The sequence below is a fragment of the Glycine soja genome, chromosome 11 (genome assembly GCF_004193775.1).
Source record: "Glycine soja cultivar W05 chromosome 11, ASM419377v2, whole genome shotgun sequence".
Classification (NCBI taxonomy): Eukaryota; Viridiplantae; Streptophyta; class Magnoliopsida; order Fabales; family Fabaceae; genus Glycine; species Glycine soja.
In genome coordinates, this window is record NC_041012.1 from 1,510,517 (window position 1) to 1,646,098 (window position 135,582).

The following is a 135,582-nucleotide window of genomic DNA, read 5'->3' on the forward strand; positions in this document are numbered from 1 at the left end:
TCAACCTTAATTGAGACTTTTGGTTCCTTTAATTGTAAAAAGTAACAGTTGGTCCATCCGTTAGATTGCTTCTGTTGACGGTCAATATATAAACATTGATCAAGTAATTATTGACACTCAGTGCCCTTTCCCCCTCCTACTTGTATGGGAAGGATATACATCGCTGAACCAAGAATACTAACGAAGCTCCATCATTAACAATGTCTATTCACTCATTGCGGGAATGTCTTGAGGAGTGAGAATGGAGCTAGCTAGAAGGACTTTCACTCACTTCAGATGGAAAATCGTGGGTGGCTTTGTGCTAGTTGAAAAACTTGAAATGACTAAGACAGTTGTTTCCTCCCTTAACCGGGATTTAACCAGAAACAATAGATTGAGATGATTGGTCATTAGAATCCACAAGTGGACCAAGAACTGGAATACTTTTTCCTGTCACCTCTAGAGTAAACAATCAAGTTAGTCTAAAAAATTCCTGAAATTTTGAAAATCTCAGTCTGACTCAACTAATGTTGAACTTGTAGAGAGCATCTTTGTTTAAGCTGATCTTCATACTTAATATTTCCAATATGTGATTCACAAAAAATAAAAACCCGATTTTCCTCATGTTTAGCATTATCAACATACACCAACAAAATAAAATCCACTTCCACAGCAAAAGCAAATTAGGTCATTCTCCCAGCTAATTACTTTCTCCAACACAAAATAATAACGAGTTTACAGAATTTCTTTTTCTTTTTGCATTTATTTGTTGGCAGGAGTTGGGAGGAGACGAACTTGAACTCTCACAAGCATAAGCTTAAATGCATATTTAAGTACCGAATCAATACTCCCATTTTTTCAACTCCATACCTTCTGGAGCACTGCCTTCCACCTTCTTTGATCCCACTTCTTTCCAATCAGTTGATAGCACTGTTCCATTTGACTCCAACTAAAAAAAAGCGTGCAATTAAAAAAAGGAAAATGGGGCAAATTTTAATGATTTCAAAAACTAAGAATACTTAGCAGAAATAAAACGCATGAATTTCAAAGCAAGCAAAGAATGGATATCTTACGAAAGACTTGCTCATTGCTCTCCTCATGTCCTCATCTGCATTTTGGTAAATATCACGGAACAATTTACTCAAAGCAGCATCACCATCAAGCTTTTCTTCTTTCTCCTGAAAGGCAGACCACATTTTCATCAATATTTTTTAGACATGTTCCACAAAATTATGAGGTAGTGAGGTACAGATTCTGTTTGATCTTGATGTATACTCTTTGAATTTTTTATTATAAACATATCATGTAGGTTTACAATTCAGGTCCTCCAGCAGTTCAACCAAAATTTATCTGGTCCTGTGTCCATTTTAAAATCCTGAATATTTCAAATTAATGCAAACACTACACCCATCCCTCAGCATGCCAACAATATCGACTCTCACTGCTGTTAAGGAATTGAGACACACGCACCATCTCAATGTCAGAAAGGTAACCCACATCAGTAAAAACACAATCATGTCAGCAAAGACATTGCCATAATTGGCCGATTTTGCTGACATAAAAATATTTTGTTGATGTACACACAAACAAGTACACAAAGTTAATATTAAGCTTAAATTATCCCAAAGGGAGGGGGGGAGGGGGAATGGGAGCTGGCAAACCTCTTTTTTCACTTGAGCTTCCAACTTATCCCAATCTCTTGTCCTCGGTTTTGATGATGGATATGCAGACCTTTCAGATTGAACTGCATATATACACATTGAGAGTAAGCTCGCCATCAGGAAAGTAATAGCAGCAAGTTACATTTTCATTTATTCAATTAGCAATTAAGGCAACTATCAAAGGTATATGAACCTAGGGAGAACTACACCACAAAAGCTAGCTGTTGTAGTTGGAGAGCCCAAGACCTTATAAATCCCACACAAAAATGCCATACTTGTGGGACTCAAGTCCCATACCTTGCAATTGGATCTTAACATCCCACCGCACTCCACAGCCACTGAGCCCATGCGGGTTGGCTGTGCACTAGCCTTTGTTACTAGTCCTGGGGGAACACAATAATGCCGTTGCCACCACCTGTGCCACTCTTTTGCAGCTAAGAGACATGGGAAAAGGTACCAACTGATAAGAACCTTGAGAGAACCACACCACAAAAGCTAGTTGTTGTAGTTGGAGAGCACAAGGCCTTATAAACCTCACACTATAATCTCATACTTCCAAGATGGGACTCAAGTCCCATACCTTGCAATTGGATCCTAACAGAATCACAAAAAAGGATAAACTAAATAAATAGTCATCTCACCTATCGGCCTATTTATTATTGGGGGAAGCATATCCTTGCCATATTCCAGAGATGCCCAATTAATAGCTTCAGCTTTTGCAAGATGGATTTCAATTTTGGTTGACAACACCTCAACTCTGCAGTTGTTGGGAATGATCTGTTTTGCTCGTGCAGAAGGAAAAAGAAGGTTAAGTCACTAATAAATTAATAATGAATTTGGATATTTTAAGTTGCCATTTGTCAGTTAAAGGAATTCTACACCAATTCATTCCAAATGAATCCCTTAAAATTCTATAATTGAAGTGTCCCAATACAGGATATCTTAAAAAAAAAGGAGGAATTAATAAAGACCCCTCAGACCCACCAAGCAAAAAAAATGTTTTGCTTATTATGCATCCAATGTCTGCATGATGGTGAAATAGGCAAGCAAGCTCAAGGTAGACAAAGCAGCATCTTTCTGTCACTATACTGACAGAAAATAGTATCTATTGTATGCGATATTCAAAAAGATAGTACATCACCAAGCACGGACAAGTGAACAGTATCCTATTGTATGCTATATTCAATAAGATAGCATATGACCAAGCATGGACAGTATAAATCAGTTACCTTCCCAAACAATCGAGGTTGGTAATGATAGGCATCTTGGCCAGGAACGTCAATAGTAACACTAAGCTGTAATGTTAAAGAACTTCAAGTTATCTGGAGAGTTATATATGTAAAACATGAAGAAATCAAGCAAGAGTAAGTAAAGGGAAAAATGAAGCACCCATTATATAAACCTACCATCTGTTCACCGAAGTCAACAACTACATCGCTTGCTGATATTCCTTTTGCAAATAGTGTCACAACCACTTCTTCTGGCTTCTGGTAGTATTCATGCCTGGTTAAGCATGATCAACAGGTTAGTTGAGGAGGCAATTTTGACACACACACACACATATATATATATATATACACAAATAGAAATATGCATACATACAACAAAGAGAGACACACATACCAAAAAAATAAACCAAATTCAACTTAAGTTTTTAACATTGTCACATGACATATCAACAAATTGTATCCCAAGGGTAAAGCGACCCCCCTAGTGCATATCTGATAAGCCCTTTGTTTTGGAGGAAGTAATCATTAAAAAGAAAAGCTATCCCAGGAAGGTTTTGATTAAAAGCTTTTTGATGATCTGATAATAAGCTTAATCAATACATGAACCTAGTAATATGATTATAAATCATAAATTATCATTTTAAATGTTCTACTTAATGTTTCCTATCAACCATCTCCAGGGGAATTGTAGGTAAAAAAATTAAAAACCACGGGAGTTGTGAAGCTGGTTATACCTTCTTGTACAAAATTTAATACGATAAGACATAACAGCAAGGATTAAAGAAGAAAGACAAGAGTGAGAACCTGTATTTTGGTCTTTTTAGTGTGGCTTCATTCTTTTGGGATACCAAACTGTCTCCTTCAGCTTCTTTAGTCATCCCATCATTTCTATTGCTGAAATGGGAACCATTACCAGACGGTACAGATGTTATGGACCCATTTGATGATAAGGTGCTAGTAAGGCCACTTGATTCCTCTGGTAAATGAAATTCAAGAAAGCACGAGAAGCATAATTTTTCATTAAGCCATACAATACATAAGAGTATGTTTGGATAGAGAATTTTAACCGAGGAAAGTAATTTATCAGATAATTTAAATTTCTTTAATCTAAAATTCATTATTTGGATTTTTTTTATGAAAAATTTAAATTTTTGAAATTTTAAAACAGAATTTTAAATAACTAAAAATGTTGAATTTTAATTTCCTTCTAAAAGGTGAGAAATTGAAATTTTCTTCTTGATAGAAGAACCTTCCAAAACTTTCATGTATTTCCTTTATAACCTTCATCTTCTCTTACAGCTGAAAGTTCCCGAAATCTCGTTTTCGAACTCACGACCCTTCTCTCATGCCGATGATTTTCTTCTTTAAGAAACACCTCTGAGCTCGGGAAGGGTCAATCGGATGCGAGTGTAGGGGAACACATAAAACTGCACCCGCTAGTAAGGGAGCAGGTGTGGCTGCCCATCACGCGACAGAGGTGCTCGCTGGGGCCGGGCCATGTCTTGTGTCGTTAACTGAATGTTGTGATCGAGTATGGTGGTATACGCCGTCGTGTCACGGTCTCCCGTCACTCCCTATGCTGCATCACCATTTTTTTACCATTTTTCTCTTTGGAAGCCCATCAACTATATATTCTCTTCTCTTTACATTCATTTCTTTTCACCCTCACAATTTTATTTTATCAAAACACAAAAATTTTAAAATAAAAAATTTCAATTGAAATATTTGAAATTCTTAGAATTTAAAATTTCTCATCCAAACACATTCTAAATGAATTTCAGACTTCAGTAGCTACTATCTAACAGACCAAAATCTGATTAATTGCTAAGTGTCACTGCATTGAAACCTAAACAAGAAACGAGGACGTTTAGTGACCTAACCTGCTTCAATGAAGCGATCACATTGTTGAATCAAGTTGGCGAATCGTGAATCATCTTGGGCAAAAGCAGCACCGTTTTGAAGCGCTACCTTGGCGGTGTGATATTCTTCGAGTTTGATACAAGCGGTGCCTTTACGAAGATAGGCCTTGGACAAGGAAGGGTTTAATTGGATGGCTTTGTTGGCATCGGAAACGGCTTCAGTGAAAGCGTTGAGTTTGATATGGGCTTGGGCTCTGTCCGCGAAGAGATTTGCGTCGTTGGGATCCAATCGTATGGCTTCAGAGTAGAGATCAACGGCCAGAGCGAATTCGTCGTCGAAGAATGCTTCCTTCGCTTTCTTCTCCGGCACCGTAGCCATGAGCGTCGTTTAATTCAATATTCAATCCGTAGTGTTGTGTTGTTCTAGACCCTTCTCTTCATTCCTTCTTTTCCCGAACCCAAAAACGCTTGCGCTTTATACCAAGCACCAAGAAACGCACTTCATCAGAGAAATGCTATATCATCAGACGACAAGAAATCAAATAATCCTCCGAACGAATTATTTTATAAAGATCTGGATTATTGATAATTAATCTCTATATCAAAAATCTCTCTCTTAATTAAGTTTTTTCATTCACAAGTTTCTTTAAGGGGATCCAAACTATCATCAATAACTTTACTGATAAGATTAAATATTTAATTAATTTAACTTTTTATCCTTTTTTTTTCTTTCCAAACTTACCCTCTTTACAGAGGACTCACATCTCGTCGGATTTACCTTGATTTTCACTGTGTTTTGTTTCATCAATGCTTTGACAACAATGGGTGTCTTTTAAATGGACTTCACGACCATAATTTCCTTGGCCAAATCTGTGTGGAATGTGGATGATTACAAAGGCGAAAATTGGAAAAATAAAACCACTTTGAAAAGTTTAAATTAATTAACAGTTAAATAATTATTTTTTATCTCCAATACATAGAAATATTTTTTTTATTATGTTTGTTCTAACTTATACTTATTTTTCTTACTTATTGTAATGTTTATTTTAATATTATTTTTGTAATCATTGAAAATAAAAATTAAATTATATTTTTAATAAATAGTTATTTTTGGAAATAATTGTGAAAGCTTTTAAACATAAAAATAACTATTGATCTTAATTAATATTTGGTTGGAAGATGTTTACATGTTAACTGGATCTTCATTTTTTCGGTTAAATTCTCTAGGATATCTTAGCATTTCTCTATTTTTATGCAAGTCATTTTATTTTTATGCAACATTTTAGTTAGTTTTAGTCTTTTTTTACTGGAGGAAAAATTTGTTTGAATTTTCAATAATTTTTTTAAGTAATTTCAAACGGTTTTTTTAGTAATTTATAATATCAAATATTATATACTTCATTTGCAAATTATTATATATTAATATGCTTTAAATATATAAAGTAAATTTACACTAATTAATAATAATTATACTTCTCTACTTAAATAATTACTAGTATATTATCTTTAATTTTTTTTATAAATATGTATAATTAACTATCTTTTTATAAATAAATTGAATCATATGTATGAGTTATGTTAAATATACAAAGAATAATTTTAATTACTATGGGTCCTTCAGGAAAGCCAACATTGAACTAAGACCATCTCACAGAAGTTGAGCTTTTAAACGCAAGAAGCTACTGGAAATGGGAGCAACTATTTTATTTCTGTTTTCCTTCAATTTAAACTTGTACTTGTAATCGCAGTTGTCACACATAATCATCATCTACAATGAAAATTGAGTTTGGCTTTTTGCCTTATTTGTTTTCATACGGGAGGGAGAGGATGGGATACTCCCAGAGAAGCTGATGAGGTGCTTGGTAATCCATTCACTTTAATACATTAAACCATTGGAAACCAGCTTTGTACCTATAAATAGTACCTCATTTGTAGAAATATAGTAAGAACTAAGAACTCCTCATTCTCTCCGTTTTCTTTTTATCTCTTCTCTCTATCTTCTCTACTTCTAAGTTATTTTTCTTACAGTTCTTGTATTACCAAATAATCTTATTTAAGTGAACTTATTGTAATCAAATAATCAATGCATACTATCTTATAAACAACCCTGGCCACATAGAAATAGATAGCTAATCTTGCACATAAATTATTTGTTTATAGTGAATTGAAATATGAAGCCAGACTAGAGAATTGCTTGTCTCCAAGTCTGATCAGGGAGTGGAGTTTAATGTAAGTGATGGTACGTTAGTGAGAGTTGAGCATACTGTCAGCACCTACTACTATAGTGAGTTGTGACTAGTATTATTTATAACTTCTGAGAAATTTTCTTAGGTGCTTAAAAAAGGATGCATTTCTTTAAGTATTTTTAGTGTTATTCTCCAATCAAAATTAATAGTTTCACAATGATAATTTGCATAATAAAAGTTTGCATTAAATGACTAAATGTCAGTATACTGAGATGAAAATTTAATTTTGATAGGAGAGCAACACTAAGAACACAGAAGATATTGTACTTAAAATTTATCCTTAAAATAATCATAAGAAACTAATCCATCCATGAAATGCTTAAAGATTAGTGTTTGGAATAGGCTATCTATATGCACAGCGGTGAAGACAATGGGGCGAGGTGGCAGAACTGTCTAAATAAGTAGAAAACAAAGAGTTGAGATGTCATAGAGATTTGCAAAACGTCATAAAGAAAATAGAGATTTGTAAAAGTTACAAATTTTATTTTTAAAGAACAAAAGTTAAAAAGTTAAAGAATAAGTGGATAGTTAAAAAATCAGCTGAAGGATAAAATATTAAAAATGTCTAAAAATATGTAGAACAGAACATGCATATGATATCGTCTTTATTAATTATTATAAATTATAAATGATGTACTCAATGTATTATATTTGAAGTTAATAATATAGACTATAGAAACCCAAAATGTGAGTGATATTTCAATTTTTGCTAAACAGCCACTGTAGCTTCACCAAAATATTTCTGCTGCTTTTTCATTATTGGCCATCTTTTCCATAACAGAGTGGAGTAATAACATTTTTTTTTCAAAAGTTAAAATTAACTAATGTATAAGTTAAAAATAAACTCTTAGAAAAATTAATATAAGAAAAAATTTACAAATTAATAAGTTAATTTTAACTTTTGGAGAAATTTATCTTATTTTTTCTTTTTCTAGAAGTATTTGTGATTTTTTTATCGGACCATATAATATATATCAGTTAAGAGAATGGATTGGGTTATTAAATTAATTTTGGTGTACACAACCATTTACCTGAAACAAGTTTGTAGACTTAATTTTAGAGACTACTGGACTCCATAAATGGAGAGAAAGAAGTCCAAATTGCATATGGCAATTCTCGTTATGGATATTAGCATTTGAGGGAAAGAGAAGTATTAAAATACTCCGATTAGTGCATAAACTATGCAAATATTAAAATAACAGCTGAATTGTCCCATAATGAAATCCCATTCCATATATCCGAATCATGCAAGTAACGCCTAATTCACATGATTTCAGTGGCACTGAGATAAGTGTCTTTGCTCATGTTCCTAAGATAAGGAATGAGGCCTGGTCATTCAACTGATGAATGAACCAAGTATTCAAGCCAGCTTGTGGCATTATAAGAAACCAATTCAAGCAAAAGCACCCTCTAATTTTATATCCAATCATAAAGTAGTATTATTATGCATATTCTCAATTTGTTAAGAATAGTTCCACATAAGATCATTCATAAACATGATAAGTGCTTATATAGCTGGGTAGGCCACCCTCTTATGAATCGGTTTTTAAGGAGCTGGTCTACCCACTTATCATGTTCATAAATGACCAATGTGGAACTATTCTTAACACTCATAAACATTGGGTAATCATCATCCACAGACCACAGTCGTACGTTCTATGTACAAAAATGCTATTAACAGCGTCTAGAGCTCAGAAGAGCCAGAAGTTAGGATCCAATATCTCCTCGAGAAATATATAGTATGTTCAAATCAAAGGAAACTTAGGAGCGATGATACGTATATACTACAAAATATTTGGCAATTTAGAAAATATTTGTCCAACCTTCCCCGTCATTCCAATGTGCTAGCTACAGCATACCTGTTTAATAAGCGTTAGGCTCTGTTATTAGAAAGCAAAATTGCTCAGGCAAGCACACGAAGGTGAATGCAAAACTCAAATGATATGCAAATAAACCTAACTGTGCAAACAGTAAAAATTGTACAAAGTAATGGATACGTGTAATTAGTATGTGCGGTATTAATGCATTATTCATTTTCGTATTCTCTGAGCACGGAAGTAAGATCAATTTGAGATTAAGTATATAGACAACTATAAAAAGAAGGTAATTAAACCTTATATGATTTGCATGTGCATGCATGTTATCGCTAGTATTTCTTCTTCCCTTTTTCTCAGGTTAATTTACGTTGAGTGTGATAAGCCTAATGCAATTGATTTGTCTTAGTACCTTATTTGAATCCGAAAGAAAAGAAAAACAAATCTATCCATATGTATTGCCGAAATATGTGGTGAACAATGAATAACGAAGCTGATCGATATTCGAACAATATTGCAGCAAATTTCTCGGAGAATATGGCATGTCATCCATGTGATCTGTTGGACATTAATCATTCAGGAAGAGGATCCAAGTGGATGGGAATAGTAATCGCCGAACACGGTCGTCAATCAAAGTCATTAAACCTCGGAGCAAGTAGGTCCCACCGAATTTGAGGTAAGTTGTACTTACACTTTTCTATAGTCCTATCATATTAATTAACATCTCATTCACACCTATTTCTTTCTTTATTTGTCTCTTGTTAGTTAATTAACATTTTTTAAGTTGTTTTCATCTTATAATTAAAAAGTGTCCAAATATTTTTTTAAAATAATATTTGGATGCTCCATTATTTTAAAAATCCAATTAATCTTTTTTATTTCTCTTTATCTTTCTTCCTATCATATTATATATCACATATTATAACTATATTCTTTAATGCTTTTTTTTCGTCAATTAACATTTAGGATGCCAATATATATTTGTAAGAGTGTTCCTCGCTTGTTTGGTTCGATTTTTTATTAAAAAGTCATTCGAACCAAACATAAAAAACATATATAGTTCAATTTTCATTTAAAATAAAATCTGAACTGAACCAAATCAATATTTTACGATTTAGTTTGGTTTGATTTTTATGGTTTTTATTAAAATATTATTTCATTAAAATTTATATACTTTCTTTTCATATATTTTAAATAAAATTATATTAAAAAATTGTTGATAACAATTTACGAAACTTATTAATATGCTAAACATTTTACAGTAAACATCTATTTTATTTATTTTAAACAAAAAATATCTTAAAAAATTATCTAAAAATGAAAGTAACATACATTGTATAAGTTTCATATGCATAACAATGCAAGACATTATGAAATTCAAATGATACACACGTAAAATGTGTAACTCTAAAGTAATATAAGTATTAGTATATTTATTATAGTTTGATTCGACTTAGATCAATTTCAAAAATATAAACATGGACTGAATTGAACAAATTGGTTTGAAAAAAAAAATTATCCAAAAAAATAAAAAAAGAATCAATTTTGTTTGGTTTTCAATTTTTTTTAACGATTCTCAATTTTTATTTTAAATTAATTTGAATTTGAACACCCTTATATATTTGTCATATTTTCATATCCGTGGACAAACATACCGTAATATATATCGGACGTATTTTTTTTTTTCTGAAAAGTTAGGTCATTGTCTTAATCGAAACATGAGAAGTGCCAATATTTAGAAATGGGAAAATTTTCATATTTATTGGTTTCTTATTGATCCTCTTCAATGAATATTGAACGATTAAATAGGAGAAAGAGATATGAATGAATCGTCCCAGAGAGCTTTAAAAGTGTTTCCATATATGAAACTTTTTGTGGCAAGTGAGTATGTTTAAAAGTGTTTCCATATATCTTATTCATCATGTATGAATTGTCTGTTTGTTTAGAGTTGTTGGTTAAAAAAACTGTTTTTCTAATAAAATTAGTAGTTTTTAAGAAACACTTTTTTTTAAGAATTTTAAACAAACATGCCCAAATTTGTTCCATCTTCCATATATATTGCCTATATTCTCTTATTCTAATAATTTGAGATTAAAATATTTTTCAAATATAAACGACTAATTACAAGATGGAATATTTAATTGTGTCCTTATATAATACAATATATAATTATTTTAGTATTTTTTAGAACATTTATTTTAATAATTTAATTATTATTGTAAAAATCAATAAACATATTATATATGTTTATTTATAATTAGATGTCAAAATATTGTATAGTTTCTCTTAATGCGTGTGTGTGTTCACATGTAAAAAAAATGCTATAATTAAATAACCGAAGTGAAATGCTATAGATTAAATAACTAACTCTGTGCCTGTATCAAATTGAGCAATTAGAATGTGAAACGTCAATGGCCATCCCCTTTCTTGAGTAAAGAAACATATCTATGTAGCGTTTTGTAAAAAAACGGATTCTAATTGAATTATATTATAATTGAAATTAAATCGAATTGATTTTTTTAGTTCGATTAATCGAACTGTTTTTTACTTTGATTATATTTTTTTATTTGAACCATTTTAAAATTAATTAAAAATTAATTTAATTTAAAAGTATCTTTTTAAAATCAGTTTAATTTTCAAGTCATTTCTAAATCAATTTAATTATTTGAATATAAAATTAAAATAATTTGAAACCAGTTCATTTCTCTTTTTTCTAGCAACTAGTTTTTGCACACGATGTATGTATGCATGATGCCTAACCTTTTAATTTCTTACCTAACATACTATTTAGACACCAGAATCTATTGCGCCACTTTCTGTATGAAAATTGATAATCTTAGGTAAACCCCCAAAAAAGAAATATTGGCAATCGTAAAGGAGTCGCACATGAAGAAGAAGGCATCATAAACACGGAAAACAACATGCATGCATGGCGTTAATTAAGAGGGAATGGGATACGGAATATATATATCTCTTGTCCATCAACACTTACACCATATGCACCCAATATCTCCGTGACTCATTTAGTCTGACTTATATTGATTAATTCTCATATGCATTATAGTGATCACTAGCTATACGTCAAGTTATCTCCCATTCCACCTCCACTTCATCAAGTTATGTAGCAGTTAATTAGGTAAGGCCGCAGACATTCTTCCTCTATATATACTAGCAATAACTTTAGCTGAATCCTTCAGAGTTAAGAGAGCCATATATCATGGGGTACTATTTGGTATTCGTTGGTGTGTTCTTGTGGTGTGCCATGGCTAGTCACATTAATGGACTAGCCATGATGGATGGAAAGTTAATGAGTTCCTCGGCAAATAATTATGACTATGGAGATGCTCTTGGCAAAGCCATCTTGTTTTTTGAAGGACAACGCTCGGGGAACTTGCCCGCCACCCAAAGAGTGAAGTGGAGGGGAGACTCCGCTCTCTCTGATGGCAAACTTCAAAACGTACGTATGACATAATAATTAATCCTACATTGCAATAAACTATATATAGTTTTGAATAAGACTTACATATATATATATATATATATATATATATATATATATATATATATGATTATATTTAAGTGTTACATAATTGATAATTGATCACATATCTATATATTATATCTTTGGCAGGTGGATTTGATTGGAGGATATTACGATGCTGGAGATAACGTCAAGTTTGGATGGCCAATGGCATTTACAACTAGCTTATTGAGTTGGGCTGCTGTAGAGTACGAGAGTGAGATATCTTCGGTGAACCAGCTTGGTTACCTCCACAGTGCTATTCATTGGGGCGCAGACTTTATACTGAGAGCCCACACTTCCCCAACCACCCTCTATACACAGGTCCTTTTCTATATTTAACAAAGATATTGATTTTTTTTTTTTGTCACAATGCAATACAACAGTAAATTAAAACCATTTTATAAAATCAAAAAATTATATATGATGCCTAGGCTATTTCATATCTTGATTTATATATACCATGAATGGGGGGAGGTCTTCTTGGCTAACCTTTGACAGACAAGCACAACAATTTAATTACCGAGTGCCATCAAATCAAAACCTAAAAAACTAAATAAATAATTGAAAAGAAAAAAGGTGCAGAATTAATGACATGTGTTGCTATTTGGTGATATATATATATATATATATATATATATATATATATATATATATAGGTGGGAGATGGGAACGCTGATCACAATTGTTGGGAGCGCCCGGAAGACATGGATACAGCAAGGGCAGTGTACAAGATAGATGCTAATTCCCCGGGAACTGAAGCCGCAGCTGAGTCTGCTGCTGCTCTTGCTGCTGCTTCAATTGTCTTCAAGAAAATAGATGCCAATTATTCCTCCACGCTATTAAGCAAGTCAAAATCAGTAAGCAATTTAAGGAGCATGATTTTTTCATTCGTGAATCATATATGATGAGCAATTCGCTCTCTCTCTCTCTCTCTCTATATATATATATATATATATGATCCATTGGTCAGAGTTGGGGCTTTCCACTTTCTTTCATTATAATTAAACTCCCCTCAAGTACTCCGATTGAGCTCTTGTACGTATGATAACAGTGTATATATATTAATAACCTATATATATTATAACGATGTGTGTTTTGCAGCTGTTTGATTTTGCAGACAAGTATAGGGGTTCTTACTCGGGTTCTTGTCCATTCTATTGCTCGTACTCAGGTTACCAGGTAATAGACGAAGATACTGGTCCTGGTTAAACATTTAAACTCTAATTAAATATTTTTTCATAGATCATTAATTCACTAATTAAGGCCGTTATTTCGAATTTTATACAAAAAAGGATGAACTGTTATGGGCTGCTTCTTGGCTATATAAGGCGAGTGGAGAAAGCAAGTACTTGAGTTACTCCATAGGCAACCAAGGTTGGAGTCAGGCGGTGTCTGAATTCAGCTGGGATAACAAATATGTTGGAGCTCAGACATTACTAACGGAGGTCTTTATAGATTTAATAAATTAATAACCAGTTAACTATATATAGTGTAACAAAATTCTTTTACTTATATATCTTTAGTTTGAAGGTTATAATTCTACTCCGTTTCTATTTCTTTTCTCCAGGAATTCTATGGTGGGAAGAAAGACTTGGCCAAGTTTAAGAGTGACGTTGAATCATTTATATGTTCAGTGATGCCAGCAAGTAGCTCTCTACAGATTAAAACAACTCCTGGTATATATGTATACATTATTAACTAAAAATTTAATTATTTTTTATTATATATTAATATTAACTAGAGATTCATGCATGGTATTATTGGTGGAAAATATAAATATTTTTTTATTGATAAATAAATATTAATTGTTAGTTTTATTTATTTTTTAATAAAAAAGATCATGATTTTTTTTCTTAATCATCCAACCAATTAAACTATAAGGCAACTAATTAATTTTGTTTCATATTCAATTAATATTGTGGCTGACGGATCACTCAGGTGGGCTTCTATTTACTAGAGACAGCAGTAATTTGCAATATGCCACGAGCTCAACCATGGTGCTATTCATTTTCTCTAAAATCCTAAACAGAAATCACATTGATAGAATACATTGTGGTTCTGCGCTTTTCACCCCGTCTCAGATTAGAGCCTTTGCAAAAACACAGGTATACGTATATATACGAATCTGTCGTATCAAAAAGTTATTTTTTGGGAAACAAATTGAAATTCAACGTAATCAACTATTGATATTACCTAGTATAATTAGAAGTTATCTAAACTTTAAAAGCTCACATAGTAGTTGCTAGAATTGACAAAATAACAAAAAAAGGTTCATACTTGTCATTCTATTACTGGATATAATGTGTGGGTGGCATGCAGGTGGACTACATACTAGGAAGCAATCCGATGAAGATGTCTTACATGGTGGGATTTGGCAGTAAATACCCAAAGCAATTACATCACAGAGGCTCATCCATCCCTTCAATCAATGTTCATCCGACCAAGGTGGGTTGCAATGATGGTCTCTCAGTTTATTACAATTCTGCTAATCCAAATCCAAATACTCATGTGGGTGCGATTGTTGGAGGCCCCGATTCAAATGACCGATTCAGTGATGCAAGATCTGACTATTCCCACAGCGAACCTACCACCTACATGAATGCTGCTTTCGTGGCTTCAGTGTCTGCTTTGCTTGGCAAAACGACCGATCGAAACCAAATTCAGGACTCTGCAGTTTCCCCATATCGATGCTAGGGAAACTAATGAAGTTAATTAATGTAACATAATCACCGATTATATATGTGTCAGTGGTACTAGTTATTTACCCTGCCATATATTGAAACTCCACTTTTATGGGCTGGTATAATAAAATCATACGTACTGTTTTACCAACTGCCAAGTGCTTGTGTGTTGTTTACTTGTAGAAAAGGGAATTTGACTTTTGTAAGCACAATCAAAATTTCTCCTCAAGCCATTTCACATACCTTGTTATTTCTATTATTCAAGCAAACTAACTCTTAGAATAAGTAGGTCTTATTCTGAAATGCACAAAATATTTGTTAAATTTAAAACACACACAAGCCCCTATATCCTAACTTAACGTAATACACAATTCTTTTTTTTTTTTTTTGAAGTGACACAATTCTGATTTTTTTTATAAAAAAAAAGGAATCAAGGGAAATTAATGCAACCTAATACCTTTAGTTTAGGCCATTGTGTGACGGTGATTCACTCCTTTTGGTCAAAATATAGAAAGAAGTCGTTCTCCCTTACAGTTGGGATAGGTCGGTGGCTCAAGGCTGAAGTCGGTGGATTGATCCCTTGTTTCCATTAGCGTAAAAAAAGAAGAGAGAAGCAGTTAACAGCTGTTATTTGTGACAGAGGGTTAAAAGAAGCAGTTAACAGCTGTTATTTGTGACAGAGGATTAAGAACTGATATGCTATCGTCCTAATTTTCTTGGTCAAAGTAAATTTTTAAGAAATGTCGACAATTTGTGAGAAATTATTATATAATTTGAATCACCATATATGTTCACAATTCTAGTCAATTATTTTGTAATTTTTTTTGTTAAATTGTGATTTTAATTCTCTTAATTTCTCAAATTCATAATTTTAGTCATTTTAAAATTTAATTATAATATTTGAGCACTTATTTTTATAAATTAGTAATTTTGACCTCTTGATATATTATTAATAAATAATTCTGATTATTTAAGTTATTAAATTAATTATTAAAAATTAAATAAAAAATTATTAATCTTAATTTTTCATTATCATAATAGCAGTAATACTTTATTATGATTAATAGTCTTTTATTAAAAAAAATAATTAATAATTTTTATTTAATTTATAATTAATCTAATATTTTTAATATTCATAATTATTAGTTTGTCATTTATAAGGAGACCAAAATAATAAATTTATATAATTAGAAGGATTAAATATTATAATTAAAAATTAAATGGACTAAAATTATGAATTTGAAAAATTAGAAGGAGAAAAAATTGATTGAGATCATTAAAAGCATAATAATACCATACAATAATTTGTCCAAATTTACACCTAAATTTTCTCGACTAAACATACATATGTGATCACTCTTCCCACACACTACTATCCATCGCTATGCAAAATTTCCGTGTCTGTTTAGAAGAATTTGTTTTTCTTTTTTACTTATTTTATAAGCTTGAATAAATAAATTTCATTTTAATTTCAATAAAATATGCTAAAATTTTGTTAAAAAATATTTTGTTTTGCAAACTTTTTTTTACCCGTAAAAATAAAATATGATATCAAAAAATTTATAATATTCATACATCTTATTCAAATACTGGTTATTTTGCAAAATCTAACAATACTTTTAGTTTAAAAAAAACCATTACTTTAAAGTGTATAAATGTGTATTAGTATGTTAATGTTAATTACAATATATAAAAGGCTAAATAGAATCAATTAAACCGTTAGTTGCAGTGATAATGGTTATTCATCATATTCAACTGCATGGAAATATCCGGACGATCGATGAAGAGTATATATATGCTTGGCCGCATTTAATTTTATTTCTAATAGATATTAGAAGCGAAGAACGAAAGATTTACTATAGACAAAACAAACAAGCTTTGAAATAAAAAAAAGGTAGGGAAACTTTGGGGGAGGGATCAGATCGAGGATCTCCATTAATGTCTGTGCCATATATTGAAATAGAAAAAGAAAAATGGCAAGCCTAAATTTATGACATATATGTTACTACGTTGCATGAGTTGAGACGAACCAAGTACTATCCAGGAAGCCACGGTCATCTAATGCAAGTCCTTTTAGTTCCTCAACTTCGATGCTTGGAAACCAACCATCAGCTTCTACAAAATCTTCCTCTTTCTTAAGCTCCTTAATTTGTTCATGCTCATCTTCGATAGCCTCCGCCATCATGAGTTCTTGGAGTTGCAGGTGCAATTGTGGTTGTGGAACTGTTGTTCCTTTGTTGTGAGTTTTTGCATGTAGGGTGAGGATCGCTGTGTTCTGCTGTGTAGGTAACTATCAAAACTCCAGGATCCAACTGGCTCCGTTCCACGTGTTTCCTAGCCAAACACCCTTTGGAGCTGCTGCATCTATAATAGCTACGAGGATAAGCTGACCCCTTTATTGGTTTCTGCCCATATTTACGCCATGCCCATGGGTCCGAAACACCATCTGCTGCTGTCACCACCCTCTTATTCTTCTGCTGCTTCTTGCTGGAAAATTATTAGTAGCACTAGCATTATATAGTAATATATTGATTTTTAATGTAAAGCAAAATCATATCAACTTTCAAATTCAGTTGGATGGATATGATAAATAGTACGTTATATATCCTACCTTTTTTTACATCTAGATGCTGCTTTGTGTGATGGTTTGAGTTCTTTGACTTCTTCATCGGGGATAGGTAGGGAATTTGCAACGATGGGAAGAGGGTTGTTATTATCAACATGAACATGAGGAGGGTAGAAAGGTTTGTAAAGCTCTTCTAACTCATCAACCACCGTTGTGGTTTCCGAGAATTCCTGAAAATTGAAAAGTAGGTCATCTTGTTCTTCAGGACATAAATGTTGAAAAAACATGAGATGCGAGTTGTCCATCACGGTGGCTGCAGGGGCTTTGGTGCATCCCACAATAGCTTGTAAATCCCAATCCATCTAGCGTGCGTGCAAGTTCATCCAACACCAGATCACATCTATATGGGAAAACGTAGAGATAGAGAAAGAGATCGATTAGTAAAAGAAGAAATTACAAGGAGAATGGACATATATGGCCGACTAGGATTATAAATTGAAGGCTCAGCTCGCAACTTCGAAAGGAAGGTTTTGGAGAAATGTCAACCAAGTTGGCTATGTATATATATAAAAATAAAAGGAAGTAAGCTTTGTGCTTTGAGCCTTTGAAAACGAGTTCTTTGCTTCAAATAAGTTCTAACAAGCAATTGCATTTCAATGGATTTGACTAACTATACTAGTCAAATGGGTATGTACAAGTGCAAGTGTGGTTCCCGCAATTTGGTGCCAGATCTCTCTTTGATGAATGATGATAGTGTTGCTCTTTGTCTCGAAATAGACAGATGTGGCGTGTGTGAGCGTGGATAAGACAATGGAATCAATCTTGCCGTTAGCCGATACATCGCACAACAATTGGCTGGAGAATCCTATGTGGGCCGACAAGAAAGAAAAATAGTTAGCACATGCTTGCTGATGCTGACTTCTTCCATCCTACTTTTTCACCCAATAACAACTTTGCAAACTCACATAACATGACACTAACGGAAACGCCTAACTAAAAAATAAATATAAGTTCAAAGACTTAATATCCGTATGGAGTATTACGAGTTTTTAATTATTGATTTTTAAATATAATTTTCAAAATATTTTATAGAGTTGATACAATTTTTAACCCATTTTAAAATATTTTTACATTCATTTTCAAAATCATGAATTTAATTTTTAATTTAAAAATATATATATTTCCTACATTTGATAATAAATCTTCTCATTATCATCATCACCACTATCATCATTAATTATCATCATTATCATTGCCATTCACATAAAAAGAATTTTAATAAAATATAAAACTTTTAAAATAAATTTATTTAAAATTAAAAATTAAAAAAAATATTAAAATTAAATTTTAAAAACTAAAAACTAGTTGTTTTTTAAAAAATTAAACGTGCAACTAAAACCCAACCCAAAGAGGCTTTAATTAAAGATTTTCAAGGACTTACAAATCTAATTTAACTGGAAATTAGAAAATTAATTTTTGATTTTTAAAATTTTAAAAACCAACCCAAAGAGGCCTTAATTAAAGATTTTGAAGGACTTACAAATTTAATTTTCAAATTTCAAGAATATTCAAATTTGCTCGTAAAAATATGCATAAATATCCAATTTGGTCTTGAAATTTGTAAGGCACTTACACTTGAGTTCCTCCAAGATGAAAAAAAAATTGTTCTTGAATTTTCAAAAGTGTAACAAATTTGTTCCATCGTCTTTTTTCTCTACTAACCCAAATGGTTAATCTTACATGACATCGTTGGACTCATCTGTCATCTTAAATTCTTGGTGTGTGTTGTAACATCTTTGATTGTTGATTTCTCTATGGTCACACACTATGACACTTCACTCAATAGATAGTCCTTCATGAGACCTTGACAATCTACTTTGGCTACTTTTAAGATTAATGGTTGTCCCTACAAATCAACACAAAACTTTTCAGTGTATTTTATCCTCACTTACACGCTTTTCAAAAAACATCCCAGAAGGCCACTCATCCTATAATTATTCCAAGCCAAACACACTTAACTATGAAATTCTTAAGTGATGGGCTACCGAAAAGTATATGCATCTTGTTGGTATAGGTAATACCAATCAATTTCTTTAAGTTATCCTCGATTGTACCGTCTCATACTTGCATAACCTTTGGATCCCTTTCATTTTGGTGTAATTTGATCAGGGTGTTACATGTGTTGCTAACACGACAGGACTAAATTATCATCAAAATTTTGACAGACTAATTTGTTAGTTTGAAAATTTGTAGATTTGTTACTTTTGCCTTTCTCTTTTTCCTCCTTTATTCCTCCCCTTTTCTTCTCCATTGCACCTCTGCCCTCTCCACCTCTGTTATCCCTCCGCACTCTCCACCATTGTTGCGTCTTAGTGTCTTACCATGAACCCAACACCACCCCGTACAATCAATTTCATCTGCTCCCCTTTCCCCCCTAAAACCATGTAGTGACAAATTTATTCAGAGGTTAACACTTGTCATCACGGCTGTAGAGGACACATAAAAAGTCATGAGTTTTATAATTTATTTTAAATGTAATGTTCAAGCTACAAAGAGAATGGATTTATGTGACTGTGAGATGAAATTGAACCAAAAGGAGAAAAAAATGAGAAAAAGGTTTCATGCTTAGATTTTTTCCTTCTTTGTTTGTGGGGTTATAGGTTCTTGACTAGATGATTTTATTCATAGTGGTTCGTTTTGGTTTGTTGTTGTTTGCGATGGGGTTTTGTTGTTATTATTCACAAAGATACTAATTTCATTGCTATTGGAGAGTTTTGGGTGACTCTATGGGTGGTTGATGGATCTACAATGTTTTTACCTTTTAGTGAGAGGGATATGTGAAGTCATGATTAATTATGGTGATGAAACTTGTGATGACAATAATTATATCAATTTAGTCCATTCAAATTTTTGTGACAATTTAGTCTTTTCATGTTAACAAAGCACTTAACAAAATTTAAAATGACAAATTAATGATAGGATAAATTTGCTGTATTTTTAGAAAATTCAAAGGACAAAAATTATTTTTCCATCTTTCAAGATCCAATTATCAATGTCTTCTAAATTTAAAGACTAAATTAGATATTTATCTTAAAAATATTCTATATTTCTTTCCTCTAGAATGAGTGTCGTTTATGTGTGTAGTTCAAACTTAACCGACATGAACTGTGTTTGGCAGTACAAAGCCCTTTCTTATTAGAGCATTGCGCGCCAATTATACTTGAGTTACCGCGAATTCTATAGATTTCGCCTCCGATGGAAGATCTTCGGAATTTGACGCTAAAATTCTTCTCCGATCAAGAGCTTTGCTATGCTGATATCGTCCCTCTTGCTCAGGTAATAATTGATACTCTTTCATCATCCATCCCCTCTCTCTTTCTTTTGATCGTGCTAGTTTTGTTTTGATGCGTTCAGGTCCGAGCCAGAATTGAAGTCTCTGTCCTCAATTTTCTCAAAATATTAAATGCCTCCAGCCCTGCCATCTCAGATTTGCCTTTGGTACAAGTTCAATTTTCATCATAAGCTATAATCTCATTGTTTCAGCTGTGAATAACTTCTAATTATCGATTTGGCTTGTTCTAGTCACCGTGTTATCTTATTCTTTGCTTGTTTTGCTAGCAGAAAACAAATATGAATGTATTTCTAATATTAGCATAATAATCCTTTGAAACGAACAGATTCAGAGAAAATATAGCAATAGTCGAGTGAATCATGGCCTGTTGACTGAACTATCACGTGTTTTTCTCTCCAATTCCGTATCGACGAGGTCTCTGATGAGACCTAACGCAGCAAAGGCTTTTGTTAGGGGTACAGATTATAATGCAGCGTTTCATTTTTATTTTTTTTTATTTCCAATAAATTTTACGTTTGTATTAAAAATTTAATTTGTGACTTGTAGTGTGGAAGGTGATGGAGATGTGCTATCAGATATTGCTTCAGGAAAAGCGTGTCACTCAGAGGGAGCTCTTCTACAAGCTGCTGTGTGATTCGCCACACCTGTTTCCTTCTCAAACACATGTCAACAGGACAATCCAAGGTTATTACCAGTGTGTTGTTTGCTTTGAATTTAATGCTTGGTGTTTTAGATGGGAATATATCAATCTGTGCCAAACAGATCTTGTAGCATTGCTTCGGTGCAGCCGATTCAGTCTTGGAATTATGGCATCTAGTCGAGGACTTGTAGCTGGCCGTCTGATTTTGCAGGTAAATCATGAACCTTCATTCCAGGATATTGGAATTTTGCAGAGTTCGTACACTATCTTGAATCTGTAATAGTATTTTATATGAAGTGTTCTGTCTCACTGTTTGATTAAATATTGCAAATGTAAACATTATTCACTTCAGATTTTTATTGTGTAGGAACCGGGCAAAGAGGCTGTTGATTGCTCTTTATGCGGTTCTTCTGGATTTGCAATATCTGGTGACTTGAATTTGTTGGATAGTTTGGTTCTAAATGCAGATGCTCGGTACGTTATAATTGTGGAAAAGGTGAGCTTGTTAGAGGTCGTTTGGTTTATTCAAATTCCTAATTAGTAATTTCACTGATCAACTACATCATGCTACTTTGAAACGTTCCATACTTTTTCCCAAGGAAGAAAAATAGTTATGATACTTACAATTGGTTCTCTTTAGCATGCAATATTTCAACGGCTTACTGAGGATCGTTTTTTTCATCAAATTCCAAGCATTCTTATCACGGCTAAAGGTTACCCAGATATTGCCACAAGGTACTGTGTACACCAGTTTATAGGATAGAGAATTCAATAACCTGGAGCTTTTACAGGATGCTAACAAAAGTTTTTTTATTCATACTTGACACTACCATGTAATATATGGTAGTCTTGATCCATTGATATGAGTGCTTTAGTATCTAAAGTTTCAAAAGTTCAAATACAGATTTCTTCTTTACCGAATCAGTAAAGCTTTTCCTGACTTGCCAATTCTAGCTTTGGTGGATTGGTATGATTGCTTGCCTTTTTTTTCTGTAAAATAGTTTTCTACTGTAATGTTTGAAAAAGGCATTCTGTTTTTTTAAGTTCATTTTTTTTTTTTGTTAAAATAATGCAAAATTTGTTTCTCCTTGCCCGTGTTTAACTTATAAAGGAATCCAGCTGGATTAGCTATTCTATGCACCTTCAAATTTGGAAGCATAGGAATGGGCCTAGAGGCATACCGATACGGTAGTTTTATAATCACATTATACCACAAAGTATACAAACTCTAATATGTTGGAAACAAACTTGAGAAATGCTATGCATTATCTAGCTTGCAATGTCAAGTGGTTAGGACTGCGGGGGCATGATCTACCCTTGCTGCCGAACCAATCTTTCGTTCCATTGAAGCCAAAGGATCTGCAAATTGCTCAAAGCTTGATGTCCTCGGGAATCTTACAGGTAAACTATCCAGAACATCTGGATTTAGCTCCTACTGTATTATTTGCCTATCCTGGAGTCCTGTTTTGAGGTTTATGCTCGTCACTTTTAGTTACGTAATTTTATTCTGCTTCATTAAATTCATTTCTTGTACAAGACATTTTGGCATGCATAGCTATCGTAATTCATACCTTTAGGTAGATCCCAAATGATTCTGCATTCTTAGATGCCCATGCAGGAAACTTTTTGTGCACAATAATTGCATAAGCATGTAGCTGTACATAAGAACCAATCTGTATAATAATTATTGTGTTAAATATAATGTGCACCAACCATCATCCCTTACAGAAGAATATTGTCTTCAACCAAAACGTGTTTTCCATTAACAAAATGCTGTTTAACAGGATAATTACAAGGAAGAAGTGGCCTTGATGGTTCAGAGCGGAAGGAGAGCTGAAATCGAGGCCCTATACTTTAATGGATATGATTATTTGGGGAAGTACATAGCTAAAAAAATTGTACAGTCCGATTATGTATAATTCATTTTTGATATATATGTTTAAAACCATAAAATACAAAGCTGAAGCAAATAGGTAGACTTTTCTGCATAATCATCAATAAAACGCATATGAAGTAGGGAACATGTTTTTCTCATAATTTTCCTTGTTTATTTAAGCTTCCAAATATTTAAATTATTTTATTCAAAACTAGACAGAGTATTTTTCTATGCATTTTCAAATTTTACAAAATATTAGAGTAATCTGCTCAGTCATTGCATGTTTAGAAAATAATTAGTTAGTAAACATAATTATTTTTTCAAACACTTTTTTGAAAAATTAACAAATAAATTTTATCTTTTTAAAAATAAACTAGATTAAGTACACAATAAATGGAAAAAAAATATTACAATGCATGTTTAAAAAGTAATTATTTAGGAACATTATTTTTTCTAAAAACTTTAAAAAGCTAGCAAATGGTTTTATCTTTTTAAACTAAACTAAATTAAATTAATCGAAGTATGGGACTTGAGTCTAGTTGAAAGGATTATTATGAAAGTTTGAATTGTTACAAAGTAAAAAATCCATACTTAACATTTGAAAGTATTTTAGATAAAATTGTCTTCTAAGAAATATACATCAAGAAAACAAAAAGAAATAAATTGAATTAAGTGGACATTAAATGAAAAACATTTATAATTTGCATTCAACTATTCATTTTAAAAGCCTCGGGAAAATCTTTTCATATATACAATTTTTGTCTAGTTCATAATATATTTTAAAAAAAATACTCCAACATAGGTTCATTTCATTTCATCTCATTTCTATTTTATTTTCTTCTTATTTCTTATTTCTTTCTACCTCTGTCATTATTCTTTATAATTTACATGATGTTATCCAACCAACTCATTTTTTAAAATATATATATATATATTTTTTTATAAAAATTCAAAGGAGGACCAAGACTGAATACAGAGAAGCAGAATGTAAGCTAAAATAAAGATGTATAGTCAGACTAAAATTCAATATTGAATTCAGATAATCTCTAAATAGTAAATAGATAATTTCATGTATTGTTTTTAAAATAATTTTTGTTTAATTTTTTGGGGGGGTAAGTCTAATTTGTGGAACTCAGGCGGCCGCCACTGCAGACTGGCAGTTCTCCCATACAAAAAGAGAATATTAGTGGGCATTAGACAAACAAACTTGTGTCTGAAATTGAGCAGTGCAGAGACTCCTGAACGTCAACGGCTATGGCAGCTTCTTCCTTTACAACATCTTCCATTCTCTTCCCATTCACAACTAGTTCTAAATCCCCTCCTTCTCAACTATTCCCCTCTTTTCCTTGCAAACATCATACCCTCCGTCTCAGACCCGTCTCAGTCTCAGCCGCTTCAACCCCAACCCCCTCCATCCAAGCCGACAAATCCCCGGTCTCCGCCACTCCCTCCAAGCTTCTCCCCTTTCGGATTGGTCACGGCTTTGACCTCCACCGATTGGAACCCGGTTATCCCCTAATCATCGGTGGAATCAACATTCCCCACGATAGAGGTTGCGAGGCTCATTCCGATGGTGACGTTCTGCTTCACTGCGTTGTTGATGCGATTCTAGGGGCGCTAGGTCTTCCTGATATTGGCCAGATTTTCCCCGATTCTGATCCTAAGTGGAAGGGTTGTGCCTCTTCCGTCTTCATCCATGAATCTGTCAGTAATATCTGCCTCCCTTTTTCTTCTCTATCCATATCTCATACTACTTTTGGCTATTTCTATTGTACTATTATTGATTTTAATTCGATCCCTGTCTTCAATGGATAACTTGTGGACACTGCGTATGACTATTGTTGATTTTAATTCGATCCCTGTCTTCAATTGTTTCTCAAATCAAAGGTGGAATGAGCTTTTTGAAGTTAGTTATCGACTGTGCTTTATCAAATGATATTCCTAGCCAAGCATACAAGAAACAAGAGTACAAACGAAAATGTCTATCATCCAACCAAATGATTTTGTAGTTATTGAATAAGTGTATATATTGCCCTCAAACATGAACTCATATTTAGAGTTTTTTATGTTACTGATTTGCAACTCTGTATTTACCATTTTTTATTTATTTGGTTTTTACATGCAAACTTTTTAGAATATTATGATTTGTGATTCGAATAACACAGATTCAATATGATTCATGCCATGTGATTAATCAAATATGACTTTAAATCACACAATACATGGATGAATTGGTTCAATTTTGTATCTTCAACGTGAATTACCCAATTCAGTGATTTGTTATTTTTAATTTTTTCACCAAGTCTCATTGAAGAAATTGAAAATTTTGATCAATTTAAAAGTTAGATTAGCTTAGATTGCTGAGTAAGAGGAAATGAAGGGACACTTTTGATCACACATTATTATTCCACTTCCTTTTCTTTCTGAAATTTTACATAATCACTTTCTTATGATGTGTGCTATTTGGCAGGTTTGTTCTTCTGAAATATAGGTTTCACAAATCAGTTATAGCTTACGCTTTTGTTTTGTGAGACTTATAGTTAAGCTTTTTTGTCAATTTCTAGTATAAAATTGTTACCTTGAACATTATACATTATTTATATGATATATCTTCGCATAGCGAAGAGCCTCTGGGCAATGGGGTACGAAGTTTTTATATCTATTTTTAAAGTTATTTTTTATTGGATCTCTGAATCTTATGATCCAGTTCAATTTATGAATCACAATTTGATAACTACATGCCATTTGGTTTGATTTGTATATGATGGCTGTACGAGGGAAATCATATTTAGTTATTGGAAGTTTTTTTCCTAGGAATATGTTTTAGTTATGTACAACTGCCGGATATTTTGTCTGCATCTTCTAATTTGTGTCAGCGTATTTTACAGGTGAGACTTATGCATGAGGCTGGTTATGAGATTGGGAATTTAGATGCTACATTGATACTTCAGAGGCCAAAACTAAGCCCACACAAGGATGCTATCAAGGCCAACTTATCTGCACTGCTTGGGGTGGACTCTTCTGTAGTAAATATCAAAGCAAAAACTCATGAAAAGGTAGACAGCCTTGGAGAAAATAGAAGTATAGCGGCTCACACAGTGGTTCTTCTAATGAAGAAATGAGAAGACAATCTGGAAATATTGAGGAACATGAGAGAACTTTAATTGGAAAAAAAAAACCCATAAAAGTTAATAAACTATGTTTTTTTAGCTTCTAGTGTACTGTTTATTGTTTATCATATCTTATAGTTCACCCTGACAGCAAATTATTCATTGGTGTGCCTCTTGCCCTGCATTTTGCTAAGATCTTAGTGGCTGTCTTTTACGTTTTATCATTTGGTATTAAGAGGGACCCTGTATAGGTTTGAACGGCAGATGCGGCCAGTCGGCGACAAATATATTTAGTTATGTCTGTGTATAAACTATGAAGTGAGCTTGTTTTTAAAACAAGCAAGGGTCCATGAAAAATTTGTAAGTGCTTACGTCATTTCAAAACAAATTTATGGTCAAATGTGGTGGTTAACAACTTTCATTTTTGATGATTAATTGACCTTTTCTTCGTCCTCATTCGTGTAATCTTTTTCACCCAATGGGGGGGAGGCAATACATACACCTAAAGGGTTGATGCAGGAAAAATTCCTGTTCAATTTCTATTATGTGTAAAAAAAAAAAATACATTAAGTATATGCTGGATGTTATTGCAAATTTGACATGCAGGGGAATGAGAAAGCAGTGTAACAACTAACTTGAAAGAATGAGAAAACAATGTAACAACTAACTTTATAGACCGTTTAACTGTCAAAATTGACGGTGAATGGTAGCGGTTGAATGAGTTTGTTTTGATAAGGTATTTTAAGAGGGGAAAGTAATTTTTAGGGGATTTGATTATGCTAAGTTTTTTTTTTTTGGTTTTTTTTATTGAAAGGAAATTAAAATGGAGAACTTTAATAAGAAATTTCAATCAACTACAGAGAATTATAAATTTCATCTCAAAACATAGAATTTTAGAATTCTCAAGCTCACTCAGTTCGGTTGTCTTTCTCATCTCATCTCACTTGTATGTATATCTCTCAAGCTTGACTTATGGTCGCTCGCTCTCTTGCCCTCATTAGTTTGTCTTTCCCTCGAGCTCTTTCCTCTCTGCATGTCTTCTCTAACCATTCTAGAGTTTGTTGATTTAGTTTTGGCCATTGGAAGCTCGACTGTGGTGATTTGTATTTCGATTTTGATTTCATTGATTTGTACTTTTTTTTTGTTACTTAGGAAAGCATAGCAATTGCCAAATGCATCCCCTGAACATATTTTATTTGAATGTGTGCCTTTGGGTTTGTTGAATCAATTTTTAGTAGGCTTACACAAATATGTTATGTTATGCAATGGACACATGTAGTGGGTCTAGAGTCCAGAGACAATGCATATTCTTCATAAAAAAAATGGAAAAGGAAATTATAATTTGGACTTAGAAAGTTGTTTTGCTACCTTAAAATGTATTTGATTCTATTTTCTGATTCAAAAGTTTGCCGATTGTTTTTAACTTTTCTACTGATTGTTATTCCCTTGAGAATTTGTGGTGTCCTCATTGTATATATAAATCTGATTTGGGAAGCTATCAGATACATAATCCTAAGTCTGATGCGCTTAATTTTCAGTTCATATTGTTTGGTGCTGCTCTATTTCCTATTGATGTTCCCGCTTGAAGGAGCTTGGTGTTCGTGGGGTCATCCCCATGAATGAGTGATTAGGGTTCCAAAGACCAAGGGAACATAGTTACTGTTACCTTTGCCCATGCATTCTGTTGTTTAATGCTTGCATGTGTATCTTGGTTTTTATAATATGATTAGAAATGAAAATTTTGTGAATGGGGGGTTAATTATATTTCGAAAAGATTAGCACTGTGAATTGCTTGTTGTAAATTTTAGTCTATCTTCAAACGTATATATAGCAACATGTTTTAAGAATGTTAAAACAACTTAGAAATAAAAGTGTGCTTGCATGCACATGAGATCAACCAATGTGGGGAAGTGCAAATTGTTTTATTTGCCCCTTGCTTGCCCATTAATGAGACTTCTGAATTTTTTATTTTATGTTTTGGTATAGAGCATAGGTATTCAACCTCTGGAAAACAACATTGCTCTCTGTGTGCGTGTGTGTGTTCTGGTATGCTGTATGCACTTTTGTTCCAGGAAAAGTGGGTTTTGTACAACATGGTAACTAGTAAGATAGGCTTTCTCTAGTTCTTTGTGAATATTTGTGTTCCATAGGCATTGTAGCATATTTTAATTGCATTGGATTATTATAGCATATCCCGGGTGTTTTCATGACTTCAAAAGTTCATGTACTTTCATATATGTTCAATTTCCCCTTTAATTTCCTGTTAAACTTGACAGGCTCATGGAATTGACCATCTGGTGATTCCAAGCACAGTATTGTACATTAATCTTTAAGAACAATAAGTTTGGAATTGAAACTCGAGGAGCATTTTATATAACGTTGGGAAACTCACATTTATCGGTGCACCATTTGTTGTTTGCACAGAAGTCCTTTATATTTGGGATTCAATTATGACATAAACACTTTAATTTTGAGAGCTTGTTCTAAGGTTTTAACTTAGATTGTTTTTCTAGTTGTGATAGATATCACTTATCAGTGTGAAGCTTCTCGATGAAACTCATGTTCCCTAGAGGTTTTTTTGTTAATTTTGGGGTGAGATTAAAAAGAAAGTGTTTGTCAATTTCTAAATAATGTCTTTGCCTTTGCATTGAGGACTAGTGCAATCGAAACTTAAAATCACATGTGCATCACATTGCATGTCTGAATGCATTTCTTTTGAAGTTTTTATAACCCTTGGACTCTTTCAATCTTCTCTGAGCCATGATTCTGGTCATGTTTGAGGCGTGAGTCATGTGAACACATTGCTATTGCAGTACGTATATAGAGGATTCTGATCATTTTGTGTTCCCACAATGCAGTATTAAGTGGCGGGGAAAAGGTGTCATTTTCTTCACAATTCGGTACTAATTCTATGTTTGTTTTGTGATGAAAATCTTTCTGGGTCACGGCTTTACTTGATGATGACTTCTTTTGAGGGTTATTGTTCCACCAAGAACATGGTTCATATTTTGCACGTTTATTGTATGAACCTTACCGCTGCTTGTGATTTGCTTCATCCTTGTGCAATTGATGACACAAATCATGCTGCTATAAAGGTCTTTTAAATAATGAGTAAACCGGAACATTTGCAGCATATTTATTATTTTTTATTCATTTGAAGAATACTTATTATTATAATTAACTTATGTTGCACTAACTTCTGCTGTGCTAACTCATTATTGCTACTGCTCCTGATAGTATTTTTGCTCTTGATATATAGTCATTTTCTGGTCCTGACAGTATCACATAACCTCTGATTACTAGCACAACAACTAGAAAATAATTTTGTTGGGCATTATAAGGTTTATCTCACCCTAGGATGCAGTTCCAGGATTTATATACGAGTTTAATGGTTTAGTTCACTCAAGCTGAATTGAGAAAATTAGAAGACTTGAGCTATGCTTCAAATAATGTGTTTTCCAATTAATTGTGTCTCCAAATGTGTCAAAATGGTTTATCTGGTCCAGTGCGAGTCAGTTCAATACGAGTTCAGATTATAATGATAAGAGCAAAAGATTTAATTCAGGCTTAAATAATGAAGTTAAAGTCTTATAAAAGTCCGACTTTTGCATACGTACTTAACCTGTATTGCATTATGATTGGGTCGGACTAAAAATTCATGTTTAATTTAGACTAAGAAATCACTATTAATAGAAAATAATAAATACTAGTGCTTGAATTCACTAAATCAAGAAGTTTTAAATAGCTGTGGACTTTGGTTAAAAAAAATATTATAATAAATGTTGTTGCGCAATATATAAGTTATTACAAAATTATAATATTATTTTTTTCATCCATAAAAAAATAATTTGAAGAGACAAATTATATGTGAACTAAATGTATAATTTGGAGGAAAAAAAATAGCCCAAACTAATGATAACCTTATTTTAAATTTCCATCTAAATACAGAAGGATTATAAAATACTATCGAACGTACACGTAACAATTTTTTCTTAGTTTTCCTCCCCTTCTTTCTGTTCGTCCCAAATACATCCTAACAAACCAATCATTAAAGTTTTTTAAAAATATAAATAAAAGAAAAAAAAAAACCAACCATGAAAGACTGGTCAAATCATAAATATTAACGTAAATTTTATTTTGAATGACCTTGTCTTTTTTTTTAATGACCGTTGTTATTTTTAACATCAAGAACGTATACGTAAATCTCTATTCTCTGAAGCTTATTTCACTATAGTATTTGAAATTTATATTGTAATGTGGAAAAACAATAAGTGGGTTTTATTATTTATGATACAAAATATTCTTATGTGTGATCATTTTTTTTTAAATGTATTTGGTAGTGTTCCAATAAAAAAAATTTAAGATATATTTTACTTAACAATACAAGCTATTATTCTAATTTGTAATATTTTAAAATTTAAAGCAAACTTTTATTTAACTAAAATTTAATATATATATATATATATATATATATAATTTAACAATGAGTGTAAAATATAAAAATAAGATGAATAATAAAATATAAGAAAAATGATGGGTCCATTAGAAAACTTTGTTGAGCTTTTTGTTTAGAGAATAAGTGTGATTAAGTTGCTTAGTGTAATTTTAGTGGGAGTACGTAAAAATTCTTGTAGTATGTGTTTGGTAATGAAGAAATAGGAAAGCAAGGGAGAATTTTTTTTTAAAAAAATTGTGCCTGAGTTTTACATCTCAACCAAATTGTCACCCATGTATAGGAATTAACTTTTTTAGGTTTCGTTTATCATTAGAGTGTAAAGGTGAGTTTGTGACACGTAAGAACTAAGAATTACTACTCTTACTAAAGAATGAGTTCTTATCAATAAAAACTTATCAATTAAAAAATTAGTTTTATTTGTTAAAAATAATAATATACACTACGGTAAAGGGTTTTAAAATAAGTTTATTATTGAAGTAAAATTTGACTATAATTTAGACGATATAGTAGAACTCATTGAAAATAATAACTCAAATAATGCTTTACGACTATGAGTGCTCTTAAAATATGAAAGATGATGTGGTAATATTGAAAAGTGTGAAAAATTATTAAATATTTAACGTAAGAACTTAGGTGAGTTGCTCCATTGTAAATGCTATATAGTTTTTACGCATTTATCTATCTTTTTTGTTTTTAAACAACTCTTTTATATGTTTTATGTTTTTAATTTCATTGCTTAATTTTCCTTAATTATGACATTTAACTATTTAACAAATGTTCCTCAATTTGTTTCTTATAAAAAAATCTCATATTTTAATATAAAAAAACGTGGAGATGATTTCTGTTAGCATGGGCTTGTTTAGTGTATATTAAATTATAATTAATTTATACATTTTAAGTATAGCAGTAATATATATAAATTTATATTAATATAATTTTTTTCTTAGTAAATTACGTTGTAATAACAATATAAATTTTAACTAGATAAATACTACTATTATATTAACCAGGAAAAAACATAATGCTTGACCGTTATATTATAATAGAAGCTGAATTATAAAAATACAAGAATATATAACAACTAATGAATATATTGATAAAAAAAAACTGAATGATGATTATCAAACTTGTTGAACCTCTCCAAAAAAATCAAACTTGTTGAAGATATGAACAGATGATTATACTAAAATACTAAATCTTTCCTTCGTTTCTATATATATATATATATATAAAGAGTCAATTACCTAATTTATTAAGATTTAAAAAATAATTAATTTAATTGATAATCACAAATTTATCTTAAATTTATAATTTTTTAAAATTATTTTCGTCATTAATATTTTTTTTGAATTGTTTGTGAATATATTTTTTTAATAAAAAATATTTTTAGTCTAAAAATGATTAATACAAAAAATATTATAAATTAAATCATATAAAAAGAAATCATTACTATTACAAATTTATATCTTATAAATAAGTATCGAGAAATTACCATCTTTTTTTAAAATTGTAAGGAATATGTTTTACATTCTAAATTTTCCGTCGACTTTGAATGGTGTCATCGTCGTATTAGAAAGCAGAAAGCGTTAAGTTTACTTCTCCTTTATTCTTTTTTTTTGTTGTTGTTGTTTAATTTCATTTTACGTCTAAATTTTGTTTTATGTGTGTATTTTTTTTTTTTGGAGTCTAGTGTACGATTCTCTTGCTACTGATACATGTTTCACGTGAACATAAAAATAGATTTGACCAAAACTATGAGTCTACAATGGAATATCACCGAACAGAGCCGGTCCATTTGGAGAGTTATTGGTTATTCCAAATGGCAAAGGTTGAGTGAGTAAAAGTATAAAACCAAATCTATTTGTATACATAAATTATTGAACCATTGACTAGAAAACCTCATTAGTGATTTCATTAAAAAAAATAAAATTGTTCTTCGAGTGTAGAGCGTATACATTGCATTTGTTTAAATTATAAAAATTAATTTCATCATATTTATTTTTAAAAAACTACTTTTAAAATGTTGAGAAAAATATTAAAAAAATTAAAACTAACGGTCATTCTAAACTCTTCATTTTTTTTTACAATTAATGTACTCTTTGAATTGCATAATTCTTCTAATCCATCACTCTCATATTCATACTCTGATGCTGAGGCTCCCACGTGGATGGTGATCAAAATGAATATACCTGGTCGTGTTATCTTCCTTCCTTGAAAATCCCAATTTCCACGTTCGATAAAATGCAGACAAGTGACAAGGACATCACTTTCCATCTCCAACCAAATTTGTGTTCTTTGATCATCACCCAAAGCAAAAGAATTTATGAAAGCAAGGCAAATTCTTCTTTCGTCTAGAAACAACGAACGGGACTAAATGCAGTCAAATGTTACATTCAATTAAAGTAGCGTTAATAACAGTAAAATGTTAAAGTTAAATGAGTGGAACATATTACTCCGTTGATAATTAATCAAAAAGTCACTTAAACTTGTGTTTCTTTAAAATATAAGTAGTTTTTAACTTGAGTTTAATAGGAATGTACATATGTAAAATAATTTTATAAAAATTAATTAATTTATTATATATTATAAATTATAATTAAATAATAATATAAAATTATTTTATATTTTTTATGCATAATTTTTTTCTCTTTTAACTTAAAAAACTAATTTTAACTAATCAGTTTTTATTTTATTTTTCTTTCATGTTCTTTTTGCTTAAAAAGTTTTTTAAAATTTTTATCCAAACAGTTACTTAAAAAGATTTATCCCATATTTGTCTTATTGGAGGAGAATAAAAGTACTAATTAAAATGAATGAAAGACAGTGAAATACTAGTACATTTTATTTGATTTTTTTTTTATCTTATTTAAACTTGACTTACGGGATTAAATTTAGCTGAAAGAACTATAATCTCTCGTTATTTGATGAAGTTCAAATATCTATTGTGAGAAATGTTAATATTTATTACTTAACCGCATTTCAACCAGAATTGCTTTCGTAGAATAATATTTGTAGGAAAAGAAAATAATGAAACTTGTATCATTTCATTTAATACTAGAGAAAAAGTGTTATGCTCGATCTGCGAGTGTAATAGTGATTTTTATTTAATCACAATTTATCATATATAATAATTTGTTAATTTTTAAAATAATTTAAATAATTACATGTGATTAAATAAGTGTCAGGACATAAATCTTGAGCTCTTGGTATTAACACATCCATAAAAGGAATTAAATACATTTTATTAGATGTCTTTTTATTTTATTTAAACTTTACTTGCATTAATTGAAGAAAGAACTAATCTCTTGTAATTTGATGAATCAAAGTTCAAATATTTGTTATTAGAAATGTCTATATTTAGTACCTAAACGTGTTTCAATTAATTAATAGAATTGCTTGCATAGGATTATATTTAATTTTAACCCTATGAAGATTAATTTGCAATATTAATTAAAAAAGCAAGAAACATATTTGTTAACTAAATTGAAGATTCCTCAGCGTCATCAGTAATTTGTTTGATCTTTAATATATAAAAAGGATAAGATGAAGAGGACTACTTACGAAGAAGTAAGCAGCCAGTGTCCTCCCAGCAGGAAACTTCATATTATATTCGGTCCAGCGGGATTCTCACCTTTGAAAATCAACGCTAATTTGCGGGAACACGCTATAAATACCTCCCATGGAGTCGTAGTTCATTCACAGATACACGTTGTAATTAACACACACAAGCACGTACAACCGACCACTCAAAAGCGGCCCTTGCTTCTCTCTCGATAAGATTCAACTTCTTTTAGACTTATTTTGATTATATATCATTATTTCACGTGAGATTTTCAACAACTTCACTAAACATCTAATTTGTATATGGAGCTAATGAGTGTGAACGAACCCCAATTACTGTCTAAGATTGCCACTGGCGATGGACATGGTGAGAACTCCCCATACTTTGATGGGTGGAAGGCTTATGAAGATGATCCCTTTCATCCCATAAAAAATCCTAATGGGGTAATCCAGATGGGTCTTGCAGAAAATCAGGTATATCAATTGATTAAGCTTCTTTTAAAAATTAATCTTATGGGTTAAAACTTATCCCGAACCATAAAATAAATTCTCTCATTAATACTTTTTTTGTTGTTGTTGTAGCTTGCTTCTGACTTGGTTCAAAATTGGTTAACGAACAAGCCTAGGGCATCCATTTGCACTCCTGAAGGAGTGCGTGATTTCAAGGCCATAGCTAATTTTCAGGACTACCATGGTCTGCCGAAATTCAGAAAAGTGAGTGACGTACAATGAGAAATTGAAAACCTTAATTAAATCAAACATGCTAATTAACTGTGGCTAATGGTGAATTAGTTAACATAACTTTGAATTGCACAGGCTGTGGCTAAATTCATGGCAAGAACGAGAGGAAATAGAGTCACATTCGACCCTGACCGTATTGTTATGAGCGGTGGAGCAACTGGAGCACATGAGGTCACTGCCTTTTGTTTGGCAGACCCCGGCGAGGCATTTTTGGTCCCCACTCCTTATTATGCTGGGTAATACTCCACATTCAACTGATCAATTTGCTTATATACACTTTTAATTTAGATGTATTTCATATATAGTCACTTTCAATATAAAACTTACTTACACTTTATGATTTTTCTTTAATAATTATAATTACTCCTTTTTTTAATTTTGGAGGGGGAACATTAACTTAAGAGAACACTAGGCTTGCAAATTGCAAAGACGTGAAAATTTGTAACAAAAAAATTGATTTCTACTCAATTGACTTCCTATATATGTAACATTAAATCCAGTGTTGGAACAAGTATATGTTTCCGCATTGGATGCAAAGTTAAACGAAATTTAATTAAGAGATGACCAAGTCCCGGTCAAAAGCTCAATTAAATCACAATTAATTGAGTAGCAAGCAGTAGCTCTCCATCAAGCCTAGCTTGTAGGTCAATAATAATACACCGTGATTTAATTTATCATCCACTGTCTTTTTCTGATGTTTGTCACGACTCTCGGCCAAGGACTAAACAAAGCAAAAACATGCATGAGTTGAAATTGATAAACAGTTTTTTCACAAATTAACGCGAATATTATGACGTGTTAAGATTCTATTAAAAATTAACTTCTATTCCAAACCGTTTGGTTAATTATGCATAACTTGTATAAATAGTCACTTAAAATTGTCACTTTTCATCCACTAAACAGCGACTTGTACTATTATTTGTATGGTATGATATTTGGTACTATTCATCATCTCTCTCATGTCACATAATTCGATTCGATTGACTTCAAGTTCTCAATATGCTAGCTCTAATAAATCAATTGTTTTGTTTTTTTTTTCTAAACAGATTCGACAGGGATTTGAGGTGGAGAACGGGCGTTGAACTTGTTCCTGTTAAATGTGAAAGCTCAAATGATTTCAAGTTAACAAGGAAAGCGTTGCAAGAGGCGTACGAGAAAGGCAAAGAGAACAACATAAGAATAAAGGGCTTGCTAATTACCAACCCATCAAACCCGTTGGGAACCATCATGGACCGAGAAACTCTAAGAACAGTGGTGAGTTTCATCAATGAAAAACATATCCACCTAGTAAGCGACGAAATATACGCTGGTACAGTTTTTTGCCACCCAGGTTTCACGAGCATCGCGGAGGTAATAGAGGAAGACACAGACATCGAATGTGACCGCGACCTTATCCACATTGTTTATAGTCTTTCAAAGGACATGGGGTTCCCTGGGTTCAGAGTTGGCATCATATACTCTTACAACGACGCAGTGGTGAATTGCGCTCGCAAAATGTCTAGCTTTGGATTAGTGTCCACACAGACCCAATACCTTTTAGCATCAATGCTTTCTGATGATGAGTTTGTGGAACGGTTCCTTGAAGAGAGTGCAAAAAGGCTTGCGAAAAGGTATGGGGTTTTCTGTAGGGGACTTGCACAAGTTGGCATAAAGTGCTTGGCGAGCAACGCTGGTCTGTTTCTGTGGATGGACTTGCGTCGTCTTTTGAAGAAGCCAACTTTTGAGGCCGAAATGGAACTGTGGAAAGTGATCATTGAGCAAGTGAAGATCAACATCTCCCCTGGCTCTTCCTTTCATTGTTCTGAGCCAGGGTGGTTCAGGGTGTGCTATGCTAACATGGATGATAGAACCGTGGAAGTTTCTCTGGCGAGAATGCGCACCTTCGTGAATCAGAACACCGAAGCCAAGAAATCTTGCAGCCAGAGAAACTTGAGGCTGAGCTTCTCGTTCAGAAAGATGGATGAGTACTTGGTGTCACCTCACTCCCCTTTTCCTCAATCACCTCTTGTTAAAGCCTCCACTTGATGATTCAAGGGATTTCTGCCACTCTTGAGTCCTCTAACACATACTGCTTGATGGATATACCCCCATGGTCCATGGTCTTGGGGATTTTTTTTTCTGTTTTCACTTGCAAGTAAATGGATTGGTGGTGAAACAAGTTTAATAAAGTTTGTAGATTTTTATTTTATTTTTAGTTAAGATTGGCAATTGGTTTGGAAGATTTATGTATTCTGTTATGGAGATTGTAATGTCAAGATTAATACTATTAATTTTCTTTTGTGTATAATTAGTTGGAAAGATATTAATAAAGCAGAAGACTGAGCCAAAGTAAAGATTTTAATTGAAGATGTCGTGGAAAACTTGTATATAGTTGACTAGTTGAGGATGTACAAATACACGAAGACTTTGATAAAATTATAAGGCCTTCTCAATTCTATAGTTTTAACAGTAAAACCTTTACTTTGCTTCATTTTTTTATTTGCTTAAAAATTTCTAATTAATTAAACACACAAGAAAAATAGTAATGAAAAAATTAAGACATTAATTACCATTAATCTTTAATCTTAAAATAAAAATAACAGAAGTGTTATAGAGTTTGTAAGATTTTTATTTTTAGTTTAAGATTGGTTATTGGTTTGGAAGCTGATTTATGTATTCTATTATGGAAATTGTAATGTCAAGATTAATAGTAATAAATGTCTTCGTTTCGGACGGCTCAGAACAGCTCCAAAAGACTACTCAGAACAACTCCAAAACTTTACCTTTTTAATATGCAGGAAAGCTTTGAGTAGTTTTTTTGTTCCACAGTATTAAAAAAGGTAAATTTCTTAATAGAAGGTTCAGGTTGTATATAGGATATTAGGATTCGTTTATACTTTTTACAAATTCAAGGCTGACTGCATATATGCTTCAAGATTTTTCTACTACAATCAAATACCGCCGCCATAAGTGGACCTCGATCATAGTTAACTATATACATCAACCAATAAATTAAAAGCACAAGCAACTTGTGTATTGAAAAAGAAAAGACATACTCCAAAAATAAGGGGTCCAACCCCTGAATGTTACTAATGCGGTCGATAACGTTTCTTATTCGTTCGTTTATTATCGCTGTATGGGAAAAGTCCATTTTGATTGCAAATATTGTTTGATATGGTTTTTTTTATTAATTAATTAATTGGCTTGCGATTGATCCACATAAGTGACATAAGTCGATTTAAACAGATATGGATTTCTTGACATAAGTCGATTTAAAAGATATGGATTGCTTTAGGGTTTTTTTTTTTATGTTACCATCCCATGGTAATTAATCTTTGTGAAACAATTTTATTGATAATTTTTTTAGTAGAGTTTCTTGTTTCAATCAAATTTTAATTTTATTCATAAAATTCTAACTTAAAATTTTATTGAAAAGAATCAAATTTAGTATCACTCAAATTTAACAACTTATTAATATATTATTTTTATGTTTTGTATTAAAAAGTGTATAATTTTTATTAAGAGAAAAAATGTTATGCATTGATAGTGTAAATAGTTTTATAATATTAATGCATATGTTAACTCTTTTGGTAAAACAAAGGAAATGAAAGAAAATGGAAGAAGAGCTCCAAGGTGTGTATTTTTGCTTCTCTTTATGCCCTTGCTTCCAACTCCCTCCAAAAAGCATAATATTGTCTTTTATATTCTTCAAAATATTGCACAGTCATGATTTTCAAAGATAATTGTACACTAAGCTTACATATGCGCACTTAGTGCACATAAAACTAACTTAAATGACCACGTGTTAAGCCTTCAACAGCGAGCTTAGCACCCATCTATGATACAGCTGGTTTCCAGCTTGGCTTTAAACACTACACCAATTCTTCAATATCTTTCTGACCTCTGTTGATGTGTCAAAACTCTACAAAAAAAATTAGAATCAAAACATTGTAAATTTACTAATTTCAATATTCTCGAAATAAAAACTCAGAAGAAATTAAATACTTATCTTTTTAAATCAAAAGAAGCATTAAAAGAGAAGAAATTAGATAATTACTATATAATTTAAATGAAGTATGCATGGCAGTTACCAGCATAGGCATTACCTTCTTTTGTTAAATGCCAATCTTCCAAACTCGTGTAGTTTGCCAGACTAAATCTATTACATTAAGTTAAAAGCAAGTGATTGAACATAAGTGATCAATATGTTGAATTGTTTGAATATTATCTGAGTTTGAGTTTGATCATTAACAAAAAATAATTATTGATCAAGTTTTACTTATTTTTCAGTCAAACTCCAAATTAGTCAGAGTCTCTTTTTTCTAATGAACGGTAGGGTTAAGACAAAAAAAATTATATTGAAAATTTATAAAATAAAAATAATTTAAAAATAAAAAATTACAATAAATTAAATTAAGTTAAATATAAACATAAATTATCTTAATATAAGAATATAGAAAATTAAACATTATACATTAATAGTATATGTTCAGTAATAAAAAAATAGTATACGTTATAATTTATATAATATAGTAAATAAATGATTTCGTACAAATATTGCATACTATAAATTACTACGTCTTTTTTTTTTTTGTGAAGTATTACGTTATTAATATGGTTATGAACTTTTGTTTTTTAAAAGAGAAAGGATAAGTTAATGGGCTAACCTGCTCGTTCTTCTTACAACCTTAAATTGGTCAAGCCCAATTCAATTTAAGAATTTAATAACCTGTCCTAAGTCGGCTTGAATACGACATTTGGTTAAGTTAATTCATATCGGCACCTCTATAGTAGAAGGTATATATGAAAAAATGTATTATATATTTTGTAGACACTGTGTGATATTATTTTTTTACCATTTATTTTATCCTTTTAGAATAAAAATTACAGCCTTATTTATTTATTTATCATTATAAAAGTTTAAATAGCATTAACTATAATTTTTAGTTATGTTCTTATTTTAATACTTATAAGAAAAAAAAGGAAAAACAATGATATAGAATTATGGAAATATTAAAATAATAGATAAAAGAGATAATACATATGTTAAAAATATAAATATTTTATAATTTAGTTAAAATGCTCTAGCTAAGCTTTTTGCACTCTAATTTGAGCATAGATCGTTATATCATTAAAAATTATTTTAATAGTTATATTATTGTGTATTAAAATTAAATTGGTATTTTATGAAAAAAATTATTAAATTTATTTTATATCTCTTATAATAATTTTAAGAATTTAATTAAGTTGTATAAGAATTTTCTACATTGTTATCTAATTATAGATTGTTAACCTATGATAAATTATTGGTTTTATAATAATTATTTTTAAAAGTTATATTTATGAAAGTTTTTAATTAATTTACAATGTAAAAATTTCTATATTGACAATTATTAAAATTAAACTTTGCTTTGAACTCAACCCTAGGAATGTCCAAACCTATATATAGATAAGATTGGCCTAATTAACAAGCAGGCCTTACCTCTTATAAGTTGAGTTAATTTATTTTGACCAATGAATAAACGCTGTAGGCTAATTCAGAACAAAAGGTAAAGTGGTTAAACTTAAAGAGAAGCAAGCTTTCTAAGTAATAGGATAGTGAATCTTGAGCATTAGCTTAATTTTGATTAGTTTAGAAATTCATATGTGACAGATCATGTTATATGTTCTGTAGACAGTTCGGGCTCCGGCCCCTTTTGTTTTTTTATTTTATTATTATTATAAAAAACTAATTTTTATTATTTTCCATATATCATCTACACCCTAATGGTAACGTGCGTTCCTACATCCCTGTACGTAACTGCAATGGCCACATGCATCCATTTGAGCTGAAATTCTCGGAGTTGTTTAAGGAACTCTGTTGGCAACTTATGGAACATCTAATGTATATATAAACATAAAAACATCCTTAAAAACAAAGACTCTGAAGTAGAAAAGTAAGGATCCTATTTTTTCCTTGTCATTTGCGAGCTTAAGCGGAGACTACATCTTCAAAGCATCTTTATAGCAATCCTACTACTTCAATTGATTTTGATTAATTAAGATCTAATTTCTCCCCTATTTTCTCAAAGACCATATACATTTTACCACTCTTCATTTTCAAACAGTGGTCGGTACATAGGCACCTAGTAAAGCATTTTTCCTACAATCTTCCAACAACAATAAAGAAGCGTATTCAAAACTCCTTTCTCTATCACATTGTAAATGAATAAATAAAGAATTGACGAACGCAAGTAGCAAAAACACCACTTATATAAATAAGCTTTCTTTTCTTTTCTATGTTCTATTCTTATTGGAAAATTCATGCATACTATCATACTGGCTTGTTCATTTTTCTTCTTACTCGACCCCGCTTCTCTTTTTCTGTTCATCCTCCACTTGATTTAATATGATATGCCAGCACAATTTTGACGTATAATTATGATTGTTATTTTAGCTTTTGGGTGACTTTTGATGCTTCCATTAGAAAGACGGAAAAGAGGGGGCTTCCATTGAAGGAAAGAGGGGTCCATATGAAGTATGAACGCTTCCACCAGGAGAAAAAAAAGGGCCCTTGGGTTGGGAATGGTTGGCCAAGAAAAATTCATGGTTCATTCTTCAACTAAACTATACTGTAGTAGTACATTATTTGTATTGATTGACGTTGTATGTATGATGTAGTTTTGATTAATGAAGAGATATAAAGAAAGAATTGGGAAAGGAACATGCGAATCACATCTGTGTTAAAAGAGCCAATGGTGGAGACATTTCATCCATGACTTAATAACTTAACCAACCATGCTTATAAAGGCAATGTCCTTAATAGTTTTTTTTTCTCTCTAATCACTGGTTAAAAATCCAACTGGCAGGCCCACATACCTCTCTCTTGCTCCTCCTTAAAGCTAAGTACAACCATTTTCCTTTTCATTTCCTCCTAAAGGTCTATTTTAAAAATCATTTGTATATTACTTTCAAAGCTTTAGCTTGCGATTCATACAAGCAAATATCATTTTCCTGCTTTGCACATCAACTTGGTGGTTCATTCGCATCAATCAACACTTCCTCCCCATCCCTTTCAGTAGCCCCCTAACTATATATTCCATATATATACGTATTGATACAAACGTTTGAAATGCCATATTAAACAAATGCCTTGCTAGTTTTGTGGGCTAACTAACCAACACAACAAGAGCCCAAACAAAGGCTATATTTCTTCAACAATCAAGATATTTCTTCAAGTGAACATTTTCAGCCTTGCATTTTACAAAAAAAATCGAGTTACTCTCTTGAAGTTAATTAAATTTAAAATAACCCCTCAAGTCCTCTAAAGAAACACATATATAGACTTTAAAAAAAGTTAGTTACCAAATTATTTAAAAATAAATAAATTAAAACGTCATCATATTAATTAATCCTTCAAATATTTTGTTATAAAATACTAATCTCCCCACAAATTTAACTTATAACTAAATTGGTCTCTCGTATACTTTATTTATATAATCACTTTAGTTTTTATAAGGGAAAATATGGTATCATTTAAAACCTTTCATAAACTAAGTTGTGACAAAAAGATTTAATTAAAAGACTAATGTGATGAAAAATTACAATTTTAAGGGATTTATTTAACTTCCACATTTTCAAGGATCAATACAAGGACATAAAAACCTTAGAGATTAACTTTAGAGTTTACTACCAACAAAGCCCATAGTTGAATCTTAAGACATATATTGATTGGAGTTAAATTCTTAGCTGTGTTTAAGAAAATGGTTTATCAGGAGATACAAAACCTATTTAGATGATCTATGCGTTTCAAGAGACATTAGCTTTTTAGAGAAATTCTTAACAAACACAAAAGAAAAAAAAAGCTTGAGTGTACTCTTAAATAATTATTTTAAAATGTCAAAGTTTATAAATATATTAGGATACAAAATTATCGAACCATTTTTCTATTAGAAAAAACACTGTAACGATTTTTAAAAATTTTGGAATCAATAATTAATCATTTGCCTATGCAACATACGACATGCCGTCTTTATCCAATCGTTATCAAGACAAAGAAATCATTTTCGAATTCACTAATCTATTTTGCAAAATCTTGATGACGATATTAAGATTGAGGAGATTACTGAAGTTCACTGCATGGTTACTTTAAGAGCCAAAGTCATTGTAATAGCAGCATGATCTCACCCCCATAACTAATGGAGCTTTTCGATGGAGGTATCATTGAAACACAATAATAGGTCACTTTAGGCTAAGCCGACAGTCTATCTTTCCTGAATGTACTGCGGTGGGTCACCTTTTCCCACTTAGGAGATTATTAACAAGTGACATGGTCTTATATCTTTACATATCTAGTTACGTTTTTGCCACTAAAAAAAAAAGTCTACTTATGTTTTTTTTTTTTTTTTTACAAATGTACTTATGTGTTAACTATTAGACATGTTAATACAAGATGGAATATATCATTTTTTTTTTCTATTATACATATTTAATTAATATTTATAACTTACGAGTCGAAGCAGGTAAATCCAATTATGGGAAGATATCCCTCTTTTAATTAGCACTCCCCCCCCCCCCCCCCCCCCCCCCCCTCTAATGACCCGAATCTACTATTTTAAAAGAGAATTGGGTTCTTTATCACTTGGGAAAAACATAGATAAGTGAAAGCGAGATATATCTTGATTTCATTCAAAACGATAAAGAATTTTTTATTTATTAAAGTCTCACTTATGTTATGTCCATGTACCAAATACTCCTGCTTAATTAGAGAAAAAAATGAAAACCACACTTCACCTCAGGCAAGTTGATTGTAGTTCAGTCTCGTGTGTGTGTGTGAGAGAGAGAGATTAAGTGGTCCTGAAAATAAACTTAATTACTATACATTGATCTAAATCTCAATCTATTTTAGACTCGCCGAATTCTGATTCACTTTGAAATTGAGTGTAAGTCTTATTAGCGTGTTGAAATTGTTGAGAAATGTTAAGATCACCAATGATTATATCTTTTAATAATTGTAACTCTCAGCCCGCGAAATCTAAAACCTAAAATTTACAAGTCCTATTAAGGCTATTAACTTTAATTGTTGTCAATCATGTTACTTATACACGTTTTTCCAACAGCATTAATTAATGAATTTATTATTCCTTCTTAATTAATTGAAGAGACAATCAAGTCAAAATAATTAGTAGTTTGGGATTTCTTAAATCATAAAACAACAACTGATTTTTCAGTCTTTCCCACACTTGTAGTATACAATAAATTGCTTTAGAAGATTCTGTTGGAAGAAATAAATATATAAAATGTCAGTTTCTTTCTGAATATATGAAATTTACGTTATCCCACCGGCCACTATTAGCAATATATTTAGTATATACTACTAATAGATTATATAATAGTGAATAATAAAAAGAAAGGATATATATTCCATTTTGATAACGAGTAAATTGTCCTATATTGTAAAAAAAGATATTATCTTAATAAATTAAAAAACTTCATATTGTCGCACATATGTTTTAATGTATTTTTTTACAGTATATGTTTTAATGTACTAAAAGTATAAAATGTTTTACTTTTTTTAAGTTTAATTCATACTAATTTGAGCGTTAAAATATTTATATATGACGTCCAATTGTAGAGCTTGGAAGGAGCCAAGGAGGTCATTATTAAGGGATTAGAATATCCCTGATTGAAGATAAATTATTAAGTGATACAAGATTATTATCTATTTGTGATCTGAATTAATTGATTTCTATACAATATGTGTATTTAAGTTTTTTAATTTATAAGAAAAAAATTAATAACATATTACATATGACTAATGGAGATTATATGATTTAAGAATATTGAATAATTTCTCCCCCTGTATACTGTTCCTCACCACCGTTCTGAGCCTGATCAGGCCACCGCTGGAGGACCAACTTTCTCCCTTAAGTTGGGAAGAGTACATGTGATTCTCCAGGCCGGGCTTCTGTAACACTAACAAATAACAAGGATTGAGTGTCCAAGGAGTAGGATTATGATATCCGTTTGTGTGTGTGTATTTTCAAAGTATGGCCTATGAAAAGAATATTATATATTACATATATAAATTATTACTTATGTTGAATACGCACAATTTATATATAATAAAGTTGAGAGAAAAAAGAGTTATATGATGATAGTATTTATACAATCATCTAATTATGTTCCATAATTTTATTAACTTTTAAAATAATTCAAATAATAATTTATAATTATATAATAATATAAAATTATTTTGTATTATCAATGAATAGACATTATATAATAAAGTTTAATGATTATTTTTCTTTTAATATTTTAAACAATCATGATCAACCGTTTTTAGCCGGTCATACAATGGTCATAATTTATCTAGAACTTTTTAACTGAGAAAGAAGAAGAGAAGAAAACAGCAGCAAAAGTAATTTTTGTCACACTTCTACTTGAGATGAGATGTACAGGTTTAAAATTTGTAGTATGTGTTTGGTTTAATTTATTTAGATAAATAATTAGTCATTTTTGCGTACCCGTCTTTTTTAAAATTTGTTAAATTTTTATTATTTCCTAAAGCATATAATAGATGACAAAGATTAGAAGTGTATGTCTCCGCAGTTTCTTCCCCTCTTCTTTTGTCTGCTTGCAGGTGTTTGTGTTCCATATATGTATATATCCTTCCATTTCACTTCTACATACATATTTGGAAGAGTATTTTACGGGTTGTCAACAATTGATCATATACAGAAATAGGACGGCCAACAGTATAAAATTCTTATTGGGAATAAATAAATAAATAAAAAGTGCGTAAGGCACTAAGCGTAAACCATTGGACACATTGAATTATTTAATTATATTATATTGTAAGAGACGACCATCTATTCTTCTGATCCAGTGCAAAATTACAGGAATAGATGAAACCGCTCGCTGTGATTTACTCCACTTGGCAATAATTATATTTATGAATTAATCCTTAATCACACGTACGTAGTAACTGCACTTGCTATGATGTAATGACGTTGCTGAATAGTTTCAGACAGGGAAGCGCACGAAACAACAGGCAATATTCCTTCGTTTTCATCTTCCGCTAGCTGTGAGAGTTTTGTTAAGTGTGTGAAGAAAGTTTGGTTACGTAATACTACCACACATGTACGTAGAAATGGTAACAGTATAACTATAGCACACAACGCAAGGTTGATGAAACGTCATTTTAGGGTTAGATGGAGATCTGGGTCCCTTGCATGGACCCCATCAGGTTGTAAATGTCGGCTCTGGCATTGTGTACTTCCCCTCACTTTTAAAGGAGAGCGAAGAGAGAGAGAGAGAGAGAGAGAGACCTAACTTAACTATTGCATTGGCATACAAATCCCCGTATTTAATCCAGGCAATAAAAGGCCACTGAGGGAACAAGACTAAAAGACAGGAATAGAAGAAGAAGACCCTTGCACGCACATAGCTACAAAGAAATTAATTAAAGATGGGTCACCATTCTTGCTGCAACCAACAGAAGGTTAAGAGAGGACTTTGGTCCCCCGAGGAAGATGAGAAACTCATCAGATACATCACCACTCACGGCTATGGTTGCTGGAGTGAAGTTCCAGAGAAAGCTGGTCTCTCTTTTTTTGTTTTTATAAATAATTCTTGATCATCTCTTTTTTCATTTTCTTCTTTGCTTGATGATATATAGAATTGCCCTCAACTTATTTTTGTGATGAACCAACCTTTTTTGCTTTTTCTTTATCAAGTTTAATTCTTAATTTTGTGTATCTTTCAGGGCTTCAAAGGTGTGGTAAGAGTTGTCGCCTGAGATGGATTAATTATTTGAGGCCTGATATTAGAAGAGGCAGGTTTACACCTGAAGAGGAGAAGTTAATTATAAGTCTTCATGGGGTCGTTGGCAACAGGTTTGAATCACACTGCCGACACAATTAATTCAGCTAGCTAGCTAGCACTACCAGGCATTTTTGAATTATGATCAGTCCATTTTTTCATTGTTTGCTCTTCTTGCATTTTCTGTCCTAGTTGTACATGTCTTTCTTCTTTCAATGTTGACCCGACTTATATAGCCATCAACCCTGTAGATTTTCCAAATTAATTAGTATGAGGATGGTTGGAAGTATGATAAATAATGTTTGAAATTTGGAACATAATCAAGTTAATTAATTTTGATGGTTAATATCTATATATAGAATGCAAAGAAAGCATCTAGAAATGGAATTGAGACTTTTATAACACTAGTTATTCAACTCAATAGTCAGTATTGTAAAAACAAACCATAGGAATTAGTCCTAATTAGATAAACTATAGTTATTAATGAAGCGATCTGAAGAAGAAGGAGCAATCAGCCTCGGAGCTACAGTTTTTGGAGAAGTTATGCAGGCAATTTTGTCAGTTGAAATTTACTTGTCCGTTTTCAGTGTGTGTGCACTCCCAGCCTCTCATGTCGACATTCGTCATCATACTTTATTTCTTGAAATCCTTTACAAAAGCAACTATATTGTTATCTTATTATTCTATTCTTGCCACGTTTTTCTCGACACATATGCTTCCAATTTACGATTTTATGCGAGACATCATAATTAAGAAGATACTTTTTTTTTTATAATTTAAACATTAGAATATAGATATGTACGTACTCAATTAATTAATTATATATGTTCTTGTGTTTGGGAAATGCAGATGGGCTCACATTGCAAGCCACTTACCAGGTAGAACTGACAACGAAATAAAGAACTATTGGAATTCTTGGATCAAAAAGAAAATTAGAAAGCCTTCTACGGTGACTTCATCAATCACCACTACACAAAGTGTTGATCACCAGCTCCAATTCAATTTTAATTCCAATCAACTAGATCACTATGGCAACCAAGAAAATGTAACAGCAAAGCCACCGGTGCAAGAAACCTTATTTTCCTCGACGTGCCCCCTATTTATGTTTGACACTAGTTCATTAGATCAAGGGACAACAACTGTAGACACCACCAATAATGTACGAGCAGAACTGTTCCAAGATTCATTGGGTTTGAGCAGTAGTGAAACGTGGAACATGAGCCACCATCAAGTCCATGCTCTTCCTCCTCAACTAGCAGCAACTTTTACAGCAACAAACGTTATTGATACTACGAATTATCTGCCACCATTGATAGAGAACGTTGAAAACATGGTGCCAAATATGGAAGTACAGTCTTGTAGTATAGACGAGGAAGGAGAAATGGCACTAGAGTGTTTGCGGAGACAAGATTTGAATGAGTGGGTGGAGAATCAACAACAATGTCCCAGCTTTCTTTTCTGGGACAATATTAATGTTGAAGGACAACTTCGAGGGGAAGAACTAGCACCAAACACGTCAAATATGGGAAACAATACACTTTCACCTTTTCCTTCCTCTTTATGACTGCAACAAGGACTGTCCCCACTCCCCACTATACTCTTTTTCTCATGCTCCCTCTAACCAGGAAGAGTTTTCAGGAATGGTCCGGCCCAGGCTGAAACTTATATTGCAGAGATTGCTTTTTCTTCTTTTGTTTTTTTTCCAACCTCTTTCGATTGCTGATTGGAAAGATTCAGAAAAATGAGTGAAGATAAAATATGTTATATATATATAACAAAGCGTGATGGGTTTATTACTTTTTATTGAGTGTTTTGACATGGAAGAGGAAAAAAAAGAAGGAATAATAATAAAGGCGATTGTAACCAGCAGGAAAGTTTGATTTTGAAGATATATATGGAAAAAATCTTCAATTTGCTTGTATATTTGGTAGTTTTTTAATGAGAAAAATAATGAATTTGCCTTTTACATTTCCGCGTCTTTTTTATACAACAACCCCCTGTCTGTCTTATAGAAAAAGCGTTGCTTTACCTTACCACACATGCACGTCCTGAATTGAAAGAGAAAGCGATATGGTCATCTATATGTATGTTTTGCTTTGTTCCTTTTGGAAAGGAAATGATATGCCAATTTGGCCATGCATCTTTTTAGTCTATGTGATATATATATATATATATATCTTGTACTTAAAGGGTAACGATTCTTTAAGAAATATTTTCGTGATGTCTACTCTAAATGTGGTGGACTGAATAATGCTAAATAGTTAAAATTTTCAAAATAGTCACTACTTTGAACATTTGGCAAATAATTTTAATACTGATAACTAATAACAACATCAAATTATTCATTTAGAAATTCCGATAATATGTTTTTTTTTCTCTTTTGTTGCATTTATACGTAACCAATTAATTAAATCTGAATATACAATATACAACTTGAAGCTATATATTTAGTTTAGCAAATACTGTGAGAATCTATAATTATTATATTCAATTGATTAGTGAAAGAATGAGTTGAGAATTTTTTGGTGTCCAACATAAGTAATCTCTATATGAATAGTGGACAATTTAGGTTTTTTTTTGTTTTATTAGTATTCAACAATTTAATTTAAGCATAGTAAAATTGTTATGAATAATTGTTTTTTTTAAGTATTTAAGGCATAGTATAAATAAGACTTGATTTTAAAACCATTCATTAAATTAAAATAATTATATGTCAATACATCCACGTGTTTAATGGTAACAAATAAGTTAAAAATAAATAAATATAAATGATACACACTAATAATTAATGGATATACATAAAAGAAAATAGTCCAATTTACATAGCTACACGGAATGATAGATTTAAGAATCAATTTTTTTAAATTTGGAGCAGCCTTTATGAAAATGTATTTTGTATATTTACGAAAGGACATTCTGAAAAGCACTATTTTAGCTTATGGTAGAATCATTCCAAAAGCAAAAATTACAATTCAGAGTAACCTTTTTGAAAGTGTATGTTGTATCTTCAGGAAATGATGTTCTAAAAAATACTATTTTAGTTTATGAAAGAATCATTCCAAAAGTGAAAATTACAATCTGGAATAGCCTTTTCCAAAAGTGCATTTAAAAAAGAGGAAGAAGATAAAAGGGGTAAGTTAGGGATTTTAAAAAAATGGGAGGTATAGGATACAATAATGGAGTTACATAATTTAATTGTCTTGTTTGTTAGTCAACAACTAAGCAAAGCTCAACAGAAAAATGAACCCTAGATGGGCAACTAAAAAAGGGAAAGGCCTTGAAACTTGGGACATTGCTATTGTCACTATTAGAATTGATATTCACACTAGCTAGCCTTGGCAAATGATCATTTTATCCTTTTGAGTTTTCCTGTATCCCCCAACCCTAGCCTTCTCCCTTCCTCTCTCACTTCTCCATCCTAACACTCCCATCATTTCCCTTCCTCTCACATTATTTTCTTCCCCTCTATTTTTAATTGTAATCAAATTAATTATGATACAAAATAATATCATAAATGGATTTGATTACTATTATTATAAGCAACTCATATAATGATTAATTCAAATACTTTATAAATGGTAATTTCTATTTAATTAATTTAATTTTAATTTAAAAAATTGAAAAATCATAAATTATATCAAAATTAATTTTATTTATTTTTTAAAAAAGGTATCTTGCATTTAAAATTAATCAAAAAAATTATAAAAAAATATACAACTAAATCATAATTTCATCGTATTATTTGGAGATGAAAAATATTACACAATGTAATTATGATTTCGTTGCCTACATGGGCTGAGAAAAATTATACAATGAAATCATGTTTCCTTTATGTTTTTCTTTTCACTCCTATATAACAACTGAATATGATTTTGTTATATTTTTTGTCAAAATGACATTTTGGGATTTTGTCAAAAGGCACCACGTGGGTACGTGCCAATAGTAACTCTCAAACTCGGGCCATGTATAGGCCCAAAACGTAAGCCGTAACTCGTTGAGAGAAGTTCATTATAAAATGGGAAGAAAGCAGAATTAGGGTTTATATCGCGTATAGTGTGGTAGCAGCAGCTGAGCTTGTTTCCGTCGCCGCTTCACCCACCGTAGCAACCATGGTATCCGAACGAACTTGGTCCTCTTAGCTGTTTCATAGGTAATAATGGTGGAATCAGCTTATGCAAATCCTAATTTGATTTGTTTTGTGCAGATCATTCCCGAGAAGAACCGTAAAGAGATCTGCAAATACCTCTTCCAAGGTCCGTTAGTTAACGTTGTTGTCTCCTCTTGTGCTTTACAGTTGTGTTAAAATTGTAAGGTGTGTGTGTTTGATTCAGAGGGAGTTTGCTTTGCGAAGAAGGACTTCAATCTGGCAAAGCACCCAGAGATTGATGTGCCGAATCTGCAGGTGATAAAGCTGATGCAGAGCTTCAAATCCAGAGAGTATGTGAGGGAGACATTTGCGTGGATGCACTATTACTGGTTCCTCACCAACGATGGAATTGAGTTCCTCAGGACATACCTCAACCTTCCTTCCGAAATTGTCCCTGCCACTCTCAAGAAGCAGGCCAAGCCCGCGGGAAGACCATTCGGTGGCCCACCCGGTGATCGCCCCAGGTAATTTTAACATTCTTCCTCATGGTTTTTACTTTTTTACTATGATTTTTCTGTGTTTGACCAAATATTCAAATGTGATTGTTTTCAACAGGGGCCCACCTCGCTTTGACGGAGAGAGGAGATTCGGTGGTGACCGTGATGGATACCGTGGAGGTCCACGCGGACCTGGTGGTGATTTCGGTGACAAGGGTGGAGCTCCTGCTGACTACAGGCCTTCTTTTGGGGTAAGCTTTTTGCAATATATCAATTAACATTATTTGCTATTATTCTATATCAATCAATATTATTGTGTTTCTATTTGTTTATTTATTGTTTGCTATTATTCTATATATGTTCAGTATCTTTTCTTCTACGATTGTGTGTGTTATTACTTTGCGCTCTAGTTTTGATTTGTTTCTATTTGTATATCTAGTCTTGATTACAAATTTGACTCTGCCCGTATTTTTCGTGTTTCTAATAACATTGGTATCTCTCCTTGAAAAATTACTATAATGTCTATATATCTTTTGTGGGTTCAAATGTGCATATTCTAGCATTCAAACGATGGGGTAAGGCATTTAATTGTGTTAATAAAATCAAGCTTAGAGCTGCACCTTTTGTTTTCAATTTGCCAACTGTAGTTATGTAGTTTTCTGTATCGGATTATGTTTCGTTGTTAGCTACATTTTTATGGTCTTCTTTATATTGTTAGGAAGGCGGGAGGGGTGTTGCACTGACTTTTTGTCCAAATAATGTTGACTGTAGTTGCAAGTTTATTTGGATGATTTAAACCCAAATTCTTCTTGTTTACGTAATGCTATTACTGTTTTCTCTTATATCTGTGAAGTAGCATTGTCCTGATTTTGATAACGAATTTGTAGAAGTTAGTTCTTGTGATGGCCTACTTTGACATGTCAAGTTTTCCTGATATGTATATGTTTTCACTCTGTTTGCAGGGTGGTCCTGGTGGAAGGCCTGGTTTTGGTCGTGGTTCCGGTGGTTATGGTGCACCAACTAGTTCAAACATTCCTTCTTAAATATAATGTTATGTGCTCTAATTTTTGCAGTTTTGGCTGTCATTGGAGTTAATAGTAGTTGTTCCCCTCTCCCAATAGTTGCTCATCTGACAATTTACTTACTCGGTTATTTATGCAATGAATATTTTGAATTGAGTGTTTCTGTTATAATAGGTTGACAATATTGTTTCTGTTGGATGATTGATGGTTTAGAAAGTGAAAATTGGCTGGGAAAAAGCCTTTATTTTTATATCAAAAAGTAACTTTATTTCTGATGGTTTATATATTGTTGCGAATTTTTAAGACAATAAATTTAACATGTGACAATAATTCAGTTTAAGTTTCAAATATATTTTTACATAGTGTCCAATATCTGAACCGAAATATTTCATTGCCAAATATTGTGCCCAGAAAAAAATGCCCACTTTTAGATTCGTAGAGTGCATGTTTGGATCGATGTATGAAGTAATGTTTTTTTAATAATATAGATTTATATTTTAATATTTTAGTTGGATAATTTTAAAAGTTGAAATTTTACTTTTTTTAACACTGTAAAATAAAATTATAATATTGTTTAATCATAAATTATAAGTTTAATTATTGTTCTTGAATTTGAATTTGGGATGTGTACTTTATTTGTCTTAAAATTTAAAACTATTTTGTGTCTTAAAATTTTGAAAAATTGTTCTTTTTTAGTCTTTGGCATAATAATTGGATATTTTGTGGTGATTTTTAGTTATCATCAATTAACTTCTTTTTTTAGTCGTTTGAATTTGAATTTTAAGTGTTGAAAATTGTCAATTAATGTTAATTTATTATTTTAGGACTAAACAAATAGTTTTCAATTTTAGGAGCCAGTAATTAAATGTAGTTGAAAATAATTTTTTTATTTGTAGTGGTTATTTCCTGTGAAACGTCTGTTCCTTTTTTCCATCCAACCTCAGGTAGAACTTGTGTATCGTTATAAAAATAAAGGCTAGGAAAAAATGAATGCAATAAATCTATGCTGGTAATCACTTAATTATGATTTTTTATTCTTCTGGTATGTCTCTTTATTTTCTCAAGAATTTAAATAAAAGAGGTAACTTTTTTTTTTGGTAGAGAATAAAACAAGAAACTAGAAAAGTTAAATGAAACATTGTGGTTGATGGTATGACTTAAAATTGTAAGTGTAAAAGTTGTTAAAATAAAAGATTAGGAAATAAGATAAAAAGTAAAGAGATAAAAGATTAAAATAAAAGATAAAATAGATAAGATAAGAAAAGTAAAAGATAAAGATAATAATAAAAAAATAAATTCAAAATGTGATAATGATGAGATCTATCATGTTTTGTTTGCAAGATGTATTATTTTAGATTATTCTATTATAATACTTGTGTTTGATGTTTCTCGCCGATGACAAACATATTTTACTTGTTTATCTCTCAAATTTTTTTACAAAGACTTAATAGATAAAATGCATGGAATTTTAATTATAGATGTTTGTTTTGATACATGAGCATAATACAATCACGGTATGTTATTAAGATATCATTTCCTTTAAATTTTATTAGAAATTATCCTCATATATGAAGCATACAATACATTTTTGACTTTTTAAGTCAGTCCATAACTAAGGGGATTTAGCCACAATACATTTTTTGGCTTTTTAGGCCAGGCCATAACTAAAGAGGGATTTAACCTCTCATTATCATGAAAAACTTTACAATTTTAGGAACTAACATGAGTAGAAGAAGAGGGATAAATAGAGGAGGAGAGAGGATAATAGACATAGAAAAAGAGTTTCCCCTATTAGAGATACTCAGGCTTAGGAGGATCGGGGTGGTGTGTATGGATTAATGTTTTTCTCCTTTACTTCCTACTCCTTTTATAGGTTTAAGATAATTTAGTTTTCACGCGAACTTGCGCTTAGCGCGGACTTTTGCACTGAGGGCGCCTTTGGATCTCCTTTGCACCAAGTGTGAGGTCGCTAAGCAAGGAGATGCACTGGGCTCGTCGCGCTAAATGAGTTGTTTGAATCTTCAACCTTTTCTTCCAGGTTTATTTTTCAAGTTTTTGCATCAATTTTCCTTCAAATACTTAAAATCTTCTTCTTTTAATTTCTGCTAATAAAAAACTGTAAATATTATAATTTCTTTATTATTTCATTAAAAACAACATTAAAGTAAAGAAATTGCAATCATTCTTAACCAAAATTGACTATCAAATTTCGGAATTATCAAAAGTCAAACAATTTAATGATATATGACTTGTGATAACTTAATCAAGATTTTTAATTCTTTGAGTATGTCCCTTTGTGTTTTTTTAAAATTTAAATAAAAGAGGAAACTTTTTTTTTAGAGAAAATAAAAGAGAAAACTAGAAAACTTAAATAAAATATTTGTTGAATAGTTATAATAGTTATTTCACAAATCATGATTGATAAAAATGACTTTTAAATTAATAGTTATAATTTATAATTAAATGATAATATAAAATTATTTTATATTAAGAATTTTTTTGTTAAAAGAATTACTTCATATCAATTTAATTTAAATTGTAAATACTTACCAAACACTTATTAAAGTCGTAATAATACATGTATAATCTTTTAAAATAAACATTTATTTTTTATATTTTTTTATCACATCTTATCTAATTAATCTATCACTTTTCTCATTTATTTTTTTATTTCTCTTGATGCACACATGGGTGTCCATCAAATATTTTTCTAAGGAAGTGTTTTACATAAGATTTTTTTTTTTTGGTTTTCCCTGGAAATCTAAATTGAAAATATTTGTTTCCCATGTTTTCTTTATTTTAAAAAAAATAGTATTCTTTTGAATTTTTTACGAATTCTTTTACCTATGTTTTCAATGAAAATATTCCCACATGAGGAGAGAAAATATAAGTTTTTAAAGTTAAAAAACAAGTTAAATTATGATAAAAACATCTCATTAAAATATTATATTACTCATTTATTTCCAAGTTTATGATGCTCAAACATAAAAAAAGAAAGATCTTATATCAACGTCTGCTAAAAAGAAATGCGACCTTGACTCGCTTCCTAGTGGCCTCGCGATCTTGTCTATTGCCTGCATTTGCACCAAATTCAACCGACACATTTTTGAGTTCACTCTTCAACGTTGGGATATGTACAGTGACATGGTCGTCTACCTTAGAAATACAAACAGAGCTCGAGGACTTATTCTACAACTTTTTTGTGGTCAAAATTAGATCCGTTCAATTGCTTGCTTTATGAGTAATTACTTGATATTTAATACTGATTATACTGATTCGGTGAGTTTCAATATCGTTGAAAAATTAGTTCCCAATTACCAAGGAATTAATCATTTGAGATTAAGTCAATGTAAAATTAAATTAGAAGTCCTTAAGAAGACCTTGTGCTGCATTAGAAAATCTTTGCAAATTGCAAATCAAAATTAGTTATTAGCATGAGACGAATTGAAATGCTAATCAGCTATTGGCTATTAACTCATAGATAAAGAACGATAAGAATTAGGAAGAGTGATGCAAACTATGAATGAGTAATAATGGTCTCCATAGGAAGAAATCAATAATATTTGAATAAGCATAGAGAGAAATTTGGCATTGCAGTGCATCACCGCATTCATTCCCTCTTAAGATTTGATTTGATTGAGTTGGAAGATGGGTAGCAAAGGCAAACACGCAAAGAGCAAGAATCAATAATAGCGAGAGTTATGACTCACGGAGGTAGTACGTGCAATACAACGTGTACGGAAACTTGTTCGAGGTCTCCTCCAAGTATGTCCCTCCCATTCGCCCTATCGGTAGAGGCGCATACGGCATCGTTTGGTATCTATCTATGCTTTAACAAACCGTTTTCCCTTTTCTTCTCTCTTATACTTCAATATCCTCCTCACTTCTCAGTGCTGCTGTTAATTGCGATACGCACGAGGAAGTTGCCATAAAGAAGATTGGTAACGCCTTTAACAACATCATTGACGCTAAACGGACCTTGAGCGAAATCAAGCTCCTTCGCCACATGGACCTTGAAAATGTATCTAACTTTGAATTCTCCTTTTTCTGATTAAGCTCTTCCTATTTCTATTTCTAGTAATCAATGAATCTTCTTTTGCAGATAATTGCTATTAGGGATATCATACGACCTCCCAGAAAGGATGCCTTTGATGATGTTTACATTGTTTATGAGTTGATGGACACTGATCTTCATCAGATTATTCGTTCTGACCAACCTCTTAATGATACCACTGTCAGGTTTCCTTCTATTTATATTATTTCGTTTTCAGTTTTCTATTCATATTCTATACAGTTTTGTATTCAGATTATTCCTTCTTATTGCATAAGGGCTGTTAATTAAGTTTTGACTTGTGCTTTTCTTTTGAAATTAAGCATGGTATCCATGTTTCGTGAAACTTGTGCAGTACTTTTTATATCAGCTGTTACGGGGGCTGAAATATGTGCATTCTGCTAATATCTTGCACCGTGATCTTAAGCCCAGCAATTTGCTTCTCAATGCAAACTGTGACCTTAAAATTGCGGACTTTGGTCTGGCAAGGACAACATCTGAAACGGATTTCATGACGGTGTATGTTGTCGCACGATGGTACCGAGCCCCAGAATTGCTTCTTAATTGTTCAGAGTACACCTCTGCGATTGATGTTTGGTCTGTTGGTTGCATATTTGGTGAAATTATGACCAGAGAACCCTTGTTTCCTGGGAAAGATTATGTTCATCAACTAAGGCTTATAACAGAGGTATGGGTTTGCTGCTTCCATTTGAAACTACGGGCTCTGAAGCATTCTGAGTAATACATTGGATTACCTATCTCTCACATTAGTTTATTGGTTGTTCGCTAAATTTTTTATCCTTCTAAAGAAAGTGAATACACTTATGAACCCTGTTCCCCTTTGACCTTCCCGACATGCTTAATACTCCCAGCTGAAGCTGCTGGAAACTAAAAGCCATTGGTTTTCATTTTTCTACTCTTGTTTTATAATCTCTACTTCTGAGAGGTTTTCACATCACCTTGAAAAAGGATGTCCTATGTTTGTCCAGAATGGGCACTCTTACTTAGAAGAAGTGCAAAACCAGGCTATTTACTAAAAGTTATTGGTACAAGTGATTTGATACTTGAGTCTCTTAAGGAATGACTGAGGTTTGATCCTCATCTTGGAAATGAAGCCATGATTGAATGTACTACTTTACTCCAAAATGGACTGACTGGTAGGAGGTGGATTAGTTGGGTACCAAATAGAAACTTTAGACACCTCCTGTTTACACAAAAAAAGGCTGTTCAAACTTCCAATTCCTTCCTGTTTCATTGTTTACTTTCAATTCTAGCTATTGGCCTATTGCTAATTGAATAATGCTATTCCTACATTTTCTTACAACACTTCCCAACATTTTTTTCTTCTTTTATTTCTATGCAACATATTACCCATCTTATTCCACACTTCTCTCTCTTCTCTTCCTGTCTCTCTCCTTGACGTGGAAATAACACTACTCTTCCTAATTTACTATTGTTGATAACTGGAAGGTAATCTCAGTTTATGATATGATAAGCCAATACCCTTAGCATTGTTGTGGTTCTTCCCTTTCTACACTAGGGAATAACATATTATACTCCTTATTATAAATAATCCATCTTGAATAATGCTGTTATTGTTAAAAAAAAAATGAAAGGATTGCATAAGCTGATTTTATAGTTACCTGTAAATTGATTAGTACAAGTTGTAACACGACATGTGTTTGTGTTTTCCTTTTGCTTAAAAGTTATTAGGTTCACCTGTTGATGCCAGCCTTGGATTTCTCCAAAGTGAAAATGCAAAAAGATATGTTCGCCAGCTTCCACAATATAGGAAGCAAAATTTCTCAGCTAGATTCCCAAATATGTCTTCTGAGGCATTGGATCTACTAGAAAAGATGCTTATCTTTGATCCCATCAAACGCATTACAGGTATGCCGTATGCTAGGAGAATTATGTTTCAAGGACAGTTTTTTTAACTTGCTTTTCTAATGTAATTTCTTGTTTTTTAAATTTTTATGTTGTATTTTCATTTATTTGCACCAGTTGATGAAGCACTATGTCATCCATATCTTTCATCACTTCATGACATAAATGATGAACCAGTTGGTCCTGGGCAATTCAAATTTGATATTGAGCAGCCGACATGCACTGAAGAGCACATCAAGGAGCTCATCTGGAGGGAAGCGGTGAAGTACAATCCAGATCCCCCCAGTCAGTAATTCTTTCTTGAATAATGATTTTCTCATTATTCTTGGGTATAAACATCCAGAGAGAGATAAGTGATTGATATAATTTGTAATGTAAGGTAACAAAAATGTGTCTATCATTATCAACTTGGCCTTGTTCATTTTTTGAATATCAATCATATTTTGATGTACACTTTTTCTGTTTAAAACTGTCATGAATACTACCTGAACTTGCATTTTTGAGCATGAAGTCTAGGATAATGCCAATGGACAAACTATCATTTGGGAAAGAAAATGCGTCATCTTCTCTAGTCCCTGGAATGGCAACATATTGCGCCACACAGGAATCGCATAATTTGAAGTGCCAGCAATAGCAGTGCAAATCCATGAAACTTCTTTGGTTACATTGGATATGCAGATTCATGGCACCAGATATACATTCTAATCTGAAAACCAGGATATGTCTATAGGGAGTTGAGATGAGAGCATGCTATGGTGAGAGCAACTAATCTTGACTACACATTATAGAATAGTTCAAGAGGCGATCTCATAATTCCATTTCGTGTGTTTGGGCTTAGTCTGCGTAAGCGTAGTCCCAATCCTAGATCCCCGCAGAATCCTAGTCCGTCCGCACTTGGGGGGTCTAGCAGAGAAAATAGTTAAGTCACGTGTTAAAGAAAAAAAAAAAAGAAGAGGAAATTAATAACTTTAATTGTGGGTTAACCTTAATTAGCCACAAATTAATAAAATGTGATTTAGTGATTAGTGATTTTTTTATTTAATAATTAATAAAACTAATAGATATTTCGTATAATATGATAACAAAAAATTTGAAAGTATTTTTCTTCTTTAGATGATCTAAATTTTAAGATTATTGTAGTCTTAATAAATCTTAAATTAAATTTAATTTTTAATTTTACATTTTGACATATCATATCAATATAAATTATGCGTCTTAATTTTAATAATTTTTCCTCATCTTAAAAGTCTATTTTTTTTTAATTTTGTCTTATTTATAATAAATTATTTATATCTATATTTTATAAATTAGAATTTACAACTTGAAGAGTGGATCTCACACCCTCTTTTCTCTTTAAATTAAAGATTTTTAATATTTTCTTTGTTTTCTTATTTGGAGCTATATTTCACAAACTGTTTCACAGTTAACCAAATATTTATCTCAATCATTTCAAACTATTCAATTGTTTTTAATATTTTTATTTATATACTTGACTTCTTAATTTCTATTTCTCTTAATCTATTATGTTTTATCTTTGTCTTTAAATTAAATTTTAATAATATTTTTAAAGGAAATTATCAATAACACTTTCATAATAGATAATAGAAGTCCTCTCACTTGAATATATATATATATATATATATATATATATATATATATATATATATATATATCTTTATTTCTATTGCATTGTCACTTGAGGTGATAAAATAGACTACTTGAGCCATTACAATTGGACTTGATGATGTGAGTTAGAACTTATAGTGTATCAAATAAAAAAAAATATAAATTCTATTCAGGCTTATAAAATGAAGTCAAGTTTAATGAAGTCAAGTTTAATGAAAACTCATTTTTTTGGGCTTTTGATGAGTTTTTGCAAGTTAAACCCAGCTCAAATTGGACTAAAGATATCCATATTTAATTTGCAATGGATTATGACAAGGAACTACTTAAGTCATACAAATTACTTAGTTACAAAACAAAATGATTAAAGAGACAGAAACATATTCTCATCAACGCTTGATGTCGATCAAGATCCTCTGAAAAACATCGAGAGATCTTTGACCCTTCTTATTGTATGATAAAATATTCATAGTGAACCAAGTTTGTGCAGAACATTTCCCGTACAAAATATATCATCAATGGGGAAAAGAAAAAGAGAAAAACGATCATATAGACAAGATGAAAAGTTTATGAATCTATAATGGGAATACTACGTATAAACAACAAAACCGCAATATTTCAAATGGTGAGATAAGAAACTGTACTACTACTACCGCAACTTCAAAGGGTTAGATAAGAAACTGTACTTTTTGTAATTTTCTATTAACAGTGAGAGATCCCATTCCTTGATGAATGAATGATACGCGTTACAGCGATATATAATATATAGACAGAAGAAATAATATAATTAATAATAATAAAACTGTGACTCAAGATTAAAGGAAATTTCTGAAGCATTCAATTAATTAATCTTCTTTGCTAATAGGAGACCCAAGCCAGCCTGACAAATGCCTGAAATGAGACCCAACTGTCCCAACCCGACATATTTCTGAACAGACATTGCCCACTTCATCGCTACTGTCTACGATTTATCACTAGCTATGACATATGATGCAGACTAATACACGTGCAATCTTGCCTTCTTTCATCCTTTTCCTGAAAGCTTGGTCCATTCATGGTCACTACTTTAATTGGTATTAGTATTTCGTTTTATTTGAAGTTGGATCAAGTCTAAGCCACCCAACATAAAGTTTGCCAGTACTAATGATTACGCCCTAGCTATCAGTCAATTAATTTACTATTAATCAATCACATGTGATCTTGAAGACAGGCCAAATTAGCTGTTAGATAGATAAACTGGCAGCAGATTCTAGCCCACATAACGTACTTAATTAAGCACGTCCTGCATTCGCATCTTCAATTCCCATTTGATGAAAAATTAGGAGAGCATAACTTTTGATCGGAAGTCGTTGTAAAACATATATACATGTGACCCCTTTCTCTCCTTAACGAACTATATAACCATCCCTTTCTTAATATAATCAATTCAAATTGTTTAAATACGGTTGCAGTCTATGCAAACAGAAGACTGCTATTGTGCTGCTAACGAGAAACTGTTACATACTTTAAGAACACTAGTACAATGTTCCGATTAATATTCAACTTTTTTTGTTTTTTTTACTATAAAAATGTTTTTCACACATTTGCATGTATTATAAAAATTCTTATATAACAATACCAAACGGAGTCACTAAGCATTTTTTTTTATAACAAAAGGCATAAAAATAGAAGATTTAAATTTGTCAAAGACACAAATAAACAATTTTTTTATAGGGATCAAAAGCAGAAAAGGCATATTTGTAGGACTAGAAAACATATTTGAATTAACTATAGATTTTCTTTTATAAATTAATTTGATTTACATACACTGTCAGAGGGAAATACTTACGCTATCAATAATCTTTTTGATACATAATAATCTATTATTATGATAAATTACATTTACAGTAAAAAACTATTATGAGCATTTATAAATTTAATGAAAGCACCGACCAACGAAAATTGTTTGATGAGCATTTATAAATTTAATTTTGATGTAAAATTGAATTTGAAGTAATTTATTTTTGGAAAATTTTATATTGAGGACACTAAAACTTCAAATTCTCACCTTAATTACCTCAAGGATATTTTTTAAAATTATTATTTAGACATACTTTTAGTAACAAATTTGATTATAAAAAGCTACAGCTAGATATGACTGTTTTCCATAAAATCATGTTTGCCATTTTCAGGAACAAGTTTGGGAGTGTGTGTGTGTATATAAAAAGGCTTATAGTTTCTACATTAAATTTTTTTTTTTGTTGTTTCTAATTCCCTGCAGGGAAAGATAAGGTGATTGAATCAAATTCACGACAATTTAGCTCATTATTATTTGGAGTATGAGGTAAGCTTTTACTTGGCACTCTCTCCCTCCTCCTCCCCTATTTCCAAGAGTGAAATTAAAAGGACATGGAAGAAAACAAAAGGAGAAGGAAACTTTGAACATGAAAAGCTAGCTGAAGTGCATGGTTACTTCGGAGAAACAACAAAGCTTCAATGTAATAGGTGTATATATATATATATATATATATACACACACGTTTTTCTCATATCATTAAACCAAACGAGATCAGACTAAGAGCACTATATTTTGGATATGCCCATAAACGTGTTAAACAGATGGTATATATGCACTATAAAAAGAAAAATTATAAATATATCCTTCATCTCACTTTTCACTCATTTTCTTTCTATATCTTTCTCTACACTGTACTATGAAATGAAGAAGAATTATAAACATATACTTTCTTCCTTCTCATTTTCATATATATGCCATGTTCTTTTCTCCCTCTCTTTTCTATTATATCACTTATCACATTTATTATTATTTTTTTACCTTTTCTTTTTTCTTCAAATCTCTATCACTTTTTCAACTCAATCGACCCAAAAATGGATCGAGTTGACGTTTATTACAATTCAAAATTGATTAGCCAAGAACATTAATGTTAGTTTCCACCAAATAAAATTAAGAGCTCAATCAATCGCCACAATCCCCCAAGGAAGGGTTAAGCATAACACATACTTTTTATACAGTAAATAAAACACATAATCTGGAGGGGAAAAAATGAGGGAGATCGATGAGTGATTCCAGTATACCAGTTTTCTTTATGAAATAAATGATAGGGGAGTAAATCTGAACTAAAAGGAAACACCTACACTTAGAGTACAGTTTTAAGCTAGTAACCAAATCCAAAGCTTTTTCAACTTCTAATTTTTGCAGTAGTTGTATTGAGAGCAAGAGTAAACTATATTATTAATTAGATCACTTAATAAAGTTGTTTGTCGCTAAAGAATACTATCTTAATTGGCCAACATATATACTCCATAAGAACCAACCCCTGATCTTAAAACATGGAATTAAATCAGTCTGCTATTCAATCAGAAAGCTATGAGAATGAATGATTAAATCTCTAGCTAGCTTTTTACTATAATTTAATGTAAAGCATTCTTAATAGAAAAAAAGTTCCGTGTCAACTGAATATAAATATTAGCGATCGATGTTAGAAGATCAGCCAATTAACACAAAACTGAAATGAAATTAGATAACTTGTATTATTTGTTTGAAGTACGTACAACTAAAAAATAACAACAACACTCTCAACATTCAATTCAAACTGATTTAACCACGTCCCAGAGAAAGCACACACACCACTGGTTTATTTTTCAGTCATATCACCCGCATATTATCCACTTGTATTTAATTTGGGTTTTAGATTTAAACTGATCCTTGCTAATCCAACAAAGGGAAAACTTAATCCCTTGTTTGATTTATCTATTGGTTTCTTTTTTCATTCTAAAATCAAACTATAAGTGATTCACTCAAACGTCACACAAATATTATATATAGTTACAATAAGCAGTATCGATTCTCCTTGTCAGAGAATAACACCAATATCAATGAATGTCGGAGAAAGAAACATCACTTATCTCCAAACAAGTATCCAAGCGATGAATGACCACCAGGTACCGATTTGACTTTTGTTGACGGACGATCCTGAAACATATATATATATATATATATATATATATATATATATATATAGAGAGAGAGAGAGAGAGAGAGAGAGAGAGAGAGAGAGAGAGAGAGAGAAATTTATATTAACAGATAACTAATTAAGATCATAATTAAAATAATATGAAATATAGTCATAGAATTGAAGCTTACAGTTACAATGTTTCCCAAGTGGTGACCTTGAGATCGGTTATTTGAGACAACAAGTTGGGTGTTAGAAGGAGCAACAGCGTGAGGGGGCGCGGCGTTGTCGATGTCAATGCCATAGGGTGGTAATGGAGCTGTCTTTGTGGGCAGAGGCTGATTTGGCTTCTCTTCTGACCCAAATAGGTACCCCAACGAGCTCTGTCCACCACCTGAACTTTCACCTCTACTCATGGTGCGATTCTGATCAGCTTCAAGATCTATATGCGACTTAATTGCAAATCTAGCCAATTAATATTTCACTCATAACATTAACCCTAGCTAGATATATATGTACATCTATATATACCCGCTGCTTTTGTTGTCTGCTTCATTAAGCAAAGTATGCAAATACTTAAATACAGTAAAATATAATGGTGCGGATAATATGATAATGCACTGTACCTAATCAGTCATTATTGCCTTGATAAATTTAAAGTGTAGTACTTATAGTATGTAGTAGTTTACATTATTCCCTTACTAGAAGGAGTAAGTGGGTTAAGAAATAATGTGGACCGCCAACCATACCATTCAATTCGTTTTCTCCATCCGTGCCAATATAATTTCCCAGTTGACTATAACATATTCATAAGGTAGGGATTTTAAGACTGCTTTAATCTTTATATTAAAGATGCTTTTTCTTACAGCCGAAAGAATCAAAGTGTTTGGACTAGGGACATTTTTTTTTAAGTAGTGCATCCGAACCAGTAGTAGTCTCAGTTGATTTCAAGAAAATTATAATGTTAATTACTTAGCTACACTTTTCCCTTCAGCAACCTAATCAGTTCCATATATATATATATATATATATATATAAGCAATTACTTAGCTTAGCCTTTTTTTAAATTAAATTTCGTCAAAATCAATATTACGGATATAAAGTTGTAAAGACTTGACTGTATAATCAGAAGTAGATTGCAAAACCACCTCTACAATTGTATTTGAGAATATATAAAACGATTTTACCGCTACTATCTCTTTATTCAGTTCATACATTAATTATTTATGTTGGAGTTAAAGTGTGGAGGATAAAGTCACATTGATTAAAAATAAATAAACTGAATAATATATAAATGAAAAATCCAGAAATTATTTCTAGATATTTGTATTGTCACTCTACAATAAATCCAACACCATCTTTTCTTTTAGTGGAGAAATTATTAGGTGGTATTATCATGTCGTTTATGATTTCAATCAATAATCATATAATATATAAGTAATTTTATATTTTAAATTGATTAAGATAATTTTTAACAAATAACACAATAAATTCTTGTTGGGTAGTTATTGAATATATCTTTAATTTAATGAATGTGTTTTTGTTTGTCTACCTATCACATAATTATTAATTGAAATCATGAATCCATGCTGATTTTGGATCACATAATAATTTCTTTTGGTAGTGAGAGGGGAGAAGGTGATGTCAAGTTAATTGTGGAGTGATAATACTAGTATCTAAAAGCTTTAAGGAAATTCACGTTTGAACGGAGATTGTTGGAATATAAATAAGAAGTTTGAGAAAAAAAAAATACTTACTTTATTTAAAGATGTATTTTTTTTATAATAAAAATGATCCCTCAAGTCAATTAACATATATACAACATTGCTGCCTAAATATTTATTTTATACACAAATAATCAAACTTATAAATTATCAATCGTTAAAAGATAAGAAGAATAATGTTAAAGTTGAAGCTTCGTGATTCACTTCAGGCGGACTGGCAGTAGGTTAAGTGTCAAATATCGCGTAACCTTTCATTTATAATATAGACCCACACCATCCCTTAATCGTTCATTTTTTTTTACCCTTTTTTTCACTAAGGGAAAAGTTGAGGTGGTACTCTCCATGGACGATATACTTTCAAACACAGCTTGATGTCAAATAAGATATAATTAAAAACAATAAATTTTAATTAGAGAAGGATTTGTAATCTTTGCAGAAATAAAAGAGTATTCTGAATATATAGTTGCTTAATTATTAAGTTAAATGATTTTTCGATGAGTCCTACATTTCACTCATACGTAAGAGTTTTTGTTATTTTTTCCTTAATCGTAAACATTAGATGAGTATTCAATAATATATTTTTATTGTGTAACGCTGCTTATATAAATAATAATATTTGTATAAGCAATATCATTTCATTTGTTCCAATGATAAAAAATGTTAAAATAATATTTTTTTAAATTTAAATAATTCATATAAACAATAACTTTAAAGTTACTATGATAATTTCATGTTTAGAGAGAAAGGGTAAAATAATACAAATGTTTTACACACGATTTCTTGATTTTTCTATAAGAAAATGGTGAATCTCGTGTAAGAACTAATTTTTATTTTTTCTGTGCAAAGGTGACACTGATTTTTTTACGTACACCAATTTTAAAAGAGCGATTTTTATATAGTGAATAAATATGTACTTATATGAAATAAATAAATAATCAATGTAGTTGCTGAGATCTTGCAATGCAATGGGGAGGTTTCTAAAATATGTATAATTTCTAAAAGAAGTTGATGATCATGCAATGCAAGATGCAAGTATGCAACACCAATAGCTCCATTTTGGGAAATTATCGTACGAAAGTTGTTCGTCGATTCAAAAAGTACAACAAAACCATAATAATATTTTTGGGCACTGTCGTACATGGTCTTTTACATCATTAGTTGAGACATAATTATATGTTTTTATTAATAACGATTAAAACAAATAATAACTACTTGTGTCTTTTAATTAAATCTTTTAGAATTCAAATCATAATTAATCATTAATTATGAAATAAATCATGTTAAGAGATAAATACTATTTTACATGCGCTCATTATTTTCTACAAATATTAATTAGACGAAGAATATATTTTATGATTTATTTGGTTGCATGTAGGAAATAGAAATAAAATAAAAAAGAAGTGAATTAAAATAGATGAAAGATAAAGTAAAATTAAAAATATTTTAGTTGAAAAGAAATAGAAAAAAACAAGGGAGAAATAATACTATAAATATCATCGTTTTCAAAAAGTTTATATTCACTTTTCACTCACATAACAAACCCTATTATTTTCATCCTCTTTCCCTTTCTAATTTCTCACCAACCAAAGAGAGGGTTAATATAAATAAGTATTTGTATAGTTATAACTAAATAGAGATGATTTTGACTTCTGCATAATCCTTTATATATATATATATATATATATATATATATATATATATATATATATATATATATATATATATATATATATATTCTTAAAATTATTATTTGAAAGCTTAAGTAAATCAATCCTAAATAAATAGATAAAATCGAAGAAATAATGGGTGGCTGTAAAGTAGAAGACATAAAGAGTGAAATAATGGCATTGATAGCTTGTTGTTGCACTTGAATATGGACCCGTTGATGAAAAAGGTGACAAGATAAAAGACGCTACAAAGCTCCATAGACAGAGTTCGGTTGGCGGGGATCTTCTAGGCCCCTGGAATCCTTCGCAAGTTAAGCCACCCAAAACTCAACTTCAAGTTAATCTCATTCAATATGATATCTAAATTTGTATATATCAATATATTAGTTTTTTTTTTACTTTAATTACTAAAATAATTATTTAGAAAAGTGAATCTTGGTTATGTCAGTGTTTTAAAAAAATTTCGTTAAATTAATCTTTATAAATATCATTTATTTTTATTCATCAATATTAGTCTCTGCCAGGAACAAATTTTTGTTCATTTTTAGTCCCTCTTAGCAAATATAAAAATAAAAAAGAGGGTGCAATCACTACATAATGTATTGATGGCCCGAAAAATACCCACGTTGCAAATTGTTGAGATTTGGGCATACTTTTATTCCAAAGCGTAGGACTAAGCATACCACTGATGATGTTTTCAGCCCAAACTACCAACACAAATATACAGCTGTTTACAAAGCCCATATATAATATGCCATAGGCGTAAGCCATTGACACCCTCTGTTTGACCTCTGCACTCCATGCTATTTTTTTATTATTAAAATACTTTTTACATAAACTAGTTTCTATTGGATTTGATTACACAACAAAAATTTGTTGTTTTTATGCCGAAAAAATTGGTATACAATGCGGCAATAAAAAAACAAACCTAAATGTTCATGCAACTATCCCAACTCAACCATGAGGCCAATCTTAGTGGACATTAAAAAATATAATTTATATAATAATTAATTTGCTTACTCTAATAAATAAAATTGATAACTCTAATAAATAATTTATATAATAATTAATTTAGTACATCATAGTCCAGGGATTGCTTGTGGCATGCAAGAATTTTATTTGATAGTTAATATCAATAAAATGATTTTCATTTCTCTTCTTTAGAGACTAAATCAGTGCTATTATCGATTGCTGAATTTTCTCTTTCGAAATGATATTATACTATACATGCTTTATCAAAAATAGTTACTCCAGTACACTTTATCCTGATATGTATTGGATTATGCTGTTAAAATCAATTTGTTATGTGATCATACTTGTTGCAAAAATCAATATGTAGATGTGTCTATTGCCGTTTACAAAAACCTCTGGCTGAATTTTTCCTATGTTTTAGTTGTTCTGATTTTTTTTTATTCTTACCATGGAATTTTTCATAAATCTAAAGCATGTTTTCTTCAATCATTGCAGGGACGCCATGGTAGCTATAGAATACATGCGTGGACCTTTTGCACTTGCATTGCTGCCTGCAAAATGCAGGTTCTGGCAAATATACTCGATTGATGGATCGCATATTCACATTCACGGGTAGTGTCTAATGCCTTTAATTTTTATATTGTATTGAATACGTTAAGTTGATTTTTTATTCTTGGACTTCATCTATTTTTTAATTTTTCGTTTTCTCTTAGAGTGGGGAGACTTGTAAATGTAAGAAAAATTATTAATGAAATGAATACTTGAAACAGGTTTATTGGCGACTTTAACACCTAAGAAACAAGAGAAGAATGAAGCTGACGAAACAGGGCTAGCTACTAAAGAGATGATTGACCCAATAGTCGTATATAGCAGGCTTCCACCTCTTATAGGACCGTTGCTTTGCTCTCTCGTTGTTAGAAACATGGTGGAACCGTGGCTCTGATGAAGATGGCAAGTGATGTGATGAAATAGTCTGATCCTTACTTGAAGAAAGAAGCCCCATAGCTTTATGTAGCCTTCTAGGGGTGGATGAAGCCAAGGCGCAACAAATATATTGTAAACTCTCAATATCCTTGTTAGTATTACATTAGGACTTCTTAAGAACCCTACAAGAGCACGCACTGTACATGTTAGTATATGTTAACGGTAATTTTGAGATTGTTAGAAGGAAATGTAAATTATAGGAATTACGACTGACACTCGGTTACTTTTGGAAAGTCGTCAAATATTGAAGTCACGTTTTTCAATAGGGTCTCGATTTCTCAAGAGAAAACGCCAATTGAACATATCCAAACGAAAAGAAGAGTACCATAGGATTATCAGATATTGATGATTGTGCATAAAGGAAGGGGAAAAAAAATCAAGATGCTTTCATTATCATAAAAATCAAAATACTTAGCGTTTTCGGAGTTTTACCAAAACTATGCTTCCTGGTTTGATAGGTGATTCAATTAATACCTCAGCGTTCTTGAATATACTTTTATTGTGAGCATATGTTTAACACAAATCAGACTGTTGGGAATTTAATCGTTTTGCTACGTACCAGATGACCAGGTTCTTTCCTAATTTTGGTAACTTGATGAGGGTGCAACCTCTGGTGAATGGGATCTGTTTCTCGTTCCAATCTGCCATACCAATTGTAACCAAGGCCTTGATAATTTGTTTCTTAATTAAGAAACACCGAACAATAAGGAGAACATTGATGAATCTAGGAAAGAAATATGACCCAAGGGGCAGCTAGCTACAGCAGTTAAATCATCTCCCCCGTATATATGTTTGACTTTGAATGCCACATTCCGGTCCATGCAATGAGTGAGCCTCTTTGTGATGTTGGAGTTTATTCCCAGCCAATGGCATGAAGCTCGATCAGGTTGGTAATTTGACTACAGCATCCATTCACTAGCAATGGCAACTCGCTGACACTAATATATTCTGCCTATATGACTTACTTGCGCAGAAGAGCAAATAACTTGTCTAGCTTTAACCAAAGAATCAGTCCCTAGTTTGCTTAGCTACTCCATTTGTTTTGCTGTTTCTGGCTTCGCATGAGATCCAAGAATATTCTTATCTCATCTCTTAGTCGGGTTTGGAATTATTCAACTATTATTTTACCTGGTGTATTTTGATTTGCAAACTTCTCATCCTTTTCTCTCAACATTGCTGCTACTTAATATGCATAGCTCATTGCCTCGACTCAAAACATTAATTGGACTTAGTCTAACATGCTAAGTGTTGACTGAAGTCCACACCACTAACCATCCATGCGTAAGATTTCTACAATTGTGAAAACTAAAACACACAACAACCCAGAGTAAACCACTAAAAAAAAAACCAACCTAGAGCAAAGTTACATTGCCGTTATACCAAAACAGAGTAACATTACCACTGAAAGGCTTTAGGCAATGCGCCAAGCAATTTAGCCTATTTCGAATTCCTATATGCAATCAACTTCACAGTGTTGGACAATCATTTATTATATATCGTTACTTATGCACAATAAACTTCATTTGTATTTTCTTATAAAAAATGTATTTGATAATTTCAAACAAACATAACCTTCTTCGGGTTTTTCTTGTACTGGCTGAAATTATAATCGTATTTATTATTAATAAGAACTATTATAAATAATTTCAGTTAAAGAGCCTTATTTCCAGTATGGAACAACAATTTGATAAAAAAAATTATAAGGACAACAAAAAATATTTACATTTCTTTTTATTCTTTTTTGTTTGCCTAAATAAGTAAAAATATTAATGATTTCTCTATTTTTTATTTATCTAAATAAGATGTTTTTTAGTTTATTGCTCTACCTTATTCATTTTGATCACCCAAACAATTCCTTATTTTCGAAAACATAATTTTTATTTTTAAAATTTAAATAGAAACTGATTGTTGAATTTCTGTCTGGTTGCTGTATATTTGTCAAAAACATAGCAGTCAGTCATATAATTATTTATTTACTTCCATATTCATTGTCTTGGGAGCAAGTGCATTATGAGAAGTCACGTCCAAATGTTCTAAAGCAATTAATGGAGTAGAACATATATAGGCAAATTCTATCCGTCCATGTCCTTGTGTCTAACCAAGCAGGAGGCAGACCTGAATCTTCCACATTATTATTATATATAGAACTGGGTCAACCACGACAAAAAAGACTAATTCAACACATATCAAACAGAAACAGTGAGGAATTAAGATATATGAGCGTATAATAATATTTGCTTGACCTGCAGACTCTAATTAATATTTAATAATAATAGCTTTCTAATTTACACTGAAAATGAGGACAGCGACTAAAAAATGCAACATGCTCCCTGAATGCCACCCAATAGCCATTGGTGTATGAAATGTTAACAAACGTATCCGCGACAAAAATCATTCGTACTGGTGCAGCAGATACCGCACGTGTTCATCGCTCATACTGGTGAAGGCTGAAAACAACAATACTCCATCTCTGATGATTTATTTTTGGTTCACTGAAAATCAAAACTATTGTCATGCGTTGAGATGAAAGGAATCTTGTAGGGTAACACAGATTAGCTGGCATGCTCCCTAACTCCCACCAGCGAGACAGAGCTGCTTCACCCTCTTTTCCAATCACTCGCCCACGGGTCTCACCACCTAAATATAATAAATTTTCCAGGGTTCTATATAAACTCATACGTACCATACATTCCTCATAATTATCCCGGGTGTTGAGAAAAACACTTGCTACCTACATTAATTCAAAAGATATATATCAGTTTGTTTGAAAGAATGGGTCGTGTTTCAGCTGCAGAATTTGCCAACAGGAACAGGTTTAGAAGCCAAAAGCCACTTCCAAAACGAGGGCAGATAAAGTCCAAGATAGCAGCCAATGCTTTTCATTCTATCATATCTGTCATTTCCAGAGCCTCTTCGTCGGGCTTGAATTCTCCAAGGAAAAACTAGCTAGTCGCTTCAACCAGGATTATTTCTTATTGAACTACTCCATCTAGCTGTTCATGTTCCTATGTAATTCGTATTCCCTTTTACTTAGCGCTCCTCCTACTTTTTTTTATTATTATTATTTATTGTTTTCTTCTTAGTTAGCTACCTCAAGTTTTGGATGTTATGTAAAGTGCCAAAGGAAATTTTGTCCATTTCGTCGCTATATATATATATATGTGTGTGCATAATCTAATTATTCATTAGTTAATATTATACCATTGTTCCGGTAAAAAAAAAAAAAACCTCCAAGCAAGTCTAGATTAGGGGTGTGAAAAAAATTGATTTGGATCAAATTGTAATCAAACCTAAATTCAATTCACTTTTTCTCTAACTAGTTAAAAAAAAGTATACTAATTTATAAAACAAATTCAGAAAAATAGTTCAAAAATTAGTTTAAAAACCAGTTTGAAACTAGTTCGACTAATTAAAAATTAGTTTAGTTTAGAATCAATTTTTTTAAAACTAATTCAATTTTGAATCACTTTCTAAGTTTAATTATTTAAATATAAAATTGAAGCGATTAAAACAGTTCAATTTGATTTGATTTTTTTACTTAACTGATTTCTGCACACCTCTAGATGAACAACTGTCTCAAGAGAAATTACAAAATGAATTTAATATATTGTGATAAGTTGGTTTGAACCATAGATCTAAAATGGATATAACCGGGCCTAAAATAAAATCGGAAGAGCGCACCGTCAAGGTTAATTATCTAGAAGGATCAATGCACTGCTGCGTGTAAAAAGAAAAAATGTTGGTAATTTGCAAACTATTAAAAAAAATTAAAAAAATGTGGTGTGACCATCCGGATAAGAAAAAAAAAAGAACAAGAAAACTGAATTCTAAGGAATATGGATATTGGTTCGTGCATGGTATTGTAGAGCCTTTTAATTTATTTGGGTCTATGGACATGGGTGAGCCCGGTTACTCCATCTTCCACTCAGGCCCACACTAGGAAAAAATAGGCCCATGTTAAACTTTTTGAGGGTAGGAACTAGGAAGAAAGAGGCACTGATGCCTAAATCTGAGACACATTTACGTGAGTCTCAACTCTCAAGAGTCAAGACTTTATTTTCTTTGTCTGCGAATCATAATAGGGTGCACAAATTAGCAAACACAACATACAGTTTCATTAACAATATTGTAGGTGGTGAAAATTCTCGTAATTATATGTTAGTCCCTGTAATGTTTCTCTAGATAAAAGGTAAAATAAATACTGTTTTGTATATAAGTATATTATTGGTGCTCTGCTTCTACCTCATCTGTTGAGAAGGTTGACTTACTTATCTAAGTACACTTTTCCAGCTTCGACGCATGTGGTGAGGAAGAAGTTGTGTGAGAATAAGATTAAAGATTTCATATTATATTAACTTGGGATCATGGTGGATCCTCAGCCTCACATAAGCTTATGGTGTGGCTCATGTTCTTGGTTTCCCTCACCTACATGGTTTACACTCTCAAACTGGTCTCCACGTCCACATCATCAAGCACGTGCAACCACGCGCCTTTCATCATCAACCACCTATTCCCAATAAGTCATTCATGTCGGGTATATTTCCAGGTACATTTCACGGATCACCAAGTGAGGCATTTGGGGTCGGTAGTTCATTATTTTGGGTGAATGAAGGAGTCCCCCCTGAAGGAGGAGAGGATCCAAATATGTCTGTCATACTGTACCCTGGTTGGAAATCATGTGGGTATGAATACATCGGCGCCATCTGCGATGGTTCTTGGGTGAATACCGGCGGTGTGTAATACATTCCATGTTCTCGTTCTGGCATCGGAGGCAAACTGTACGGTGCTGCATCCACAGTTTGCCGACGTCGCCCTAAGCCTCGAGTCTCCACACTTCGCTGTAGTATATTAAACTGCTGATGTTCAAATTGTGGCTGAGAAGGGGGAGCATCTTGATGTGCCTCAAGTATCCTATCCTCTTCTTCAGATATAAGAGTGATCTTCTCGATACATGGCAGTAAATCGTCAAAAGTACAAACCCTTCTCCCAACAGGCGACACCATAAAATGTAGTGTTTCCGCGATTTCACCCTGCATAAAAAAATAAAGGAATAGTTATTAAAATAATCTTCAACGCAACATTATTTTCTAAATTATAATGAACAATTTATACCAATAGTCCTCTTCTTGCATGTTTTGGGTCGACATAAACTTTTGTCTTACGCCTGTACCACCTCATATATTCAGAGTTCAGACTAAGGGTCCCTGTTTGTGGCGGCGTTTGTTCTACTCTCTTTTCATAGCGACTATTCCATTCATTAAGCGCGGGTTGCATTAGTCGCATCCAATTTCTTCCTTCTTTTCCCTTTAAGGTCAAGTCATGTATGTTTTCGGGTTGCATTACTGGGCCCGGAATAGGTTGTTGCATTCCAAACTGTCGCATGACTCTATCCGGCTGGTGCCATTCCACTTTTTGAAAACAAATAAGTGGTACGATACATGTCCATAATACAGACCCAATAAAATAAACTTGACTCAAATTCATTTCCACATGTCCAGCATAAGGGACCCAAACAAACTGCATATAAAAGTTAAATTTAATAAATTAAGTAACAATTACAACATCATTTAATAAACAAATGTCAAAATTATTACCTCGTCGCGTTTCATGACATCTAATTTACGACGAAACTCAAGTAAATTGTCATTGCCTATGTGATGCAATTCACCTCCCAACCATCTTCACAAAAAACCAAATAACAAAATAAGATGTTACGTATAATAATGATTAACATTAAGCAACCATATTTATTAATTATCAATTCAAAATATTAAAGGAAAGTATACATGTAAGCAAGTGGCGCGTTTTGTTGTTGTGGAGGAATAACTGACGGGGCTAACGTTGGGCATCGTTCCCATGCCCATAACTGAATCAAGAGAGTGAAACCGCCTATTGATTTAGCATGATAGTCTGTTGCGATGCACATCTCTCTATAAAGGTTCCCCAGAAGAGCAGCTCCCCATGCATAAGTGCTGCACTCTCTAAGGTCTCTCAAAAATTGCAAATATCTCATTGGCACCCTTTTGCTGCTTTTGTCAACAAACATCACGCCTCATATGAATCTTAAGATCCAAGCTCGAGCAAATCTTTCAAGCCCTTGTTGGTTGCCTATGAAATCATTAATATTTGCAAATTGAGAAGTCAGCCAACTCAATAAAAGTGAGTTCCCGTCAACTGCATCATCGTCAGGCATGACACCCAATAATTCATGGCACAACTCAAACCAATCAATATTTGTATTGCCGGTTAAAGGTCTTCCATCCACAGAAATACCAAGTAGCACAGAAACATCTTGAAGTGTGATAGTTGCCTCGCCACACTTCAAATGAAATGTATGTGTTTCTGGTCTCCACCTTTCAATAAAAGCATTAACTAATGCTCCATTTATCTTCAATTGCGCCAATTTCATTATCGGGTACAAACCCGAAACTTGTAATAAAGGAATAATTTACTCGGGTAGTGCTTCTCTATGATTATACAGTGGTGTAGCTCGTCGAATTTTTAACGTCCTTCGATTAGCACCATTCCAAATATGTTGTGATATATGGCTTTTTTGCATCCACAGTAAATCATCCTCTAATGGTCCAGATGCCACGTCATAATGATTAGATGATGACAAACTTGCCATATTAAAACTCCTGTATAACAAGAAAAAAAATTTATAATCACACATATCATAAATAATTAATAATAAATTACAGTATATTTAAATACATTTTAAATACGTACGCAAACAATATTTTAAAAAAATACATAATTTAAATTTTAGAAATGAACACATAATTTAAGTAAATGAATTATAATGACACACACACACACACACACACATATATATATATATATATATATAGCAGCAATTTCAGCAATTTTTTTTCTTAATTTTAAATTTTTATTTTAAAAGTTATTAATTATAATTTAGAGTTTAATTTTAATTTTAATTTTAAACTATTGATATATTGTATCAAACTCAATATGCCTTTCTTTTTTAAATACGCTCAATAGCAATATTATAGTAATATTTATTATTAATTTTAATTAAAATTATATTCTACAAATTAAAATTATCAACCCAACATACAATTGCAAATAACATCAATTATAACTAATATAATTAAATATTAACAAAAATAATAATATATATCAATTTAAACTGCCTATCTATCATAAAAAAATATATATAACAAAGCATTAAAAATATAACACACTATCAAACTAATAATAATTATCTCTACAAATAAATTCACTAAAAAATATAAATTGCCTATATGCAAAATATATATATATATATATATATATATATATATATATATATATATATATATATATATATATATATATATATATATATATATATATTAAAATATAACAATTTATATAGTATTTAAATAACAATATTATTATCTATAATTATCTTCAACAATAATTAACAATTTTTTATTATTATAAAATCAAAAAACAAAGCACTAAAAATATATATCAATTTAAACTGCTTTATCTACCTATAAAAAAATATATAACAAACCACTAAAAATGTAACACACTATCAAACTAATAATAATTACCTCTACAAATAAATCTACTAAAAAATATAAACTGCCTATTTGCAAAAAAAAAAATTAAAATATAACAATTTATATACATTAAATAAATTAAAAATACAAAATAAAAACTAACCAATCAAACAGGAGAAGGGAAACCTGTAAACAGGGGGAGAAGCCTTGCTGCAAATATATATATATATATATATAATATAAAAATTTATATAATTTAAATAAACAAAAAAAAAAACAAAACCTGTTGGAGAGGGGGGGAACTTCAGGGGAAGAAGGGGACTGCTTGGGTGGTGGTGGGGTTTGGGGGGGTGGGGGGACCATTTAAGGCGCCTCGACGCGCTTGAGGCCAGGGCACGAACCGAGGCGCCTCGGGCAGGGCACGAGTCAACGCACCTGCATGCAGGGCGCGACCCTTAGCGCCTGCATGCAGGGCGCGACCGTACGCGCCTGGTTGCAGGGCGCGACCAGCCCCTGTCACCACCGCCTGCCACCACCTGCAACGAACGCCACGTGTTGCGTTCCTCCGGTAAGCGCCCCTTAGGTAAGCGCCTTCAACCACCAGAACAACACCCCAAGGTAAATAAGAATGGAACAGACTCATTATGGTAAATTTTTTGTAAAAGTGACCTACAATGGTGATTTTGCCGAGAGAGGAGTGATAAATGTGATGTCAAATGAAAAATGTAGAGATAAAAAAAAAAAAAGTTAAGAAATGCGAAAAATTATACATAAGAAAGTAAGAACTCTTTGGAATCAATTTACCAAAATGGATCAGTCACCATACCAAACTCCATACATGCAGCTAAAGGAGATTCTATAATGTCATTGTCAGTTGTCAGAATCCGTACGTCGTCTTTCATTCTTTATGATCACACGTGATGTTCACAGAGTGTCTAGACAACAGAAAATTTAAAACTAAAATTCACGTTTTTCGTTTATTTGGCCTCTATCTTACAAAAAAACAAGAATCCAGTATCTAACATTTGGTGGCAGAATAATAAGGGCAAAATCTTCTCCATACAATAAATGATGACTTGGGGACCAAAAAGATGCTTCTCCATGTGTAAATATATATACCCACAGACAGTCCCACACACATACACCCGAGGAAAAAGGCCGCGCCTTGTACTCTTTCTTTCACTGGTTTGTTTCTTCCACTTCGTCTCTGTTGGTATGGATTCATGCATATAGATAATTACGTAACAGGAAAATACTTAGCTTATATAAATTCATCCGGCCCGAACCTACATATTAATATAAAATAAAAGAAAATGAGTGTACTTCATTTTATACTTATCATTTAGTTACAAACCGGGGTATATATACATCCAGTACATAGCATTTTTTGTTCTGTTACTAAACCCTTCACCATTATTACAATACCAAAAAAGAAATGTACGGACGTAAATACTTATCCATCGATCTCTGGTTCTCTGATGGGTGCTTGCGTTTCTGTTCTTCATTTTTAACACACGAGTTGCATTCATAAGAGAACAGATAAGGGTGATAGGATCGTTTGAATAACCTAGCACCACTAATACTAAATTTATGAATTGAGAGGTTTCTGTTGTATTGGCCAAAAAGAAAGAGATGTTGTCATGAAATCTTGATGAGTGTGAATTACGGACCACAACCACCAAATTATCTTTGATTTGATTTGATTTTTTTTTTTTTTTAATAATTCTTGTTCTTCTTGACATCCAACTTAAATCGTAGAGTCAAATGTTGTCGTTTTGCAATGTATTATTTTCTTTCATAACAAACTACACATGTCTCCAACCCTCACAAAGCGAATTTTATTTGCCACTAGATCAGTGACAATTGGAAGCCCCAATTAAAAGAGTCTCTCAGGGGATCGATCCCCCATGAGCATTCCAATTGTCTAAAGTACTTAAAGGTAGTAGGCAGTCAGAAAAACAAAAGATCATTAATTAAACGAATTCTGTATAAATTTTGACTCAGGAATTCTAGCTACTTGCAATTTATAGGCATGAATACACATGTTTATTAAATTAAACTGTATGTTATCTAATTAAGCTTTATGTATGGAATTAAGCATGAAGCACCCCTTTTCCTCCTCAAACGGAGCTCGGTGACGTGGTGTACTGTTGGGAATTGCGGCGGCGTCGAAGCTGCAGGTGGGAACACACGAAAGAGAAGAATTACATAATGATTTGGTACATAAGACTCTCTGCAGAGGTTTCCGTTGACACCTTAGTATTTTAATTAAAAAGTACGACCACAACCAGTGGAAGCTAGCTAGCTTTTCCAAGGAGATTCTTTTATGCTTCATTCCTTATACTCACACGTGACGTTCAGAGGGTGTCCGGACAACACAAAGTTTAAATTCATAAGTCACGAGTTCCGTTTCCTTGCCCTCCAGGCTCCATGCATCTTCCAATCAAAACAAACATTTGCTATGGCAGATTTTCTTTTCTCCGCACAAAGAATGACGACTAGGGGACCAATAAAATGCTACCGATTGTGACCTTTTTTTTACCTTTAGAATAATTTTTTTTTAAAAATTAAACATAAGTAATCACTTTCTTTATTTATTTATTTTCAATCCAAATCAATTTCATTCAAAATTAATTTTATTAACGTTACATCAAAAAAGTATTTTACAAAACTAACTCATAAGACAATGAAAAACTCATATACTAGTTAGAAACTAAGAGTTGCAAAATTGAAAACTTATTGATTGAATTGAAAAGTGTCTGATGATATTAAACGATAAATTTATCCATAAATGAAAAATGATATAAAAATATATATTTAGTTATTAAGTTATATATATATATATATATATATAAATTTTTAAATATAAATTTATTTTTAATAACTTATCATCTTTTAAATTAAGATATTATTTTTTTTGAAAAAAATATATCATAAAGAAATATTGAAAAATTGATTTTCAAGTATTGCAGTTTATTGCTTACTTTTGAAAGTAATGAATGGATGTAGTTCTTTTGTTTTTGTTTTTTATTGGTGTGTGTTTTCTTCTTTTGCACTTTTTTTATAAAAAAAAAACTCACGTAGAAGCTAAAGAAACTAGTTGGAATGACAAAAAATAAAAGTAGAGATTAATAAAAAAAAAGACTCGTATATGAAATAAGCTTAGTAAAAAAAACTAAAAGGTTTTTTCAAGATTTCATGGATGAAAAACTCAAATAAATGGGTTCTGATATTTGAAAATTTAGCCGAATTATCATACTTGTCTTTTCTTCCAGCTTACTGAGCTCAGATAGTTTGAGTTATTTTGATGTCAATTTCTAAGTCATTAAGGACAGTCGCTACAGAAACACGCAATATGTTTGGGTACATGTAGAGATAAATTTGGATAAGACAGGAATCATGCATATATATATATATATATATATATATATATATATATATATATATATATATTTTGTTTGATACAAAAGAAATAGGAAGAAGGAGTAGAAATGAAAATGATTTGGTTTTTTTGGTAGAGAAGGTTTGGATTGTTTAAATAGTTTTAAAATTAATGAAATTTATTGCAATATTATTTTCTACCAGCTATTTTCACTTTTTATTTTGTTTTTTTCTACCTATTTTTATTCATTCATTATGTTTTTCTCCTTTCTACCAAGAGATTGTGAGAAGAGAGAACCATGATTGTGGAATGTGCTTATTATTAATATTAACCTATTAGATTCTTTGTCTACATTTTTGGAGCATAATTATTTCTTCATTCATTGGGCGTTAACTTCAAATTTTGCCATTCTTCCCACACGCCCTAAAATTGGGTGATTGAGGAAAGAACATACATATTGTAATTAAGTCATAATAGTTGTTGTTAATATTTGTTACGAATTTGTACTCAAGTTTAATTCAATTATGCTGCACATGAAATAATTGAAAAGTTCATCAATTTATAATTTGTTTTCATTGTTGGAGATAATCCTTAGATTTTAGATGCGTGCTTCACAGCGACTCTCCCACTCAAGATACATATATACCATGAGCAAAAATAAGAAATTACTGCTTAAAAAATTATTTATTTAGTCAACAAGTATTATTACATAATTATTCAGATTATTACTAACTTTTTATAAGAGAATTATAACATTAAAATTGAGACAACACGAAATATAATTTAAATTCATCCTCAAAATGCATTGAGTGTATTCTTGAATAGGATTTCTCTATTCGGGTTAGATGCTGTTACTCACTCAAGAGCATAAAAGTGTATTTTACTTGCTATCTAGTATAACGTGAATTATACAGGAGTTCTTTAATTATGATAAAATTTGATCATATCTTTATATCTAGCATTCCTAGAGATTTAATAAAGTTGAAATATAAATATGATTAGTTTAAATCCCTTAATACATGAAATATAAGATTAATATATTAATAATAACACATATTATTTACGCTCAGGATTGAGTCGACCGGATTGGTCTTTGGGTGGAGCTTTTTGGGCTGGACCGAAAGATGGCCGGATGGTACAAAGTCTAAAAACTGGAATCTATTAAAATTCTCTTACTTTGATAGAACTATTAAAAGTCTCTTTAGATCTGGTCAAATTGGTGAGACGGATAGATCATGAACGCGATGTTATTTAGCAATAACTACATGGTTACTGGTAAGTAAATTGTTTTGTATGTGCACGAGTAGGTATTGGACAAGTCATAGAATTGACTTTATTGTTTTCATTTAATATTTCCTTAAAAGGTGTTGATTTCCTTTGTGGGTTAAGAAATTCTGAAATTGTCGTTTTATTAAGAAAAGTAGCATTTCCTAAGAAAAAAGAAGAAGTGTCATCTGAAGTAAAAGTTTCAGACAAGAAATTAAGGCTAAGCACGGTCACTATTGTTAAGTGTCATGTTATTAAACACTAGTCACTTAAAGAATCGTAGATTTTTTTCTTACGAAAGTTTAATATTTATATAAATAAAATTAATTGAGATATTCTTGTACATATTAATAAAAGCTAACAATAAGAATTGGTATTATAATTTTGTTGTGTATTGCATTTGGTCATTAACAGAAAAAGCCAAACGGAACTAGCTATTGCCAGTTTTAGATGACAGAGTAGTTTGTTTGTTGCGATAGAAAGTAGTTAACCACTTACCCCCCTGAAGAGTAAAAAACAAAGAGAGGTGGAAATTGTTCAGTGCCATATATATGGTAATGGTGGCATGTATAGGAAGTAGGAACCTTATCAAAGTAGAAATTTAGACGTTTCTCTAACTCCGATATTATCACTCTCCCCACTTGCACACACACATCTCTAGTTTAAGTGCCAGCCCTCATTGGTTCAGAAGAGTGTGCAAGCTGGCACCTTTGCATGTGAATTCTATATCAGCAGGAGAGGAGGAATGAAAGATTCGGATAAATTAACGTGGGATCAGGGTCGATGTCTGAGTCCCGCACAGGCACGTTCCTCGGCCTCACAGAAGCTTATGGTGTCGCTCATGTTCTTGGTTTCCCTCACCTACATGGCTTACACTCTAAAGCTGGTTTCCACGTCCACATCATCAAGCACGTGCAGCCACGCTCCTTTCATCATCAACCACCTCTTCCCTTCCTCAAACGTAACGGAGTGGCCGTCTTCATCCCAAACTTCCCGCACCGGAAAGGGGAAACGGCCGGGGCGCCAGAAAACGGAGCTCCGCCACCTGGTGTTCGGAATCGCGGCGTCATCGAAGCTATGGGAGCACAGAAAGAACTACATAAAGACTTGGTACAAGAAGGACAAGATGAGGGGAGTGGTGTGGCTGGACGATCGCGTGAAGACGAACCCAAAGGAAGGGTTGCCACCAACGAAGGTGTCCACCGACACCTCGAATTTCGTATACACCAACAAGCTGGGGCACCGCTCCGCGATTCGAATCTCCCGCATCGTGACGGAGACGCTGCGTATGGGGCACAAGGACGTGCGGTGGTTCGTCATGGGCGACGACGACACCGTTTTCGTGACGGACAATCTGCTGAGGATTTTAAACAAGTACGACCACAACTACATGTACTACATTGGGAGCTTGTCGGAGAGTCACTTGCAGAACATATTCTTCTCCTACGGCATGGCCTATGGTGGAGGCGGCTTCGCCATAAGCTACCCGTTGGCCAAAGCTCTGAGCAAAATGCAGGACCGCTGTATTCAGAGGTATCCTGCTCTCTATGGCTCCGATGATCGAATGCAAGCTTGTATGGCTGAACTCGGTGTTCCACTCACTAAGGAAATCGGTTTTCACCAGGTCTCCTCCTATTAACACTATCCTATTACTAGTAATTAATTGATTATCGTCACCATGCTTCTCTAATTCGTAGTGTCTTGTGTTAATGTGGCTAATGTCTTTTGGTGTGCGAGTGGGGTGAGTGAGTTGGAGCTCAGAAAGGACAAACCAACTGGGTTTCCTTTTCTGCATTGGAATAGAACAGTAGAACTTTCCATTCTTACTGTTGTTGGCAATTGCCAGCTTTTCCGTAACTTGTCCCCTGGACATGAGTGACGAATGAACCGTGTCGGTGGCTTCTATTAAGTTCTTCTTTCTCCTTTGTGTACCACACTAATTTATTACCCAAATCAATGTCTAGATACACATATTACTGCGATTTAAGATAATTTTCTAAAGAAAATTTATATTATTACCAATTTTGAAAATGTCTTTCACACAAAATTGAATTCAAGAACTAAGTAATACATAAAAATCAACATGTGGTCCAAGTTGAATAGGATGATGTCACCTTTACTAAGTAAGAAGAGAGTGTGATGGGGAGAAGAGACCAATTCAAAGTGATTAATTATATATATATATATATATATATATATATATATATATATATATATATATATATATATATATTTATTATAAGAGGCATCAATTTATAAAAAAGTAACTTTTTTAAAAATATTTTTTATTCTTCATTTATTTTTTTGAAATATAACAGTTAATTTGTAATCATTAGATTTTAAGAAAATGAATGTTCATGATGAAAAATAATTATAAAAATTAACAATGGTTGATACAAGAGTTAATTCTTTGTGTCTCTTAATCAAATAGTCCAAATTTAAATCTTGATTAATTATTAGATATAAAATAAATTATCTCTAAAGTAAAATACTTATCTTATATGCTCTTGAGGTCTCCAACAAAGATTAACCACTTTCAACATAGATTATTTTATACCAATATCATAATTAAAAAAAAAAAAGAGTAACTATAAAAAGAGTTATTCTTCAATTAAGTTGATTCCCCTCTAATTATATACTTATATATATATATATATATATATATATATATATATATATATATCAAAATAACTTAATATTATAATATTTAATTTATTGGTAACTTTGTTTTATATTTCAACCAATATATTTTATATAATGAAGCATTGATTATTTTTTAAAACTAGTAAAACTTTTCAATTAATCAATCAGATTTGCATTTAACATATATGAAAAATAATAAACGGAACAAGCTTAACTACTTATTTTTATGATGAAGAGATATTTATCTAGAATAATTTTAAATCCTTCTATGGTATTCTCCTAACAATCATCTTATATAACATTACTAAAAAAACATAGTTAAGGAGGGGAAAAAAGAATAGGTTTTATTTATTTGTTAAATGCTTTAATTATTAACGTATTAAACTATACAGCACATCAGTTGCTACCGAACTTGATTGATAGTGGTATTTAATTTGCATTTAACAGAAAATCTCTTACAAACAAAACACGCTCCATTTTGGGATAGTGGGTGGTGAACAACTGCCTCTTCAATGTTCTTTTCACATTCACATAGGTTTCTAAAATTTGACTCTTATGTTACCATTCTATGTTGAGTCCCTGAATAATAATAAAAAAAAAATCAACGTTGAGTTCCAGTTTAATTATGTACCTGTTATTTTGGCTTTAAACAAATTAGGTTTTGGGTAGTTGCCAGGTCCAAAAATGATGTAGACTTTTGTTAGTTTTTTGCCCGTAATTAGGTGTTGTTTCTTAAAGAGGTAGCTAACGGAGACATTGCAAAACTAGGCTTGATCATCTGGATTAATTATCATTCTAAAAGGAAAACCTAGGAAATAGAAGTAAAAAATATATATGTATTAGAAGTACTATAGAATATCCAAAATATAAAAAAAAAACTGTTACATATATTTTTAGTAATTATACATAGTCATTTCTTTCTGATTTATTTGGTGAACAAAGCATTAGTTCCAGTCATGGTATTTCTTTCTGAGTTTTGCACAATCAATATTTTATCTCACGGTTAATAATATTCCTCAAACTTTGGTTTTGCAAAATCAATGTAGTCTTGTTTGCTACTATTTTGCAAGTTTTTACACTAACAGCCTTTGGTTTGTTGTATTTGTTTTTTTTTTTTTTTTTTTTTTTTTTTTTTTTTTTTTTTACAGTATGATGTGTATGGGAACTTGTTTGGGCTTCTTGCAGCTCATCCAGTGACTCCATTGGTGTCACTGCACCACCTTGATGTGGTTGAGCCTATCTTCCCGAATGCCACCAGAGTAGAAGCCATTAAACGGCTAACCATTCCGATGAAGCTTGACTCAGCATCTCTCATTCAACAATCCATTTGCCATGACAGAAATAGGAGATGGACCATTTCAGTGTCATGGGGTTTTGCTGTTCAGATATTTCGCGGCATATTTACACAGCGGGAGATGGAAATGCCTTCAAGAACATTCCTCAATTGGTATAGAAGAGCAGATTACACTGCATATGCCTTCAACACACGCCCGTTTAGCAGAAACCCGTGTCAGAAACCTTTCGTCTTTTACTTTTCCAAGGCAAAACTCAATTCCACTTTGCAACAAACAGTGACTGAATATGAAAGAGATCCTATTCCTCCTCCAGAATGTCGATGGAATATGGCTGATCCTTCTGCTCTTGACAAAATAGAGGTGCACAAGAAGCAGGACCCGCATCTATGGGATAGAGTAAGTCATTAAAATCTTAATTAATCCTTAATATTACAACTTAAGAAAACTAATTGTAGCACCACCTATTGACGAGAAATTAATAATGTATGTGTTTCGGCCTTTTGTTGATATGTTTGGCTGCAGGCCCCAAGGAGAAACTGTTGCAGAGTGATGAAGTCGAACAAGACAGGAATCTTGAAGATAGAAGTGGCTGTATGTAGAGATGGTGAGTTCAGTGAACCTGCTTAATTGTGACAAGTGTTTATTAATATTACCCTATATGTTTTAGGTTCTTTGCATATATTCTTGGACCTTATTTCTTCATTTGTTGGACGTTAACTTGAAATTTTTGTCATTCTTCCCGAGTATCCTATTGGATGGTTGTGGAAAGAACGTGCATGTTGTAATACATAATAAGTGTTGCTATATTATTGGTTACGAATTTGTATTTCAACTTAACAACTATGTTGCAGATGAATATATAGCTCAGAAGTTCAATTTGTATTTTCTTTTTAATTGATGGAGATAATCCTTAGAATTAAGAGCACAAAACAACAACAACAAAAAAAACGAAAAAAATCATATCTGCCACTCAAGATACCGCAAGCATAAATCACTAATTGCTGTTCTTTGGTTTACTAAATTGCTATTACAAACACATCAGAAGTACAAATATCAGAATTTACTATCAAGGGTGGGAGGGGAAGGGAAGTATCCAGAAAATTTCACGAGGGGGGCGGGGGGATAAAAAAGAAAGGAGTGTGCATATTGGAGGACCTTGTAATACGAATATGTCCAGCCCAATATCAGTATTAAAATGCTTATGGCCTCATCAGAAGTACAAAATGGCTTTCGTCTATAAAATCATCAACCTTTGGGCCCAAAAAGAAATGGTAATATAGATAGAGGTAGCTTAATATTCGTGCCTATGAAAAAATTTCTACTTGTTAAACAATTACAAATGATTTTAGCTATATATTTTGAAGTAATAATTATAATAATTAAAAAAAAATATTATACATGGTAACTATAATAAAATGATAATGAAAACATATTCATACTATCAATATATTATAATTAAATTCTAAAATAAAAGTGAAAAATATTTATTTTTCAATGAGTTAAAATCAAAATAGAAAATAAAGAAATAAAAACAATTTTTCAAAAAGTGTTTTGTGAACCTTAGTTTATGAACATTTAAACCAGGAATCCAATTTGCAATTAATTGTCAGGTAATTAACGATGGAAAATCATCCAAAAACTCTTATCACTTTATCACAGTCCTCCTCTCAAGGTTTGATTCCATGTAGGAAAAGAAAATCATTTTTTTTTCTTTCTTTTGGGTACCTATTAATTGAATTTTAACGAACCTTCTGCGTTGGTTAAGAATGATCATGTCTAAGCACCTCCAAGAAGCCAACAGAGTCAAGTGGCCATACACAACAATTTAAAAGGATATGAATGATCAATGCAAATAATCCAATCTACATCTACGCTTGCAAGAAATCTTTTTTGTTTTTTATATGTGTAAGAAATATGTTCTATTTATAATGATCTTATTAATACCCGACTAGCAAAGCATCTATACCTACGTACACACACACAAACACAAAAGGAAATCTCGTACGCAACATGCGGAAATTGTTTTACGGTGGAATTAATGGGGTTATATATTTGAAGAGACAAAATTGGCAAGTTGGTTGGGAAGTTGAAGCCAGAAGGCGAAGACCTTATATGTCATATGATATATTGTTGTAAAATTAACATCAACGTATGGAAGACTACGATCTTCTAGGGCCTAGGTTTTACTTAGGTCTTCAGTCCTCAATTTTTAATTCTATCCGTATTTGTTCATTATCACACGAATTAACTGCACAGTGGATCGGAACAATTCATCTTCACTTCCATTCTCCTAGACCTGTGGGAGGAGGTCAACAATGGCCCTATATAAGGCCCTTAGTCCACTCTCCACACGCTTAGAAAATTCTTATTTTGCTATATTGCACTAATCAGCAATGAATTACGTGTAATTTTCTTATATAAATACAAGTTTCTCCGTCACCTTCCTCCCAATTTCTTAGAGAGAAAATTCGTATAATGTCTTATTTCTATATATTACTAAGAGAAATTATTATCGTTCTCTTCTTTTATGCCTAAAAAAAGAGATTATATATATATATATATATAACTTTCTTCTATATATTGAAAATATTATCCTCTTATCTGTGATTTATTTCTATAATTATTTTTTTGTTAACACTTAATATTATGTCAATATATTCCTATTTTTTAATTTTTTTTACTTACATAATATATATAATTAATACCTAGCTAGCTAGCTAGTTTGTTTCACTGGAGTATATTGTATATTTGCCTTTTATTTTAACTTCTTGGAGTCAACCATGATGACTTCTTTCCGTGTGTATATACAAACACCAGAAGAAAGAAACCGCGTCTTGCTTTTTCTAGTTTGTTTCTTCTACTTCGTCTCTGTTGGTATGGATTCATCATAGGAAAATACGTAACTGGAAATACTCCCGAACCAACAAAATAATATATATATATATATATATATATATATATATATATATATATATATATATATATATATATATATATCAAATATAAGTATATACATTTAATTAATATAAAATTTTATAGATTTCAACTAATTAAAAATATCCTTAATTTTTATATATTTTAAGTTCTTTATTATAACAGTTAACCAAATTATCAGACGTGATATATGTAAATGATAAATAAAAAAAAATAGTTTTAATACAATCAAATTAAATTAAAAATTTAACTAAATAATTATTATGCATAGCAAATAGTAATAAAGGTTTAAACGAATACCATTACTATATGTGCTACAATTATTTTCTTTTGCAACAATTTTATAACTTAGGTGATCTTATGTTGCCCAAATCATCCACCATTATATTGTCATACCAAGAAACGAATACCATTACGTATCTGTCTCTGGTACGTGGGTGCGATTCTGTTCTTAAATCCTTTAACGCACTAGTTGCATTCCTTAGAGAACATATAGGGGCTGATAGGATAGTCTGAATAACCTAGCACCTCTAATACTAAATTCATTAATTGAGCGGTATCTCTTAGTTTGGCCAAAAAGAAAGGGGCACAGATAAACCAATAGCGAAAGTTGACATATCATAAAGCAACCAATTCTTATCGGCACGAGATGTTGTCTTCATGGGGTGGTGAATTAGGGACCACAACCACCAAAATTATCTTTGATATTTTTTATTTTGTTTTTTGTAATTCTTGTTCTTCTTAGCATCCAACCAAAATTGTGCAACCAAACGTTATTGTCGTTTTTCAATATATATTCTTTTCTTTTCATAACAAACTACAAATATCTCCAACCCTCACAAAACGAATTTTATTTGCCACTAGCTCAGTGGCAAACGGAAGCGAACCAATTAGGAGCATTCCAATTCAAAAGTGGGGAAACTATCTCAATTAGCTTTTAGTTTTAAAAAAAAAAACAAAGGATTATATTAAGTAAACAATTCTGTACGTACGTATAAATCTTGACTTAGGAATCCGAATTCCAAATTATAACATAAATACACATGTAGAAATTAAACTGTACGTTTATCTAATTAACCAAGTATATATAGCTTTATGTATGGAATTAAGCATTAATTGTGTACTATATAATAATTTTGTACGTAGCTAGCTAAAAGTGAAAAAAAAAAGAGACTAATCTTAATTTGTTGTTGATTATACTCACCATTTTAATCTCAATTCCTCAAATCAAGAATTAATATATATAATCTATCCTGCCAAGTCATGCAGAAGCTGTGCTCCCATCAAATTCCTGTAAGGCAGGTTTTGTCCTTCACCGTCCAAAAGAGAGTACTGATGAACTGGTTGACAATCTTCAATTTGGTCCCTTGGATAGTACAGTGAACTCTGTGTTGCTGGCGGGAACGCTAGACTCACCCCATGTTGCTGTAACCCTAGCGTCAAAGACACCCCACTCTGGTTGTTGTTCCCATTCTGATCACTACTTCCGTAAGAAACCATGCCCGAGGAGTGGTGTGTGTATGATGAAAAATCAAGCTCCACTGACCCAAAGCACTGTTCTTGGCCCTTTGGATCGTTTTTGTTATCTGGGGTACTGTGGTTGTTGATGATGGAGGACGCACACTCGGAGTCAATTCGAACCAGTGATGGCTTCTGATCCTCTGATCTTGATGATAAAGGAGGTGGAGGGTATTGAACATTATTTGGGTTTATATCATTGTCTTGATCAGTAGCCCCTTCTGAGGAAGCTATGTTGTTCTCAGGATCCTTCACTTCCTCCAAGTACATTTCTTCTACCATTGGCTTCCATAGTCTCACCCTTGCATTAATAAACCAATTCGAAACCTGCTTTCAAACATAATATGGGTCACCCGACGGAGTTTTCAATTTTCACAAGAATATCATATCATATATCATATATAATATAATAATAACGACCTCACACCTAATGTCTATTTTATTACTATATGCAAATTAAAATATAACCAATATGGGAAATGAGGTATGTGTGTGTGTGATCGAGAGAGAGAGAAAGATATGAACGTACCTGGCCTCTCGAGAGACCGGTTTGGCGTGCTAAAATATGCTTATCAACATCGCTTGGGTACCTGCAAAAGTTTACACTAAAAATTTAGTTATAAGAATCTGACCTTCTAATATTGTAATTAAGCTAGGGATTAGATATCAAGCAACATTTGAGGGGAGGGGGTCAAACGAAGGAGATATACATATTACACAGACGGCAAATTAAAAAAGTATTAGTAAAATAAAGAGAGGACCAAATTAATAAAAGAATTACTTATATGGCCACGTTAGAAACGTATGATTGAAAATAATATGACGAAATACCAACAGAAGGAATCTGAATAGTGATGCGCAGAAACTACCAAAATGTACCATAGTTTTTGCAAGCAGAAATGATTGAGATTCTATACGCCACGCATGAGAAACTCACGGCACCATCAACTTGCAATTTGTTTTCTTATTTTATTTTAGATAGAAACATTGATTCTTCAGTAAAATGTATTTTGTAGGTTACTTATATTGGGACATGAATATTCAATAATATAAGTAACCTATTAACTAGCAATCAGAAAAGAAGAGGATATTAATTAGTAAGCAGGGAGAGAGTTAGTTACGGATGGAGAAAATGTTCAAAGAGCCAAGCCCGAAGAACTGAAACGGCACGCTCTGGAAGGCCACGTTGGGGTCTCCAAGGATGTGTTTCCATCATGCTCATTTGCTGAAACGCCCTTTGTTGTCTCAGTGTTTGGTCAATGACTTTAAGTCTTGGCGTTTCGCCCCTTGTTGTGCCTGGTGCAACTGGGTCTTTCTCTCCCATGGCTTTTCTTGTTGCCTGAATCTGCGACAAAATCCCATCTTTCAAACACCTGAAATGTCTCGACATGGCCTTCAACGCCAAAGCTGAGTACACTGTCGCAGCACCATTCCCCGCCACCGCTTCAAACGATGACACCACACTCTTCATCTGATTCCGGTAGTGCTTGTACCTTCTGTCAACCTTGAAGCCAAACCAAAGTCAATAACACACTTTAATTTGAAAGTAAACTATAACTACCCTCCCATTGAATGAAAGGGCTTTCACCATGCTATTTATATGTAGATGAATGCACGTATGTATGTTATTGTTGGCAAGAAAAGGAAAAGGGGAAAGAGGTTTTGTGTTGTGAAGGTAAATTATGAAAAAGGTTCAGTTGTCATGAGGTGAGAGAGCATTAATGAAAGGGCCCGTTGTGGCAGTTCAGGAATCAAAATCGAAAGACCCCAATCCCATCCATCAAATAACCCACACACAACACCGAAAAGTTAAAGGACCTGAATGAATAGATAGAAACCAATTCACTTGGAGTAAAGGCCCGGATTTAACTTACTTACACACCTTTTTCCATACTTTGGGGAACGATGGATAAAAGGTGTTATTTCCTTGCAAAAAAGTAGAACTAACTAGTACACACAACACTAGCTCTTAAATGAAGCCAAACAAGATTTTGGAAACAAATATACCTCTTCCAGCATCGAAAGCAGCTTTGTCTTTCTCTTCTGCAACTCCACGAACTCTAGAGAGGTCAGAGAATGCTTCTTCGAAGAACCGACACCGTTATTTTCCTGATCTTCCCACTGCTTCTTCAACGATTTTGTTGGCTTTCCCAAGTCGCTTTGCTTTGCACAAAGGCTACAAAACTCGTTGAGAAGGTCCTGTGCAGGAACCAAGAACTTGGAGTTCTTCACCAGGAAATGTCCTTGTTGATAAACACTTGCAACTTTAGAATTAGAACTCACATACCCATCTTGTGACAACATCTGTTGCTGTTGAAGAGAAACTGGTTTTCCAAAGAACCCTTCTCTGGAACTCGACGAAACAAAATCAGGATGATGGCCTGTTTGTCTTAGCTCAAAAGATTGCAACCCGATAGTGGAAGGGTTGGTTGAACTAAGAGAGAGTGAAAGACCTTGGCTAGGCCTTTCGTTGGTTTCACAAGGAAACACACACCTTAGAGAAGAATCGTCAAATCTGTTGTTGTTGTTGTCTTGCCACGGGGCTGAATCGTGATTTCCCACGATTAGATTCTCGGCACTTGTTTCAGAAATATTCCCTGCTGGTGTGAAATCTGCATTCTTGTTGTTGTAGTCGTGGTGGTAGAAAGTGGTGGAAGAATCGTTGATGGTTTTGGAAGAAGAAGGACCCGGTTCGGGGATGAAACTTCTCCACATGACAGCGTTGGTGTCACTCTTTGGAAACCCTATCATTTCCATGCCCGTGGTGAGGTTGTACATCTCCGGGTCTGACACAAAGCCTTGGATCTGGTTCACCAACATCGTTGGATTTCCCGATGATACATCAGAGTAGCAGAATCCAGTTGATAATTTGTCATCACACACTTGTCGAGCCATCAAATTAATTATAGAATAAAGCTCTTCAACCTGCTAAAGTTCTTCTTCTAATTGATCAAATTGCTTTCTCACCAGTTACTTATACTGCTTCAGGTTTCTTATGTTGCTGGAATATTTACTGCAAGGGATATGCTTGGCTTGTTGAGTTGTTTCATCCCGCAACAGAATCCAAAGGCTACATAAAAAGAGTTGAAAACTCATTAAGGGATGTCCATGGCGAATTATTTATAAGCCCAAAAGCAGAAAAGGAAGAAAGAAAGGAAGTTGAATAGTTACTTTGCTTGTTTCTGTCGAAAGTAATTGAATAACTCTTGAGATCTTACCGTAATAGAAGAAGAGTGGAATAATTTGTTAGGTATGAGGGAAGCGGATCAAAGTAGGATGGTTGTGGCGCCTGCGGTGGTCGGTGGAGGCTACTTCTGAACGGCGACGGTGGTAATTGGTAGAGTAAGTGGAAGCTCCTTTTTATCTCAGACTTGTTCTCTTAATAAGCTAACATATATAGAGCTACCATGAAAACCAACCTAGGAACAAAGGATGAGAAATACTTCCTCAGAAATAGAAGATCAGATGGGGTGATGATGACCCTCAAGCCATGATCATCATTTGATATATGTTTACCTCTCTCTCTCTCTCTCTCCTTCTCTTTCTCTCTCTTAGAAGTGGGTCAATGCAAGATATAAATACAACCAAAATAGACTTCTGGTACAGTAAGAAAATATCAAGGAAATTTCCTCAATTATTTCTTATCCCTAAGGACCTACTACCAGTAAAATAAATAATGTTATTAGAAAATGTTTTATATTGAATGCAAATAATTGAATATATAAATAAATAAACATTGTCAGATATGAGTATGAGTATTAATTATTAAAAAAAAAAAAGACAGACCTTCTCTACAAAGTATTTATGAAGGACCAGGAGCAACAGAAAGTAATGATCGTCCTTTGCCTGGTACATATACTACAAGCCGCCACATGAGTTTACGAAAATGTTGATATTTTAACAAATTCTGCTTTTACCACCCGCATCCAAAACCAAACCCACCATAATGTTGCCATGATAGAAAAATTGTAGATTTGTAGGGTCTCTCTGCGCCCATGAATTTGTTTATTGTTTCACAATCACAACTCAAGCCTTGTGAATTTTTTAAGAATAAAAAAAAAAATATGCATGGTGATGGGATTAAGACGATCTTTGTAGGGATCCGGAAACGAATCCCAAGATCGAAGTCATCCTAAGTAAGAGTCTTTTACTGGCTTTTTCAGATCGGTTTCAGCAAGAGAACTGTGTTTGGACTAAGTTTGTGGGTCACCCTCTGTTCTCTTCCATAATATAATAATAAAGGCTAGCAGAGTTTTCTGTTGTGTTGTTTAATCTGTAAACTGTTGTGTTCTTACACAGTGTAGAAAAAAGGTGAGAGAAGTATTGAAAAGAGAAAGAATAGATGCGCCTGGGTTTGTGTAAATAATGTTCCTATAATAAGGGACTGTGCGGGAGATGAGGTGGTCCAATTTTTTGCCCATCTAATTCTTATTAATTGGTGTATTAAAGTACGCCACCCATCCTCATCTCTCCATTTTGCATGGGACCGCATCTTTTCTTTATATTTATTCATCATCTAAAATATGCCTCTTCCACGCGCATTTGCATTTCATCACCACAACTGAAAATTTATCTAGGACATTAATTCAATCTATCCATTTATTAAAACAGGCTTATTAGGTGTTTTGATTAATAATACTTCAGCACCAAATTAGGCTGCGGGCCATTTAAGGAACTATATATAAACTAAAAAGTTTAGGGATCCAAAACCTACATTATCCGAATGTATGGGGAAGGAACTGCATGCTAGCTACGTACGTACATTTAATATTCTGATGCTGGTTTTATTCGCCAATGATTATATTGGCGATTTGCTATTTTGTGATTGAAAATTATAATGTTGATCATCGGTAATTTTCAATCAAAACCAGCTTTTGCATCATCACATATTTTAGAAGACTACTGATTTTTTCCTTTTCATTTCTATTTCACGAACAAGACAAATAATTCATACATCATTAGTGCGTAATCTATCTTAATATATAATATTAGGGAAAGTAATAGAGATAAAGTATTTGAAGCTACGTAATTGTTAATCTCGTGTTAGCTAGATTGATCGTCTGATCTAATCAGATCGATCACCCCGTCCGAATGAAAATCTCCAATCGATTATGTTTAAATTATTGTAACCCGGTTCAAATCAATTAATTTTTATCTTATTAAAAAATAATAATTATGTTAGGATGATTCAGCCAAAGCATAAGTCATTTTCACATTCTTAAAATAAAATAACCTAAAAGGACATTGTTTAACTTAAGTATACAAATGGTCAGAGTTTGAGAAGTGAAAGGATAAGCAAAATAATAAAGTAACATAGATAAAAAAAAATAGAAAATAAAAACAGAATCAACCTTATCCCATTTAATTGATTAGGACAATTTTTTCCTCAAAATCTACCTAACCCAAAAAAATATATATATATATCCTTAGTTAGAACCGTTAAAATGAGTTAAACACCAATAGCTAACCCAATCAAATTATTATTTTATAATAATAATTATATTATTATTTTTAGATCATTTATTTGTTATTATATTCTTAATTAAAACATATATTAAAAATTATGTTAGTCTGAATGAAATTAGATCCAAATTTCTTAAATAAAATCTCATATTCTAATCTTGTAAATAAAAAAAATAAAAAAAAACTATTAAAAAGGATCAGTTAGTGTTTTAAATGGAAATTATAACAAAATTGATAAATAGTTTGTATTTATAACAATAGTAAAAATAAAAAAAAACACATAGCAAAAGATTTATCATTGATTTTATTATCAAACTTTAGAGTTATATATTTATGTTGAGGTTGAAATATTGGAACAGAATTTCCACAAGTTGTCACGAGTGAAACTCTAATAACATACTGATAAGAACTCTCACAGTGAAGTAAATTAGTATTTAAATTCTTGTAAATGGCCTCCTAAACAAAGAATTTGACTTCAACAGTGATGGAAATAAGCGAGAGAGAAACGCGCGAGGGATGAGAGTGGAGGAGTGAAGATGGCGAACACAACACAGCTTTAAATTTTTGTCTATTGAAAAGCAAGTGGTCCAGTCAGGGTAGCTTTCTCCGCCGCTTACCACCTTTGCCCTACACCACAATGACGTCACTATCCCTTTTCTCACTTCTTCTAACCCAGTTTTGTACTTTTTCTTTTATGGAGGTGTGCACTGCGCACTCCGCGCATGCTTAATTCCTGTTAACAAACACCATCATTCTTCATTTTTTTTCCTTTTTTTAATTTCTTGTCTACCAATCAAAAATTCTCTTGTTATTTGGCTGTTCGCCCCACGTAACTTTCACTCAAGTTTTTTTTTTTTTTTTAATTAATGCGTATGGCTTTTCTATGCTTTCTTGGGGAGTTAATAATGTAGGATACTACAAGTTGACGGTACATTCCTATCCTACAAAATCAAAATACAGCACATTGTCGATACCAAACACAAATGAATGAAAAAAGTGGAGCATGCATCAACTTTCTTTTTCAAAACAACATTTTTTTTAAAAAAATTTTACATTCTATTTTTATTTATTTATTATATACTACTTTTTTAAAATTTCTTATTTTCCCCGACAACGTCCGTTATATTTATTAATTTTTTTTTTCTTTCCTTTATTGAAGGTGTGTATAGAGCTTGTTAGATGTGAAAAACAAACATTTGAGGGAAGAGTCGTTTAGTTGTTTTCAAGGCCGAGGGAAAGGGGTCAATTAGAGACTCCACAAATGGCGGGGGATTGTGTGCGTGTAAGAGCTGTACGAGGCTGAGACTTGATTAACAGCAGCAACATTTTTGAACAGGTTTGAAACTTGTAACTACATGAACTCAACCAGGCTACAAAATTATAGGGTGGTCCTGCTTCATATTTATTTATCTTATGCATTTAAAATTAACTTTTTTTTATTCGTACACTATTAGACCAGCATTAGAATATTTATGCGATTAGTGGTTAGGACCATCCTAATCCTACACTAGGATTACTGTTATGTTGAAGCGGGGAGGGCAGTGCAAAGAGAAAATCATGCAACTTTTTTTAATTAGAGGATCAATCGTGTCTCAATTTGAGAATGACGCAAAAGGGGGGGAGGGGGGGAATTACTTTTGCAAATCCACCGACTAAACTAGCTAGCCTGCTTTCATCATTAACAAAACAATAATAATATTCCTTGCCTCCACTATATAAAAAAAAATTAAAAAATCATCAACATACTTAGGCATTTATATATGTTAACCTTGCACGGAGTGACATTGGCTTTCATATTAAATGTATCAATTTGGTGATTTCCGCACTTAAAATAGTAACACCATATTTCTACGATCGTTCGTCAAGTGAAATAACTCATTTGATGACTTTACAAGACCATAATTAAATCACATAATAAGTAATAATTTCTCGCAAAAAAAGAGAAGTAGCCATCAATATATATATATAAGTGAATATTTAAATATTTTTGTTTTAAAATATTTGTATGAGATTTTTTTTTTTGAACAGCCAAATAATGGAATATTATTAAAACAAAACACGTTATGGTTCTTCCCATTGTTTTGAAATGCTGTGATATTAACTAATCGTAGATTTTTAATATTGAAACTAATGGGTAACCCAATAGATCGAGCTACACCTTGGCCGTGAAGTTTATATGAGAAGGGGTAAGAAGCAAACTGAAACTCAGCGGGACTGAATTATTAGTGTTTGTGTACTACAGTATTAATTACTTTGTTCCTTTTAATTAGATAGTTATTTAGACAGTAATTTAGGTAGTTATGGATCATATTATTATATTGGTATATATATTATCTGTCTCTCACAGTTACTTGTAAAAAAAAAGTTTTGAAGTGTGTCTTACATAAAAGAAATCATGAAATTTGAGTTTTCTCACCACTAAAATCTAAGATTTTTTGTACTTTACATTGTGGATCGATTTCAACGGTTTAATAAATCTTAATTTACATATTTACTTGTATTTTGAAATCATAACTATATATATGTTAGTCAATTACAAAATATTTTTGAACCAATTCCACATAGAAATGTCTCGACAGGTTGTTGGACTTAATTTGGCGAGCTATATATATGGTTTGCTTAACTCGAAATACGTACTGAGATTCTACTCATTAATATTGTTATTCATGTAAATTATTTTCCTTTTTATGAGACTACAATGGAGTTTTCCAACAAACTGCATGTAATGATGACCACAGTTTGAACTTTCTTTCCTCACTCGTTTAATTTTCTAATGGAATTATTTTATAAAAGATGAGCACGCACTCACCGACAGCAATAAAGTCAATACAAATGATAAAGGCCGTAAACGAAACAAAATGTAATATGTCACGGAATAGTAACTTCACAGGATAATAATTTTACAATAACGATAAAAAAAATTATAAAATAAGATGGAACAAAATAACTATTTTTAACCAATGATTTGATAATTAGATCTGACTTTTAATTTTATCCAATTATGAAAATTAATATTAAATAAACCTAATTAAATATAATATAATCAACACAAATAAACACTTATAAAAACACAATTTTGTCTCCTACCACGTATAATATTTGAATTTAATTTTTTTTAATTCAATAATAAAAAAATGTTTTAAAAAAAGTGTCAACAGTGTTATTCTTTTTTTCTCAAAAACTAAATATAAAATTATTTGGATTATATACGTGTGCGTATAAATATACAAAGAGAAACAATGTATCAAATAAACAAAATATTTTTGAGAAATAAGAATTATAAATATAAACTAGTAAATTATATGATACTTTTACATAGTTATGTGATGCTAATTTTTAATCTTGATTCACGTATAATTATATAATCTAGATTTATAATTATCATTTTTTATAATATAAATCTTTTGCAAATTTAGATAATTATTATTCCTTACATGCAATTTGGCTTGAATATTTAAAATAATACATGACCATTCCATTACAAATTGTTATATATAATAAATTTATTAATTTTATAATAATAAAATTTAAAAATATATCATATGTACTACTTTACACTTTGCACAAGAAGAAAATCAAAGCATTCAAACTAAGAATGTTACATTTATATAAAGTACTCGAACTCAAATTACTAGTGTTTTTATTTTATTTTTTTTTATCTAATGAACATAAAAATTGCTAAAATAAGAGGCGAACAGAATGGCATTCTACGTACTAAATTAGAAATACTAATTTGATCTAGCTTTTCCAATGTACCAAAAAATTACCAATACTAGCTTTGTTGTTGTTCTTGTTGTGTATATCCATTATTATGTGGGATCCTCGTCTATCCCTCTCAACATTTAACTCTAATCTGTTTCCCACTGGCGAGTTGTTTTCATTCCACATAGCACGTAGGATAAATACAAAATTTTGTGTTTTATTGTATATTAATTAATGGTAATTTAAACACTTAACACACTGCTAGAGATTGCATGTATCCTTAATATAGTTATTACCAAAATAATGAAAATAACCTTTTCATCCATAAATGAGTTTCTTCAAGCTGAACCCCTTAATTAATCTGTTCAGCTTGTCAATGGATGATTATGCGTCGAAGGTTTTCCTTAGGAGGCAAGTCTTATGAAAGCAACCCTTAATTATATATGCTTCACTTCTTTCTCTTCTTTTTGTTTCTCGCCGTAAATTCCAATATGAACGCTATTTTTTTCTACGCAGTGACGACGAAAGCTTGAGGAAGCGTCTCTTTTTTATACTATCACGTTAGATATATTATATGTTTAGGGTATATTTGGTTAAGTAAAGAAAGTTGAAACAAAATTAAAAGAGAGGAAGGAAGGAAAAAAAAAAAGAATAGAAAGTGAGATGATTTTTATGTTTTTTGGTAGGGGGGAAAATGAAAGAAAAGAAAGGTAAAAGTTTTGTTTTCTCTTGTATGATAGTATAGAAAGTAAATAACATATATATAAAATAACATAAATATATCTCTAATAAAAATAAGAGCAATTGGTCGTATTTCGATTTACAAGATTATCAAGTCATAAATATACATATCTCACTGTTAGCTATATATATTCCACATGTTTTTTTACGCGCGCTTCCTTCTTGACTGTGACAATATCAAACGAGAAAAAAGAACTAAGTTTACATGTTTAATTCCTCCGTTCACTATTCGTTTCTAAATGTTTCATTTGTTCCAAACATAGAGTGAAAAAGAAGGAAATAAATGGAGAATAGAAAAATACTTATGAAATAGAGTGAAAAACTAAAAATATGAGTTGCTTGGTTTAAGAGAAATAAAAAAAAAATGATTATGAGCTACAAAAATGGATTATGAGAAGAAGAAAAAAAAAAAGCAGATCACAACAAGTAGCATGCATGAGTGAAAGGAAGTGAGGGTAGTAAAGTAAAACGCAAAAACTAATTTCTGCGCATTTCTTGGCTTATCATCGAGGAAATATTTTTGTGTGGGGATCACCAGTCACCACTCTATTTCTCGGCATCGATCAAAGCGTCAAAGTCTGTCTCGGGGCTTTCGGTGTTGTAAATAAATTTTCCAAGCTTTCTGTGTAAAAAAATAATAAAATAAAAACCAAGGTGAAAATTAGAGAATTGGACCTATGAATGTAATAATGAGATTTCTATATTTTTATTACAGTTTTTCCATTATTTATTTTATCCATGTGACTATTTTATCAAATTTTCCTTAATCCTTATCAAATTTGTTGAAATAAATTAATGAAGTATAAACTTATTATTTTCATTGACTTCTCCATTTAGAGTTATTTCACACTCAATTCAGATACCAATAATGTCTAACCGTCAATTATAGTGTTTTCCTCTACCAGTGGTATTGGTCGCGCTGGAACTGAAGTACTTCGGATTGAACATAATTATTATTATTATTATTATTATTTATTTTTTTGCCTCGTTACCCAGGGCACAAGGCACACAGATGATAAAACTAATTAAAAGCACATCGCTTCCATCCGTTAGCATATATACCGTGTGTGAGGGAGAGTTGAAGTTTCCCAAACACACCTTCAAAGATTAATAATATCAAAATTCTGAACCTTCTAAACATGTTTGGTTGTGTATAAATTAAATCAATTAATTAAGTTTGTCCCTTAAAGTTAATTTGAGTACAATTAAACCGAAAAACATATAAAGTTTGTATTGAAGTGAAAATTTTCTATGAACTTTTATTTGTAGAAAAAAAAAATGAATTTAATTAAAATTAAAATCATTACATTAATACCAAGTTTAAGTTTAAGAAACATACTGCTCATGGTCCTCTACCCAAAGGAATGTAGCAAGGAACTGGTCCACATTCTTCCACCAACTTTGACTCGGTCCGTTCTTGTTTCACCTCATATCTGTCCACTCGTTATTAAATATTAATTATAGCTATTTTTTTCCTGTGCAAAAAAGAAAGTGTCTCGATCGAAAATGACATAACAATGAGTTTGAGTTCAATTTTTTCCAGCTGAAACTAAGAGTTATATGAAGATGGTCCATGCTTGTCCAATGTTCTTGCAGTTATGCTTGTTGGTCAATCTGATTGTTTTTTTTATTATTAAGTTTTGGTTGAATTAAGGATCAATGTATTAAAGGCTCTTATGCTAACAGCAAACAAGGCTAAAAAGAGAGGGGGCCACAAGGTTTGAGCATTACAGCGGAGCAAAGGAAAACGACAAAACATCACAAGCAAGCTTGCTCAGCTAGCCAAGATTGATTCTGTCCCTATTAATTCCCTAACGATAAAACGAGGCTTCCTTGCAAATCAGTGAAGACGACGAGGCAGAAGAAAAAGCTTGCTTGGCCAACTCCTTTTATTTGTCAATTCGTTTCCCTATCTTTTGGTCCATACACAGTTACACACAACACAAATTAAATATGTATGAAACTGTTCTTTCACACACACACAAACATTTATATCCTGAATTTCCTGTTTCTACGTACATGCATCCATATATGTAGACTAAAACTATAAGATTAATTCAAGGAAGTTATATTGTAGTTAAGGTTTGAGGCGAGGTTAAGAGTGTCCTCTAATAAGGCATAGACTTTTATATCCATCCGTCATACCCTTTTGCAAACCTGTTTCTACAAACAGCATCAATATTGCATTTCAGAAAGACTGGAAACCCTATTGAGGGAGGACGCGCGACGACTCTAAGTAATATTTGGTTTGTTTTCAGATAATATATATATGTGGTCCTGTGGAGCTTGTTTGTTTCGAATCGAACTTATGTGGATTTTCTAAAATTGTATATCAAACTAAGTGTGTATTTGGATTAGCATTGTGATCCACGTTTGATTAAAATTTTAAGTCAAGATGCACAAAATAAAAACAAAAAATTATTTGTGATCTATGTTTGAGACGTGGATGAAAATCTAAACTTATTATAAAATTACAGATTTTTTACTAAAAAAAGAGAATAACAAAACTAATTACTCGTACATGAAGAATTAAATGGGAGTAAAACTAGAATTTAACTAATTATAATGTTGTAAAAAGAAATGTTAGAAACTTAATTTAGAAGCTGAGATATAAGAGATTAGATAGAATGAGACAAGCAACTAAGAAGATTATGTTTAACCAGAAACATTTTGCTAGTTGCGGATTGTGTTTGTAGGTTGGATCAATTTTAAGGGGGTGTTAACTCGTTGGTAAGTGCACCAAATCGTGACAAGTAGACAAGTAGTAAAGTACTCGGAAGTCCGAGTGTCGAACCCACAGGTACTTTGTTTGTACTTAGATTAATGCAAATCCAATTTAAAAGTTAAGAGATAAAAATTTAAAATAAAAGATAAAAAAAGATAGAAGATAAGGTAAAGAAAAGATAAAAGATTTAAAGATAAAATTAGAAGATGAAAGAATTAAAGATAAAATTAAAAGATAAAGAAAAAGATAAAAGATAAAAGATTTAGATAAAATAATATTAGGAACTGACTTGCCTTGTCTGCCTAGGATGTATGAGTTTATGATTTTTTCTTTACCAATTCAGGTGATTTTATCCCACCCACATCTATTCATTTACTTGCCCCTGATGTCTCACGATGACAAGTCTATTTTACCTATCTATCCCCCAAATGCCTTTGCAAAGACTCAATAGATAAAATGCATGAAGTTCTAATTCTAGATGTTTGCTTTGACGCATGGGCATAATGCAATCACTCTATGACTAGCAATGATTTTATTATGATATCTTTTCTTCTTGTTCTATTAGAAGTTATCCTTTCTCGAGCGTCTAACCCCTAAAACTAATGCATGCATATCTTCTTTAAATCTTATTTAGAAGTTACCCCTCTCCCGAGCATCTAACCCTTAACAGAATATAAAGAATCTAAAGATGAGTATGCAAGATAAAAACAGAAAAGAAAATAGGAAAGAAAAATCTGGTATTGCATTGATAAATAGTGAAGAGTACATCATACATCCCATTGGCTTCTAGGCCTGCCAGACCCTAACTAAGGGTTTAGCCACTCATGGCCATTGAGGGCTTTACAAGTAGAAGAGGGGTGAAAGAAAGAAAGGGAGTAAATGAAACCCCTAGGAGAGGGGTTCTGTCGTGGTGTCCTCTGTCCCTTGGACTGGCTCTCTATTTATAGCTGTTGAAGTGGGCTTTGGGCCTTCATAGGCGCGCTCAGCGCGACACCCCCTCGCTCAGCGCGTGTAGATCGCGAGCTTAGCGCGCATGTTGCAGGCTTAGCGTGTGCTTCTGTTAGATCGCAGGCTTAGCGCGCGTGTTGCAGGCTTAGCGCACGCTTCTGTTAGATCGCGGGCTTAGCGCGCGCTTTTGTTGGATCATGGGCTTAGCGCGTGACGCGCGCTCAGCGCGCGTGTTGGATTGGGCCTGCTTCAGATTTTTTTTTTCTTCAATTTTCCTGGCATTTTTGCTTGTTACACCTCCAATTTTTATATCTGTAGCCAAAATTCAACAAAATATCAATTCTTTAATATTTAAGCGCAAATAACTGCTAAATAATTATTTTTAAAGACAATTTTACCTTATTTTCTATTATCAAAATACAATTATTTAACAGTTATCAGGGGAAATCACAATCCAATCACTTTGGTTATGAACTTTGATTATCCAATTGGTTTAAGTTTATAATCTAATCTAATCCGATTCAACCCATCTTACTGCAGGTTAGATTGGATTGATAAGTACACATTAAGCAAACATGCATCAAACATCACATCATGTATAACTTAATTTATAACATAGTTCAATAGTTTATAGTATACATTCAATTTGTAAGTTAAAAACAATTAGTTGATGGACACTCCTATTTGCATGGAAACTTTTTGGGTTGTATACTCTTTGGGTGTTAAAATTATGAATAAAGAAGAAGGGAAAATCAAATAAATTAGTTTTTCTGAAAGATAAATTTTAAGGGTAATACTTTAGGTGTTTTTTTTTGTATTATTCTATCAAGTAAAACTAAAATTTTATCTTAGTAACCAATATAATAAAAGTCGACATTAAACTTAACAACTCTAATTTTAATTAGAAAATAAAAGATAAAGTACTTATTATAATGTACATAAGTTTTATCTTGTCTAAAACATATTTTATTGAAAATTGTTCCTAATTTTGTCCTTTAATTTTAGAGTTTTTGTAGAATTATTTTTGTTACGGTTTTTTTCTTTTAAAGAAAACTCCAAGATAAATTGAGACGAATATTATTATTATTATTATTATAAGATTAAGATTTCTTAAAATAAAATATTTAATTAATTTTAATAAGTTATTATTGTTTATTGAATAATTACTGATATTTTTAAAATAATATTTATAGTAAACAAAAATAGTTTGTAAGAGTTTATAGCAAAAATTTTGATTGGGCCGGCCTCAAGGTCGTTCTTTTATTTATTTTTTTCTTTGAATTGATCTATTTTAAACTTTAAAAACAGGACAAAATTTCTTAGAAAAAAGTAAAGTCACGATTAAGACTTTTACCTATAATTTTCATTCTCTTGTTCCAACCATTCCAACTGCCAATTTACCAGTGATTTTTTTTTTTTAAATGAGGGAATGGAAAATAAAATTATATTCATTCTGTATTGATTTTGAAAAATCTTATACGACACAAAATAAAATAAATTTTGTTAATTTTTAATAATTGGTATTTTCATTATTTTTTAGAAAAATATTTTTGAATTTGACTAAATTTTAAACTTAGAGATTTGATCTAAAGGTATTTTGAACCAAAATCACGTCATTCTCAAATCCAAATGAATATTCTACTATTCATAACTTCTTATTTTCAAGTCAAATACATACATTTTAGCTTTCTTATGCAGAACCAAACACTGATAATTAAGAATAACTAACAAGTAGGGTCTTCTATGAGATAACTTCTAATTTTTGTAGTCTCATTAAAGAGTCTCTCTTATAATTTATATTTTCTTTGATAAGTTTTAACTAATAGTTAGACTGATAGCAACCACCAGAACCCAACTGAGGACATACCAGTACCACAAGGAAACAACACACCCAGCGAAGTCGAGACCCATAACGAGAGGCCCAAACGCATTACCAAACGCCCCACGTACTTAGAGCAGTATACCTGAGCAGATGAGATAAGATAGGAGTTAGTTACAGATATTTTCATTCCATTATAGCTAATTCTGTTAGGAAATTGTTAGGCAATCAGTAGTGCAATTGTGAGTGTAATTTTGCACGTGTAATTCTATCAGCTCACCAATTGTATTTAAATAAGATTGCAAAAGGAATGAAAAAGGAGACAAGAAGAATTATCCATTAGCTTATCTGATAGTGTAGTAAGGAGGCCCCCTTGCCCTCGAATCCAAGGAACTCTATCCTCTAGACTCTATCATTTGGTCCGACACCTGCCATGCCATGGCGGAGCACACGACCAGAAAAACGACCACTGACCGTTTGGAAGATGCGATCTCGCGTCTCTCGATCCACCATGATTCCCTTTCCGATAAGCACGATACCCTAGCTTCCAAGGTCGACTCGATTCTGGACCGCCTGAATCAATTGACCTCTCTTCCTCCGCCACCATCGCCGGTTTCTCCTCAACATCGACCACCAGTCAAACTGGATGTGCCACGTTTCGACGGCACTGATCCCCTAGGGTGGATCTTTAAGATCACACAGTTTTTCGACTTCCAGAGCACTCCTGACGAAGACCGTATCACCATGGCCTCGTTTTACATGGATGGTCCAGCTTTAAGCTGGTACCAATGGATGTACCGCAATGGTTTTATTACTTCGTGGAATGGCCTCCTGCAAGCTCTCGAAACGCGCTTCGCTCCGTCATACTACGACGATCCTCGCGGCGCGCTGTTCAAACTCAACCAGCGCGGCTCAGTCAACGACTACCTCACGGACTTCGAGCGCCTTGCTAACCGCATAGTCGGTCTCCAACCGCAATTTTTGCTTAGCTGCTTTATCTCCGGACTCTCTCCGGAGATCCGCCGTGAGGTCATTGCTTTGCAGCCGATTTCATTACCTCAGGCCGCCGCCCTCGCGAAGCTCCAGGAGGACAAATTGAATGACCGTCGCCGCAGCTTTCGCCCTGGTCCCCCTACCCCTTCCCATCCACCGCCACCGCCAGCCTTAGGCCCACCTTCTAGTACCCACCCTAAAACCCCAACCGCCAAACCCATATTCACTCACTGTACCCCAGAGGAGATGGCTTTTCGTCGCGAGAAGGGCCTTTGTTACAACTGTGATGAGAAATGGAACTCATCACATCGTTGTAAGGGTCGTATCCTACTCTTCATCGCCGACGAGCCCATTCCTAGCCCACCACCCTCTCCTCCTTCCGTCTCCCCACCACAGGACCTTGAAACCCCATCCTCTCCCACTTTACCCCATATTAGCTTGCACGCCCTCTCTGGTCTCTCAGCTCCCGAGACTTTTCGTTTGTATGGCTTCATTAATGGCGCACGACTCACGGTACTCGTCGATAGTGGGAGTACCCACAATTTCGTCCAACCATGCGTCGCCAAGTTCCTGCACTTGCAGGTCACCGAGACCAAACCATTGCGCGTCATGGTCGGCAACGGTTCAGTCCTCGAATGCCACCAGGTCTGCACCACTACCCTCCTCCTCCAGAGCCACTCGTTCACGGTACCCCTCCACCTACTCCCCATTAGTGGCGCGAATGTGGTATTAGGGATTGCCTGGTTAAAAGGGTTGGGCCCCGTAATTACTGATTACACCACCCTAACCATGCAATTCACTCATTTGGGCTTACCAATAACATTGAGGGCAGACGTGGCTTTTGGGCCCACACCCATTTCGGCTACACAGATGAGACGCCTTATACAGACCCATTCCACCTCGGCCTTTTTCCACTTGGCCTTACTACCCGAACCCCCACCCACCCTCACCCACCCTATACCTGAAATTCAATCCCTTCTCGACCGTTTTACCCCCATCTTCCAAACTCCTACCCAGTTACCCCCACCCCGACAAATTGTTCATCATATTAACCTTCAACCTTCAGCCCCCCCTGTCAATGTCCGTCCTTACCGTTATCCATATTGCCAGAAAACCGAAATTGAAAAGCAAGTTGCTGCTCTCCTCAACGCCGGTCTAATTCGCCTGAGCCAAAGCCCCTTTTCTTCACCGGTCCTCCTGGTCAAGAAGAAGGATGGCTCGTGGCGCATGTGCATCGACTACCGCGCTCTGAACTCCATCACGATCAAGGATCGTTTTCCCATGCCGACAATTGACGAATTGTTGGACGACCTCGGCACTGCATCCTGGTTTTCGAAGCTTGACCTCCGTCAAGGCTTCCATCAGATTCTAATGGCTGAGGATGATATACCGAAGACTGCATTTCGCACCCATCAAGGCCATTACGAGTATCGCGTAATGCCTTTTGGTTTGTGCAATGCACCCTCTACCTTTCAGGCCACGATGAATGCTCTGTTGCAGCCATTTCTGCGTAAATTCACGGTGGTTTTCTTCGATGATATACTTGTGTATAGTTCCACTCTTGCTGATCATCTTTTTCATCTTACTCTGGTTTTCGAGGCACTCCTTCAGGGACAATTTTATCTAAAACAGTCTAAGTGTTTGCTGGCCCAACGACAATTGGAATATTTGGGCCATATTATCTCAGCCAGAGGAATCGAACCAGAGCAGACGAAGATCACGGCAATGCTTTCTTGGCCCGTGCCTTCGTCACAAAAGGCCTTACGTGGGTTCTTGGGTCTCACCGGGTTCTACCGCCGCTTTATTAAAGGATATGCTTCCATTGCCTCAGCCTTGACGCCTCTTTTATGCAAAGATAAGTTCCTCTGGTCGTCCACAGCTCAGGAAGCTTTTGATCAACTAAAGAAGGCTATGACCCGTGCCCCTGTGCTCGCTCCACCGGATTTCACCATTCCTTTTGTGCTAGAAACGGATGCGTCCGGCAGTGCCATGGGTGTCGTCCTTATGCAAAAAGGTCACCCTATTGCTTTCTTTAGTAAGCAATTCAGTCCACGCATGCAGCGAGCCTCAACTTATGTGCGCGAACTCCATGCAATGACCACTGCCATTCGAAAATGGCGTCATTATTTACTGGGTCACCAGTTTACCATACTCACCGACCACCGGAGTTTGAAGGACCTCATGTCTCAGGTAATTCAAACCCCTGAACAGCAATATTACCTAACTAAACTTTTGGGTTATGATTATCAGATTGCCTACAAGCCAGGAACATCTAATGTAGTGGCTAACGCGTTATCGCGCATTGACACTGATCACGACAGTACCCTCCTCATCCTCTCATACCCTCATTTCGACTTTATGACCCAACTTCGTCAGAGCCTTCAATCGAGCCCTGATTTTCAGCAAATGCGCGATTCCATTCTTCGTGACCCCTCTGCTTACCCAGACTACCGGATTCAAGATGAATTGATTATTTGTAAAGGTAGCATATGGTTGGATTCACGAAATCCTTTCATTCAAACTCTTCTTTCGGAGTTTCATTCTACCCCTTTGGGAGGGCATCTTGGTGTTGCTAAGACTCTGCATCGTCTCCAAGCCAATTTCGTATGGTCCTCCATGCGCGACGATGTTAAACTTTTCGTCCGTCAATGCTCCACCTGTCAGCAACTTAAGCATCTTACTCGTCGTCCGGCGGGCCTCCTCCAACCACTCCCGGTGCCGACCGGAATTTGGGAAGACCTCTCCCTTGACTTCATCACGCACCTACCAAAATCCCACGGCTACACTGTCATTCTAGTAGTTGTCGACCGTTTCACGAAAGGCGTCCACCTCGGTGCTTTGCCGGCCCAATTCACGGCGTCTAAAGTTGCCACACTGTTTTTTGATATTGTATGCAAAATTCATGGTTTTCCCCATAGTCTCGTCTCGGATCGCGATCCCGTGTTTGTCAGTGCATTTTGGCGAGAACTGTTTAAACTCAGTGGCACCCTCCTTCGCCTGAGTACCGCGTATCATCCTCAGACGGATGGTCAAACAGAGGTTATGAATCGCGTGGTGCAGCAATATCTCCGTTCTTTTACTCATTCTCGCCCGTCAGAGTGGTATCAGTTTCTGGGTTTAGCCGAATGGTCATATAATACTTCCTTACATTCCAGCACCGGGATAACCCCTTATGAGGCAACTTTCGGCAAACCTCCTCCTTCTATCCCTGATTATGTCTTTGGGTCTTCCAGAAACGAGGCCATTGATTCCTTGTTGACCAATAGGCAGCTTATACATGCCTCTTTGACTCGCCGGCTACTCAAAGCACAGACCGATATGAAGAAATATGCTGACGCTAAACGCCGGGACGCGGAGTTCACAGTCGGACAGTGGGTCTATGTCAAACTCCGGCCTTACCGACAAGGCTCTGTTACCAAGACCACAAATCAGAAGCTCGCCAAACGCTATTTTGGTCCTTTTGAAGTTTTGGAGCGCATTGGAAACGTTGCTTATCGTCTCAAGCTCCCGGCTGACTCCAGGATTCACCCCGTTTTTCACTGCTCCTTGCTCCGTCCTCATTCTGGTCCGCTTCCCTCACACCACCATGATCTTCCACCCCACGCAGTTGGTAATCAGCCACTCCTGGAACCTCTGTCCATTATTTCCTCCAAAATGGATATGAACACCACTCCTCCCACACCCTTGGTTCTGGTCCAATGGGTGGGTCTACCACCCGAGGAAGCAACTTGGGAGTCGTGGAGTACTATTCGCGATACCTTCCACCTTGAGGACAAGGTGGTTTTTCCGGTCGGGGGTATTGATAGCAACCACCAGAACCCAACTGAGGACATACCAGTACCACAAGGAAACAACACACCCAGCGAAGTCGAGACCCATAACGAGAGGCCCAAACGCATTACCAAACGCCCCACGTACTTAGAGCAGTATACCTGAGCAGATGAGATAAGATAGGAGTTAGTTACAGATATTTTCATTCCATTATAGCTAATTCTGTTAGGAAATTGTTAGGCAATCAGTAGTGCAATTGTGAGTGTAATTTTGCACGTGTAATTCTATCAGCTCACCAATTGTATTTAAATAAGATTGCAAAAGGAATGAAAAAGGAGACAAGAAGAATTATCCATTAGCTTATCTGATAGTGTAGTAAGGAGGCCCCCTTGCCCTCGAATCCAAGGAACTCTATCCTCTAGACTCTATCATAGACAGTGTGTTGTTAAGACTTTTGTTACACCTTTTGAAAAGGCTTGTACGCCAGGTGCAATAATCAGCAATCAAAAGATTAGACAAAACAAGCCATTCCTTGTTTATCGTAAGTTCTTGTTGTAGTATAGTATTTTAGTTAAGCTATCTGTTTGCAATCTGAGCCATTCCTTGTGTAAAGGAAGGAGGGCTTATCTGTTTGTTTGCAAGAGATGAAACTGAAAACGATCCAATATAGCCATAGGTCAAATCTAGTGAAAGTCTCTCAACACTGAATTAAACAGAACAGAACAGGGGCCCAAACCAAAGTGGAGACTTAGATTGCACAGAGCTACGCATTAAGTAAATCCCAAAAACAGTGGGTCATCGAGACTTTTATTCGCTATGGCCCAAAATGAAAGGCAAACACAAAAAGGCGATAAGTTTGTCCTCCAAAAACATAGCAACAAATTAGGAGCCACACCTATGATGCCATTTGTCATTCCATGATCAGGATCTGGGACTAAGTCTCAGTACTCAATACCCATCATCCATAACAGTACATAATCAATCACACCGCAAACTCAATAGACACCTATGAGGCTGTTATTGCTTAACAACAATCACATTTGGTTGGTAGCTGAAAATGAATACCACACAACACACAGGAATTCAAGAAAGAAAAAAAAAATATGAGTTGAAGGGCAATTGGAACATAAAATAAACATATTCATTTTTTTGAGGCTCTAATAAATTTACCATCATCATCCACCAATTCCTGGGCATGGCCGTGCTACCTTTCTCATACTCAAGATCTCCCACTTTATCTCTACCATCATCTCAACAAATAAGGCCTAAAACAAAACCAAATTCCAAGACAAACACATGCTCTCTAATCCACTGCTGCCACAGCCAAACAGAACCAATCGAACTAAATGGCCAAGCCAGATTTCGAGAGAAGAACCCTGCCACTGCAGTTGCATCCCCCGTGGTTGTTCCACCAAGGCCTCGAAGGATAATCCTTGTTAGGCATGGAGAGAGTGAAGGAAACGTGGATGAGAGCGTGTACACAAGAATACCTGATCCAAAGATATCCCTCACTGAGAAAGGAAAGGTCCAAGCAGAGGAATGTGGCAACAGGATAAAGCAAATGATAGAAAATGACCATGACCAACATTGGCAGGTTTACTTCTACGTCTCTCCATATAGAAGGACACTTCAAACCTTGCAGCACCTCGCTCGTCCTTTTCAACGCTCTAGAATCGCTGGCTTCAGAGAAGAGCCTCGCATTCGAGAACAAGATTTTGGTATTAGCTAAACTTACCACTTTTCTTGTGTTTGTGTATGTCTTTTATTTCCTTCACTAATTGATTCTGTGATTTAAAAGGGAATTTTCAAAACAGAGAAAAGATGCGAATGGAAAAGGAATTACGCCAGCGTTATGGTCGTTTCTTTTACCGGTTTCCAGATGGAGAATCCGCGGCTGATGTATATGATAGAATAACAGGTAATAATAATGATAATAATATCAAATATGTATTATGTTTTTGGAAATCAAACATAAAAAAATATAGTAGTAATTATAGAGTTTTATGTATGGTACAAGGATTCAGAGAAACGCTGAGAACAGATATTAATATTGGACGGTATCAGCCACCTGGGGAGAAGAAAACAGACATGAACTTGGTCATTGTGTCTCACGGTCTAACACTTCGAGTTTTTCTCATGAGGTGGTACAAATGGACGGTTCAACAGTTCGAGGGTCTCAACAACATGGGCAACGGAAATATGCTTGTTATGGAAAAGGGTTTTGGTGGAAGGTACGTTTTGTATGCATATTATTATATTAATAGCTTATGATGGAAATCTAAAAGGAGTGAGCATGACCAGGTATAGCTTACTGATGCATCATGGAGAAGAGGAACTAAGACGGTTTGGATTCACGGATGAAATGCTGATTGATCAGGAGTGGTAAGAATTATGATACTATTAATTGCTCCCAGTTACTTTTGCCCTTTTGATTTATCTGAATTTGCTGTTCTATGTGGTGCCTGATATTATACATTGAAGGCATAAATTTGCAAAGCCTGCTGATCTGAATTACGATTGTCCAATGGTGAATTCCTTCTTTCCCCACCTCAGTGACAGTGAAGAAACATGCAGGTACGATTACGAACAAGGAGGGTGATCAACAATTTATACCAACTTCATAGTCAATGCATAGGCTACAACTACAAAGAATATTTTTTAGTTAAATAACGATAATGAGGAGTACGTTCTTGTAACTAATTAGTAGAAAAAGTTGTACCCAAAAAATTAAATATATATATATAAAGGAAGAATCAGATGTCTGTATGTGATACTGTACACAATGCAGTTCCCGTATGAGCTACTTCATAATCACGTGGGGCTATCTAGCTCCTTAATTATTCACTTACAGTTGGGTAGGATAATTGGTTCGTTACCATCCTAATTCGGCAATTGTACAGTACATAGCAGGTATAATTACAAATTCTTATAAGATTTCTCAAATCACGCTCTTAACAAGTAAATCAGAAGATTTCTTCATCTCTGTGATTAGAAAAAGGAAATCAAACTTATTTGAATATAACACAAATCTGACGCTGTACAATAAAATACCTCGTGTTGTCGAGGAAGTGCAACATTTCACTTGTGCTGAGATGATGATCTAGTGCCGCTATCTTCAAATGTATAACATATAAAAAATCAATAAATCAATAAATGAAAAATGTGGAGATGCGGGGTATCGATCCCCGTACCTCTCGCATGCTAAGCGAGCGCTCTACCATCTGAGCTACATCCCCGATTCATAATAAAACTTCGTCAATATTTTTATCTTTTATCTATCTACAAATGCATGCCACGTATTCACGTATCTACTTCATTTTTTCTTAAAAATTAATGTAAAAAGCTCAATCAGAAAGTACAATTGCAAGTGAGTAGTTTTTTTTATATACAATATGATCTTATTAAAAGTTATTTAATATCGTTAATGTAAACTTAGAATTCTTTTTTAAGTATTGAAAATGCATTTCGACTTGATGTATTTAAATTTCTTTGAAAATTTTCATAAAGTGATATTTGAATTTGATGATCAAAATCACCTTTTATCAAAAAATGTTGAATTGTGACAAAGATTAGAGTGAAGTACTCTAGTGGAAGTTGTTGACGCTACCAATAATCTCATCAGATCAAGACTTGTCAAATATTGTTAGTTTTTTCAAGTTAGTGCATGTACTATTGTATTTCATTTCTAGCTGTTGAAATACTTGGGCAAAATACTTTCTAATGCATATCCTGCATCACACATCAATGACTATTAGTTTGATGGGTCAACGTATATTTCTAACCTTTATTTAAACAAAAGTCTTTATATTTTTATAACTCATTCTTCTGTTAATTTATTTTCATGTTACTTTTCCAGTACTTTTATTCTTTGCTCCCATTCTCCTTTAATTTTCACTTAAAGTTTCATTTTTAGTCATTTATCTTGTTTAAGATTTACTTTCATGCCACTTAGTTTCACAAGTCATTTACTTTTTTTTATGCATACTTCACCTTCATTTCAAAGTCTTAATTAAAATATTAAAAAAAAAATTACTCAAACACATGTCATTCAACTAAAAATCAAATACTTCTAGCTTAATATAACTCAAAATAGATCTTGATTCTAAATTCCTAATTATCATTAAGAATCAAATAGTGAAAGATATATTAAAATTTTGAAGTCAAATATAATTCGAAACTACACAAAACTCTTGGAGCAAATTTTATTATCGATAAATATTATATAAAATATTTGTATGTTATTTTCAAATTAAAAACTAGACTAGATAAGATATAAGAATTTTTTTGTCCATATCAAAGCTCTGGCTGCATCGAGATATACGGTGAAATTCCAGCATGTTTTCAGGGAGGCTAATCGTTCTGCAAATGAGTTAGCAAAGCGCGGGTTGTCCGATCAATGTAATTTACTTGTTTATTTCTTATCCATTAACGTGTACAATTGAAACTGAACACTGAAACTAGTAGATGATGGAACTAGAGTTTGTTTCTTGGACCAAGCCCAAAGCCTTTGCGTATAACATCATAAACCCTGACTAGGAAAACAAGACAGGACAGAGAGAAAAAAAAAAAGACAAAAGAAAAATTCTTTTGTTTTTAATGTGCAGCAAAGATATTTTTCAGTAAGAAAACAATTAAAAGAATAACTATTTTTTAGATGTAAAGATATTGGCTCCAAACAAAGTTTGTATATATCGATAGAAGAGATCGAAATTAATTTGGCATTTATACCAAAATATGAAGAAGTTATCAAGATCCGGTAAATTTGATAGTGCATATATACACAAATATAAATATATAATAAATTATTAATATAGGTGTTGTGTAACTATAAATAAGCAAACAGTATAACCCGCCCAAGAAAACAGCAGACATATCCCACTTGCCTACATGATCATGACCTACGTTTCAAAATGCGTCTCAATATCGTTACCTCACACTCCCAGTATTGAGTCCATTCCTAACCCAACTGCTTAGACCTACAAATCTAACTCCTACATTGATACTGGCCTTTCAAAGTGAATAAATTGCAATTGCAAATATGCACACAATTTCATATATACGGATATGTTGAAAGCCTGATATACAAGTCAAAGAAAAATTATTAACAGGGGCATTTCCTGCAAATCTGATAGGAATACAGTTTCTGATATTGCTGAACCTCAAGAGCTATTTCAATTGAAGTGCCTCAAATAATAGCCTATTTTCTGCTTTTTGCCTTTTTAAAGGAGGTCCTCCCCCCCGCCAAGAGATGATTCTCACTTTTCATTCTATCAAAATCACTGTAGATAAGTTTGCAGTGCATCATGAATCACCAACAAGATCACACTGCTACGTATTACTTGTTTTTCCCACTTGGAAACATCTTCAGATACAAATAATATTGTTAAAAAAATAAAAAGTAGTAGCACATTGTACTAGCTAGTGATAACTAATGCCTGACAAGGACATTGTACTAAGGTGCGTGGAGCTAGGCCAGATATTGTACCCGTATGTTGTCCATCAAATGATCACACTACTCGCTATAGTTTCATTTCAGTTATTGAAACGTGCGCATTATATATATATATATATATATATATATATATATATATATATATATATATATATATTAATCAGTTCTTATTCATGAATGTAGTAAGCTTTTAAGGATTTTAGATGTAGTCGACAATTTTATTTTTTCAGAAATAAGAATTATTCCAACCACAAATAAGCCATTATAGCAGTTGAAAAGCAATTCATCCATAAAAACTACCACGGATATCTCACTAGACACAACCTATTTTTCTTTCTTACGTTTTTACTCTGTACTTCAATTCACCTTTGAAACGCTCGTTGAAAAGAATGTCATGATGCAAATGCATAAAGCCAATGGAAAGAAGAGGCACTAAATAAAGAAAATGGACTACATCGAAGGCAAAAAGTATTCATGGAATTAAAATTTATATGATTATAGCTTAAGTTAACAAGGATAAGTGATTTCATGTGCTGGAATTAACTAGAATGATCATGTGTTGCATTAAACTACAATCCCAGCTCATTCGTTAGCTAGAACATGCTGTTGTAGCTAGTTCTGTGGAAAGATTCCACTATTTCACGGGTTCTCTTCCACAAACAAAACGTGCAGACACAGTAATATTCTGCTTAATTAAAAATGATTTCAGAAGCAAATCCTGGATCGTACAAGCATTTATCTTATTTACTACAGTACTTATTGCTAAGATTCATGTAGGATTATTTAAAAACACGTTATTAAATATACCAGCTACCGTAATTTCAAGTAAATGTTTATTTGTTGAAACGACTTGTAACTATCTTTTATATTGGATAAAAATTATGTTATGCTAAATTTTATTAGTATTAACTTATTTTTAAAATAAAAGACCCAAATATAAATAAATTTTCATCCAAATCAATTTTGAAATACTCAGCCAAAGACATATCTAGTTCGTATATAACCACAAGCCAACAACCGAAGCAAGCAATTTAATTTATGGACAATTTATATATATATAGTTAAGTCACTTTCTACCTAGCTAGCGATAATATTATTAAAAGATGCCCGTATAGATATTTATTTTACTTAATTTAGCCAAGCTTTTTAAGAAAAAACTGTTTGGCATATATGCTTCATGGTATGGTTAACTAATGAAATTTTAACTCCAAACGTACTTTTTAAGATGTACCTAATGAAAACCCAAACAGGCTGGCCAAAAGTTTTTGGAGATTTCTGAACTGCAATACAACCTCAATTGTGATCTTATCAACTGCATTTATCTGGTGTTTTTTCACAATATATATCAAGGATCACAACGAAACAACACAGCAGTTGTTCTTGTTACAATAATCCAGTACAGACATGTTTGTACTTAATCAATTGAATACCTACCTGCTCGCAAGAAGTTATTTTTTTTAAGATAATTAACAGAGCTAGTTCATATTAATTAATACGCTAGCTATATATAGCAGCCCCCCTTATACTTGTTTCTATTTCGGGATCCGACGGAGCCGTATCATTGTCAGCAGCGCACGTCTTGCTTGACTTGAATGCTTCATTATTTGTTATGACTCTGATCGATCTGAGTGCGTACGTGGGAGTGCCTATATATGCCTGTGCTTTTAAAAAGAGATAGATGGCAGTTATGAGAAGTACCATATGTATTATATAGCTAGATTTATTGCATAGGAATAGAACTTTTTGGGTTAGGTAGTTGTTTTTCACTCTATCATGTTATTTTGAGCACCACCCTTTTCCAGAAACTTATAATTATTCAAGACGTATGCACGTTTTGTATTACTAAAATGTTTACATAAATTAATGCCGTCCAGCTCTCACTATGTTTGGTTGTGAGGAAGGAAAATCAGAAAATGGAAGTGAATAAGTGAGAGAGAAAAAAAAGATGGAAAATAGATGGAAATATTTGATATTATTTGGTTGAAAATAAATAGAGTAAGATAAAAGGAAAAATATTTAAATTGATATATTTTCATTATAGTAGTAATTTTAAATACAGGTTTTCTATTTATTAATTCTTTATAATTTTTTGAGCACACGTCAGTAGGATTGAATTTTAAATTATTTTATACTCCTTTAATTTATTTCTTTTTATTATATGTCCGCTTTTGAAAGCAAAATTTATTTTTATGTAATTGATATATTGGTCCTGGGTCTTATAGTAGAGCCTTAAATCTGAACCAGATGTTAAATTGTTAATACATGGCTTCTTAGCTAGGATAAAGAGTATACTACTGGTGCTACCAAGTTAAACGGTATAATTAAGATGGATATATCCTGGCATTGATTAGTGTTTCAATATATAAACATAAAAAAGAGAGGACTACATACGAAGGAAGAAAGTGCATATACGTGGTCCTTTTCTGCCTTCACATCTTGCTTTGTCTTTTTTTTTTTTTTTTTCTTTTTAAATTCAAACATTCTCTATATATCTTCCTCACCAGTCACCAATCATTAAACATGCTCTCACATGTCAATTTAAGAGTAACGGAAAAAGAAAATAGTGACGGCACAGAAGCAAGTTGATTTGCGGTATATTATTAAGATATGTGCAAGTTGATGTTAATTGTCTCCTAAGGCATTTCCTTGCCTTTGTGGATTGTCATGACTCATGAGTCATGAGGCACAGAAGGATGTGACAAGTTTGGCTGATTGGAATTTCGGCTCCAACTTCTCTCACTAACACACACAGGTTACCATGCCCCGTTTCTTAACTCTTCAACCTAGTGGCAGGCAGCTTCTGATACACAAACTCAAGGTTTTGGCATTAATAGGGAACAAATCCGGCTTTTTAATTAACTTTAGAATGACCAAATTGACTTGGCATTAATCGATCACAAGTAAGAATCAAATTAAAATAATACTACTACAAACATAAGTGGGAAATAAATGATTAAATGCTGCTACTTTTCGTCCTGGTGCAAAGTCATCATACTTAGACTTAATTAGCTGGCCTAGTGACCTGCTACGGTGCTCCTCTTAGAGTAAGTTCTATGTGGTTAGGGAATATCTAAAAGACTAAGAATTTCATTAGAGTAAGTTTTATATAACACTAAAACCGAAGAATTTTATTAAAATGTATTAATAACGTGAAGATATTATATATAACATTTTTAATAATTACTTTTAAATTTATACTTAAATTAATGATATAAAAAATTAGCCAGTGTATTAAAATTTACTAAAAAGTCTAAACTTTGCATTTCATGTTATACTAAATATGACCACAATTATGTCATTTACATTAAGAATGTACTAACTTTTTTTTAGTAAATTTCATTTTCCTCCTTTTAGAAATGTAAATAATATTAAGAATGTACTAATTTTTTTTAGTAAATTTCATTTTCCTCCTTTCAGAAATGTAAATAATATAGTGTGTCATTCATAACTATAAAATTTGAGTTAATTTGATATTCAAGAATGATTATAATTTATTTACTTTACTGTTGTTTTTAATGAAATAATAAAGAAATTAATATCTTTATAGTTTTTATTAGCAGAAACTAAAAGAAGATTATTTCAAGTGTTTTGGAGAAAAATTGATACAAAAACTTGAAGAAAAAATCTTGAAAAAAAAGTTGAAGATTGAGACAGCTCACTTAGCGCCCAAGACATGTCCAGCGCATCTCCTCGCTTAGCGGCTAGCTCACGTTTAGCACGAAAAAATCTAAAGGCGTGCTTAGCACGAAAGCCCATGATAAACACAAGGTCACATGAAAATTAAGTTACCTTAAGTCTATAAAAAGAGTAGGAAGCAAAGGAGAAAGACACCAATCATATCTCTGCACACCACACCTACAGCACGAGCTCTCTAATGAATACATCCTAAAGCCTGAGTATCTCAAATAGGAGAAACCCTCTATTTATGTCCATTATCCCCTTCTCTTCCTCTATTCATCTGTCTTCTTCTATATACACATTAGCCCCTGTAATGTAAAGTTTCTCATGGTAATGAGAGGCTAAACCTTATTGTTGGGAGCCTCGTAGATCAACTCTTGTAATGTAACTTTTTCTTCTTATCTATTTAATGCAATTCTGTTTGTTTCTATTGCTCTTTTTTGTGCTTAATTGTTTATTATGGTCTGGTCATCCATATAGTGTTTAGGGGATAATGCATTGAAAAATTGTTATTTTTCTAAAGAATTGAGAAATGGTATCTAAATGAAATCATTGCTAGAGATAGATTGATATTCATTTAACATATTGCACGCATCTCTAATCTTAATGCGATTTATTATTTTTATCTTTGCAAAGAAATTTGGGAGAAAAAATAGATAAATTAGGTACCAAAGATAGAGTGTCTTAGTAGATGTGGGTGAAAACAATAATATCATTAGATAGAGAAAATCATTAGTTTTGACATGTTAGGCCCCAACATATTTGCATTATGAATTATCTTTTTATCATCACCTTTATCTTTTACTTTTCTTATCTTTTCTTTTAAATTTTTATCTTATCTCTTACTTCTCTTTATCTTCTATTTTAAATTCCATATCAATCTAAGTAAAAACAAAAATTCTTGTGGATTCAAACTTTTGAGTATTTTACTACTTGAGATAATTTGATTCACTTGTTAATGAGTTAACAATTATCTCCTTTTATACTGAAATGTACCGTATAATTTAGTACTACATTTAACTTAAACATTATTAAATATTTTTATAAAGATGAGCTAATACAGTTTTCTCCCTCCAAACACATAAATATTATGCCCTCTTATATTAAAATATACAATCTAATTTAACACCATTTATGAATATATATTTTTAAAAGATTTTAAACTATATATTAAGATATTTTAAATTTACTTAGTTATCATTCACTCATATGATGTCCTAACATTTCAGCTTTCTTCCGGCTTTGTTGTTGATCTTCTCCATGTATTTTTGTTTCCCTTTTAAGCTTTAATGAAGAAAAAAATCATGACAAAAAACAAATATTAAAAAATCAAATAACTTAGTAACGTATATTTAAAAAACAACGATACACAAATATATAATTTTTTGAGAGGGATGCCCAAATATATTAATAAATACTTTTTTTGTTAAAAAAATTTTCAATCGAAATTTTTAAGTTTTTATAGAAAATATGCAAATGGTAATAAGCGTGGTGTACTTTTATCTATTGAAAGAGAATTTATGTTATTTAAAATAAGAAAATAAAAAATGATATTTAGATCTCACGGGATAAGAGAGTTTCAACCATATTTTAGTCATAAAATCATTTTAATAAAAAAATATATAGTAAAATGTAACATATTTATATTTGTCAATGAAGAGGAGTATATAATTTAATAAGAGCAAAGGATAATGTAATACTTGCATAGTAAAAAATATTTTGATAATTTCTCTTAACAATTTTTTTTTTTAAAAATAGAATAAAGTATCATATATTTAAATCTATTCGAAAAGATGAGTATATATTTTAACATAGAATAGTATAATACTCATATTTTCAAAAAATATATATACATATTTAGAGAACAACTATAGTACCTAATATATTTTTCTTGACAGACTATAGTACCTAATATACTACAAAAAGAACCCACCAACATTATTAAAGGTTTTTATAATCAAATGAAATTAGTGGTGGGCTCGGGTCTCAAACCTTTTATTCCAAAACCCCTGCTACCATCACAAACCCCAAATAATTTGTACGTATCATCAACTCTAGCACAATTAATATTTAAAAGTGCTGCAGGGCATGTAGAAAATTACTTGAACAAATATTTCACCTAATTTTTAGGCTCCAGCGTCAAATTGTCGTATTTATATAAAGTGTCGTGTTGATAGTTGTGGATAATCAGTACCTTAATTCAAATGTATCATATATGAAGATGAATAGGCAAGGGCTAACCATATATAGATGAATGACCGAAAACTAAAAGTCGATGATAGCAAACAATTGAGAAGAACCAAAGTAGAGTAGAGAGAGTAGCAATATAATGTGATTGGGATAGAGAGGGTAGACAAAGGATGAGACAAATTAAAAGGAAAGATGATGGGTGGTGAGAGAATGGGTACGTATTAGTAAAAGTTGGAGTGTGATTAATTAATTTTGGCGATTGAGAAACAATGAATGTGGACCTATAGTGTCTTGGCGGCATCAGACAGCAATGTCAGAGAAGATTAGAAATAGGGACTTTGGTGGGTACGTGGTGGCCGAAGGCAATGCACATTCTTACATATGTCCACTTTGGCCAAAACTGTTGCCACGCCCACGCCTTCTCTTCTCTTCTCTTCTCCTTCCAGCCCATTCATATATGTTTGGACAGAATTTTAAATTAAAATTAATTGTTGCTAGTGTAAAAGAAAATCAAGAATATTGTCACCATCAAGTCAAGTCTGGTTGATAATTATCTCATTCAATTGAAAGCCTACCCCAAAATAGGCAAAAAGGTAATATTAATGTCTTCACGGGTTTTGCTCGTAAGTGAAGTGACTTCTCGCCATCAATCTTTTTGTACCTAAAATTTAACGCTACTTGCAATTCTGAAACATGCTTTAAACGCATACGGAAATATGGCTAAGTGATGGACCCCTCCCCCCGCAAGCTAGCATTTATTATTGGCTAATGGATCTCATTCATATGCGTCTTCATGCTCCTCTCTACTCTCAAATGGTTTTCAAACGATATATACATAAAGTAATTTCCTTAGATCTTCTACATTGACGTGGGGTTCTCCAGATTATGATATTTAAGATGCTACAACTACAAGTGAAAGAAAGGGATAAAGTGATTGGGGACAGAATTCTTTACTTTTGCTAAAAAGAAAAACAAATGGAAATTCATTGAAAAAGACTAAACCGAAGGCAATATAGTATGTCTCATCAGAGATGCATATGAGTGTCAGAATAAAAAGAGAGGATAAAAACTTTGAAACATGGTCTGAGATCAAGCCAGAAGTCCATCTGTGATGCCCCAATAGAGATGGGACAGCGACTCAATGAACAGTGATGTGTTAAAAAAAAAAAGGCCCCATCTTTTGTACATCACCATCGGTCTCACACCCCACCACCATGTCAATTACTGTCACTCGTGTCTTCCTTTCCCATTCTTTGGCGTATTCATGACCTGCTTCATCGGCCACCACTCTCAAGTAGAGAAGTGGTCTTCCGAAGAGAAAGATTGGTGGAACCACACTAATTACCTTCATTTTCGTCTACAAATACCAACTAATTAAACTCCGTTACGCTCACCAATTCTCCATCCCCGTTTTTCTATTCATTCAGAAAGCTCATGAATACTACTATTCTTTAACATATTATTTAAAGAGCTGAATTCAGTAGTAAATTGGCTAATGACTAGTGAGTACTATTTTGATAATCTTTTGATTTTTTTTTATAAGGGTACTAAAACACAAATTGGTGTGAAAATAACAGTCTCGATTAGGAACTGTCCTCAAAATTTTACATTTGATTTTCTCAACTTTGACAATACAAAATTTAACATTACATGCAAATAACTTCTTAATTAAATGCAGAAGGATAATTCGATCCTTGTGTTCTATTTTTTTCTTATTTATTTTATCACATTTGTACGCCTGTACCTTTATAATAATGCATGTAGAAAAGGGAAAGTAACACATAGCGATAAGATGGGGAAAAAAGCAGTGACAAATTTCATCGTCAGGTGATCAAAATTGGTAGTCAAACACTCGGATGGATTAATGATCTTATCTGGAAATTGATTATAACTTCCAGGCCCCTCTCCGACCCAAAAATTGATGTCGCCAAGAAGATATTTCAAGTATAGCTAGCTATATATATACCTGGCAAAGCTATCATGCCAACTGATCAAAGAAATCATCCAAGTCGTTGTTTTCAATAGAAGAAACTTTATTGAGTTTTGACATCTTCCGCTCAAAAAATAAATAAATGCTCCTAATGCAATTGAATATCTTGTCCAATTCAACCAGTAGAATTAAATGGCCGAATTTACTGTGCTTCTCGTGTGTGTGTGTATGCACGATGTATACAACGCTGAGCGGTTAAGATTACAGACAGTAATATATGTACCCCAAAAAGAATTTAAAAGACAGAATGCATCCCAAGGTTCCATGATTTTCGTGGAAAATCTTCCTGTCATCGTGACAATGTTTAGCGTATTTCTTGATCGTTATTGAAATTATGATAGCTGTAAGTCTGTTCATTCAGAAAAAAGAAAAAAAAAAACTGTAAGTCTGTTACTTAGCCAAGTCCTAACATTTAGTTACCAAATTAACCAAACCATCACTTCACGTTAAATTTTTGCATACTTTTGTGTACAAAACTACAAATTATTAAAGCTGATCCTCCAAACCTTTTACTATAGTTTTATTGATATACATAAATATCTTGTGAGGAGATGTTATTCTCTGAGGTATTTAATGACATGTCACTTCATGAGCTAACGTAGTTCTTTCATGTAGTAATTACAAACGTTGACACGGCGACATGACTACTTTTGAAACTTATCTACAACATCATCTAGCATTTTTTTTTTCTTTTGGTGAGGAATTTTACTCGGTATGATTATTGAAAGGTATTTCGCATCAGTTTCTTAAAATATTACTAGCTAGTAATTATTTTCAATGACTTAAAAACACTGATTTTTTTGGTAAGTGTTTTATATATATATTCAGTATATTTTTATTGAATAATTTACTTTTGTTATTCTTTATGATTATTATTTTACTTCAAATACCGACTCACAGGACCTCAGAAGAAAGTGGTGTTTAAATTTTAATAATAATATAAAATTTAGATTTTAATTAGATATACAAGTATATGCTAAATAGATGAAAGAAAAGGAAAGTGAGGAGAACGTGAAATGGAGGGAGTTGGGCGCAGAGAATCGATAAGAATATTTTTTTGCCTGGATTGAGTAGAACAATGATTCAAGCAAGGTGCGAGAGAGACATAAAATAATGAGAGAAACCAACGAATAAGACAGCAGTTAAAGGTAGAACAAGGCACAGTGTACATACTTTATGATGAAAAAAAAAATATTGTCCCATTTCATCTCATCCATGCTCCATGGGTCATGGGTGTCATTCTCAATAAAACCAAAGCCCATTCTTGGTATTTCCGCATCTCCCAAGTTCTCGTCTATTTAACGCCTCCATCCATGGAAACTCTAACCTCTTGCTCTTGCTTATACTAACTAACTCTTCTTGAGAAACTCTTTCTCACACGCCAAGAGTAACATGGGATTTCCAGTGGGGTACACAGAGTTGATGCTGCCGAAGGTGTTTCTGCAGGTGCTATCCGTATTGGGCTTGATAAGAAAACTCATCACCGTCCTCTTGTGCTACATGGGCTTCCACGATTTCTTCGAATCCGACATTGCGTGGCCGGAGAGGGCGCCGGAATTCCAGTCGGTGTGGGCGGTGCTCATAAGGGAAATCCTACCGGTGGTGAAGTTCTCGGAGATGGAGATGGAGATGGCGGAGGCGCCGGAGAGCTGCGCGGTGTGTCTGTACGAGTTCGAGGGAGAGGACGAGATCAGACGGCTGACGAACTGCCGCCACATATTCCACAGAGGGTGTCTGGACCGTTGGATGGGATACGATCAAAGAACGTGTCCCCTGTGTCGGACACCCTTCATACCCCACCATATGCAAGCTGCCTTCAATGATAGACTTTGGGCTGCTTCAGGGATTCCTGATTTCTATTACAATCATGAATGACTCTAGGGAAAAAAAATCCTAGATTTGGGGACGGGAGTGTTCTGTTTAGGTTGTTGAGTATGTGTTCAGTGTTCAATGTTCGTGTAAATATTATACAAAATGGAAAGCGGAGAATTGTTGTTAAATATATCCATTTTATTTAGATTGTTAATTAATTCCAGCTAGCTGCGTTGAGATTTTATTTTTAGTGTTAGGGTCTTTTTGGATTACTACTATTTTCAGTGTTAGGGACTGATCTTACTATTGTTAATTATTTATTTGTTTATTAACCGATTGGTAAGATTTGCAATCGTTTATTGATATAAATGTTGATGGAACTTGATTTGGATGGAAGAATTGTGAAGACGTCTTTGATTGGTTGGAGTGGATGGCACATGCCAGATTGGGTAAACTGAGTGTTAGGAAGAAGGGATAGCTGTGTGTTGCGTAGAGGTAGCCTATGAGAACTTTACCGACACTGGTAGTGGTAGCTTACTTTTCCAGTTTTATCTCCATGCAAGTCAGAGAAAACTTAGCGTTTTGCAACTCCAAGAAAAATAATTCACTACGTACTAATAATTATTATAATCAATTATTTATACTATAATTTTAAAATTATCTTTTTTTTTAATTCACTTACTTATTCTTAATTTAGAGGAAAATAATTAATTAAGAATATTTAAGAAAAAATAATTAATACATTTAAAAATTATAAAAAAATCTTATAAAACGTTTTTTTTTAAATTATAATTAAAGACAAAAAATTACAATTAGAGAAAAAAAATAATCATACATTTACACCTTTTTTTAAGCAAATCATACATTTACACCTTATTTCAAGATACTCACACACTACTATTTCCCTTATACAAAAAGTAGAGAAAAAAGAATTCATACCGTTTCATTTTATTTTCATATCATACAATTTTATCTCTGAACTTCATAAAAAGATGTTTTTAATCCATGTATTTATTTCTTAATTTTTACACGTAATTTAACTTCATATCGTGAGAAGGAACTTAAAACACTTTTTTTCCCATAAGATTCAGGAACTAAACTACGCAATATAAATATTTGGAGACTAAAAATAGGATTAAATAAAAATATAAAAACAAACATATTTTATCCTTTAATTTATTTATAAATGGACTAAAAATATATTTTATTCTTTAATTTATGAAAAAAAATTAACTGTTTAAATTTTATTAAGTTGGATTGATGTGAATTATTGACTTAAATATAGTTAATTTTTTTTATAAATGATTGAATTTTATTGTAATTCATAATAAAAAAATTTATTATTTTAAATTTTCAATATATTAAAATTTTGTTTTAAGTCTCAACACAATCAATAGTTATCACTTCATCATTTAATTAATGACTCAAAACAAAAGTTTTACTATATTAAAAATTTAAAACAATCAAAAAATTATTATCACTAAAAATAAAATTCAATTATTTATTAGGAACCATAACATATAAAATATTTATACAATTCCACGAGGGAGGTCACCGGTCAGCCCCAATAGGTATTGTTAGATACTAACGCATTAACAGACCAAGTGATCACATTAATAAAAGAAAAAAAAAAACCTGAATGATCACACCACATATTATATTTGATACATGGCACCCATTGCGCACAAGAATAAATTTAATACAACCATGGGTGAACAGTAATGAGTCTAATGACAATATGACCTCAATTTATGCATAGAAGGCAAAGTATAATATGCTGGTCTTGTATAAGGGAAACGCAACCTGATAATCAATGTGACTAATTTTACCACACATGTATGACTTGAAGGAAATGCAACCCAACCAATCCATGCTACAGACCAACCTAAAGCATTCTTGTGAAAAAAATCACCAAAAGTAGCTAGCCAGAAACGGGATATATATCTATAATCTCTCTCTCTATATATATATATCCTGGTGGATGATGAGAAGGTTCTAGGAATGTGAATAACCATAGCCCTGCCCGTATGCTGGTTGTGGTGCATACCCAACAAAAGGGGGGACTTGCTGATCAAAGCGTGACATTTGTTGAACACGGGGAACACCCATTACTGATTGGGGTCCAAATTTCCCATCACGTTTGTCCATTTCAATCTTATGTCTGCAAATCATATTCATTTCCCATTTATCATGTAATTCTAAACACTTACAACCATAATCATTAACCATTTGCGAGTAATTATAAATAACAATTTTACCTGCATGCAAGCACACACCCTACAAGATGAAAAACAATAAAACATAAATTTAGTAACAATGAATTCCACTATAAAGTGCACAATCAAAGGAAAAATAAAAATAAGCAGCAGCTAAGAAAAGAGAAGTCTTACGTGCAGTAGACGAAGTCAGCCAAACAAGATAGCAATTGAGAAGCCTGTCGAATTTCACTATTTCCCACAATTAAAGCAATAATAGAAAATATGCAGGCAAGTCGTTGAAGGACAAACATGAAAGCCTAAACATGAGAATTAGAAAATCAGTAAACAAAATACATAAGAAATAGTAGTATATTTCAATGTGTAAGTGTGTGGGTGGGTGAGAGAGAGAGAGGGAGAGTACAATAATGCAATTATCACATTGCGTAGTTTGAATATTAAATTCATCTTGTAACAGAAATCGAGTTGAGGCGACTGAATTTCCAAAACAGCAGACAACCTGAAGAAATGAATGACAGAGTACATGTAAAACGTAGCAGAAAAATGCCATATAAAATAAGCACAGAAAATACATGTAAAGTGACATAGATACCAACATAAAAGAAATCTTGCTTGCTCTTTATTTAAATGATAAATACAAACTTCAAGATAACAGCTCAAATGCTCTTTTTCTAAATTTTCTAATTCATCGACAAGTTTAAACATATATCTAAATCTATGGACCTGTTAATTTAAACCTATTTCAATGCATTTTCATCTTTTTAACTGTGGTAACCGAACAACCAAAACTTAAAGATGAGAAGAAAGGTTAAATATAAATGTATTACATTACAGCTTATTAAACATAATAAACTAATTATAGATGGGTTAAGTTTAATTGACTGCTTATATATCATCATTGTCACCACCATGCACCATTGATTTTGTAATACAAAAGAATGAAATAAGGATTTCCAGAGGGAAATCAATAAATTTATTATAGAAACTAGATAGGTATAAACAAAGGTTTTAGTATGTCAAATTTTTAACAGTATAAGAGGAAAAAATTATCAGTCATGATCATGAATTTATTGATCTATTAGCACCAGTATGAGAAAGAGAAGATTGACCTTAATTTGAATAGCAGTCGAAAAGGAAGGCGAATCGGGTAAAACATTCTTAATTCACCAATAAAGTTTGTGATCAGAAAAAAATCTATTAAGCCTATTTTTATCTTTTCCTACCTCAGCAAAATACTGAGTGAACTTGGCGTTTAAATATGAGCTTGACTTCTTGTCTATGAAATCCAAATATATACCTCCGTGGCATATTCAGATATTCGTTCTAAAATGAAAGCAAAACATGTAAAAAAAATGCTATACCTCCACACCAAGGCAGAGTTCAGGACATTTACTTTCTCCACACCGACCACTGCAGGGCATGTAACCAGCACAACAAGTGTATCTGGAGCAAACAAAAGAAAACCATATCAATCATCACACATTTAAACCATATAATTCAATTTTGAAATTTGGGAGAACTTGAACAGAATTAATTATTATTACCTTGACAGATCATCGTAAAGGGCTCGTTTGCGGAGCAGATATGATACACACGGTGCACTGTCATGTGACAACAGAAAATTAGCATGAAAATTACATGAAATAATTACTTTTATGCCATGGATAAAGTCCATTAAAATTGTGATTCAACTAACAAGGCATTGGAATGGAGAAGCAAAACACCAAAATGTAAGGTCAATGAATTGACAAGTAAAAAACTGAGATGATTGACACAGGCCGATCATTATATATACAGAAATCTAATTTTGTATAAAGAATACATCCTTATTAAAAAAAGATGGGCAAAAAAGCACCTCAAAAGAACATAATAACATATTTTTCGCATGGGATAAGATTATTTTCCAATATTAAATGTTGGTCAAAAGGCTCGATGTGTAAAATAAATCCTGTGGAGGACCAAATTCCCTTCTCAGGCGATCATTTACGAAAATTGGTTAGAAGTCAACCATAATTTGTTACCTCAAAATATCAAATAGAATTTAGAAAAAGATGCAGAAAAATTTGGATAGTGAGGATAAGTCAATGCAAGTCAACGTTGATCAATGACTGAAAAATTGCAAGCAGGAAGGCGGAGAAGACTTACCACCACAGAGAAAAGCAACAATCTGCATATAAATGAAAAGATTGAGAAACAATGTTAGACACTGAATATGTGTGTGTTTGCAACTGCAAGTTAGAATGAACTTACAAGGGGTGTCAGCTTGAATGGTACTAAAGAGATCAGAGTGCCAGAGATTGCGGAAGTTCTGGCGGAGTTGCATCTTCTCGATGTGCTGCTGTGAGGCCATTTCCTTCCACTGTTTCAGGAATCAGGAATTATCACAATCCTAACAACAACAAGTGTTACAACCACAATGATTTAATATAAGGAAATACAAGTGACAAAAGTCTGGTATGTGCGTTTAATTTCGACGTTCACAACTAGGATGACTTTGAACTTTTCAAGTGATCTCCAATTGGCCTATTGTTGGATCATAACGAGTAAACTTTACGATAAGAGGAATGCAAATCTATTGGTTTAATTTTTTAACAAACTAATGTCTTTAAATTAGAAAATAATTATCAAATTTATTATTTTGAGTTACAGTTTTTTATTTTTCATAAAAGTAAATATTATGATGTTTTAATTTTTTTTAAATAATATAGTTAAATTTTTTTTTACAGCATTAATATAGTTATAGTTATTGTTATACCTTTTTTTAATATACTAAGATCATTAATGTAATTAATTAATAGAGATAAAAAAATAACGATATAAAAATACGATATAAATAATATAAGTCAATTTAAAAGATTACTTCCAATGTATCGAGAGAGAAAAAATTACTTTGTACACCTATGGCCTTTTCTAAATACGTAATCAATAATGTACTTAATACTTTAATTACAACCCGATCAGACTACAAGTGAGCCTTCGTATGTGGTTTCTTATTTTTTGAACACCCAAACTAATGTACTTTATACTTTAATTACTGTGAAATTAATTTCATAAAATAAAATTTCTAAAATACTATTAGTGACACATTGATTTTTAGACAACGAAATGTAAGCTTCGTTAAAAAAAAAAAAAAAACTTCTTCCTTAAAAAGATACTTCTACAAAATTATTTGAAAAAGGACTTAACAACCTAAGTTTACAATAGCAAGATTAAAAACTCAAAGTTGGGTAGTTGGGTTGGGCCCGCCACTAAGTTTTTTTGTGCTTAATTAAGTGTAAGGGTCTATTAAGGTGTGCGTCGCTCTTATATAAATGATTATAAACGACTGCTTCTGCTGTTAAAAATAATATTTACTAAATTACTACTTTAAAGACATCACTTAGTAAAAAAATAAAAATAAAAGGCAACTAATAGTTTATTTCAGTTCGTTGATAAATGATTAAATTTTATTTTAAATTCTTAATAAAAAAAATTATTATTTTGACTATTTGATATATTAAAACTTATATTAAGTCTATGTTATGTGATGACGCCATATATAAAGATTAACTTTTGTGTTAAATGATCAAGATGATCTGTTTTAATATATGGAGAACTCAAATCAATAATTTTTTTTATTAAGAATTTATAATAAAATTTGGTTATTCATAAAACCTTTAACATATTTAAGTCTTTAATATAATTAGGTTTATTTTGATCAAAATTGTAATAAAATAATTATAATTCATCGTAAAATAATAATATTTTATAATTTAAATTTGCGTAATGTGTGCATCTTAGCATATTAGAGTGCGTTTGCATAAGAGCTAAAAGCAATACAACCAGCATTCACAGGAGAGCTTCAGCATCCTTGCTTTAGTATTTTTGCTTTGGAAAACATTTTTTTCGATGAACATAGATACAATACATTTCTAAACACATCCTTAGTCTATATATATTGTGAAGTTGACAAGCCTACTTGAATTGAATAGCACCATCGTGGATAACAATTTTTTTTACTGCACATGAATAATAAAATCTTCATCCAAGTATTTAAAACATACACAATGTTTAACATGCGAGACCTCTAATTAAACTTTAAAAAAAAAAAAAAAACTTGTGTTAATTAATCCTTATGCTCAGTAGTAAAAGATACATTCCTTTTAATATTAAATACATATTTCTGTAAACATCCATTCTTTTGTATTTAATTTCATTTGCTTCAAAGAAATAATTATTTATTTTCAATGTCTTTCTAAAATAATTTAAAAACAATAATGTTTTGCTTAATATAAAATAAAAGGGCAATATTATTCGGAGAAAATGACTTCTTTATATAGGGAACTAAGAAGGAGAAGCATGGACTCACGCACGCACTCATTGTCTCTTCCTGTGTCATGCCATTAAAGAGAGACAGAGATGTGTTGTTGCTGCAGGCCTTCCATTAAATAAGTCAGAGCTCTGCAGCTTCTCATAAACAAACACACAGAAAACAGCACTCCCTCACCAGCCAAGCTAAAAATAACTTTGTTAATTTTTATTTTTATTGTTATTTTTTCATTGAGGCAAGCAAGGCAAGGCAACTAGTAGTTTCTTTCAGTTGTAATTTCAATGTCTTCTGATCTCTATACTTTTGACATTTCTTACCAAAGACATTCAAGCCCAGACAACATGGTCTCCTATGATGGAAATGGAAACTTTGTATTTTTCTCTGACCCTCACTCTTTCCCTTTCCTCACTGGCTCACCAATTGATGATGTTGTTCAAGGGAATTTTAACACTTCTCTTGACCCTTTTTCCTCTTCTTTCTGCTCCTTTTCTCCTCAGGAAAACCCTGTGCAACCTCTGTCTAATATAAAGGGTGAGTTTAGAAGTTTCTCTTATTTGCATGGCTCCGAAGTGACAAGTAAGGAATGCCAAATGGGTGTGGATTATACCTACAATCAGCACTTTATTTCTCAAACTTGTCATGGTTCTGAAAGTGCATCAAAGTTAATTCAAAGGAGCTTCAGCTGTACCTCTTTTGATGAGAAGCCTCGTTTCCCCTTTGAACCTCACCCTGACACTCTCATGGATTTTCAATGGCATGCTTTGAACTCCCCTGAAAACACTTTCTTCGCAGCATCAATGAGGAGAGTGTGCAGTACAGGAGATTTGCAGGTATAGTATTTCTTTCATTGTTAATTTTTATTTGAGAAAATAGTTTATGTAATCAAATAAAAAATTTACATGTATGGTAAATTTGTTCATTCCTGTACTAACTACTTTTAAATTTATATTCATCATGATTTATGATCAGATTTTTAATTAGTTGATAGTATAAAGTCTTGAAAACATAAATGGAAAGTGTAAAAAAAATTACCATAAAATTATATCAGCTGTAATTTCTGATTCATTGATAATGTATAACAGTTAAACTCCATAAATTTTTACACTCATAATGCATAGAAATTAAACTCTATTTAGTTTTATTAAACTTTGTTTAGTTTTTGTTCAGAACATGAAAGCAGCAGATATGTCTCAAACGGAGAGCCCCTTGTTGGAGGAAGGAAACTTCAAAGTAAGGCGTTATAGTGCCGAAGAAAGAAAAGAAAAAATCTCTAAATACAGAGCTAAGAGAAGCCAGAGGAAGTTCAATAAGACTATTAAGGTAAACAAAAAAGCACCAGCTATTTGACTATTTTGATTATTTATTTATTTATTTATTTGGACGTGTATTTGACTATTTGTTTAGTGCTAATAATTGAAAGACAAGAATGAGAATGATGTATTAGTTTATAAAAGATACGAAGGAATTTTTAGGCAAATATATACGAATGCATGATTAGGAGAAGAAAATAGATAAAAGAAAAGAAAAAGGTCTGAATGTGGCTGCTTTGTTGTTTTGTGTGGGTACCAACCAGTATGCATGCCGAAAGACACTAGCCGACAATAGAACCCGCATACGTGGCAGATTCGCACGCAACGACGAAATCAGAGAGATTCCGAAAGCACCTTGTTCAAGTTCAACCACAGAAGAATATGAAGACGAGTTCTGGGTAAATAAGATTTTAATTTATTGCTCTTCTTAAATCTCAAGCTATATACATTAGAGTTAGACAACACATATTGACATACTCCATTGTTGACCAGTTAAATGGGGTGTCGATATTTATGATTTTTATTTTTTATTTTTATGAAGGTTGAATTCATTGAAGGATTAAATGAGGAGGTCAACGGTTAGAGCAGAACAATGTGCAGAGATAGTTATGGAGCTCCTCAGTTTCAGTAGCTGTGTGTGTCTTTGGAGTCTTGACAGAAGCATCTTTCTTTTTATGAGTTTTGGCTGATAGTCACTTGACAACGAAACAGCCTTTTTGTATGCAAAGGAAAGAATTCCGAAAGGCTTTTCAATTTTAATTTTTTTTTAATAAAGTCGCTATATTTAAGATCATAAGCTATGGAAGTCAAATGTAAGTTGGGTAGTTATAGGTTGCTTCCACTTAGCTTTTTGCTTAATTGTATTTGATTTTGATTTCTCTTGGTTGCGATTTGTTCAGTGTATATAACCATGTATCATATTCAATAATCAGGTAATGTATTTTATTTTCTTGTACAGAGTAACTAAGGTTATTCTCTTTTCTATGTTGTGTGGATATTACTACAAATCCAATAGGACTTGAATCTTGACCCAACAATTATGTAAATAAGGATTAAAGTTGTTACTATGCATAAATATGAAGGCAGGAGCACGTAATTTTTTTCAAACACATATAAAAAAAAAATAGCATGTAGGGGTGCTTTTTTTCAGACACAAATTAAATATTATAATACCCTAGTTGCTATTAGCATTCGTAATTAACCAAGAGCATGTAGGACTCATAACCGCAATTCTGCCTAATTCCAAGTGATGTCTAGTGAGTAGTGAGGAGCTCCAACTTTCCAAACAACAAATATGTCCGCTCTGTAATTAACTAGCCCGTTGCTGACAGTCGCAAACGCAATTAAATATTATTCGAATTTATTGTGTGGAATTAATATACTGAGTAGCTTCTACATTCAGCTATTTTGTTACTGTAGTTTTAATCGTCAACTTGGCTTAGTTAGAGGAAAAAACCTGTTGGTCTACACAATTTGTTGGCAAAGGGATTAAAAGATTTTTGTTGAATTTTTTAAAAAACTATAAATTTGAACAGAGATTAATTAAATATGAAGTGAATCTATAAAAATTTGTGATATTCCATAAATAAATTTATTTCTATCAATAATAAAGTGTATATTCAAAATAATGTGTTTTTTTATAAGCTAAGGTTTTATTATAAAAAAAATGCTGGAACAAAACATAAAATAATGTGTTAAAGAATATAATGTTAATATTTCTCAGTACTTTTAGTCTACTTAACCAATCTGTTAAGATTATGAATAAAACATAATTGACTATAAGAAATTAATACTAAAAGTGTGCTTCATTGTGTTTTTGTTTGTTACTTTTAAAATTTATCTTAATTTTTTTTTTCAAAAATCTAATTGATAGAGAGTAGAAATGAAAAATAAGATGTAAGGGAGGAATGAAAATCATGAATAATAAGAAATTAAAAGTAAAAAATTTAAACAATTACGAAATTATCTAGTTTCTTATTATTTCAAAATAATTTCAAAAACTAGATTTATCAAACATTTTTTATTTTTAAAAACATGAAAAAACAACTTTATAAAAATGAAACAAACAGAACCCACTACATAAAATATTTGATTGTGCAGCAACTGGCTTAAAGCATAAAAATTTGGCAACCAACTGCACAATTTGACTGCCATAGCCCATAGCATATGATGCTATTATTGCAGCAAAACAAGGCTCGGTTGGATGCAATTCTTGTTGGTTCTTTCCTAGAAACAGGAACTGATAAAGGCTGAATACCTAAGTTTTAGGGGGCGCCAAAAGAAAAAGAAGCATCCACTTAAAGAAATCATTCGTTTTCTACTGTAGTGGCAAATATAGTATTGTTGCATTAATTCAAGATATCAATTTTGTT

General features: G+C 32.5%; 15 protein-coding genes, 1 non-coding gene and 1 pseudogene across 22 annotated transcripts; 10 read left to right on the top strand and 7 right to left on the bottom strand.

The window, feature by feature from the left end:
* Positions 1-507: 507 nt before the first annotated feature.
* On the bottom strand, positions 508-5,367 carry LOC114376890 (protein SGT1 homolog A-like). The gene is made up of 8 exons (XM_028335200.1): positions 4,750-5,367; positions 3,674-3,845; positions 3,047-3,143; positions 2,870-2,935; positions 2,282-2,417; positions 1,641-1,723; positions 1,053-1,157; positions 508-928 (listed from the first exon to the last, which is right to left on the bottom strand). The coding sequence occupies exons 1-8, from the start codon at positions 5,105-5,107 to the stop codon at positions 821-823; spliced, it is 1,125 nt and encodes a 374-aa protein (XP_028191001.1). The 5' UTR covers positions 5,108-5,367; the 3' UTR covers positions 508-820.
* Positions 5,368-11,989: 6,622 nt separating this feature from the next.
* On the top strand, positions 11,990-15,143 carry LOC114375836 (endoglucanase). Its single transcript, XM_028333698.1, has 8 exons — positions 11,990-12,245; positions 12,420-12,632; positions 12,968-13,168; positions 13,413-13,490; positions 13,604-13,756; positions 13,879-13,987; positions 14,250-14,416; positions 14,631-15,143. Exons 1-8 carry the CDS (start codon positions 12,006-12,008, stop codon positions 15,003-15,005), a joined length of 1,536 nt encoding a protein of 511 aa, XP_028189499.1. The 5' UTR covers positions 11,990-12,005; the 3' UTR covers positions 15,006-15,143.
* A 1,752-nt stretch (positions 15,144-16,895) lies between these two features.
* Positions 16,896-18,071, bottom strand: LOC114374090 (WRKY transcription factor 22-like). Its single transcript, XM_028331689.1, has 2 exons — positions 17,604-18,071; positions 16,896-17,479 (listed from the first exon to the last, which is right to left on the bottom strand). The coding sequence occupies exons 1-2, from the start codon at positions 17,918-17,920 to the stop codon at positions 17,152-17,154; spliced, it is 645 nt and encodes a 214-aa protein (XP_028187490.1). The 5' UTR covers positions 17,921-18,071; the 3' UTR covers positions 16,896-17,151.
* A 2,618-nt stretch (positions 18,072-20,689) lies between these two features.
* On the top strand, positions 20,690-23,503 carry LOC114375535 (meiotic recombination protein SPO11-2). 3 transcript variants are annotated; one of them, XM_028333327.1, is made up of 11 exons: positions 20,690-20,894; positions 20,973-21,056; positions 21,236-21,365; positions 21,457-21,594; positions 21,673-21,761; positions 21,918-22,046; positions 22,191-22,285; positions 22,455-22,517; positions 22,662-22,738; positions 22,824-22,951; positions 23,335-23,503. In XM_028333327.1, exons 1-11 carry the CDS (start codon positions 20,814-20,816, stop codon positions 23,467-23,469), a joined length of 1,149 nt encoding a protein of 382 aa, XP_028189128.1. In that variant the 5' UTR covers positions 20,690-20,813; the 3' UTR covers positions 23,470-23,503. The 3 variants fall into 3 exon arrangements, with proteins under 3 accessions (XP_028189128.1, XP_028189126.1, XP_028189127.1); XM_028333325.1 differs by having other exon boundaries at positions 21,457-21,761; XM_028333326.1 differs by lacking the exon at positions 22,455-22,517 and having other exon boundaries at positions 21,457-21,761.
* Positions 23,504-24,585: 1,082 nt separating this feature from the next.
* Positions 24,586-26,971, top strand: LOC114376858 (2-C-methyl-D-erythritol 2,4-cyclodiphosphate synthase, chloroplastic). The gene is made up of 2 exons (XM_028335163.1): positions 24,586-25,130; positions 26,315-26,971. The coding sequence occupies exons 1-2, from the start codon at positions 24,681-24,683 to the stop codon at positions 26,546-26,548; spliced, it is 684 nt and encodes a 227-aa protein (XP_028190964.1). The 5' UTR covers positions 24,586-24,680; the 3' UTR covers positions 26,549-26,971.
* A 7,682-nt stretch (positions 26,972-34,653) lies between these two features.
* On the top strand, positions 34,654-37,646 carry LOC114375337 (1-aminocyclopropane-1-carboxylate synthase-like). Its single transcript, XM_028333115.1, has 4 exons — positions 34,654-35,027; positions 35,136-35,267; positions 35,370-35,530; positions 36,341-37,646. The coding sequence occupies exons 1-4, from the start codon at positions 34,857-34,859 to the stop codon at positions 37,317-37,319; spliced, it is 1,443 nt and encodes a 480-aa protein (XP_028188916.1). The 5' UTR covers positions 34,654-34,856; the 3' UTR covers positions 37,320-37,646.
* An 8,932-nt stretch (positions 37,647-46,578) lies between these two features.
* Positions 46,579-52,940, top strand: LOC114376425. The gene is made up of 8 exons (XM_028334534.1): positions 46,579-46,855; positions 47,020-47,149; positions 47,925-48,636; positions 51,080-51,187; positions 51,280-51,328; positions 51,407-51,686; positions 51,778-51,910; positions 52,622-52,940. The coding sequence occupies exons 1-8, from the start codon at positions 46,723-46,725 to the stop codon at positions 52,700-52,702; spliced, it is 1,626 nt and encodes a 541-aa protein (XP_028190335.1). The 5' UTR covers positions 46,579-46,722; the 3' UTR covers positions 52,703-52,940.
* A 3,050-nt stretch (positions 52,941-55,990) lies between these two features.
* LOC114374640 lies at positions 55,991-59,072 on the top strand (annotated as a pseudogene).
* A 4,677-nt stretch (positions 59,073-63,749) lies between these two features.
* LOC114376427 (protein SPIRAL1-like 5) lies at positions 63,750-64,756 on the bottom strand. Its single transcript, XM_028334536.1, has 2 exons — positions 64,387-64,756; positions 63,750-64,215 (listed from the first exon to the last, which is right to left on the bottom strand). Exons 1-2 carry the CDS (start codon positions 64,609-64,611, stop codon positions 64,141-64,143), a joined length of 300 nt encoding a protein of 99 aa, XP_028190337.1. The 5' UTR covers positions 64,612-64,756; the 3' UTR covers positions 63,750-64,140.
* A 9,339-nt stretch (positions 64,757-74,095) lies between these two features.
* Positions 74,096-74,768, bottom strand: LOC114376436. The gene is made up of 2 exons (XM_028334553.1): positions 74,655-74,768; positions 74,096-74,572 (listed from the first exon to the last, which is right to left on the bottom strand). The coding sequence occupies exons 1-2, from the start codon at positions 74,718-74,720 to the stop codon at positions 74,096-74,098; spliced, it is 543 nt and encodes a 180-aa protein (XP_028190354.1). The 5' UTR covers positions 74,721-74,768.
* A 7,531-nt stretch (positions 74,769-82,299) lies between these two features.
* LOC114374649 lies at positions 82,300-86,521 on the top strand. Its single transcript, XM_028332315.1, has 3 exons — positions 82,300-83,325; positions 85,493-86,035; positions 86,162-86,521. The coding sequence occupies exons 1-3, from the start codon at positions 82,447-82,449 to the stop codon at positions 86,264-86,266; spliced, it is 1,527 nt and encodes a 508-aa protein (XP_028188116.1). The 5' UTR covers positions 82,300-82,446; the 3' UTR covers positions 86,267-86,521.
* A 3,041-nt stretch (positions 86,522-89,562) lies between these two features.
* Positions 89,563-93,660, bottom strand: LOC114373785 (homeobox protein BEL1 homolog). Its single transcript, XM_028331329.1, has 5 exons — positions 93,310-93,660; positions 92,099-93,161; positions 91,213-91,595; positions 90,621-90,681; positions 89,563-90,418 (listed from the first exon to the last, which is right to left on the bottom strand). The coding sequence occupies exons 2-5, from the start codon at positions 92,984-92,986 to the stop codon at positions 89,822-89,824; spliced, it is 1,929 nt and encodes a 642-aa protein (XP_028187130.1). The 5' UTR covers positions 92,987-93,161; positions 93,310-93,660; the 3' UTR covers positions 89,563-89,821.
* Positions 93,661-111,279: 17,619 nt separating this feature from the next.
* On the top strand, positions 111,280-113,114 carry LOC114374660 (phosphoglycerate mutase-like protein AT74H). Of its 3 annotated transcripts, none has more exons than XM_028332330.1 (5): positions 111,280-111,971; positions 112,052-112,171; positions 112,271-112,484; positions 112,555-112,635; positions 112,807-113,114. In XM_028332330.1, the coding sequence occupies exons 1-5, from the start codon at positions 111,449-111,451 to the stop codon at positions 112,850-112,852; spliced, it is 984 nt and encodes a 327-aa protein (XP_028188131.1). In that variant the 5' UTR covers positions 111,280-111,448; the 3' UTR covers positions 112,853-113,114. The 3 variants fall into 3 exon arrangements, with proteins under 3 accessions (XP_028188131.1, XP_028188132.1, XP_028188130.1); XM_028332331.1 differs by having other exon boundaries at positions 112,828-113,114; XM_028332329.1 differs by having other exon boundaries at positions 111,283-111,971; positions 112,735-113,114.
* A 302-nt stretch (positions 113,115-113,416) lies between these two features.
* TRNAA-AGC lies at positions 113,417-113,489 on the bottom strand. The gene has a single exon. It is a non-coding gene; the product is annotated as a tRNA-Ala (tRNA).
* Positions 113,490-124,571: 11,082 nt separating this feature from the next.
* LOC114373690 (E3 ubiquitin-protein ligase RHA1B-like) lies at positions 124,572-125,720 on the top strand. Its single transcript, XM_028331204.1, has one exon. The coding sequence runs from the start codon at positions 124,956-124,958 to the stop codon at positions 125,436-125,438; it is 483 nt and encodes a 160-aa protein (XP_028187005.1). The 5' UTR covers positions 124,572-124,955; the 3' UTR covers positions 125,439-125,720.
* Positions 125,721-126,933: 1,213 nt separating this feature from the next.
* LOC114373689 lies at positions 126,934-130,097 on the bottom strand. 2 transcript variants are annotated; one of them, XM_028331202.1, is made up of 8 exons: positions 129,842-130,094; positions 129,737-129,758; positions 129,136-129,192; positions 128,953-129,034; positions 127,995-128,090; positions 127,766-127,890; positions 127,634-127,652; positions 126,934-127,536 (listed from the first exon to the last, which is right to left on the bottom strand). In XM_028331202.1, the coding sequence occupies exons 1-8, from the start codon at positions 129,939-129,941 to the stop codon at positions 127,531-127,533; spliced, it is 507 nt and encodes a 168-aa protein (XP_028187003.1). In that variant the 5' UTR covers positions 129,942-130,094; the 3' UTR covers positions 126,934-127,530. The 2 variants fall into 2 exon arrangements, with proteins under 2 accessions (XP_028187003.1, XP_028187004.1); XM_028331203.1 differs by lacking the exons at positions 126,934-127,536; positions 127,634-127,652 and having other exon boundaries at positions 127,762-127,890; positions 129,842-130,097.
* Positions 130,098-131,923: 1,826 nt separating this feature from the next.
* LOC114375333 lies at positions 131,924-134,166 on the top strand. 2 transcript variants are annotated; one of them, XM_028333109.1, is made up of 5 exons: positions 131,925-132,271; positions 132,398-132,730; positions 133,068-133,220; positions 133,474-133,608; positions 133,752-134,166. In XM_028333109.1, exons 1-5 carry the CDS (start codon positions 132,182-132,184, stop codon positions 133,791-133,793), a joined length of 753 nt encoding a protein of 250 aa, XP_028188910.1. In that variant the 5' UTR covers positions 131,925-132,181; the 3' UTR covers positions 133,794-134,166. The 2 variants fall into 2 exon arrangements, with proteins under 2 accessions (XP_028188909.1, XP_028188910.1); XM_028333108.1 differs by having other exon boundaries at positions 131,924-132,730.
* Positions 134,167-135,582: the final 1,416 nt, after the last annotated feature.

Coding starts and splice junctions, on each gene's coding strand:
- LOC114376890 (XM_028335200.1), bottom strand. CDS start 5,107: ATGGCTACGGTGCCGGAGAAGAAAGCGAAGGAAGCATTCTTCGACGAC. Junction 3,846..4,749: donor TGATCGCTTCATTGAAGCAG/GTTAGGTCACTA, acceptor TTCATTTACCAG/AGGAATCAAGTGGCCTTACT. Junction 1,158..1,640: donor AAGCTCAAGTGAAAAAAGAG/GTTTGCCAGCTC, acceptor TCTGCCTTTCAG/GAGAAAGAAGAAAAGCTTGA.
- LOC114375836 (XM_028333698.1), top strand. CDS start 12,006: ATGGGGTACTATTTGGTATTCGTTGGTGTGTTCTTGTGGTGTGCCATG. Junction 12,633..12,967: donor CAACCACCCTCTATACACAG/GTCCTTTTCTAT, acceptor ATATATATATAG/GTGGGAGATGGGAACGCTGA. Junction 13,491..13,603: donor GCTCGTACTCAGGTTACCAG/GTAATAGACGAA, acceptor TATACAAAAAAG/GATGAACTGTTATGGGCTGC.
- LOC114374090 (XM_028331689.1), bottom strand. CDS start 17,920: ATGGATTGGGATTTACAAGCTATTGTGGGATGCACCAAAGCCCCTGCA. Junction 17,480..17,603: donor GCATCTAGATGTAAAAAAAG/GTAGGATATATA, acceptor ATAATTTTCCAG/CAAGAAGCAGCAGAAGAATA.
- LOC114375535 (XM_028333325.1), top strand. CDS start 20,814: ATGGAAGATCTTCGGAATTTGACGCTAAAATTCTTCTCCGATCAAGAG. Junction 20,895..20,972: donor ATATCGTCCCTCTTGCTCAG/GTAATAATTGAT, acceptor TGATGCGTTCAG/GTCCGAGCCAGAATTGAAGT. Junction 21,366..21,456: donor AGCAAAGGCTTTTGTTAGGG/GTACAGATTATA, acceptor TGTGACTTGTAG/TGTGGAAGGTGATGGAGATG.
- LOC114376858 (XM_028335163.1), top strand. CDS start 24,681: ATGGCAGCTTCTTCCTTTACAACATCTTCCATTCTCTTCCCATTCACA. Junction 25,131..26,314: donor CCGTCTTCATCCATGAATCT/GTCAGTAATATC, acceptor CGTATTTTACAG/GTGAGACTTATGCATGAGGC.
- LOC114375337 (XM_028333115.1), top strand. CDS start 34,857: ATGGAGCTAATGAGTGTGAACGAACCCCAATTACTGTCTAAGATTGCC. Junction 35,028..35,135: donor TGGGTCTTGCAGAAAATCAG/GTATATCAATTG, acceptor TTGTTGTTGTAG/CTTGCTTCTGACTTGGTTCA. Junction 35,268..35,369: donor GTCTGCCGAAATTCAGAAAA/GTGAGTGACGTA, acceptor TGAATTGCACAG/GCTGTGGCTAAATTCATGGC.
- LOC114376425 (XM_028334534.1), top strand. CDS start 46,723: ATGGGTCACCATTCTTGCTGCAACCAACAGAAGGTTAAGAGAGGACTT. Junction 46,856..47,019: donor TGAAGTTCCAGAGAAAGCTG/GTCTCTCTTTTT, acceptor TGTATCTTTCAG/GGCTTCAAAGGTGTGGTAAG. Junction 51,188..51,279: donor CACCCACCGTAGCAACCATG/GTATCCGAACGA, acceptor TGTTTTGTGCAG/ATCATTCCCGAGAAGAACCG.
- LOC114376427 (XM_028334536.1), bottom strand. CDS start 64,611: ATGAGTAGAGGTGAAAGTTCAGGTGGTGGACAGAGCTCGTTGGGGTAC. Junction 64,216..64,386: donor ACTTGGGAAACATTGTAACT/GTAAGCTTCAAT, acceptor TATATGTTTCAG/GATCGTCCGTCAACAAAAGT.
- LOC114376436 (XM_028334553.1), bottom strand. CDS start 74,720: ATGAGGTGGTACAGGCGTAAGACAAAAGTTTATGTCGACCCAAAACAT. Junction 74,573..74,654: donor ATGCAAGAAGAGGACTATTG/GTATAAATTGTT, acceptor TTTTTTATGCAG/GGTGAAATCGCGGAAACACT.
- LOC114374649 (XM_028332315.1), top strand. CDS start 82,447: ATGAAAGATTCGGATAAATTAACGTGGGATCAGGGTCGATGTCTGAGT. Junction 83,326..85,492: donor AGGAAATCGGTTTTCACCAG/GTCTCCTCCTAT, acceptor TTTTTTTTACAG/TATGATGTGTATGGGAACTT. Junction 86,036..86,161: donor ACCCGCATCTATGGGATAGA/GTAAGTCATTAA, acceptor GTTTGGCTGCAG/GCCCCAAGGAGAAACTGTTG.
- LOC114373785 (XM_028331329.1), bottom strand. CDS start 92,986: ATGGCTCGACAAGTGTGTGATGACAAATTATCAACTGGATTCTGCTAC. Junction 91,596..92,098: donor TGCTTTCGATGCTGGAAGAG/GTATATTTGTTT, acceptor TTTGGCTTCAAG/GTTGACAGAAGGTACAAGCA. Junction 90,419..90,620: donor CCGGTCTCTCGAGAGGCCAG/GTACGTTCATAT, acceptor GTTTGAAAGCAG/GTTTCGAATTGGTTTATTAA.
- LOC114374660 (XM_028332329.1), top strand. CDS start 111,449: ATGGCCGTGCTACCTTTCTCATACTCAAGATCTCCCACTTTATCTCTA. Junction 112,485..112,554: donor GAAAAGGGTTTTGGTGGAAG/GTACGTTTTGTA, acceptor GAGCATGACCAG/GTATAGCTTACTGATGCATC. Junction 112,636..112,734: donor ATGCTGATTGATCAGGAGTG/GTAAGAATTATG, acceptor TATACATTGAAG/GCATAAATTTGCAAAGCCTG.
- LOC114373690 (XM_028331204.1), top strand. CDS start 124,956: ATGGGATTTCCAGTGGGGTACACAGAGTTGATGCTGCCGAAGGTGTTT.
- LOC114373689 (XM_028331202.1), bottom strand. CDS start 129,941: ATGGCCTCACAGCAGCACATCGAGAAGATGCAACTCCGCCAGAACTTC. Junction 128,091..128,952: donor AACTCTGCCTTGGTGTGGAG/GTATAGCATTTT, acceptor TCATTTCTTCAG/GTTGTCTGCTGTTTTGGAAA. Junction 127,891..127,994: donor AATGTGATAATTGCATTATT/GTACTCTCCCTC, acceptor TCTCATGTTTAG/GCTTTCATGTTTGTCCTTCA.
- LOC114375333 (XM_028333108.1), top strand. CDS start 132,182: ATGTCTTCTGATCTCTATACTTTTGACATTTCTTACCAAAGACATTCA. Junction 132,731..133,067: donor GCAGTACAGGAGATTTGCAG/GTATAGTATTTC, acceptor GTTTTTGTTCAG/AACATGAAAGCAGCAGATAT. Junction 133,609..133,751: donor AATATGAAGACGAGTTCTGG/GTAAATAAGATT, acceptor ATTTTTATGAAG/GTTGAATTCATTGAAGGATT.